Source organism: Euleptes europaea, chromosome 11, assembly GCF_029931775.1.
Source record: "Euleptes europaea isolate rEulEur1 chromosome 11, rEulEur1.hap1, whole genome shotgun sequence".
NCBI lineage: Eukaryota > Metazoa > Chordata > Lepidosauria > Squamata > Sphaerodactylidae > Euleptes > Euleptes europaea.
This window is the reverse complement of record NC_079322.1, coordinates 38,826,427-38,970,605: the sequence shown is the minus strand read 5'-3', so window position 1 is coordinate 38,970,605 and position 144,179 is coordinate 38,826,427. Positions and strand designations below refer to the sequence as shown.

At 42.7% G+C, this 144,179-nt stretch overlaps 1 protein-coding gene across 1 annotated transcript; it reads left to right on the top strand.

Moving 5' to 3' along the window:
• The first annotated feature begins 41,526 nt into the window (after positions 1-41,526).
• On the top strand, positions 41,527-143,373 carry PLCL2 (phospholipase C like 2). The gene is made up of 6 exons (XM_056858019.1): positions 41,527-41,621; positions 107,103-109,589; positions 112,487-112,690; positions 125,674-125,749; positions 137,518-137,627; positions 142,926-143,373. Exons 1-6 carry the CDS (start codon positions 41,529-41,531, stop codon positions 143,103-143,105), a joined length of 3,150 nt encoding a protein of 1,049 aa, XP_056713997.1. The 5' UTR covers positions 41,527-41,528; the 3' UTR covers positions 143,106-143,373.
• Positions 143,374-144,179: the final 806 nt, after the last annotated feature.

Below are 144,179 nucleotides of genomic sequence, written 5' to 3'. Positions count from 1 at the left end.
TAGAAGGACAGGATTTTTTTTCCTCTCCAGGCAGTTGGTAACCCTAAATTGTTACCATTCTAGGACTGGTCTTTTAAAGGAATCCCAGTCTAGCAATAATAAAAAAAATTGTGCACATTTTGTAGAAAATATTTTTTGTTGTGTTGTGGACTGCTGTACAACTTTTTTTTTTTTTTACATTTAAGAAACTGGATAAAAATTATTATGCAATGTTAGTTATTGCTGAAAAGGCACACAATGCCTTATCATTCTGTTGCTTAGCAACTGGGGGTGGGGGAAGAGGGCTTGGCAATGGAGAGAAAGAGAAAGAGAAAGCTTGGCGGAAAACACTGAAACGCAGGAATGGCAGTTTGACATTTCATTAAAGGTAAGTTTGAGCTGACTTGTCACAGGATGGTTTGGTTTAGGTTAATGATGTGGCTTGAAGCATCCTGTTTTACAAAATGGCTAAGATGTTGTAGCTCAGCGTGCTCTGACAAACCATTTCAGAGCTCTCTTATTTGGAAATGGGAGGGTGGGGGGGAGAGTCAAACCTTCTTTCCCTTTATTTAAAATCTTGAAACAAATGTGTTTATTCTGTGCCAAAAGCAGTACGGCCCACAGCGATGTACAGTCCAGAGTCTGCAAATGTAGATGTTTTGAAGACAGGTAAGGGGTGTTATTTTCATAGCTGCTGTTCCCGAGTTGCAGAAGTACTTTGTTCTTTGATAAGAGCCTTCAGAAACATGAGAACTGCTGGGGAGGGTAACAGAAAGCTCTGGCTAAGAAGGAGAAACAGCAACCCTACTGGTCTCAGTGCCATGAAAATTAATTTTTTCTGTGAACATTTCTGTCTCACTTAATGTGCAGATAAGAAGCCAACATTACCGCCAGAGGAATAATTTTATGTAAGAGAAGAACGATCTCAATCAGACCTTAGCCTTTACTCCCCCGCACTTCAGAACAACCCGGGAGATGCAAAATATCACACGCGCACACCCCGCAAGATACGTCTGTCTGCCACTGTGAGAAGCAGGAAGGCGGTGGTGAAAGTGCTGGAGAGCTGTTGTTGCTTGACAGGCAACAGCTTGGGGAAGTGCCTTGCGGGGCGGCCAGGCCCCTAGCAGGGGGTGGTGGATTCTGCACGTCGGCAGGAGAACAGTAAAAACAAAAAGGCTGTTGGGCTGACGGCATGATGTCACTTACAGGGGAAACCCAGAATTTACTTCAGTGCTGTCTAGGAATTGACCATAGAGTTTCTGGAAATTCCTGCAGAGGCGTGACATCACTTCCAGTTATGTGACACTATCGCCAATGTCCCCCCTCCCCCATGATCCCACCCACCAGTCTCCCACTGGTTGCCAGGCTAAAAAGTAACAATACCTAGCAACCCTACTTTGCGCCTCGAACAGAGTTGAGGTGGGAGTCGTAGTGAGTGCCTTGACTCAAGCCCTCTGATATTATTAATACATAAAACATGGCAGCATTCCTAAAATTTCATTCTGTGACGTGACACATTTCACTGTGCTAAAGTGCCCAATGAGCCTTTTATTGCAGTCTACATTTAAGTCTACATTTCAAGACATAGGAGGCAAGATGTATCCGTCTAATTATCAACTTCTAGACACAACTAGTTGTATTTTTTCCTTCTTTGAAGTAGCTGTAGGCCCAGCCTAAATATTATATTGGTGCATCACTTTGTAATTTTTTTTTTGTTACTATAAGGAGTGGCATGAACAGTTACTACATGTAAACAGTAGATTATGAGAACAATCCTAAACAGGTCTACACAGAATCATACATAGATCTGTTTAATGGGGTTTACTCCCAGGACAACGTATTTAGGATTTCACACTGTATATGTATTGCATAGGGTTGTCAGGTCCCTCTTCGCCACCGGCAGGAGGTTTTTGAGGTGGAGCCTGAGGAGGGCAGGGTTTGGGGAGGGGAGGGACTTCATTGCCATAGAGTCCAATTGCCAAAGCAGCCATTTTCTCCAGGTGAACTGATCTCTGTCGGCTGGAGATCAGTTGTAGTAGCAGGAGATCGCCAGCTAGTACCTGGAGGTTGGCAACCCTAGTATTGCACAGAGAATTAACAACCACAGACTGTTGTCTCGTGATGTTGTATGGTTTGGTCCCTCATTGAGGTTATAAACTAATGCACAGTTTCCTGGGAGTAAGCACAGTATAGTGTTAGTAGGGTTTTGAATCTCCAGGTGGGGGTTGGAGGTCTTCCAAATTATAACTGATCTTCAGACTACAGAGATCAGTTCCCTTGAAGGAAATGGCAACTTCCGAGAGTATATTCTATGGTATATCATACGGAGTGCATCCTTCCTGCTGAGCTCCTTCCTCTCCCAAAACTCCATCTTTCATAATCTCCATCCCCATATCTCCTGGAAGTTCCCAAACCAAAGTCGACAGCCCTAACTGTTAGTGATTTTGTTGAGTCATATTCCACTGGTCTTCAGCAACATTTTAACATAAGTTTTTGAGGCTCTTATTTAACTTGGTATTTGTGCCACTAAAATGGAACATTCCCATAAATTGAATTTGTAAAGTCTGACATAGAAAGTGTGTTCTCTCTGTTACGTGCAAAGACCTCCTCACAGAATGTGCAAAAATCTTCATGCTGGTACTTTGAAGTTCAGCCATAAAAACAGGGGGGTTTGTTCAGCTGTTCAGACACTCTGGCACCTGAGCAAACTATTCTGGTGGATGCATGCCATCAGTCAAGGATACATCTCATGTGAACAAAATACAAATGTTCACAACACCACAGGACAAGATTAACACGCCACATTATTGCAGAATCTGTGAGGTGGATTCTTGGGGGAGAAAGCAAAACACATGAACTATGTGTGTGTGCGTGCGTGTGCATGCATTACAAAGAAACACAACAGAGAACTGTGAGAGGTAGATTGGACCAGACATTCCAGAGAACAGAAGCTTATGTTCCTGCTGATATCCAGATTGTTACTTGGAGTAAGTTTAATTACTGTTGTTTATATTTAATTTGGTGATTGTTCCACTAAACTGGGGAGACAGGTGGGGTATAAAAGAAGGCAGGGTATAACATGAAGTAAGTAAATACTGATCCTACTAGTCATCAGCACAGTCACATGTTATTTGCAGGTGTCCAGTATGATGATCCTGGGTGATTGAAACTCCCAAACCCCTCTAACTGTAAGCACTGCTGTTCAAAGTAGGATTGCCAACTCCAGGTTGGGAAATTCCAGGAGATTTGGGGGTGGAGCCTGTGGAAGGCAGGATTTGTGGAGGGGAGGCACCTCATCAGGGTATAATATAATAAGGTCCACCATCCAATGCAGCTGTTTTCTCCAGGGGAACCAATCTCTGTAGTCTGGAGATCAGTTGTAATTCCAGGAGCTCTCCAGGTCCTAACTGCGCTTTGGCAACCCTAGTTCACAGAACCATCCTACATAGGGATCTCACTAAAGGTTATCATGAAAATTATTTTGCTATATGAATAAGTAGTCACGTGAAGCCCTCCCTTTTCAAACACAATCAATGGTTGTCCTCAATTTGAGCTGAAGGGTGTTGCACATTCATGAGATAAGAAAGCTCATTCTTCAGCAGCTACTTTATGCAAACAAACTTTCTGATAGTTTTAATTCAATGTTCAATTTGGCTGTGTGAGCTTGTCTGTCAAATTCTGTTTGTCCTTTGCTTGAATGTTTTGATTCGCAATCCTGAGCTGGATTACTTTCAGTGGTGGCTCCAGGTTTTGGAGGGTCCTTGGACTAGTGATATCTTGTGGGGGCTGACTTCTTAAAGCATACTTCTGGACACATAATACATTCAATTTTAAGGTTCAGTGGTAGGGTTGCCAGGCCGCTGCTAGCAATCCCAGGGAGGAATTGGGGGATAGTTCCTGGTGTACCAGTGCAGTGATGTCACTTCTGGTAAAAACCAAAAGTGACCTCTTTAGACACTCTAGCATTTACAAAAATTCTATGTAAAACGTGAGAGCGTCTACCATGTCAGTTCCAGTTTTTACAAGAAGCGACATAAGCACAGTGGCATGACACACTTGGGGATATATGACTACACTAAAATTCAGCTACGGTCTGATCTAGATTTAGACTGCAACTCTGGGGAGGGGCAGTTAAGTCTGATTCCCCTGCCAAAGGAGGGAGGGAAGGGCATTTTCAATCTGGAAATAGTGTGCCCTTGGAACGAAAAAAATTAATTCCCCCTTCCCCAGTACATAGGTGTACAGCCTTAAAGATTGAAGGACTGTCTAAATAAATAGTTCATCCTGTGCAGAGTCAGACATTCTTCACCCACTGATTTCAATAACTCTACATAGGATTGGGCTGTTAGGCTGCAATCTTGTGCATGACCACAAGAACATAAGAAGATCATGCTGAATCAGACCAGTGGTCCATATAGTCCAGCATCCTATCTCACACAGCAGCCAACCAGTTGCCCTGGAGAACCGAAAACAGGGCACAGGGGCCGTGCCCTTCCCCAATGCTGCTTCCAAGCACTAGGCCTTCCAATTACCTACCCAGGGTACTGAATTACCTGCCCTGAGCCCAGTGGTGGATCTACTATGAAACTAATGAAGCTTAAGCTTCAGGGCCCCTAATCCCGGAGCAGCCCCGAAGCAACTTTTTTTTTAATGAGTGAATTTTTTAACAAAATTGATGGAGTTTTTTTAGTTATTAAAATAAGGCTGTTTTAGTGATAGAATCATAAGCCAATGGGTTAATATTGGCCTTAGAATATGCTCTAATACCCATTTCATATGTCCTCAAAATGTCCCTGTAATTGGTCAAATTTCAAAATTTTCTCAGGGGCTTGCTGTATGGGCTCGCTGAGCTTGCCAGAATCTATTCATAGCCTACATTTTAGCAGCTGGATGCTCGAATCCTTCATTGGTGCACGGCTTAATAGTTCTATAGCTCCGCCCTTAGGCTAGTGCCAATTGGAACCATAAAAAGACATCTGAATTCTCAATTTAGGCTGCACTCGTCTCACTTGTGCATTTTAACACCAAAAATCAGATTTTCACCTCTTTATCCTAACGACCCCCTCTGATGACCTTCTACCTCTCTATCAGAGAATGAACTAATATACCTGCCATAGACAACCTCACTGAAGAAGATAACAGCGGTTACCCAGACCTGGTTGCTGGTGGGAAGGGGCTCACTGTATGGCCCATTTTCAAGGACTCTACCCCACCACCCTGTTCTTCTCCATTTGGGCCTTGAGGTACTTGCAAGGGCAGCAAGGCCCTTTGGACCTTGTTGGATGTTGCCCTATTGTTGCTGGTTTCAAAGGGGCCCCCATAACAGTTCAAGCTTTAGGGTCCCAAAAATGTAGGTTGGCCACTGCCTGAGCCATAGTCTGTCTAATCCCCTTGTAGAATTTCTATATTCATGGTCATTATTATGCCCACTGGCAGTGAATTTTACAATTTAATCACTCAGTAACAGGGTTGCCAGGTCCCCCCTTTCCTCTGGCAGGAGGCTTTTGGGGCAGAGCTGAAGGAATTGCGTGCGTGGCCGCGTCACTTCTGGTTTACACCCGGAAGTGCCTCATCGGTGGTGGCGGGGGTTTGCCCACCACCACCGGGCACCTGGCAACCCTACTCAGTAAGTAAAATGTCTTGCTTTTGTCTGTCCTGAATGTGTTGCCCATCAACATCATTGGATACCCCTGAGTTATAGTATTATGGGGGCGGGAAAGCTCTGCATATCCACTTTCTCCACCCCAAGAATAATTGTAGAAACCTCTATCATGTCCCCCCCTTAATCATCTTTTTTCTAAACTTAAAAGTCCCAGACTCTTTGGCCTAACCTCATAGGAAAGTTGCTCCAACCCCTTAAACATCCTAGTTGCCCTCTTCTGTACTTTTTCCAGTTCTTCAGTATCTTTTTTGAGTTTTGGCTACCAGAACTGTCTATAGTACTACAGATAATGCCGCACCACAGTTCTTTACAGGGGCATTACAATATTGGCCATTTTATTCGTAGTCCCTTTCCTAATACTCCTAATCAGGGTGTTTGCCTCTTCCACTGTTGCCACACACTGGGTTGATATTTTCACAGAGCTATCCACTACAACTTCAAGATCTCTTTCCTTCTCAGTCTGAGCTAATTAAGACCCCATCAGAATATATTTAAAGTGAGGATTTTTTTGTACCAATGTGTATCACCTTACCTGCCTTCATTTTACTTGAGAGTAAATCCCATTGAATTCACCTGGCCATGCTTCCAAATAAACATGCATCAAATTAGATTAAGTTATAATCTTGGGGGGGGGGGTTGGTTGGTAATCCTATGCAAATTTACTTCAGTATGCTCCACTGAATCTATTTGCGTTCACTTCTGAGTAAACATGGACAGGATTCAGCTGCTGAACTGGCCATATACCATGGTCATAACATAATTCCTGCTTTGTTATTTGAGGCAAATCAATAATATACTCTAAAGAAGGCGTAACACGGCTCAACATAGTGCTTCTTTTGGTACTGGGGGAAATCAAGTCAAAAAGTAGGCTTAGGTCCAATATGCATTCCATGGGACAACGTTAGAGAGACCAGATCTCCTGATTTGGTGGGAAACCTCCTGCCCTCCAGCTCCTTTGCCTACCACCAGTCACCTGGGCTGTGGGAGGAAATGTTGGGGAAATGATGGGTGAGGTGACATGGAAGTGACATCATTGCACCAGGCAACAATCTAGCATTCACCCAAAATGCTATGGTTAAATAAAATGCTGTAGAGTTTTGGGCAAATGCTAGAGTGATGATGTCACTTCTGGGTCAGACTGGAAGTGACATCATAGTGACATCACAACACTGAAAAAGTAATTCCTCACACACCCATACACCCACGGTCTCCTACCAGTTACCAGCCACAGACAACCACAACCACAGGCTAGCAACCATAGAAAGGATTTCAGTGTTTTGTGAACTTCTAGGCTCAAAGCAAAGTGAATGGGCTCAAGATAAATGAATCATGTTACAAAAACATTTCAGTGCACACTTTAAGTTTCTCTTATTTATAAAAGCAACTTTAAAACAATGTTACACTTGTATGTGCTTCCCTAGCTTTCATAAGCATCATCAACAGGTACAGCTTGCAATTAGAAGTAAAAATGGAAATTACCTGAAAAAAGGAAAGTGGACATACCTCAGTGTGTACAGAAGTCATTAAAAAGCATCTGGAGATGTAAGTTTTCATTCCATTGCAAAAGTCAGGCATGATCTAATGATCTCATAGGAAAGGTATGTAGACAAGCTGGAATGTGTCCAGAGGAGGGCAATGAATATGGTGAGGGGTCTGGAGACCAAGTCCTAAGAGATAAGGTTGAAGGAGCAAAATATGTTTAGCCTGGAGAGGATATGACTGAGAGGTGATATGAAAACCATCTTCAAGTACATGAAGGGCTGTCATATATAGGATGGTGCGGAGTTCTTTTTGATGCCCCAGAAGGTCTGACCAGAACCAACGGTTGAAATTAAATCAAAACAGTTTCAGGCTAAACGTTAGGAAGAACTTTCTGACAGTTAGAGGGGTTCTTCGGTGGAAAAGGCTTCCTTGGGAGGTGGTGGGCTCTCCTTCTTTGGAGGTTTTCAAGCAAAGGCTAGATGTCCATCTGTCAGCAATGTTGATTCTGAGAACTTAGGCCAGGGATGGGGAACCTCAGGCCCGGGGGCCGTATGCGGCCCCCAAGGACATTTTTTGTGGCCCTCGGGATCTCCGGGGCCCTGCCGTGGAGGTGTAGCACAGGGCGGCCCTCCCTGAGGGTATTCCTGGGCCCACGGCTTGCAGGGGCGCTGCGGCGCCCTTTGGACCTCCTCTCGCCGACTGACGGCTGTAGGTTGGCAAGAGGAGGGACGCTTCCCCCAAGGCTGCCCCCTATCACAACAGCGTGCAGGAACGCCGGGGCACACTGTAAGCCCCTCTTGCTGCCTGTCGGCTGTTGAGCAACGAGAGGGAGGGGGGAAAGAGGCCCACAGCTCCTGGCGGTAGAGCATGTGCGCAGGAGCCGATCGGGCTTCGGGGGGCCTTTCGTGGACTCTGGGGGTGGGAAGGCATGGAGCCTGGGGCCAGGTTGCGTGGGGCCGGCAGGTGTGTGTGTGTGTGTGGGGAGGGAAGGCTTTTCTCTCTCCCTCTCTGTCTCTTTCTTTGTCTGTCTCCCTCCGTCCTTTTCTTTCTCCCCCTCTTTCCATTTCTTTCTCCCTCTCTCCCTTTTCCTCTTTCTCTGTTTTCCTTCCTTCCTCCCTTGCTGATTGACTGCGGGCTGCACCCCCCTGGCGCCTTGTTTGCTCGGGCCCCCCACTGGCTGCCCTCCCGCCTGGGGGGGAGTGGGGGCGCCCTCCAGGCCTTCTCTGCATGGCCTCCCCTGGGGTTGCCAACCTCCAGGTGGTGGCCGGAGACCTGGCAACCCTAGCCTCTCCCCCACCCATAGGGAGATCTACACCTGGTATGGCCCCCGAATGATGTTATAAATGTGCAAATGGCCCTTGGCAGGAAAAAGGTTCCCCACCCCTGACTTAGGCAGATCATGAGTGGTAGGGCAGGAAGGGTTGTGTCAGTGTTTGGCTCTCGTGGCCCTTACATGCTCAGGGTAAAGCCGATTGCCACTTTGGAGTCAGGAAGCAATTTTCCTCCAGGTCAGATTGGCCAGGGATCCTGGAGAGTTTTTGTTGCCATCTTCAGGGCATGGAGTAGGGGTCACTGGGGGTGTGGGATGGGGAGGTAATTGTGAATTTCCTGCATTGTGCAGGGGGTTGGACTAGTTGACCCTGGTGATCCTTTCCAACTCTATGATTTTATGAAATATATTCCTGCTCTTTATTAAACGTATATCCTGCATAATGATCAACATTTCTAATTTCAAATTAGTGAATGCAAAAATAATACAATAAATCACTTTTAAATTACATAGCTAAACAAACCTTCCTCTGTGATACCAGTCCAAAAGCTGTTCAAAAATGAAAGTTTTTATGTTGACCTCTAGCTAAGGTGATTTGGATGGTGGCAACTCTTTTAGTACAGCAAAAATTTCCCTATATTTCACACACTGAAATCTAGAAGGTCCCACGTTCAGCCCCTACCTATAAAGGATCTCAAGGAAAGACTGTATTACTCCTGTGTAATGTAACCCATGGGTAAAGATTGGCAGAGTGTTCAACGATGGCCCAGTTTCTCCAGGCAGTCCCTGTCCCCTCTATCCTCTGCTATCTGCTTTGTGGTACAATTACATTCATAATGCAAAATCTTAACTTGAAATATGCCCATTCATCAAACCTGGAAATGAAACACACTCTCAGACGACACTAGAGCTACCTGCAGGCATAAGAGAGCCAAATAAAAATTATAGCTGAAACTGTAGTGCAGTAGTTTCACCCAACAATGACATCACATAAGGCATTTGCATCTTGATGGGTGCTGAAAGCTTGCTGCCAAAAGTGATCAATACAGATAATTTTTGGCCTAAAATGTGTTGTATAAAGTTACATTCTGGGTGGAGCTACTAGGGTTGCCATCTCTGGGATGGGAAGCCTGGGGATTGCAGGGGTGAGGGAGGGGAGGCACCTCAGTGGGATATAATGCCATACAGTCCTCCTTCCAAATCAGCCATTTTCTCCAGCAAAACTGAGCTGTGTCCTCTACAGATCAGTTATAATTCTGGGAGATCTCCACCCCACACCACCCCTGGATGTTGGCAATCCTAGCTACAACAAATATTGCCATAATGTGACCTCAGATTTACCTGTTGTTAAGATTCTTCCTTCCCATAATAAGCAAGCTTTATGGTGATCTCACAGGGAAATATATTCTTACTCTTTATTTTTCTAAACACCATAGGATAGCTCATCATTTTATCATGAATTGATACAGTCTGTGGTCTTCAGCTTTCTATCTTCTAGATATCTCCTCACTAAAGGTAGTCCACCTGGCATCATACTTTTCTGTGGTTGCTCCCACTTTATAGAATGGGTTCTCTGAGGAGGTGAGGTGGGTGCCATCCTTGGAAACTTTGAGAAGGTGCTGTAAGGTACTAAAACTTTCAATGTGGTGTTAGGTTGCAGGCATTTTATTAGGTTGGGGTAGCTGTTGCCTGTGGCCTCAGACCTGGTACCTGGCAACATATCTGTAGCCAGGGCCCTTGGGGATCCTCCTTGGCCTCTGGGTATGTGAATCAAAGGTGCTGTTTCGGTTTTCCCTACACTGCTTCCCTCAAAGAGCTCCCTTCACACTTCCGGCACTCCACTTCCCAATAGTCCTTAGCCCTGGCCAAATTACTGCCAGGAGAGGGGCTGCCCTCAGGCATAAGTCCCAGTGGCCTGCCTCCCTGTTCTTGGGCTTGGAGTCCCTCCGTCAGTCTTCTGCTCACCTTCCAAGGCCAACACCACACCCACCTTTCCCCCGTGGTCTCCTGGCCTTATGGCTGGGGTGTCACTGCCCAGTCATGCTCTTGGGGCTCTCCTGGCCTCTTCTGCCTTGTCTTGGTTGCCTTACTGGCTGCCCCAGCCCAGCCCAGCTTTCTCTTCCTTTGGACTAGCCTCACCTCCAGCTCCCCTCTGCGGCCTCCTCATGACCTTCCTCCACCTGACAGCCCCTTTCCTCAGGTCCCTGGCTCTCTTTGATGGCTGGAGTGGACCCTTGCTCTCCCACTAGCATCTTGGTGTCCCTTCCGGACCCGTTTTTTCAGGCTGGTCCATCAAGAGAGTCCCAATGCTTTTTATTGCTTCATGGATTTTAAAATTATGTATTGCAAACTGGCTTGAGCCATGGGGACAGGTAAGGCATAAATGTTTAAATAAATGTAAATAACACACATCAATTGCAGCTCACTGCACAAGAAATTCATAAATAAATCGTAGAACAGGCAGTATCTTCTTTGATTTTACACTAAAATTCTCACCTTCCCCTTACTTTAAATCACAGGACAAGTTCATAACCCCTTCCCATATTTGTTGTGGTCAAGAATAAAATACATGCTGTGCAAATTACAGCAACTCTGTGTGGCATTCCATATGTGGAACACCTAGAACACTGGATAGGCAGTTGCTACGCAACGAGAAACACTTCTCTAGCTCTAAGGAGGAAGGTCCCAACCTCACTGCCTTTCACATCATCATGGACATGGGGAAAGTATGAACTCAGGTAACATTTTTGATGGAAGAAGGCATGAGAGGGAAATTATAGGACTCTGGTGTTAGAGCTGAAACAAATAATGTAGCCATTGCTACCTCTTCAGGAACTGACTGTTTGAATGCTGCTCCATATTGAAATGCTTTCTGCCCAAACAGATCAACACATTAGGGAGAAATGTTCTAGATTAACTTAGTCCCTTACACTATAAGTTCTGTATGTGCTAGGGAACACTCTTAGGTTCCTCTTCCTAATTCATACAGCAACATTATGTGAGTCTACTGATGATGCAGCTGGGGTTACCAACTCTGAGTTGGGGAATTTCTGGATATTTGGACGCTGGGGAGGGTGGGGCTTGGGGAGGGGAGGGACCTTAGCAGGGGTAGAATATTGTACAGCCAACCCTCCAAAGCAGCCTTTTCGTCCAGGGGAACTGATCTTTGTAGTCAGTGGTAGTTCTGGGAGCTCTCCAGACCTTGTCTGGCTGTTGGCAACCCTAGGTGAGGCTCACCTCAAAGAAGTCTGAAGTAGGGCTCCTTAAAGGCCTACTAAAATTTCTGCAGAATATTTATACAGATCTGAGATAGGTTGTTGTCAGGTTTTAATACACCTGGGTCACTTCCATCTAGCCCAAATTTGGTCAGATTGTGTGTGTGTGTGTCATGTGCTGTCAAGTCACTTCCGACTTATGGCAACCCTATGAATTAATCTCCAAACTGTCCTGTTGTTAACAGCCTTGCTCAGGTCTTGCAAACTGTCAGGCTTCAGCAAAACACAGCTTTTCAGGCAATAAACCTTCAATCCAGGCAGAGCAGTGATTCAAAGATTTATTTCAGTAAGGCAGTGATTTCAGTAAGAGACGCGCAAGGCTGGAATACATGACTGGGGGGGAGTGGATACATTTATAGGGCTGATACAATAGGGTTACAGGAACAAAGAGACAATGTAGTCGTTTCCTGCGGGTAACGACTTAAGTAAACCTGAACCAGAAACAATCCAGAGCAATCAGTGGAGGAGATGGCCGAGCTCTCGGCTTTGTGGCGGGACCTGATATCAGATCGGAGATTTACACAGGCGGGTCCCAATACAATTGTAAATCCCTGGCCGGAGCTCGTGTGCAAAACGGGGGCGGGGGGAGGAGTGCACGGAGAGCTCCATTTTGTTTGCGGGGAAACCATCTTGTTTGAGCACGGAGCTGTCAGAAGCCCCATCTGACACAAACTGAGGGCCATGGCTTCCTTGACTGAGTCAATCTATCTCATGTTGGGCCTTCCTCTTTTCCTGCTGCCTTCAACTTTTCCCAGCTTTATTGTCTTTTCCAGCGACTCTTTTGTTCTCATAATGTAACCAAAGTATGATAGCCTCAGTTTAGTCATTTTAGCTTTTAGGGACAGTTCAGGGTTGATTTGATCTAGATTCTAGAACCTACTTATTTGTGTTTTTGGTGATCCACGGTATCCATAAAACTCTCTTGCAACACCACATTTCAAATGAATCAACTTTCTTCCTATCAGCTTTCTTCATTGCCCAGCTTTCAAATCTGTACATAATAATGGGGAATACTATGGCATGAACTGTCTTGAACTTGGTCGCTAGTGACACATCCTTATGCCTGCCTTTGCGTAGCAACCCTGGACTTCCTTGGTGGACTCCCATCTAAATAGCAACCAGAGTGCTTAGCTTCTAAGATCTGACAAGATCAGGCCAACCTGGACCATGCAGGTCAGGGAACAGCAGGAAATACTACCTGGTAATTTGATCATATCACCTATAGTGTAATGTGTCATTATAGAGCATTTGATGCATTATATTACATTCAGACCCAGAGTAAAATATTCTTCCTTGAATAAGCAAAAACAAAAGAGCAGACTGTTTGCTCCAAAGCTGGAATGGTGCTTTAGATCATGCTTATATGGTCAGTTATCCAGAGATAACAGTGGCTGGAATTTATGTTCACACTCTCTATATGTAAACAAATGGGACTATTCAGACAATGACAGGGTTAGTGTTCCAGGAAGATCTGTCTGGAGACTGTTGGGAGGTAGAATGGTGGCTTACACAGACCTTCAGTTTCATCCAACAAGGCAGTCATTATGTTTGAAAGATTGTCAAGGAATCCAGTTCATGCCTGGATGTTGTTGACTTGCCTTTTATATCCCAGGATTAGTGGTAATGTAAATAATAATAAGATGATATCTCTGGTAAGTGAAGTTCACAGCTCCATACAGAAACAGAGTAGTCTGTGACTAACCTAAGAGAATTAGCAAAGGGGCATTGCTGAAACACCTTGGAAATCAAATCTGTTAAGCAAGAATATGTGTCTTGGGATAATAACTCCTAGATCTCCCCATTTTTGTTGTCGTTGGTAATCAAGTTAGTGTGAATTGCTTACTGTAAGATGCCACAATCACAAATATGCTGAGGGTCTTCTTAAGTAAATAAAGTACAATTTTATTCAGAACACAAAGCCTACCTTCATAGCAGTGTGCCTAGCCAGGTTACCCAGATCCAGAAGTAAAATATGGTCTGGAATTACTCCAGATTCTGGCACCCTGGAACTATAATAAAATATGAAATGGACTTCTGAATATTACACTTACAAAACTGTAACATGGAATAGCTATCATCGGACACTTTCTCAAAGAGCTACCACTTCATAGATTTTCTAGTGTGTGAACATCAGATCCAAGGGCTATTTTGCTGGCAATGAAAGTACATACCATGCATTCTTGCTACTTCTTCTGTCAGTAATATCAATTTACATTTCTTACTGTCTCTAAACATTGGCATCCTAGGAGCATTCACAGACTAGCCGAAGGTACCTTTAGCCCCTTGAAATAAAATTTGGAAAATGGAAGTTGCTGCAGTGCGGTTCTTTATTGTACTGCTTGGGGCACAGCAGAACCCTCAGGCCATGTGGAAGCTTCTTCCCATACTAGCAATGACATGGAGAGGCACTGCCGTATAAGCTTTTGCTACTCTATGACGAGTGCAGGAAGAAATTGTGTTGCAGTAGCATCTGCAATGTGCTGGTAATCTGAGAAAAGGCTCTCAAATTTTGACTCTTGTAATAGATATGCATTGGACTGGTTGTAAGGCAGGTTGTGCTATACTGAAAGACAGTGACCTGGCTGTAACAGGAGGCAAGAGTCATTGCAGCTCTGGAGACCTGGATCATGCTCTGGGTACCTTCTGCCTGCTTCTCAATTTTGGTAGCCCTGTTGCGATTTGTCTTGCTACTGGTGTTTCTTCATCTTTTCCTACTATGTATAAGGAATGAAAGAACCTGAAGGAGTAGGGTTGCCAGGTCCCTCTTCGCCATCGGTGGGAGGTTTTTGGGGCGGAGCCTGAGGAGGGTGGGTTTTGGGGAGGGACTTCAATGCCATAGAGTCCAATTGCCAGAGTGGCCATTTTCTCCAGGTGAACTGATCTCTGTCGGCTGGAGATCAGTTGTAATAGCAGATCTCCAGCTACTACCTGGAGGTTGGCAACCTTGTGAAGGAGGCATCATGAAAATAAATGGAGTATCCATTTTAGTTTTCTTCCGTGATGTTGGATCTTCTCAAAGTTTATTGAGTGTAATATGAAATTTCCAGCAGAGGAGGAATGGCTATTTCCGCATGATTGCATAACGTTTCATGACTTAAAATACAGAACACGTTTTCAAATAATAGCTTAATAAGCCATTGGTGAAGTAAACCCTTGGGAATTTTTACCAAAGTGAGAAATACTATTACTGGCTACAGTACATCAGAGAGTATTTTCAAAACCAATAGCAACCAGGGGTGCTATTCTGATGTAACTGTAGAATCATTTCTCCTAGTGTTTATTTAATTTCTGTAGCAAAAAGAACCGAATCTGAATTTGTTCAGCTGCACAACATGTGCACAAGGGTGGGGGGGAATACAGCAACTGCTGCAGCCCTTACCTTTCAGAGCTAGGGGAGGTCAACAAAATGTGTGTGTGTAAAGTGCCATCAAGTTGCAGCCGACTTAGGGGGACCCCTTTTTTGGGGTTTTCATGGCAAGAGACTAACAGAGGTGATTTGCCAGTGCCTTCCTCTGCACAGCAACCCTGGTATTCTTTGGTGGTCTCCCATCCAAATACAGGGCTGACCCTGCTTAGCTTCTGAGATCTGACGAGATCAGGCTAGCCTGGGCCATCTAGGTCAGGGCAGTCAACAAAATAATACTCTTGAAAACTCAAAGAATTTCCTTCCAAAAATGTCTTTTGGCAGCATTGTAAACTGGAGTGGGATCATTTTTCTACATGCACCCCCATACTCATTTAGCACATTCACTATAGGGTTGCCAGGTCCCCCCTGGCCACCAGCGGACAGGGACCTCAGTGGGATACAATGCCATAGAGTACAGCCTCCAAAGCATCCAGTTTCTCCAGGGGAACTGATCTCTGTAGTCTGGAGATTCCAGGGGATCCCCAGGTCCCACCTGGAGGCTGGCATCCCTAAGCCACTATAATATACTGCTGCTATACAGATTTCCATATTATCCAGTGCATTTGTCTTATGTGCATTATGTGTGTGTAAAGTGCTGTCAAGTCTTATGGCAACCCAGTAGGGTTTTCAAGGCAAGAGACTAACAGAGGTGGTTTGCCATTGCCTTCCAAGTACTAACCAGGGTTGACCCTGCTGAGATCTAACTAGGGATACCAGCCTCCAGGTAAGACCTGGGGATCCCCCGGAATTATAGCTCATTTCCAGACTACAGAGATCAGTTCCCTTGGAGAAAACGGATGCTTTGGAGGGTGGGCTCTGGCATTGTACCCTAATGAGGTCCCTGTCCTCCCCAGGCTCCATCCCCAAATCTCCAGGAGTTTCCCAACCTGGATCTGGCAACCCTACCTCCCTGTTCCCCACTGGTGGCCATAGAGGACTTGGCAACCCTAGATCAGATGAGATCAGCCTAGCCTGGGCCATCCAAATCAGGTCAATGTGCATTATAGATACCGCAAATTAGCACTGGGCTGAGATAAACAACTGGCCCAGGCATGTATATAAGCTGATATATGTTTTGTTTTACTTTCAAGGGATCAAATAAATATTTTGTTTTCTCAACTGGAAACTTGCGCCTCCTTTAACCTTGGCAATATAGAACGAATACCAGCTTCTTAACCCCAAATATGGGGAAGGCACTGGCAAACCACCCTGTAAAACATAGTCTGCCTAGTAAATGTCGGGATGTGATGTCACCCCATGGGTCAGGAATGACCTGGTGCTTGCACAGGGGACCTTTACCTTTTAACCCCAAATAACTGATTTGAGGGGGTTTCTCCAGAGAAAATATTAGCTGCGTTAGAGGCTGATAGTGGTTAGTCAAACACATTTGTTTTCTGAGTGGTGGAAGAAAATGAAATGAAAATCAGAAAACCAGAATGAACAGAAGAAGTGGCCAGTGTATCTGAGCACATTAAATGTGGCACTTTCCCCTCTCTTATCCACTTATCAGAATTAGCCAGGAAAGGAAGGAGACAGGGGTAGCGAAGTGTAGTCTAAGATTCCAAGGTACCACGTATTTTGGCGTTGTGAGTAAAGTTGATGGAGACAGAAGAGAATGGAGACGCAGTCTTTGGAGGAAGGCGAAAAGGGCTTTGCAGGAGATGTGGGGAATATAACAGTCACTGGAGAGGGGCAGACCTGGATTTACTGTTAAACTAAATAAACCACAGTTTAGGGTCTCAGATTAATAAATATTTTTAATCACCAAATTACATTTTTTGTAATGATATGGCACTTGACATAGTTTAGGGCCTTAGCATGCCTTAATCTGGCCCTGGAGTGGGGACAGTTATCAGGGTTATGTTGGGTCAAGAGAATTAGTTGGGTGAATTATTTTGACTACTGGACTTTAGGATTAAGAATTTGAGATGCTGTCGACGTATAAAGTCTTTTATCCCTTCTTTTAACCAAAAATAGAAGTGCTTGTGCTGCAGAGGATGTAAGCCCTGCCAAATAATATTTTTTACTAGAACTGTGGCTTGCAGGGTGAATGCTATGTTAGGTTTGGCTGCTACCTAGCACTTCTTGCTCTCATGGGGAATAGCCGTTCCCTTTTTTTGTAATAGGTGCAGCTTCTGCCAGGCTAATGATTAAGGAGAGACATCACCTTGGACTGCCATCATTGTGCTTCTTGGCTAGAGTAAGACGAGGCGAAACATACATGAGCTGTGTGTGTGTGTGTGTGTGTGTGGGAAGCTAACTGGCTACTTTACACAATGCTAGCATATTCTAAAAATATTAAGACTGTTGGAGTCCAACTGCTCACCAAGGGGGACATTGTGCTACCTTAGCAGATGCTGTATCTAGAGAGACTTCATAGTAGCCGTGACACCCCCCCCATCACATTCTGTTACAAAGCCAAGAGGGATGGGAGCTTGCCCACCCATCTGCCAGTTTCCTTCTGTCCCTCTGTTTGGGCGAAAACGCACGGTCGCTTTAGCCTCCTTTATTCCCTGTTTCAGCCAGGATTCAGCCAGGGTTGAACGCATGCGTTTTGCCAAACGTGTATTCGATTCTGGCTGAATCTTGGCTGAAACAGGGAATAAAGGAGGCTAAAGCGACTATGCATTTTCGCCCTATGTTTTGTGCATGACATAGTTTCTGATAGCATGCTGTGGCACGGCATACAGGCTGCCTGAGGAAACTTTATGGGCAATGTATATGTCTAGCAAATCTTGGAGGTGCCATCCCCAGGCCCTGCTATTGCAAGTGACTAAAATGAGTGAGGTTATGATCCACAGCACAAAAACTGAACTAACTGTGCCCTGCATCTACCATCCTTAAACTGTGCATCACATTTGCCACCTGAGATTTGGCCTTCAGCTCACATGATGGTGCCAGGCTTGCCAAAGATACACCTAGTTCTTCAAGCTGTAAGCAGCAAACACTACCCTGGCTAGAAGCCAGTAGCCCCGGCACCCAAGGAAGGAGGATGGAGAGCACTGATTCTCATAATGCTGAGCATCCCAATATTGTGGTTCCATTTAATCTGCTATGGTGAAAACACAAGAGTACACTGCTATAGTGGGGAGAGAAAGGCAATTTCTTTTTGGTACTGATTCTCTGAGGGGGCTTGAAGGAAAAGATAGGAGGGACCACTTCATCCTTATTCTAACCAGTACTCCATACCGTTGGTAACACCTTACTTTCACCCTCAGGTTCTGTGCTAACCTGCATGACAAAGCTGCAGTCCTGATTGCTATTTCATCTCATCCACATCTTCTTTTTGCTCTGGGTTATTTGCTAGAACGGCTGAAGATCTGGTGTTGCTTAGGTCTACCTTGGCTGTTACACAAGCCCTTCCTCCTATTGTCTGTCTCCTTCTCTTCACTATCTGGCCAACCCTTAAGTCCAGCAGAGCCACACATTGGCACAGTGGGAGGGGGAAGGTTGGCTGCCCCTTGCTAGATCGTGGGGGTGTTGATGCCATGTAACGCCATGAGGGACCATCCATGATTAGATCCTATGTGCCGTTGCCACAGTAATAATAACTAAAAGGTGATATGCAGGTTGTAATTTAGCAGGGTCACAGGAACTTGAAAACCCCATTGTGGTAATGCAGTTGCCTGTGCATGTGTGTGCGTATGCGAGCATGCACCAGGCTGAGTGAATGTGTGATCATTAGCATTAGCATGAAAAAGTGAAGCAAAGCATTACTCATAACTCAAACCACAGACAACACAGCTAACGGAAGCCGCTTTCTCGGCTGCAGTGTCTGCAATTGTCGTGCGAAGTAAGTTGTGTTTTGCTCTCTGCAGAAAGAAAAACAGCACATCTCTTAGTTTTACAAAGAAACAAATGGCTTTATATCCACATAGCTGCATAACTGAGCGGCTTGAACTTTAAGCAGCTGAAAACACAGTATTAGTCCTTGACCTTCTTTGCTTTCACTGCATTGCTTTGAAGCAGCAACAGCAGTACTATTCTCATTCAATTCATGCTCCACATGGTTAGCATCATTTTGTCCAAATAATTGTGGTTATTACCCTTGGCTACAAACTAAATATTTAAATCACCTCAGACTTTAGTCTTGATTTTATTTGAAGAAAAAAACCCATCAGATCACCAAGCAGTCAACCAATTAAAAAGGGTGTTGGGTTCCAGGGTTTTTAAAAACTGATAAATTATAATGATTTATTATTGCATTCATTCTGAAGGAATTACTTTGTAGGTTGATGATAGTTATCTGCCCTGTTAGCTGCCCGGTGAACTAAGTATCAACATTTTTAAAATCATTCATTCATATTCTTTTGTGAGTTTAACTTGGGATGGCACAAGCATGGCTTCTTAATTTTAGGGCAACTCAGGGCGCATTCACATTCTGGCTGGGAGCTTTTCATTTGCTGTTTGGGTTATTTACATCACAATCCCAGTGAAGTTGCCATGACACAAACTATAATTTTGCATCCTGTTGTAGAATCCTCTTATGGATTGAGAGCTGGCTGAAAAATAGGAAACAGAGAGTAGGAATCAATGGTCAGTTCTCCCAATGGCGTGATGTGACCAGTGGGGTGCCTCAGGGGTCTGTGTTGGGACAGGTGCTTTTCAACCTGTTCATCAGTGACCTGGAGCAGGGGTTAAACAGTGAAGTAGCCAAGTTTGCAGATGACACCAAATTATTTAGGGTGGTTAAAGGATCTCTGCATACTGGAAGAATGGCAAATGAGATTCAATGTGAGTAAGTGTAAAGTGATGCATATTGGGAAGAAAAATCCCAATTTCACATATACACTGATGGGATCTGTGCCGGCAGCAACAGACCAAGAAAGGGATCTTGGGGTGGTAGTGGATAGCTCAATGAAGATGTCAACCCAGTGTGCGGCTGCTGTAAAAAAAGGCAAATTCCATGCTGGCCATAATTAGACGAGGAATAGAGAATAAAACTGCTGATATCATACTGCCCTTGTACAAATCTATGGTGAGACCACACTTGGAATACTGTGTACAGTTCTGGTCACCACACCTAAAAACGGATATTACAGAGCTTGAGAAGGTGCAGAAAAGAGCAACCAAAATGATTAGGGGACTAGAGCAACTGTCCTATGGAGAGCGGCTAAGGCGCTTGGGGCTGTTTAGCTTGGAAAGAAGGCGGCTGAGGGGAGACATGATAGAGGTCTATAAAATGATGCATGGTTTGGAGAGAGTGGACAGGGAGAAATTTTTCTCCCTCTCCCATAATACTAGAACACAGGGTCATCTGCTAAAGCTGGAGGGTGAGAGATTCAAAACAGATAAAAGGAAGTATTTTTTCACACAACGCATAGTTAAATTGTGGAACTCCCTGCCCCAGGATGTGTTGATGGCTGCCCCTCTTAAAGCCCTCCAAGCTTTAAGGGAGTGGACATATTCATGGAGGAGAGGGGTATTCGTGGCTGTTAGTTAGAATGGATACTAGTCATGCTGCATACCTATTCTCTCTAGTATCAGAGGGGCATGCCTATTATTTTGGGTGCGGTGGAACACAGGCAGGATGGTGCTGCTGCACTTGTCTTGTTAGTGGCTTCCTAGAGGCACCTGGTTGGCCACTGTGTGAACAGATGGCTGGACTTGGTGGGCCTTGGTCTGATCCAGCAGGGCCGTTCTTATGTTCTTATGTGGGCATCCTAGAGCCACCTGGTTGGCCACTGTGTGAACAGACTGCTGGACTTGGTGGGCCTTGGTCTGATCCAGCAGGGCCTTTCTTATGTTCTTATGTTCTAACCTTCTTGGCCTGAATACTGAAGGGCAAAATTGTGAGTTTGTGCTCTGGGCAAAAAAAACCCCTGGATTTGTCATTTGCTATGAGCATAGGGTTGCCAGGTTTCTCTTCGCCACCGGTGGGAGGTTTTGGGGCGGAGCCTGAGGAGGGCGGAGTTTGGGGAGGGGCTTCAATGCCATAGAGTCCAATTCCCAAAGCAGCCATTTTCTCCAGGGGAACTGATCTCTATCGGCTGGAGATCAGTTGTAAGAGCAGGAGATCGCCAGCTAGTACCTGGCAGGTGGCAACCCTAAAGCCAGAGTGGTGCGGGAGCCAGTGGGGTGTAGTGGTTAAGAGAGGGTTTTTGGAGTGATGGACTCTGATCTGGAGAACCGGGTTTGACCCCACTCCTCCACATCAGCGGTGGAGGCTAATTTGGTGAACTGGATTTGTTTCCCCACTCCTACACATGAAGCCAGCTGGGTGATTTTAGGCTAGTCATAGTTCTCTCAGCCCCATCTACCTCACAGGGTGTCTGTTGTGAGGAGGGGAAGGGAAGGTGATTGTAAGCCGGTTTGATTCTTCCTTAAATGGTAGAGAGAGTCTGCATATAAAAACCAACTCTTCTTCTTCTTCTTGAAGTTGCGTCTAAATTTATCCTATGAATATATCGTTGTTGATCTTTCTCCTTTTGTGGTCTGTTGTCAGGGGTGCATACTGATTCATGTAATGTTTCCTGAACACCGCTTAGGGTCATACTCTCCTCCCTTTTCATCTCCCTCTTTCCCCTCAGGCTTATGTGCTGGTTTTATGGCCTGCTCATCCCGCTCCTCCATTTTCAGTGCTAACTATGCATATCTACACTGTTGACCATAAATAGCTTTGAATCAAAGTCTTCAAATCAAAGTCTGGAATGTTCTTCTAATCATAATCTGGTCTGACTGGAAGCAGATCTCCAGGGTCTCAGACAGGGATCACCTCTAGCATTGGTTCCCTGAGATGTTTTTAAATGGGAAATTCCAAGGATTGAACCTGAGAAGTTCTGTATTAAAAGCATCTGTTCTTCCACTATAGCCTCTCTGTATAGTCCCATCCAACCATCACCAGCAAGCTGGAAAAGAAATTATATGGATTATTTATGATGGCTAATTGTCAAGTGGTGAGAAGTTCCAGGGGAGGGAGGGGAGGGGAAAAGAGAGAGAGAGATCTTGAATCCCAAGGTGCTGAATTATACAATACATTATCCTTGCATTTTTCCCCATCTGCCATGAGGACTTTCAATCAGACGTGCCTTGCAGGTTCTATGCTGGGAACTCAATTCCCTGGTGTGTGGAGTCCCAATTTGGATTAGGACTGCAGTGTGTGTGTGAGGTAGGGCTGCCAAACTCCAGGGTGTGGGCTGGAGATTTCCCAGAATTATAACTGAACGCAGTTCCCCTGGAGAAAATGGCTGCGTTGTAGGGTGGACTGTGTGGCATTATACCCTGCTGAGGTCCCTCTCCTCCCCAAACCCCACCCTCCCCAGGCTTCACCCCCAAATCTCCAGGAATTTCCCAACCCAGAGTGGCAATCCTACATCTTGTATGCCACTGTGCACCATAAATTTCCCTTATTAAGGATTAATGTTTATTTTTACACCAAGAGGCTGTATGAGAGAGGTTTTTCAAATTATTTTGTCCTACAAACTAAGCAAAACTTTAATAGCTTAGAAGAAACCAGAAATTTTAAGTTGTTGCAGTATATGTCAAATACTTCCTGCTACAAACATCACATGTATTTACTAGTACCAACATAGAGATAAGTAGGCCTACATAATTGTTAGTCCTTCTGCTACTAATACAGAGCAAGAAATAACTGAGTTGGAGTCTTGTTTTCTTACCACTGCTCTTAGGCTATGACCTGATAATAACTACAGGGTTTCCTTTTATTATGAGTTTGGTAGGTAGGCTTGCCAACTACCCGGTTATGGTGGGCAGTTCCCCGTGGGGCTGCCCACTGTCCTTCAGCTGGCCAGCAGTCAGAAGCAGGCCAGCTGAGGAGGGGAGGAATGACATCGCTCTGTGTGCGCTGTGCACTCATGGGACAACCCGCACACCGCACCCATGAAGCTCCTGCTGGCAGCAAGCGAGGACTTAGCAATCCTATTGGTAGGAAATGTCTTTGAATTCTTAGAAGAAGAAACTGTCCATACAGGGCATCAGTGGTTTCTATGGTGGGGCATTAGTTGTGGCTAGGGTTGTGGGGGCTGGAGATCTCCTATTACAACTGATCTCCAGGTGACATAGATCAATTCACCTGGGGTAAATGGCCACTTTGGAAGGGGGACTCTATGGAACTCCCTCCCCTCCCCAACCCCCCCTCCTCAGGCTTTATCCCCCAACCAGAGCTGGGAACCCTACTTGTGGCCCTTAATTTGGCAGAAGGCCCACTGTGGCCAACCAGAGACACTTGGTACCTCCCACCTTCTGCTTTAAGCCTCCTGAGAGAGACAGCACAAATAAAAAAATCAAGTAACTTTCACCCCTGGGCTGGCTGGAAAAAAAAGGTTGCTTTATACTACTCTGTTTTCCATGCTGTGGTTCTGGTAACGATCCACGGGCTAGAAGTATATTTTCTGCACCACCATAGGTAGTGGTCAGGCTCTATTAAAAATGTTGGTAGATGATGTATAATGACCTTATACTGCTATTCTGTTAATTCAGTGCTACACTTTTGTTAATTATTGTATATTAATGTTAAAAACTTAGAAAAATATACTTGGAAGAAGCACTGAAGCTTTATATAAAAAGGTAAAGGTCCCCTGTGTAAGCACCAGGTCATTCCTGACCCATGGGGTGATGTCACATCCTGACATTTACTAGGCAGACTTTTGTTTACGGCAGTGGTTCCCAAAGTGGGCAGTACCACCCCCTGGGGGGTGGTGGGATTACCTAGGGGGATACTAAGAGGCAAGGGGGCAGCAGGGAGGTGCTAGTTGTGGGCCCCTTCAACTGTGTTGTTGGATAGCGTAGGGGGCGCTGGGGTTGAGTTTGTGGAACCAAGGGGGAGGTGGCCCGAAAGGTTTGGGAACCACTGGTTTATGGGGTGGTTTGCCAGTGCCTTTCCCCAGTCATCTTCCCTTTACCCCCAGCAAGCTGGGTACTCATTTTACCGACCTTGGAAGGATGGAAGGCTGAGTCAACCTTGAGCCGGCTACCTGAAACTGACTTCCCTCAAGATCGAACTCTGGTCGTGAGCAGAGCTTGGACTGCAGTACTGCAGCTCACCACTCTGCGCCACGGGGCTCTTGAAGCTTTATATAGCAACTCCAAATGGAGATGTACCATTGAAGTGTGGAACTGTAATCTTTCTCACATATACATGTCCACTCTGTACAAAACTATCCCTACCTCCTGATTAAAATTTGTTAAGGCTACTGGGGACCAGATAAAATTATTTCACAGATGGGATCTGGCCCTCTAGGACAAGCTTAAAATATAGAGAGGTTTTCATTCTTTGTTTCTTGGTGGCTCCAAAAAGAGAGTTTGTGTTCGAACATGACTAGGAACAAAATGATCATGTTACAGCAATATTTCTCCAAAGGATACACTCATATTTTTGCAGAGCATATAAATACAGCATGCTCATCTTCACAATTTTGTCACAAATAAATGAACACCATTACATGAAACTGCAAAAAGGCATATAATAATTTGAGATTTCCAGATGTATGTGTGACCTAGGGTTGCCAGCTCTGTCTTGGGAAATTCCTGGATATTTGGGGGTGGAGGTTCAGGAAGGAGGAATTTGAGGAGGGGAGGGAGCTCAGTAGGAATATGTTCCATACAGTCCACCCTCCAAAGCTGCCATTTCCTCCAGGGGATCTGAATTCTGTTGGCTAGAAATCAGTTGTAATTCGAGGAGATCTCCAGCCACCACCAGGAGGTTGGCAACCTTAGTGTGACCAGACCATATTTGCTATAGTGTGTAATGGTTGAACAACAAAGGTGGACTTGCAAAATGTTTTGTTATGCCTAGTTTAATAGGTCTTGGTTTACTTTCACTTCCAGTGGGTAGGTAACACGACTTGAGTAGTAGTAAGAAATCATTAGACCAAAGTGGAAAATATGTAATTTGTCTACTGCTTATCAAAGAGATTCTAATTCTTTTTTGATCCCTATCATTCACTCCCTGTGGAGTATAGTGTGTGTCAGCTTTCAAATTGGCAGGATAATTGCTAACATCAGAAACGGAGAAGCAGGACAACTGAAATGTATACGTGTTAAATTTCTCTCTTAGAAGACAAGGCAAAAATAAACACTGCAACCTTTGCTATGTGTGGAAGGATACTCAGGCCCAATTTTAGAATTTTTGTTGATCATAATGGGTTCACACATATTTAATTGAATATGTGCATGGCTCAACTTAGCTTGTGACTCACTAGTCCCTTAGAAACCTTATGAAATGTATTTGTTTATATTTATTGAAGTATTTTTATCCTAATTTTCTCCTCACTACTCTGAAACAGTTTACAAAGAAATACAAAAATGTAATTAAGACTGACAAAGAAAAAATATATAATACAACTCCAAAAGATATGAAGTCTCAGGATCTGAACTTTGGGCAAAGATTGATTCAGTGGTTGAAAAACTGCTTGGAAAGTCAATGTAGAATGACATAACATGTAAATAACAGTGGGGAGATATTTCTTCATATGGTTACATCTGCAGAGAACAGATTTGGGATTCTTTAGCTGAATGGTTATATTCATGAGATCATGGGCTTTAGAATTACCATGATTTCACTGACTGATTCTCCCTTTTTAACAGACTCTGGGAGCAATTCTAGGCGGGTCTGCTCAGAAGTAAGTCCCAAGTTATTAAATGGGGCTTATTCCCAGGGAAGAGTCTTTAGTATTACAGCCTCTGACACTCAGATGTTTACCAGATGATTATGAAATTTGTTTCCACCACTTACTTTCTATTCACCTGTCTGTGTCAGGCACAGGAGCAGGGCAACTAAAAGCTATAGATGGTGGGAAATATGGGCATACATATTATAGTATGTAGTATTATAGTAAGAGCCCCGTGGCGCAGAGTGGTAAGCTGCAGCACTGCAGTCCAAGCTCTGCACACGACCTGAGTTCGATCCCAACGGAAGTCGGTTTGAGGTCGCTGGCTCAAGGTTGACTCAGCCTTCCATCCTTCCGAGGTCAGTAAAATGAGTACCCAGCTTGCTGGGGGTAAAGGGAAGATGACTGGGGAAGGCACTGGCAAACCACCCCACAAACAAAGTCTGCCTTGGAAACGTTGGGATGTGACATCACCCCATGGGTCAGGAATGACCCGGTGCTTGCCCTCATTCAAATCAAAGTTGTTGTTTTTCCATTGGAGGAGTGGTAGGCATCTAGTCTTTCCTTAGCCAGTGTGTGGTTCCAGTCTCCCTTCAGGATCTCCTTCTTCTCAGGTGTGAGGAGAGAGATATTCCATTTGACACTGACTCCTGAGGCAGCCGTTTTGGGTTTGGCTCCATCTCCTGTGGCAGTCATTTTGAAGTAGCGCTCACCACCCCTTCTCAAAATTCCAAAGGTACCCTCTGGCTCAAAATGTTGGGAACCACTGTGTTAGTGGTACAGTCTCATACTTTGGACTTGGTATAGCACATTTGCCAGAAAGGGTTGGACACTGCTTGTTCTAGCGGTTTAGTTGATTTGCTGCAACAGGACCTAGTTATAACAACTCAAAATAACTCAAGCCATATATTATGTGCAAGCTCACTGAAAAAAACAAAAACATTTACAGTTGCAATTCTTAGCTTCTGTAATTGTTTCTTTTGCAAGCATTATCAGACTTGTATATTAAAAAAGAAAAACAAAGTTTACTTTAGGATTACGGAGAAAATATTAATTTCATTTTTTAATCTCACAATTTAGAAAGCAAATAATGGACAGGAACACTACACCCAGTGCTGATTTTTTACACTGTGTGCATCTGTAATGGATTATTATTACTCCCATTCTCAGCCAAGGCTTCCTTTTTGTGGAATGCTATAGAAATAAGTGTTTAGAGATGAAGAAAGGCCCAGGTGCAAATTGTGGTCAAATGATACATAACAGTTTGATTCCTCCATAAATGCACGTTAAGAGGGGGTACAGACCATGACTTTCACACATACCTTCACATAGGGCTGCCAGGTCCCGCTTCACCACCGGCAGGAGATTTTGGGGGTGGAGCCTGAGGAGGGCAGAGTTTGGGGAGGGGAGGGACTTCAATGCCATAGATTCCAATTGCCAAAGCAGCCATTTTCTCCAGGTGAACTGATCTCTATTGGCTGGAGATCTCTATTGATCTCTATTGGCCTGCCGCCACCTGGAGGTTGCACGTGGCTCAAAATAATAAACATTAATATCAAAAAACAACAATTGTGTTTCTTACTGTCAAATGTATTGAAAATAGACCATCAAAACAAATGAAAAGTGTGTCAAAAACACACACACAATAGCCTCGCAGGGCTAGCCTCGCAGGGCTTAAGGCAGTGCCAATAGGCTGAAAATATAGGAAAGCCGAACTGCTAAACAAAAATAAAGCCTCCTGGGCTGAATATAAACCAAAAAATAAGCAATACACAACAATAGTGGTGGTTGTAAGCAATACACAACAATGGTGGCATTACAATCACAATAGTAACAAAACAAAACAAAACAACAATGCGGTCCAAGGTGGGTCCGTCGCAAAGATGCGTTTCAAATCTTCTTCAGTTTGCTGACCCAACCACTTTTAGAGAAGGAATTAGAACTTAGTAGAATAGTTCATCACGTGTATAACCCCATCTGATACTACAAGATGTTAAGGTTTTTTCATGAAAATTTTCAATCCAGCCTCAGCCTTTGCTGCTTGTCAGTTACCACTATTTTCAGCTTAGGTTCCTTCTTTCTCCAGCCACCTGGAGGTTGGCAGCCCTACCTTCACAATTACCCAGTTTTCATCCTTTTTACTGAACAGGTGAGTCTTGTTACATAGGCAGCTTCTTGTAGGGTTGCCATCCTCCAGGTGGTACGATAAATAGGCACCACAATGGATACTGGGATCAGTATCCCAGTATCACAGGGATTAGAAAATCAGTACAGGAGCGAAAATTATTAACAAAGTGCAAAAAGGATTTTATCATAAATGCTACAAACTTGACACAACAACAATAATATGTACAACATGTAAAGTTCACTATCCTATTGAATATAACAAGGTGCAACAAGCATGTCAGCCTAGGTTAAATGGATTTCTCTATCAGAATGTACATTCTATCAGAGTACATTCGCCGTTTTGTAGATAATGTAGTTCAAAACATGATCAGAATGATGCCAAAATTCACAATGATGCCAAAATTCCTCCTTGTGAATTTTGGCATCATTCTGATCATGTTTTGATTTGAACTACATTATCTATAGAACTGCGAATGTAGTCTGATAGAGACTTTTGGAGAAATCAATTTAACCTAGGTTGACATGCTTGTTGCACCTTGTTACAGTCAATAGGATAGTGAACTTTACATGTTGTAAACAGAAAACAGAAAACAGAACCTTTATTGGCATTAACAATAACAAAACAAACATGTAAAGCAGCTAGATATGGATCTAAAAAAGAATAAATACACAGTTCATCGGTAAATATTATAATAAACAATTAAATGAGGGTTCCCCTCCTCCTTTCTCCCTCCTTTAGGACCTTGGCCAGGAACTCGGCTACTTGAGTGGTAACTTCAAAACTTTTGTCATCCAATAAATAGGCTATGTTTCCAGTAGTCATTGCAATAGTAAATTGAGGAAAGGAGCTAATTAAGCTGCATCGAAGCTGTGTGAAAAGTGGACAGTACAAGAGAATATGTTGTATTGTGTCAGGTTCTTTACATTGACACCTACAATATCTTGCTTCGCATGGTATTCCCTTGTATCTACCACTAACAACAGCTGAAGGGAATATATTAAATCTGGCCAACAAAAATGCTCTACGGTGAGAGGGTATAGTTAAGTTAAAAAAATACTGGGCCATAGAGTTTGTTTGATAAGAAAGGCCTAAAAAACGAGGGGAGCAGATACCTTCAGCACCGGCTTTTATTATTTGGGAATCACTGTCCCATATCCTTTTTTGGATTGACCTAAAAATATATAATTCACTGGAGTTGGACAAGGAATCAAGATCAATCCCGGTGATCTGATCCTATTTAAGATAAGCCGAGACCATCTAGAAACAGTTGAGTCAGTATGTAAAGCTGCCAATAAACTACTTGGGGGGGGGGTCGAAAATGAGAGCGTAACCAGTATTTGATAGTAGTGATCCAAGCACCAGATTCTATCGTGTGCAGTCCCAGCTCAGTGCACAGAGAGAAATAACAAACAGAGTTTGTGACACCAAGGATGCGTCTCAAAAAAACTGCCCTGAGACGCTCCACTTCTTTATTAAAACCCTGGATCCAAACTGGGATTCCATACAAAAGTTGCGGAATCACAGTGGCTTGGAAAATCTGTAAGGCGGCCGGAACAAAATGGTTACCCTTCTTATAGTAAAAACGAGTTATTGCAGCCATCTTATTTTTGGCCAAGGTTAGGGATTGATTATGGTGTGCAATCCATTTTAAATTATAATGAAAAGAGACCCCCAAATATTTGAACGTTTTCACTTGTTCGATTTCTCTTCCCTCAATTTTCCAAACGGATTGCTTCCAAGTCTTAGAAAAGACCAGGATCTTGGTCTTATCAAAATTAATAGATAGAGAATTCCGTTTACAGAATAGGATAAAAGAAGCTAATAAACGTTTAAGACCCATCTTTGAAAGGGATAGGACTGCTGCGTCATCCGCATATAACAGAATAGGGACTTTCTCAGAGCTTAGCTTAGGTGCATGACCATCAGTATTAGCTAAAAAAGCAGGGAGATCTGAAATAAATAAATTAAATAAGGATGGTGCCAGTACACAGCCTTGCTTTACGCCCTTTGTCACCGGGATTTTTTGGGTTAAAAGGCTCCCCTCATCGAATCTAACTTGACAGGTATTGGATGTATGGAGGTTACGTAATAAAAACAAAAGGCGTTGGTCAAGGCCCATATGGCATAGTTTCTCCCATAAAATCTGTCTATCGACTGTGTCAAACGCTCTTTGAAGGTCGATAAAAGCAACATATAACTTTCCTCTAGGGAACTTAAGATATTTTTCTGCCAAAAATGCAAGAACTGTGCAATGATCTGTTGTAGAATGGTTAGGTAAAAATCCAGTTTGCTCTTTCCCTGGGAGATTATGAAGGGCCATCCATTCAGATAATTTCTTGAGGAGATGCTTGGCATAGAGCTTTCCTATAATAGACAAAAGACTAATTGGTCTGTAATTTTCTGGTTTACTGGGATCACCTTTCTTAAACAATGGTATTATGATAGAATTCAGCCACGAATCTGGGAGGATACCAAATTTGTCTATAAGCGTGAAGAGGTGTGCGAGTGGCGGGGCCCACCAATTGGAATTACTCCTTAGGAGCTCTGCAAGAATACCATCGGGTCCCGGGGCTTTGCCCAATTTTAAGCTAATAATATGTTCTCTCATCTCGTCACAGGTGACAGGAGGCCATTCTGGTACATCAGGGGCTATAAAAGATTCTCTGATAGAAACCCCTGGGGACTTCACATTAAAAACATTAGAATAGTGCAAAAACCAAAAAAAATACATGTTGTACATATTATTGTTGTATCAAGTTTGTAGCATTTATGATAAAATCCTTTTGGCACTTTGTTAATAATTTTTGCTCCTGTAGTGATTTTCTAATCCTCCAGATGGTGGCAGATCTCCTGCTATTACAACTGATCAGTTCACCTGGAGAAAATGGCTGCTTGGCAATTGGACTCTATGGCATTAAAGTCCCTCCCCTTCCAAACCCCGCCTTCCTCAGGCTCCACCCCAAAAACCTCCCGCTGGTGGCGAAGAGGGACCTGGCAACCCTAGCTTCTTGTGGTTTACTAGGCTTGAGCTGTTATTTTTTTCCTGATGGGTACTATTGCGCCCTTTAAGAACTGTATGTTGGACAGAAACTCGACAGGTAACACCTTCCTTATCACTGCATCTGTAGGCATAGAAAAAGGGGGTAACTCTATGCTATATCTTTCAGCTGCAGCCTGCTTCCTGGAAGGTGCAACCACACATACCTCCACCATGGGCCAAATGCCCCCATTTGCAGCTGCATTTCCTGTAATTATTTCCCATTACTCAGATCTCAGAAGCTAAGCAGGGTCGGCCCTGGTTAGTATTTGGATGAAAGACCGCCAAGCAATATCATGGTCATTATGCAGAGGAAAGCAATGGCAAACCACCTCTGAACGTCTCTTGCCTTGAAAACTCTACTAGGTTGCCAGAAGTCAGCTGCAAGTTGACGGCACTTTACATATACACACACTGGCCTTCAAAGCTGGTAGTTCCTGCACTTTGCTGCTTTGTTAGTGCCAACCCTTTTTCTCTATGCAAAAATCCTTCTTCAAGAGCAAGGGTAAAGAAGGTCTATATTTGGGGACCCAAACTGAACTACAAGGCATTGAAGAAGACATCTTGCCCTTGGACTGGTTGTGCCTGTATTTATACAGCAAATTTTAAAGCAAATTTAGTTATTGCTGAAACCCACCTCATGATTTTATGGCAGTAAATTTTATGGAGCACCGGAGTGTTTAGAAAAGACCATTCCTTAAATTTAATCCTCTTCTGAGAGTCTAGGATCACTAGACATACTTTATAATTTATTAATGAATACGTGAGGAGAATTAAAAATTTCATCTGAACTTCCAGCTCTTTGTTGGCTTGTGACTTTTCTGATGTTCTTAGAGAGAAGATTTCAAACTGTGAAGGATGCAGAAATCAGTTCCCCTCTCTGAAGCATTTATAAGTCCATGCAGAACAGCTGTCCTATCCCCAGCATTCTGGCAAAACATACGTGTTTCAGTTAAAATGCGGTGACTCAGAGTAGGTTTTCCTCAGGGAAAAAAGTATAACTTCCACTCAGTAAAGTAAATACAGAGTTAAGATTTTTCCATATCACCCCAAGTCCAGAATCTTCGGGTTGGATCCAGACTAAATTTTCTGCTAACGGAAGGGCCGGGGTTATTTCCACTATTTCCCGCTTCCTGCTGCAGACCCTGTTCTGTAGTGTGTCCCCGTCCCCAGGAGCAGCATTTCAGGAGGGGGGCTGGAAGGAACATTCTGTTCCACTAACAAAAGTTCCTTGCGTGAACAGAAAATTTATTTTGAGTTCACCCTGTAGTATTTTATGTCAATAAACCTATTTTGCTCCATCTTTCTCCAGAGTTGTAGGGAAACAGCTCTTCCTGTCCTTATGCCTATTCCTCTCCAAAATGATTGCTGTGGTTCACCTTCTGAAATGTTCCAAGCAATCAAAACCAAAGGCATCAAATAGGTAAATTTAACGTATTCATATCCTTTCCTTCCTGCAAGGAGCTGAAGATGGTACGCATCCCCCTCCGCCACCCTCAAGGCTGGGGTGCAGATTAATCTGAGAAACTGAATGGACTGAGGTCATCTACTTTTGAACCTTAACATGCGTTTTGAGTAAGAACACCAAGAAATAAAGGGGTATTACCTTTTCAGTTTTTGCCAGAGTTTTAAAACTGTGGCGTAGCAACCACTGATGAGACACAAAAGTGTCATATCCAGTGCTTCTAAATTTTGCAATACCCTTTATGAGTAGAGCGGTTTGGAGCGGTGGAGAACCGGGTTTGATTCCCCACTCCTCCACATGAGTGGGGGAGGCTGATCTGGTGAACTGGATTTGTTTCCCCACTCCTACACGTGAAGCCAGCTGGGTGACCTTGGGCTAGTCACACTCTCTCAGCCCCACCTACCTCACAGGGTGTCTGTTGTGGGGAGGGGAAGGTGATTGTAATCCGGTTTGATTCTCCCTTAAGTGGCAGAGAAAGTCGGCATATAAAAACCAACTCTTCTTCTAGAGGCAGAAGAACAACTGCAATATTTAACATGTCTTGTTTATACTTATGCATTGTTCTAGTTTCTGCTTTGTTTTAGATTCCTGAAATCCTAGTCCTATTACCTTGTTTATTAGATGTCTCATCCTGTTAATTGCATTGACTTACACTGTGCAATCTGCCTTGTGTCTCAGTAAGCAAGGCATAAATTACATAAATAAAATAATAAATAAATAGGTTAAATTTTGAGTAGTTCTTCCCCAATGGTACAGTGAAAGCTAAACCGTACTGAGGAATCCTTAAATGTAGTTTAGCCGAATAAATGCTTTTATTTTTTTACTAGAATCAATACATTAAACTTTTTGACAATCTATATATAACTGTTTTGCCCCACCAAATCCTAATCTTTGCCCAAGAAACAATTCTGTTAATTTGGCTGTGTTCTCACTTACTCAAACATTCTTTCTCCAATTCACATTTTTCTTCTTCATGGGACATACTTTGAAAAACTCTCTCTCTCTCTCTCTCTCTCTCTCTCTCACACACACACACCATTTTAATTGTTCTTTATTGGTTACTATTGATTTTTGATGCTTCATTAGATTCAGCTGGAAGATTAACTTTTGACTTCAATGGGAACCATCTTTTTCATGTTTAAATATAATTGATGAGCTTTGGACCATGAATCAGATTATTTATGGCTTAGACCATAACAGAGGTTTATACGCTAGAGTCACCAATTTTACATGTGCATTCATTCAGAAGCTTATCTAGGACAGCATGATGAATTATTTACAGACATATAACCTTTGTTCACAAAACTGTGGTAGAAAACTGGTTCAGGTGAGATTTATATCCAGGTCCAAGTACAGAGAGTGATCCTTGGACCATACTGTTTGTGTTATGAGGGTAAAGCTCAATAGACAGTTCAGAAAAAAGCAAACAACATTGTCTTTTTGGGATTAGATTAATTAAAAATTCAGGAGAGATATGTCATATGTAAAGTCTCTCTCGCAGTTAGAAAATCTCTGCATGTGGAAAGCTAGCATTGCAGGGAGATTTCTTAACTGAGAAAACAAAAATATGATGCACACTTTGGAGACTACTGTCCACATTTCCTTAGTAGAATTGTCTCTGGGTACAGAGCAGTTGGCTACAGAGGATTCTGCTTTCATACCTGCTGAATAATGCACTTTCAATCCACATTCAATGCACTTCAGCAATCCTTTGCAAGTGGATTTTGCTGTCTCACACGTTTGCAAGTGGATTTTGCTGTCTCAAACAGCATGGCTGTTTCACTCTCCGTCACCCCTCCAAAGACTTCAGGTCTTTGTTTGGATTATGCATGCTGGTTCCAGCCTTGCTCTCCCCCTGCGTTTTCCCCTCCCCCCCCAGTGTTTTGAAGTTTGAGATAAAACAGGTCTCTCAAAACAAAGACCTAAAGTCGTTGGAGGGGTGACAGCGAGTTAAACAGCCATGCATGAAAGACCACAGTAAAATCCAGTTGAAAAGTGTACTGAAAGTGGATTGAAAGTGCATTATTCAGGCTCAGATCTGTAACTCATTTCTGTGGCCTTCTCCAGTTCTTCATGCACACATATGAATATATCTTTCTCAGGCCCAGCACCTCACAAGTTCAAAAGTAACATTGTTCATTCTGGGAACTATTTATCTATCTGTCTGTCTATCTACATCCATCCATCCAGAGCCAGTGTGGTATAATGGTTAGAGTGTTGGACTAGGATCCAGGAGATCCAGTTTTGAACTCCCATTGTGCCATGGAAGCTTTCTGGGTGACCTTGGGACAGTCAAATCTTCTCAGCATAACCTACTTCACAGGACTGTTGTAAGGATAAAGTGGAGGAGAGAACATTGTAAGCTGCTTTGGATCCCCATTGGGGGAAAATGCTGGGCACAAACAGTAAATAAATAAATACAAATCTATCTGTTGTTCTGGCAAGTATAAAACACAATACCCTCCCTTTTATTCTGTCATTTTGCTCTGAGTCTACCTCCGTGGCATCAGACTTCCATTTCAGTGATGCCTTTTGGTCAGTACAATGCAAACCCTTTCAGCATATACTAATATTTAAAGAGTTAAGGTGTGGTTAAGGTGGCCTGAGTTCTTAAGGAGACTGACATATGTTACAAAATATGTCAGGAGATGCTGTTTATAACATTGCTCATGTCACTTCTTGCCATGGTTTTAATTGCGGCTGTTCTTCAAATAGAGATCCTCCGTTTATTCAGAGTGACCAGCGATGTGACGGTGGCAAGAGAGGCTTTGTTTCTTCTGCGGAGATGCTCAAACCAAATCTCCTTACCAGCTTGATCAGTGGGTTCTGCACTGTGCATTTTAAGTGGCAAAATGGCTGCAAATCATTACTCATTTTCACCGAGCGTGTCTGACTAATGATTCCAATAACATGGTGTACCTTTAGCTCGTAAATCCTGTACTTTGCCTTGATGCTAGCAAGGGAGAAGTTTATCCTGGAAGAGTCTGTATACTTAAAGATGTATTAATGTAAACTCAGATTAAATATCAGACTGCTGTTCCATTTACCTGGGCAAGCAGTATGGGATATCCATCACAAATATAAGATACCCTGTAGGTTTATACTGCCAGTTTAGGCACAAGTTCATCTGTTTTCTTGATTTATAGGTTCAATAATTTAACTGCTCAGTACTTCTAGTACTGAGGTACATTGCCCCCCTTTTTATAGGTGTTAAGCTTTCACCCCCCACAAAGACTACAGTGTAGGATCCTACCTAAAAAATTTATGTACCCTGAGAAAGCACATCTTATGTACCCTGAGAAAGCACATCTTAGAATGTTTTAATAAAGCAAAAGAGAACAGTGGTTTGCGGAGAAGCCTTCCCTTAAAAGGAAGAGAGTGTTTGTTCTGGTTTCCATGCATTTGGACGAAGAAAGCAGACAGCAAAGGCCTTCCTGAAGTGCATTATGAGTGGTGTTGTTCCCCTCTTACAGGGCTCTGTTGTGCTTTTCCCTTTCTTCGTGAAAGAAAGATTTCTGGAGTATGACTGGGGGTGGGGAGCTCTGCTCTGACAGAAGTTTTGACCTTGGTACCTTCCTCTCCAGGTTTTTGTTATGCATCTCTATGTTCAGGCCAACCTCCTGTTTGCCTCCAGCCTCTGCTGCCTTTTCCTCTTTACAAGCCCCCCCCTTCTTATCCCTGTATAACTTTCATGCCCTTTCTCATTTTTATCCTTCAAGAGACTTTTCATAGAGCCAGTCTCCATTTGTCTGAGTCTCCGTGTAGACACCTTAAGTGTTCTCCCTTCTTTCTCCTCCACCCGGTCTCTAAGGCTATGATCACAGGGCTGATTTCAATGTGACATTGGTGAGGTAAAAGAGCATACTCGGCGACTTCGCACAGGCTCAGCGTTTTTGCCCATGCAAACAGGGACAAAAGTAACATACATGTCTTACTAGTGCTGTCTTCGGTCAGGGTCTTGAAGCAGCAGATGGGAAATACGACTTTGGCCCTTTTCTTACCACCGTTGGTTACTAACTTTCACTTCTGCATGCAAAGCAGCACATGAGCTCAGCACACACACACACACCAGAGATCCTTAACTCACACAGATAAAGTGCCAGCAAGATAACAGTGTGCAGAGCTACTTCACGGTTTAAACAAGACAATAATTCTCTGGAGATTTGCAGTGGGGAAGTTATTTGCCTTGTCAGCATCACATTTAAACCAGGCCTTAGACACACTCACTTGAGAATAATAAACCCCATGGGACTGAGGCATGGCGTACGCTAGAGTAAGGTGGTCATGGGAAGGGGAAGAGTGCAGAATGGAGTGGATTACCTTGGGTGAAGGACTATGCTTTTCAAAGTTCCGCTACATTAATAATTCCCTTGTAAGTGGGAAACTAACACAGTATGTGAATGTGAATAACATTTTTTTCCTTGATGTATAAAAGGTGTCACAAAGTTACTTGGCTACATTGGGGGTTGTGGTCTGTACCTCTGGGCATAGTTTCGTGTGGGTTGTATCCCATGTAATGTATCACGTTAACCCTTCTGCCTTGTTTCAGTGTTGTTTTTAGACTTCTGGTTGGTTCTACAACCCAAATCCTATTTCACTGTTTATTGAACGTCCCATCTTGTAGACTGTATGACTCACTCTGTGTAATCCACCTTGAGTCCAAGTGAGAAAGGCAGACTATAACTAACAAAAATAAACAAATACTGATCCCGTGGATTTCTATAGATCTACATCTACTATGACTCAGGTATCCTTTGTCACCTCCCTCTGACCCCTTCTTGCTTTTATCTTGTTGTTCACAACCCTTTCCCTACTTATTCCTCCTCCTACACTTTTTGTCTGTCATCGCTGTCCTTATCTCTATTGGTAAGCTAATCGTTTCTCTCGTTTTGAACATCTTCTAAACAACCCCCCCCCCCCATAAAAAACACTGCCTTTTTTGTAACTCCATGAGTCTGTCAAGTCCTGCCATGCACTGACTCTTTATCAGCTCTTACCTTTTCATCAAGTCCTCAATTTTTTTTATTCACTTCATTTATACACAACTTTTATCCTCAATAGGGACACAGTGGCCATTTTTGCATGGTCAGTTTTGATGATCACTCACAGCTCTTTTTTAAAATGCAACTTTAAAAATGCCTATTCATAGTCCCCACGCAAAAGGAGAAATTCTACCCCCCACTTGTCTGCTCCTTTGTTCCTGTTTGCATAGCCATTAGCATGTGCATAGCTAACCAGCCGCTGTTATTTTGCATGGTTCCTTCAGGGAAATTGTTCGTGACAAACACCAAAGGTTGCATTAAATGGGCTCTTTAGTAATGCGAAGCACGGCTTTGCAGTCACTTCTGGAATGACGGTTCAGTGTGAAAAATTCAAAAAAATATGCGGGGCAATTCAGCCTGGAACGAGCTGCTAATTACCATGCAAAAATGGCCAGTGGCTTATAATATTCTCCTGTGTTTTATCCTTGGAGCAACCCTATGAGGTGGGTTAACCTGGGAGTGTGTGGCTGGCCCAAGGTTACTCAGCAAGCATCCATGGCACAGTGGGGATTCAAACCTGGGTCTCTCAGATCCATGTCAGACCCTCTAATCAATATACCATGCTGGCTCTCTAATCTCACTCCAGCTTCAACTTGCTCCTCTGCATTTACTCAAGTTAATTTACCATAGGTTAGAAAAAAGCAAGCGTCCAGGTAGCACCTTAAAGACTAACAAAATTTCTGGCAGGGTATGAGCTTTTGTGAGTCACAGCTAGATTAAGTGAATTGAGACACCCAATGGCAATAGCATGTAAATGTCAATAGCAGGTAAATGACAATAGCAGGCATGATTGGATTAGGTGTGATATGCAGAGGGGAATTCACTCTTCTCTACTTAAGGACAGATGGACTCACATTCTAGCTGTATCTGAAGAAGTGATCTGTGACTCAGGAAAGCTCATACCCTGCCAGAAATGTTGTTAGTCTTTAAGATGCTGCTGGGCTTCCTCCTTTCTACTGCTACAGACTAACATGGCGACCCATCGGGATCTATTAACATAGGTTAGTTACTCCATAACAGACTTGAGAACACAGAGGATCAGGTTTGTGAATGGAATTTTTCTTTTGTCCCCAGCTCTTGTGATGCTTGTGTGTGCTGATATTGTGACTGCTGACCTAAGGGGTAATAGTTATTCCACATCCACAGGGAAAGGCTAAAATCTTGTGTGAGTTTTCAACAGCACATTTGGTGAGGATGACTTCTGAATTTTGCACTGAATACTGCAAAAAACAAGAAAGCGTAATAATGCACCTGAAATACAAGATGGCCCACTGATGGCATGTTAAAAAGATGTTGCTTATTGTGATGTAGTTGGCTTATTGAGAAATGTGTGTAAAAATGTCAGATTTCTGTTTCTATTATTGAGGGTTGTGTCTCTCCCCCACCCCTCCAGCTCTTCCTTTCTGTTTGGAAGCGTCATCCACATGCCCTTCAGCATACAGCACAAACATTCAATTTAATTTACACTTTGGAAGCCATTAATGGACAGGAAGAGGATTGATTGTCCAGGCATGTGACTCTAACTGAATCCAGATGGTCCCTTGGGCTAACCAATGAGAGTCCTGAGGGCATTTTCACAAACTGAAGTTGAGAATGCTCTTCAATCTGGAATGTATTACTTGTGAACATTGAGGGGGGGCAGTTTCAAAAGTACACTCTATTCAATGTGGGTTTTACGTTCCCATTACGGAGGTGAAAAATTTTAAAACAACAGTCATTTATGAAAGTGCCTCTTGGGGATAACCAATGCAGTTCATACTTAAGAGAACCCTGGCAAAAAATGCATTATAAAAATGGATTTAGCAAGCGCTAATGCAAAGACCTGGATGGCCCAGGCTAGCCTGATCTGGTCAGATGTCAGAAGCTAAGCAGGGTCAGCTCTGGTTAGTATTTGGATGGGAGACCACCAAGGAAGTCCAGGGTTGCTGTGCAGGGGAAGGCACTGGCCAACCACCTCTGTTAGTCTCTTGCCTTGAAAACCCATGGAAGGTTTTGCATTGGATTTGTCACTCTCTAGATGCCCATTTCCCCCATCTGAATTCTCAAAACTCTGCATGGCGGCTTATTGTTGAGTTTTGAGAAAACTCAACAATAAGCCGCCATGCAGAGTTTTGAGAATACGGATGGGGAAAAAGGGCATCTAAAGAGTGGCAAATCCAGTGCAAAACCTTCCATGAATAAATGGCCCGCTGCGACTTGATGGCACTTTACACACACGCACACAATGCAAAGAAACGAAGGAAATAATGCTAGAGAAAGATCGGAGGGAAATGCATTGGGGAAAAACGAGTAAGGGGTTTTTCATTTCCTCCCCCCCCCCTCACAAAAATAAGTAGTTGTCAAGTTGCACTAGATGCGTGCAAGGGGCAAAGAAAGGCCATCTATGCACGGGAGGTTTCGCCTTGGATTTGCCCCTCTCTAGGGGCACATTTGTTACGAGCCCCGTGGCGCACAGTGTTAAGCTGCAGTACTGCAGTCAAAAGCTCTGCTCAAGACCTGAGTTCGATCCCAAGGGAAGTTGGTTTCAGGAAGCCGGCTCAAGGTTGACTCAGCCTTCCATCCTTCCGAGGTCGGTCAAATGAGTACCCAGCTTGCTGGGAGTAAAGGGAAGATGACTGGGGAAGGCACTGGAAAACCACCCCGCAAACAAAGTCTGCCTAGAAAACGTCGGGATGTGACGTCACCCCATGGGTCAGGAATGACCCGGTGCTTGCACAGGGGACCTTTACCTTTTTACCTTTAGGGGCACATTTGCCCCAATCCGGATTCTCAAAACTCAAAAACAAGCCTCCCGTGCAGAGTTTTGGGGATGCGGAGCAGAGAAGGAAAAAAAAAACGCGCGCCCAGAGGGGGCGCGCGCGGAGGCCGAAGAGGTGAGGTCCGCCCGGCGGCCGGGCTGCCCCTCCCTCCAGCCCCCAATGCAGTGCGCGCGGCCTGCCGGAGGGGGTGTTGGGCGGCTGCACCAAGCGGCCTCTTCCCCTCCCTCCCCCCCTCCCCGCTGGGCGCGCATCCGGCGCGAGGCAGAGGCGGCGACTATAGCGGGCAGACGGAGGGAGGGAGAGAGGGAGAGAGGGGGAAGCCTCGCCTGCAGCCGCGGGGAAGGGCGGGGGGGGTCACGACCCTTCTTCTCCCCCCCGTCACCTTGCTGCGGAGGTGTGTAGCCTGAGGGGGGGGGGCTGCCCAGCCAAGGCAGCGGGCGGGCGGGGAGGCGCGGCGCGCCGAGCACATGGTTGCCCATGCCCCGGAGCGGAGGGCGGGCTCCGTCCCCTGGCGGAAGGAGGGCTGCCCGTCCCTGCTCTGCAAATCCACCCCCCCCTCCACAAATGCAGAGCCGGAGAGAGGGGGCGGGAATAGGTGAGCCGCGCTCCTGCAGCGGAAAGGAGGGGAGCACGAACTGGGGAGGAGGGGGGGGGAGCTTTTGGGAAGGCTCTTCGGGACCCCCCCCAGGTCAGAAAGCGGCCGTCGGGTTTTCCGTGCCGAGCCTTCCCTTCCCCACCCCCAGTGCAGAGTCTGCAAAAACAAACCGCCTCTTCGAAGCAGATAACGGAGCGGCGGCGGCGGGGCTCCTGTGAGTCGCGGGGGGCCTGGGGGGTGGGCGCGCGCGCGCTCAGCCCCCCCTCCCGGCCCCTCCCCTCCCCTCCGCGCCTGGGCTTTGTTGTGGCGCTCCTGCCTCTCGCCGCCCCTTTGCAAACAGCCCCTCTCCGCCCTGGGCGCGTGCTGCGCCTCGCCTGCTTGCCCCCCTCCGCCAGAGACGGCCACGCTTCATTTTCTCCCCCTTCCCTCTCTCTCTCCCCCCCTCCCCTCCGCCAGGTGCCGAGGAGTCACGACCGAGCCGTCGCCCCGGCGCTGTGCAGCCTCTGCAGCCCGACCGGCGGGGCGAAGCGAGGCGCCTTTTGCAGCCCGTCTGCGCCGCGGCTCCTGAGCGCGCGCCCAGCCAGGAGGGGGGGCTGCGACCCTCGCCGAGCTGCTGCTGCTGCTGCTGCTGAAGAGGAGGAGGGGGCGGCATCCTCGCGCCCCTCCCGCCGGCCGGCCCCATGGCCGAGTTCGGCAGCCGCGGGGGTAGCGCCTCCTCCCCGAGCCCCGCGCGCGGCAAGGGGGCCTTCAAAGCGGGAGACGGCGAAGGCGGCGGCGGCGGCGGCGGGAGGATCCATTTGGACGGCGCGGGCAACCGGGTCTCCAACGGGGACTGCGCCCTGGTGGGCCCCCGGGAGGAGATGGGGCCGGGCAGCCCTGGCCTGGAGAGAGGCTGTGCCGCCTCGCAGCCAGAAGGCAAGGCGGGCATCCCCAGGAAAACCAGCATCATCAAGGTGAGGAGCCGCGGGGGGGGGGGGGAGATTGCTCCGGCTGCTGGTGCAAAACAAAAGGGGTGGTTGGGGTGAGATCTCCGGACAAGCCGTCTGTCGGTGTGCCTGGAGGGTGTTTTGACAGCTTGAGGAAGCTTTGCTTCAGAGTCCCCTCTCCACTGGGTTGCACAAGCCATGCTGGGATTGTGCAAGTGGTGAGATTTGGTGTTCTCTGTGTGTTTGGGGGAGGGTTTAGTGCTTCTCAGATGCAGAATGTGCAACCTGCTTTCCCTGCAGAGCATCCATGGTTTTTTTTTTTTAATTTTTGTGGCTGATTCTGTGGGGATGCAGAGTGCACCTGTGCAGAGCAGCTTTGTACCTTGCTGACAGGCGCGCAGCAAGCAAGCTGAAAACCAGGGATAAATGACGTGAGTCAGGGAGAAATAGGAACACCCTCATAAAAGTGACAGCTCATCCGTCAGGGGACTGTTTATGATGGCTTTACCTGCAGCCTCTACCTTTCTTAATTATTATCTATATATTGATGCTGGTATATACACAGGATAGGCAGGAGAAAGTTCGACTGTGCTGGTAAATGTCTCCTAGGTAAACAACGATGCACGTCTTAGAACCCTGGTTAAAAATGTAGAGGACAGTTGGATTTGTAACAAGAAACGAAATTATCTCCTACAGCTATAGGACACAGCTTTAATAAAAACTCAATTGTGCGTCATCCGCACGGGCAATTTTAAGTAGAGACGAGCTTCACAGAAATCTATATAAAATAGTAGCATTGCTGCCGGTGTGGAGTCACATACACCGGTCACATAGCCAATATTATCCTCTTGCCAAGATCAGGGTTGCTATTTTCAGTTGCTTCTTGTGAATTAAATGTTTCTAGAAAGACTTGTTAAATCATCTCAGCAGAGCTTGGACTGCAACAAACTGCGGGGTGTTGCTTAGAGAATCAAGGGGAGGACAAGGACAGGCGGTGGTGGAATGTACTTGACAATCGCGTACCCACCCTTCCTGTTAGGGAGAGGTGATGTTGATGGGTAGCCACTCACAGCAGGGTGCATGTATGATGGTGGTGAGAGTCTGTAGTACAGAGGCAAAGTTCTGTTGTCTCTCATGCAGGTATTGTTTGACATTCCTGGATTCTGTCAAATACCTTTGCACTCTAGACTGAAGATAATTTCTAACTCCTGAGATGGTATCCTCCAGCAATCCAGTAAAGGACGTTGTAATTTCTGGTGTATTGGATTCTGTTAAACAAGGCTTCAGAATAGTGTTTTGTTGATATAGCAGTTTATAGTTCAAAAGAATCAAGGTAAATCTGCTTTGTCCCAAACTTCTTGCCTGTTTCAAAGCTAGGGGAGGGTTCCACAATGTGGCAATATAAAGGTGCACTTCCTCTGGTAATGTAGTGACGCATAATGACTTCTGGCACAATTCATTTTTTTTAAAGTGCATGTGGACTTATTTCCTGGCAATTTTAAGATATCGCTGCTTAGTGACAACTGTACGTTATGTAGATTTGTTTTCTCACGATCTGTTCTGCATTGTTACAGTCACTGACTAGAATAGGATTGCACCTGCAGGCACTTAAAAATGGACTGAGGTATGGAGTTTATTGAGCATCCTTAACCACTCAAGGGCACCTCATTACCCACGGAAAATATGTAAATGATGTTAGGTGCCCATTTTAAAAACATGACATTGATTCTGTGTAGGTACAAAAGTTATGCAGATGTATCCTCTGTGCATGCAGTATAACCAACTGTGCAAATTTAGAACTTCCACTTAGTGAAATGCCAGTGTTAGTAAAATGCCACTGTGATATATATGTCTTTAAGGCCATGCATGATTCTTTTTAAAGGACATAGCAAAGAACATGGCAAAACACTTACAAGTGAGTGATATTAATACAACTGTATCCGTTAATACAGTCCTAACAAGAAATATACGTATCGACTGAAACTAGTCTTTATTTCAGGGTACTGTGGTGTGCCTGCCAAGTGCAACTGGAGTTCCTTAGTTATATACTGAAAATTTATGTTGGGATGCTGTAATCATGAATGCATGTTTGTGCAGTTTATATTAGCACTGATTTCATTATGTTAGCAGTGCTCACCACAATGACAGTGAAATTGGCATTCTCTTTTCCAGTATACTCTATTCTATCTTTAATTAACAGTGCCTGCCTTATCTTTCTAGAAGCTGGGGTTGGTTTGTATGCTGTTATACTCTTGTCTCCTTTCTCCTCCTTTCCCTTCATTGTATTTCCATTGTCCAGGCTTATGGCCTGCTCCTACAAGCCATTCTGGTTTGGTAACAGGATATGATAGTTGGGTCCTGGTTTTATAGTATGGGGATCTAAGACTTCTCAGGAAGTACTGTTCTGTGCTCAGTGCCATCCTAAGCAGAGTTTACAGTGCCATCCTAAGCAGAGTTACACTCTTCTAAATACAATTGAGCCGGTGGACTTAAAAGGGTGTAACTCTACCTAGAATCGCATAGTTAGATTTGCTTCTGGGCAGAATTCAAAAGTGTTTGTCGTCATCTTTAAAGCCCTAAGTGGTCTGGGACCTAGATCTTCTGGATGGGCTCTTATCTGTGTGTCCCTTCTAGTTCAGGGGACTATTAAAGATAGGGCCATCTCTATTCTGGCTGTCTACCCTTTAGAGTCAATTGCTTGGTGTAGGCTTGAGGTGTAAATGTTTTGCTCCAGCTAAACTTTTTTGTTGATGTGTTGGCTTGGTTTGTTGATCAGTTTAGTTCCCACCCACGCCCCCTTGCTGCCTTTGGAGCCTGTTTTTGGCCAAGAATTTGCAGCCTAAACACTTACTCTGTGATGATAATATCAAGAGGTTTTCCTGTCTTCCAAGGGCTGGTCCGCAGATTACTTTTTCCACGTGGGGTACCACTTCCACACAGCAACTCTCTGTGCCCTCTTATCTGTATCTCCCACGTGACTTCTGGCCTTCATGGAGAGTTTCCATTGCCAGCACTGGATGATGAAATGGAAGGTGGGAGAGAGCTTGGTGTTTCTGCCCCCACCTTGGTTGTGCTTAAGATGATGTTTTGTCTGCATTGCTTCAAGCTGTGCCCTTGCCTTTGAAGAGAACACAGTTGCTTAAGGGTGGGATGTTGCACTTTCAGCCCTTTGGAATAAGTGCTACCTGTTCCTTTTCTCTAGGAAGCATTATGTATGTAGAAATCAGAGTAATCAATTTTATTCCATTTCATGTTTTAACTGGTTGAGTTCCCCAGATGCGTACGGTATTACCTTATAACTGGACAGCTGTGTTAATCAGAGGGTATTTTTCTTAATCAGTTACTGGCTCAGTCTTTCTTTTTCTTTTTTGTCGCTTGTGGTAGAATCTTAAGCAGAGTTACTCCCTTCTAAGCTCCTTGAAGCCAAGGGGCTTAGAAGGCCGGAACTCTGCTTAGGATTGCACTGTTTAGGATTGTACTGTAAGTCCCCTCTTGTTTGTTTTTCTCCTTTTCTGCTTCCAAATGGATTTGGCAGATGGAGTATATCCGTTGAATATGCTGCTGGGCAAGTCAAGTAACATTTCCAGGGTGAAGTCCTGTGGGCTCTGAACACTATCTGTAAATCTCCTGTGTGTTTTAAAAGCAGCAGCCGTGCATTCTTTACTTATGTTTCTTCCTTTAGCTTATCTGAAAAGCACCCCTTACTAATTTCTCCTGGAGAAAATTCCACAAAAGGCAACAGCAATTTATTTGGTTATTCTATGATAAATGAAAACAGTACATTTTCACTTTGTGTCACGCTTGGTGCCTTTACACTTCTGTACTGAATATAGTTTTTTAAAAAATCAGCAGCTACTGACAATACGTTGCTTAATGTATGTATTAATCTTGTATGCGCTTTGACTTTATGGATCTTTTCTTCTTTAACCCAATCTCAGGGGTGGAAATCATAATCAAATGGGCTTTTTAACTGTACTCACCATCTGCAAGTGAGTCATTTTAAAGAAACTGAAAGATATTCTGATAATCCCGGAAGAACGTTACTAAAGATAGTTGAAGTAGCAGCTACTAATATAGAATAATTTCAGCTACTGCACAGCAGAGTGTGCATTTTGCTATTTGTATATGTAGAGTGCTAGGAGAGGTACAGGCTCTTTCAAAAGAGAAGGCAGTATTCTGTCTTCTGTTTTTATCTTGAAAAACAACAATGTTGTGAGTTTCTATGTGGTTAAAATTGATGAATGGAACACTCTCAACATAGATCTGGAGCTGTCCTTATGTAAGAAGAGGCTGGAGAGAAGGGAGATACTGGGGGTGGGAGCAAGACACAGCATCAACTAAGAGTTATTACCTCTGCTGGCAAACAACCCCATAAACAGTCTGCCTAGTAAACGTTGGGATGTGACGTCACCCCATGGGTCAGGAATGACCCGGTGCTTGCACAGGGGACTACCTTTACCTTGGTCCCAAAAGCTAGACTTTCTGGAACAGTCTCAGCAACTGTTTAATGTATAAGAAAAGTGCAAGTTCTTCCTTGCACTGTTTCAAGCTGAATTTATTTGTAACCTTGTGCAGCAACAACATTAGGAGATAGATGACTCAAAATTGTCTCCATTCATTTTAAGGTGAATTGTTTAGTCTTTGCAAAAACAAAAATACATCTCCATAACAAAGGACAGGAGTGCCCTGAATTGGTTACCAGTCTCTCTGTTTAGACTGGATTTGGTCCTCTACTAGGTTTGCTGTTGTTATTGGAGCCCTTTGTTTACACAGCAGCTACCTAAACTCAGGAAGCAGAATAACTGTTCTTCTAAGTGCACACTTTTGAGCAAAGGAGCATTTTATGTCAGCCGTAGCCGTAGGTTTCTGGAACAAGACAAAGAGGATAGAATGCTGAAGTTGACATAGGCTGTAGCCCTAAGGACACTTTCCTGGGAGTAAGCTGCGTTGAACAACATGAGACTTACCTCAAAGTGTACCTGCTTAGGATTGCTCCCATACAACATTTCTTCCTTCATTTCTCATCTTAATATATCAGCTTGCTAAATGAGACCATTCATATACTGTATATATGTTCTATGTAATGCACTGAATATTTGCTTAACAAGAACGTAAAGTAACCTGAGGGGTGGGGGAAATCAACTTAAAATTTTAGCCTGCTTTTAGGGATACTGTTCTACAAAACTTTCCTTATTGATCAGTGCTGGAATCTTTGAGACTTGTTTAGGTCTAAATGTAGGCCTAATTTAAAATAAGAACACATATTAAATGTCCAATGATTTTGGAAAGAAGCGCCATCTGATTCCAGGAACCTTCAAAGTGTTTTATGGACTACTGCACAAATAAAAAGGCTGAGTAGGTTTATTTGTGTGGTGCTGCTGGAATGGATGTCACAGAAGCAAACAATTTACAATAGGCTTTTCTCAAAGGAGGCAGGGGAGATTCTGTTATCTTATGAAATGGGATATTTTTCGCTTGACACGCCTCATTAATGTTTTTCTGGAAGTGGCTGGCCTACTGTGATGGCTTTGCTAAGGGTAAAGGGAACATGGATGGCTGTTCTAGGCATACAGTAAAAAATAAGCCTTACTGAATTCTTTTGAGACTTGTTTCTGAACAAACGTATTGTGCTGATGGAGTATTGCACACTTTTTGCTGTATTGGGTTTTTTAAATGATAAATATAACTCCCCCCCCTTCCTAACACCCTTTCATAACTTTGTGTTTTATGCTCTTTTCCTTTGGTTCACATGAACAAATGAAGCTGCCTTATACTGAATCAGACCCTTGGTCCATCAAATTCAGTATTGTCTACTCAGATCGGCAGCGGCTCTCCAGGGTCTCAGGCAGAGAGGTCTTACACATCACCTATTTGCCTAGTCCCTTTAACAGGAGATGGCTGGGGATTGAACCTGGGACCTTCTGCATGCCAAGCAGATGCTCTACCACTGAGCCACAGCCCCTTCCTTCTTCTTTTCTCTCTCTAATGTGGGATTTTTTTGCACCTGGCACTGAAGGCAGAATGATTCCTGTGTGGCTGTGTCTTCTGACATACAGTTAATGATGCATATTCTATGCTCATTTGCTTTAGGCAGGGATAGAGCTGGAATTTACTCTTGTTCCCATGTGTGATGATTACTAGGTGACATTACCATTACTAGGTGACAGGCCAGGCTATGGAATAGGTAGATAGGCTGCCATGCTGAGAAATGACAGGCATTATTGACTTTTGTAAGAGTCTGAAAGCTTGATTTTAAATTGCGTAGTAACATGTTATAAAGCCTTTTCATAGCGCTGCTGACACAAAAATCGTGCTGATTAGTACACTGAGCTTTTAGCTATGGTTGGGTAAATTCATTTGCATATAAACAAAATGGAGTAGAAAAATATTTCTGAAGGCTGCGTTTTGTAGTATTAATAGCAGAATAACGTTTTTGCCTACACTTCAGGCAATTTGTATTTTGCAGCTTGTATAATAAAAATAGTGGTTGCACTCATAGTAAACTATGACCGTTAAGTCTGTTCTGAAATTGGGCTTTGGTATTCTGCATTGGCCATAATATTAGAATGGCTAATCACAGTTTGTGCAAATATCTGTTGTCTGACGTTTCTAAACAGCTAACATTTTTGCCTGAATGACTGCTACAATTGTAATTTGTGACCTTTAATTGCCAGTGAAAAAAATCAACCCGCTTATAAGGTCATTTATTCCCCTTTAATGACATAGTGACTTCTTCAAAATATGGATAGAATTTGAACATAAGGTTCCCTAATACAATTCTGGTCACATCCATTAAACTACACCGCCTCTTACCTATGATGTTTCATTTAATATCAGCTTTAAAAACCAGTTTCGGTTCCTTATTGCTGTAGGAAACATGTCCAAAATGTGAAAATATTAGGAGTCCTGCAATATGCTCCTTAGCAGGACTACTCAGAATCCTACTCAGGTGTGCTCAGTAGGCCTTACTCTTAGGAAAGTGTTATTGGGATAGCACTGGTAAACGTTCTTTCTCAGAAGCAACCATTCTGATCAGTCCTGAGACATGGGAATTCTTCTGTGCCCTGTCAAGCCTTTGAAGTCAGATTTAAAATCCAGCTTGAGAAAGCTGTACAGTAGTAGTTATCGAAGACCAGTTTGTGGCAACCTTGTGGGTGTCAGGAGATGTATCCTCCATGTATATAAGACGTGTCCTGCCTTTTTCCTGGACTCAGCACCTCTTCCCCTTCTGTTTACGTAAGAGCCAAGGGACACTGCTTTTCCACTTGTGTTGCTCAGGAAGGCAGGAAAATAGCCCTCCACGGCATACAGATTGCTCCTTTTTCAGGGCTTCACATTTATGTCCACCAAGTATATAATTCTGAGATTGTTTCTAACAGCTGAGTCAGCATTAAATGGACACAACGGCATCCAAAGTGAATGGCTTCATACTTGTGTTCCCTGAAAAGCACATGGTATTGCTGTCTCATATCTGTTGGCCACCATCATGCATACCAAAATCAGGATTAAGCTAAATTCTGGAAAGAGAACCTTGTTTCCAGGTTGTGTGTGTACATATTTACAATTATTTTAACTGTAATTGCTCAGAAAAATCTTTATGGCACATCTCCAGGGAACTGCCCAAAAGTGGGAACCTGCCCAAAATAAAAAATAATAAAAATATGAAACGTAAAGAGTTAATTAAAACTTAACATTAAACAACAACAACCAGAGCATTAAAAAGGTCTGTAGTTGCCACCTGCCTCGCCTCTGAAGGCAGAGGCACAGAGAGCAGGGCTTGTGTGGTAGATCTTAGTTGGTGGGTTGGACAATGTGGGAGGTAGTAGTCCTTCAAGCACCCTGGCCCCAAGCCATTTTGGGTTTCAGAGGTAAGAACCAGCACTTAGAATTGTGCCCAAACACAAGTGGGCAGCCAATGCAGACCTTTCAGCACAGAGGTGATTCAATCCATGTATCCCACCTCTGACAGTTGCCTGGCTGCCACATATTGGACCAATGGAAGTTTCTGGACCATTTTCAAAGGCGGCCGCGCATAGAGTGCATTACAGTAATCTAACCTGCATGTAATCAGAGCGTGGATCACTGTGGCCAGATTATGCTTTTGGAAGAACAGCCGTTGCTGGCGTGTTAGCAAAAGCAGATAAAAGGTACTACGTGACACTGGGGAAACCCGGGCCTCCAAATGTATGCGAGGATCCAGCAGCTCGCCCCCCAGCTACAAACATGCTCCCTCAGGGGGAGTACAGTCCCCTCAAGGACAGGCTGACTCCTCAGTCCTTGAGAGGCTGCATTCTGGATTGTTTGTATGTAACTTATTACTGGCACTGGAAGAGATTAGTTTGTAAAAAGAAAGCCAGAAGTCAGCCTTTATCTGCCTGAAAATCATGGCCCAAAGTTACATATTAGCATTCTCACACAGACAGGCAATATTTCCTAGACATGCCAGTACTATTGCTAAAAGCATTTTTACAAACATCTCCCTAAAAAATCTCAGAGAGCAATCCTAAACAGGTCTTCTCAGAATGCAACTGAATTTTGTTCTGTCAGTTTTAGTGCCAAGAAATTGTTCTTACGATGGCACTCATTTTTTTTTAAGTTTACTGCTTTTAAAGCTTTGAATTAATCATTGTTACATATAAAAACCTGAAAAAGGTAGCTGAAAGTAGAACAACTGTGAGTGGAAAAAGACAGGCCATTATAGGAAAGCAGTTTTCTTTACCTGTCTGTTTCCAGTTCCCTTTATGGAAAGAAGAAAAAAAAAGATAAGGAAAGAAACTGTCTATAGATTGAAGAAGATACTTACAGCCAGTCATCTTCCTGGTATTGTGTACTTGATGGTCAGCAAATCTCCAGGGATTTAGGGAGAGAAAGATCTTTCCCAATGCTTGTTACTGCAGACCTTTTATAATTGGAGAAGCTAGGGATCGGACCTGGAGCCTTCTGTCTGCAAAGTGTGTACTCATCCACTGAGGCATGGTCCTACCATGAAGCTGGACTGAGAAGTGGTTTTTTTTTTTTCCATTGTGCTTAATTCTCTGATGTATTATTAGGCTTGGCTTGCTTCATCTGAAGTTGTCTGCTTCTGTTCATCGTGCCTCTGAGGTGAGCGATGCTATTAATTCCTGCTCTTTGTGACACAATGTGGTCTGTGCTGTCTGTGCTTATTGCGACATAAGCTAATACGTAATAAGAATTTTGACAAGGGTTTAAACCTGGAATCGGTTTTCAGTGCTAGTATAATTAGTGAAGTAATGACACATAATTGTAAGCTCTTCTGAGAGTGTGCAAGGCATCTTACTGAACTGGTTCGTTGATCAGTTATCTTTCTGAACTGACTCAATCCATTGATTGACCAGAGGTGGCTTTTTATCTTTCCGGTGTTATAGTATAAGTCTATTAGCTGAAGTAAGGGCACGGAGGGTCCATTTTCATTGACTGTCAGTTAGCCTCCAAGAGACAGGCATATAGTTTAAAATACATAGACATCCTCAAAAATCAGTGAACATTCTAATGCAAAATTGATGTGAGTAATAACTTCTTCCCAGAGAAACCGAATGATTGGACATGCCCAAGGCATATGTTTAACAATTAGACACTTTTACTCATTCCTTTTTCTAAAGAGTCGCTGTGGTGTCCAGTATATCTTGAACATAATTTTTTTTGCTGAATAAGTCTCAAGATCCATGTAAAGAGCAGGTATAAGCTTTAAGGCCACATCCAATCACTTTGGCAAAATAGGGCGATCTAGCTCCTATTTCCCTTCATTCCTGAGACTTTGCATATCATATTCATTAATCAGCATCAAGTATTTATAAACAAATATTGTAGGTTTCGTTTTCAGTTAGATTTTGCCTTGATGCAATTAGAACTTCCAGGAGCAAAGGGGACCCTGAGATACTTAATGCTGCAGATACCAACACATGTTGGCGACTGTAAGTACTGCCATTCTTCATAAGGTGGCAAGTCATATCTAGACATCAGCTCAGAAAATGGCAGAAACTCATCATCCTAACCAATGTAAAAATCCCCTTATTGGTTCCATAAAAAAGATTTCTTCTGAATTTTTGTATCTGGACTGGCTCATAATGTTAATTTAGCATGTGAAAACAAGCTGGAAATCATGGGGAACTGTGGCAGCGGCTGTCCAAATCTCCCCCTTCTGGATTTCAACACGCACAAAAATCTACCCCGGATCAAGCAATCACCCTCCCCCTTTAATTTGGAATAAATTACATAGTCACTTAGGTACCGGTCCTCCATCCTTACTTACAGGCATGAATAAATGTGACCATGTGTCCGTAAGCTTTTCAGGATTAGGGATTTCTTATATTAAAAATCTTCTCTGCATTTAATATTGTGAAAGATTATCACTACGTTGTGTCCAGATTCAATTTAACCAAATAGCTTCTAGGAAGTAATCAAAGCTATTCCCTCCTGTTTCTAATATAAAAAGTACTTGATCTTCGTATTCAGCCTTGCAAATATGTTTACTTGGAAGTGAGTCCATGATTAAAATTGAACTTGCTTTTCAAGTAAATATGCTTAAATCTCAGTTTTAACGTAATAATTATTTTTGCCTGCAAGATGTTTACTTTTGCGCATATTGCTTCATAACAAACAAAAATGTTACATGTTCAGTAATGGCTTTTTGTATAATCTCCTAATTAAGTATGAAAGTACATAATGCCACCCAATGAGGGATTTTCCCCATTGCTGACTGTGGCATTATTGTTTGTAGAGTACCATACATATGGTGCTTTACGGAGTAACAAGCACATGGTAGATCCCTGCCTTAAGAGATTTACAAGCTGAATCAGGTTTATACACTCAGGGCTCCATCTTTGCAGCTGGCTGTGGAAGCCACATGCCTTCATGGAAATTGAATGTTACAGTGTGGCATTAAACATGAATTTGTGGAATCACAATGCTGACATTTGTCAGAATCTGCCTGTCAGATTCCACTGTCCTGGAGCTCCATTATAGGGTGTGTAGAGAGCTGTTCAGTGCGACAGAGACTGAAGGGGACTTTGGGAGGTTAGGTTTGTCAGTAGCAAGGCATATTGTGGGATAGATAAGTCTAAAAAGATAAGAGTTTTTTGGGGATGTTGTTTTTCTGCTGGTATTACAGTGCAGTATCTGAAAACAAGGACAAAACCTGTATGATACTTTTTAATACGACCAACCAATTGACACAAAACGTGCAAGCTTTTGAGCTCACCATAACTTCATCAGGCTGTATGTTAACAAAACTTTTAAAAGTAGAGGGGTGAGAAGCGGATTTTTCAGGCATTGATGTTACGTCCTGATCTTACAAACGTCTTTTGTGAAACGTGTATAAGCCTGAAACTAACTTGATTGCTGGTTAAGGTTATAGCACACACTTTCTGGGAAGAGGCAGTATTTGATGGCTTTTTGTCTTTGTCTTCCCAGAATGTGTTGTAATCTAACACCTACAGCAATTAAACTGTGAGCCTGTCACCATCTAATATCAAAGGCTGACAAGATGGGTCTTGAAATATTGACCTGGATTTTCCTCTTTCAATTTTTAACTTGTTAACATCTAGTCTGATGAAGCTTGAAAGCTTGCACAACATTTTCTGTCATTTTGATTGTCCCTAATAAAAGGTATTACATGGATTTTGTTTCTTCTAGATTTTGCATGGGCCAGTATGGCTGTTTACACCTAGTTTGTCCAGGAGCCATTTTTCGGTGGCTTCCTTTGTTAGGAGGAGCCCTGTGGCGCAGAGTGGTAAGCAGCAGTACTGCAGGCCAAGCTCTGCTCACGACCTGAGTTCGATCCTGATGGAAGTTGGTTTCAGGTAGCCGGCTCAAGGTTGACTCAGCCTTCCATCCTTTTGAGGTCAGTAAAATGAGTACCCAGCTTGCTGGGGGTAAAGGGAAGATGACTGGGGAAGACACTGGCAAACCACCCCGTAAACAAAGTCTGCCTAGTAAACGTCGAGATGTGACATCACCCCATGGGTCAGGAATGACCCGATGCTTGCACAGGGGACCTTTACCTTTTTTTAACCTTTTCCTTTGTTAGACAAGGATGTGGGGTAGAGGTAAAATAATATCTGAAGTAGTGTTTCATTTTATTTACAGCCCTTCCTCCAAGGAGCTCCTTGCAAGTTTATTTTATTTATTTTACTTCGTTTATAGCCAGCCTTTCTCACTGAGATTAAAGGCAGCTTTTGTGAGGATGTTTGACTGAAACACAGTGGCTTGCTCATTCCCAACACGCTCCACATCATTGATGTTCGGGGATTTAGCCCCTGTATCCTGACAGCACAACACTTTGTCATCTACATGACACTGAGTTTAAATGTAACATTAACTTTACAAACATTATATAAAATAATTATATAAAACATTATATAAAATACATAAATTGTATTTGATCGCATTATGTTTCGCAGCAGTAACAGCACAGAATCACGATCTGCAGGACTGTTCAAATGGTTGTTATGTGATCTTACAGAGGTTATTCCCAGAGTTATTTTTAAATACTCATGCGCCCACTTAACTTCCTTAGTCAGGAGCAGCCGGGGTTGTCTTCAGCAATGGCCATTTTAACTATTTGCTTTATGTAAGCTGTCTGTTAATCTACTCTTCCTTTATCATAATAGACACCGTCTCATTCTATGTTGCTTTTAAATAAGAAAATAAAAAAATATAGTTAATTGTGTGGACAAACAGGTAGATTTTTTAAGCTATAAAATAACTATCAAAATAACATGAGAAGCTTGCCTAAGACCAAAGTGCCCGGCAATTCAGCCAGTCCTTCCTGAAATGCTTCCTGAAACTCTTTGCACCCATTCTTTTTAAAATTTCTGATCTGCTTTTTCTTATCATGGATCTGCATGAATATCCAGAATGTTACGATGTTCCTCCGCTGCATTGCTTGGATTTCAAAGTCCGCTCAGGAACCAGAGCTTAGGTATAGCATGTTGTGAAATGTGTCTATTTGTTTATGCTGACTGATGTTGGATACAACTCTTTCTTTATGTGGAATAGTTAAGACACCATGCACCAAATAACTTCTTTTTCTAGATAAGGAAGTAGATTTCTCAAACAATCACTTCTCAGTTTTGCTTGCTCGACCAACCAGCTTGACCATAAATTGTGCCTTGGCAGTTGAGGCGAGCAGAAAAGACACATTTTTTTTTTAAAAAAATGCTATCATATGAGCTCCTTGCAATTTGCACCCTGCTGTGGCATTTAACAGATAATGCTGTATAAGTACATCAGTACTGTCTGTGTGCTATTAAAATATTCTCAACTTCTGGAAGCCTTATACCTGCTTCAAACATTTTATTGTTAATACTGGGAAGAGGGAAGTAGTTGTTTGGAGGTAAATAAATATACACAGTACTGTGTCAGCTTTAGTATTCCACTGCTTTGGATTTCTAGAAATGCCTACTTTTCTGCACATGAAACAAAGGGACTGGAAAGAGGATCTCAGTTGAGTCGCGTGTAAAAACAACATAGCTGCTTTTTGTTTTATGTGTATATTCAAAGTCACTTCAGAGCAGTCAGCTTGCTGGGTAACCCACAGGCCATCTCTGGACACATGACTTCTGTAGAACTTCACAGTGAAAAGATGAACATTTAATTAATACGAATAAACAGTGCACAAGAATGCTTAAAGTGTCAGTGTCTTTCAATGGACTAGAGTTATAGATGTACTTAAAATGCTTAGCGTGGGTTGGTATGTTCACTTTAGTATGCACCAAAGTTTGCATTTCTTTCTGTGGACAGACAATATATACATGTGCAAAATGCAAAGGAATTAGGTTCAGGTATTTGCTGCTATTGTGTCTAGGACTGCCATATCAACAAAAAGTAGTTTGTAAATCCCCTAGCTCTTTGACTGTAGAGAAGTGTGAGTGTAACTGTTATGTGAGTTCTGATCTAACCGTGTGTAGTCGCCTTTTCCCTTTCAGGAAGTGATAGCATAGAAAGAGGTTATGTTGCCACTTTTCTAGAGAAAATGTAATCTAACAGGACATGTGAGAGCTGTTCAGTAGTCAACAAGTTTATTTCTTCAGTTTAATATTGTGGCACGTTGAGAAAATCCACTGGGTTTCTAGCCCTTTATATTTACATGAAAAATGAAGTCCATAATTCTAAGAATTGTTTATTGCTTGTTTCTAGGGGTGGGGAACTTCATAACTTGCCCAGTATCAATTCATCTTTACACGTGGAATGTTACTGGAATGTCTAGGCATTTAGGGGTTGTTATTATTATAGAACAGTGGCTCCCAAATTGGGCAGTACCACCCCCTGGGGGGCGGTGGGATTACCTAGGGCAGTGGTCGGCAAACTCATTAGTCAACAGAGCCAAATATAACAGTACAATGATTGAGATTTCTTTTGAGCGCCACCTAAACAAATAAAGGGAGAAGAAAGAGGGGGCAGGAAATCAGCTTGCTTTCCCCATCATTTCCCCCACCCTGCAGTTATTTATGGAGCTGTCAGCTCGCTTTTATTAAGTCCCATCAACATAAATAACACTGGCGGCGGGGAGGAGATCAGGAGGCGCCTCGCCGTCCCTGCGCGGCCACCCGCCGCCGACACGGCTCCCCTCCTCCGGGCATCGTCCGGGGGTCGCGGGGGGGCCTTCCCTGGGCCGCCCGCCCGCCTGGGGACCCTCCACGCAGTCCGCGCTGATGCGCCTCCGCAATGCGCCTCCTCCTCCACCTGGCCTCCGGCTGAGTCCCATTGGGAGGCCATGTCTACCCACTGGCTTTCTTGGCGGTAGACTTGGACTCAGAGGAGGGGAAAAAGTCCCCCTTCAGAGGCCAGGTCTACCAATTGGCTTCTATGGGCCTCCGGAGGCCAGGTCTACTACCAAGAAAGCCAATGGGTAGACCTGGCCTCCCAATGGGACTCAGCCGGAGGCCAGGTCTACCAATAGGCTTTATGGTGGTAGACCAGGCCTCCAGACGAGGACTCCGGATGGGGAGGGGGAAATGGCAGGGACTTACAATTTAATTTTTATCAATAAATAAGATCACTATTAAGTATGATATCAAGTTTTATTCAGTGTACCTATAGTTTAATTAAGACTTAAAACTTTAATTAAAGTTTATTAAGTTAATAAACAGTGTACCTACCTATATAGTTTAAGTTTAAGAAATTTGGCTCTCAAAAGAAATCTCAATCGTTGTACTGTTGATATTTGGCTCTTTTGACTAATGAGTTTGCCGACCCCTGGTATAGAGTATAAAAAGATAGACTAGTTTAGATTTGTTTACAGTTCAGCACAGTGAGATAAAAGACATAAGAAGTATCTTGGTTTGTGCTGATAATTTGCGGAGCAGGTTCTATTGCTTCAGCAGCCATACACACACAACTGGATTGGAACAATGATGGTTTGTGGCCGCTAAGTGATTTGTGGCCGCTACCACGTCATTGTCAAAAGCTCTGCCTTCCCCATCCAAACAAAGCCACTGCTTTGTGAAACTTAGCCGATCAGTCTCACTTTTAGATTTGGGAGCAGGAAATAATTGCATGATTAACCCTCCCTGCTTTTGTATTTGAAATGGTTTGGATTTAATTAATTTTATTTAAAATATTTTTTTTTATTTAAATAGAAATAGTTGGAATGTTTTAAGCTGGATATTGTTGGTGATGGTTACTAATCCATGTAACCGAAAGCTCAGAGTTGGTGAAATGCAAACCCTTTCCCTGGAATAATACTTCTCGTAAATGGTCTTGTAGGAATTGTTCAGACTCATGCCGTGATAATGGGCATTGGAGGCAAATTTGATTGTATTTATTATACAAAAAGTAATTAACTTGATTGATTTCTCATACAGAGAAATATTTTCCTTTACTGAATGGTTCCCTAACTGTGGGTTGTCCTCTTAGGAGCACAAAATACCTACTAGGGGAATCAAAGATCAAGGGAGGGGTATGAATAGTTAAAGCTTTTGTTTTAATCCATAAAACTTGGATGTTTAAGATGTCCCTGGCAGAAGATTCTTATTGATGAATATGGAATTTGTGATGACTGACACTGTCCCATCTTTCCCACTTAATCTGGGAAGAAGAGCTGCTACCTTATATTGATGCTTCTCTTTGCATAGGTTTAGGAAGAGGCCAGTGATGTCTGTTGTTTTTTAATGCCAATGTTGAATTTGTACCACAAGCTTATAAAGCTTCCTGCTGTGTTCACATGACTGCATGTGGAAATCTTTGCACTTTCACTAGTAAAACACATAGTTGGCGCTGAGTTAGATAAACAGAATTAAGTGTAGTTTAGATGGAACAAGGGAAGAAATGTGATCATTTGTCTATAGTAGAAATATTATTTGGCTCTTGTGGCCCTTTCTTACATGCCCAGGGTAATGCCGATCACCACAGGGTCAGGAAGCAATTTTCCTCCAGGCCAGATTGGCCAGAGATCCTGGAGCGTTCCCCCCCCATCTTCTGGGCATGGAATAGGGGTCACTGGGGGTGTGGGGTGGAGGTAGCTGTGAATATCCTGCATTGTGCAGGGGGTTGGACTAGATGACCCTGGTGGTCCCTTCCAACTCTATGATTCTATATCAAAATGCCGGTAGTTGCAAAATTGGAAGTTTAGTGTGTATCCGTAATAAATAGCTGGGATCTAAAGAATTGCTCACTCTCACAGAAAGGGGTTGTGCCAGTTCAGCGAAATTTTAGAAATTTATTTGCTTTCAAATTGCTGACCCCCCCATCCTCAATATGTTATTACAAACTACTTTTGAAAGCAGTTTGCTATGAGAACAGAGGCGACTGTTACAGAAAAAGGAAGCCTGAAGACAAGCAAAGCCGACCAGGGCTCACTATTCCATGACTCTTTGAATCCCGATTGCTTTCTGCTGCAGTTCCCTGCTGATCTGAGGTATCTGTGATATTTTCACGGTTTTTTTCCTCCAGGTCATCAAAACATTTTATAAGCTATTAAAATGGGTATGTGAAACCTTCTCCAGGGATTCAATGCTTCTGTGATAGTATCTATGTAGTTTTATTGCAAGGCTACTGTGTGCCATTCTTGGAGTAATTGGTATATGACCTGCACTTAAAAGTGAGATACCATTAAAGTTGACATAATTTTGCCTAGGCTGCACAATTTGAACCTCAACCAAGCGCCAGTCCTACACTGGCTGAACAAAAGAATTTATTTTTATTTGTTTATTAATTTATATTCCACTTTCCTGCCCAGTTGGACCCCAAAGCTGCTTACAACATTGTTCTTCCTCCCATTTTATCCTCATGACAACAACCCATGCCTAAAGCTTCATTTAAAATGGGCAGCTGTGCATGTGCAGAGTGGCTACACATGCAACTTTAGCCCATCTTCCTGGTCTGTAGGTCTCTGGTATGCTAAGATTGCATGTTTAGCAGCATGGATCCAGTTTAAACAAGACCCTGGCCATGCACAAATTAATATTGGGAACTATTTCTGCTTCACCAGCATTACTTTTAACTTAGACATGAGATGCCGAGGTGCTAAAAGGGGTGGGAGCGAACGGGATAAATTCCTCTGGAGCTGACGTCTTTCCGATTCAAGAAGGTCCTTCAGCCACGTTTTCCCTGGAACGATCTGTTTTGAGAACCGGAAGACAGCAAGGAAACACTCTCGTTGCTTCACCAAGCAAAACCATCGAGACTGAAGGGGAAAGACTATCACAGGAACTCGTAGGATCAGAAGTGCGTCTCCCTTGTGCAACGGCCAAAATATTCCTACCACCTGGAATCTAACGAGAGGGGACAACGGACGGTCCGCAAATTAACAACACCCTTCTCACTCCCTCTTTTACATCCGAGCTAGAGTGTCAGTAAAACTTGATGGCTCTTTAAAACCACACTAATTGTTTTACAACGGAGAGAAGAATCTGCAGTCATTTAACCCCGGGAACCATAAAATTGATGAATAGGAAACTGTCACAAGGTCTCGGCTCCTGGCAACATACTTAAAACAACACTCCTTCAATACTGGTGAATTTTTGGAATTATTTTCAGAAATAAACATGGAAAAGGTTGATGAGAAGATACAGGAAATGCTAGCAAAACACACTGATGCCTTTACCAAACAATATGAGCAAGTATCTCAACAACTGGTTCAGCTAACCAGCATATTGACTAGTCTAACCCAAACCACTAACCAGTCTAGTCAGAAATTGGACATTTTGACAAGTGATATTAAAAATATGAAATCTCAAGTCTCTACAATGAAAACCGATATGGGAAAAATGGACATCTCAATTAAAAAGGCAGCTGAAGAACAGAAAGATATCAAAAACAAACCGATAATTCAAGATAAATCCAAGCTATGCATTCCCAACAAGAAAATGCCAAGGACCAACTAGCTATGATGGAGATGAAACTAAGACAATCAAACGTACGTCTTCATAATTTTCCAGAAGAACTGGGAGGTACCAGAACAACCATCATAAAATCATTGGCTGACATGACTCATATAAATAACAAGATCTGGACTATGCAATAAACAAAATATATAGAATTCCTTTACCCACTAGATTGGAGAAGACAAAGGCCAGGGACATTATGATCTCCTTCTATGACATCAGGATGAAAGATTATATTATGCAAACTTTTTATGACAACCCTTTGTCAGTGAAAGGAAACCCACTCATAATTCTTAAGGATATCCCGCAACATTTGATGATGAAGAGAAACATCTACAAAGAATTTACTGGGACATTGAAGAAGAATGGAATAAGATTTTGCTGGATCTTTCCACAGGGACCTATTTTTACCTACAAAGAGGTCAGATTTACTATCACTTCACAGGAGGATGTGGAAAATTTTCTGAAAAACCATGAAAAAGATCTAGCTGGTCTTAACCATGAGCAACAACAAGAAGAGGAGAAAAAGGAGTTGACCTTGACACTTGAACAAAAAAGACTGGACCCTAAAAAAGAAGTGTTGGAAAAACAAAAACTCACAGCAAGAATAAAATCAAAAGGAAGCATGCAGTTCATGGGTGATAGAGAGATACGGAGGGCTAAATAGGGAATTAAATGATGACTAGTGAATTTTGCTACGATTGATCTAATCCTTTTACTTTAAGAATATTTCTGAAATAAAAATGTGTTACTATATATTAAATTAACAATAAACACGTATTAATTGTAATGAACTAGATAATTTAGAATTAATTTAATAACCAAGTTTGATATATTTTCTTGGATTAGAACTTCTACACAAAAGAGTAGATAAATTTATAATAAGATGGAGGAAGATGAGGGGGAAGTCTTTTATTTTAACATCTTTTTATTATTAGATGAAAATGCTTTTCGACGATGCTGTTAAATTTTTCTTTTGTATTTATGAAATGAATGTGCTGCTGAAAAGTTACCCAACAGTGTGTGTGTGTGTGTGTGTGTGTATAAAGATCCTGGAACTGGAGATGCCAGGAGGGCTGTGTGCACACAGTGCACATGTTCTGCCTCTGAGGGAAGCCCCTGCCTCTTTTTGACTCTCTACTTATTCTGGGCCATATCGTGATTCATTGTCTTATAGCCTGTAGGCCTGCTATTCACTTGTGGATAGAATCCCTAGGTTTAGTATTTGCTTCTCCTTATCATTGCTTTTCCTCCACCCTGATATGCTCACACACCCCAAGCCTGTGAATTTTATAGTGTTTCGCCTGTATTTTAGCCGAGCTCATAACTATAAACCCATTAATTTGGAGGTCTGCTTGTAGTGTTTTATCTAGTCCTGCAGATGTTACAACCTGGCATGAGCCCTGAAAAGGCTGACCCTGCCTCTGTTGTAATGCATGCTGTGCTGTATTTGAAAGAAGCAGGGTAGTGACAACAAGTCAGTCTTCTTGTCAGCATATGGGATAGAGTGGATTGATTTAAATAAGTGATTTGGGTCATGGGGGGACAAAAGCTAATTGGTTTAAATAAATTTCCATTTATGGTTTAGAGCAGGGGTGGGGAACCTCTGGCCCATGGGCCGTTTAGGGCCTGTGGCATCATTTGGTGCAGCCCACAGACTCTCCCACGGAAGCCGCTGCCATTGCCACCGAAGGGCAGCGTGTGTGTGTGTGTGTGTGTGTGTGTGTGTGTGTGTGTGTGTGGGAAACAAAGAAGGCTTCCTCCGATCGCGCCGGGCCACTTGTGCAGCCTGGTGAGTGCGCATGTGTGTGTGTGGAGGAGTGGGTGGGGGAGAAAGCCAGGAAGGTATGTGTGTGTGTGTGGGAAGCCTCCCTCTCCTTCCTTCCTTCCTTCCTTCCTTCCTTCCTTCCTTCCTTCCTTCCTTCCTTCCTTCCTTCCTTCCTTCCTTCCTTCCTTCCTTCCTTCCCTCCTCTGCATAGCCTCTCCTAGGGTTGCCAACCTCCAGGTAATGGCTGGAGACCTGGCAACCCTAGCCTCTCCCCCCACCCCGGCCAAGAGTTCTATACATGGTATGGCCCCCAAATGATGTTATAAATGTGCAAATGGCCCTTGGCAGGAAAAAAGGTTCCCCACCTCTGATTTAGAGAGTTACTGTATAAAAGTGAATGATTTCCCTACTAAATGTATTTATTTAAAACTGAACAGACCCATTATGCAACCTTATACATGTGAAGCTGCCTTATACTGAGTCAGTTCACTGGTCTGTCAGGCATTGTCTGCTCTGAATGGCAGTGACTCTGTAGGATCTCAGGCAGAGGTCTTTCATATTGCCTACTGCCTGATACTTTTAACCAGAGATGCTGGGGATTCAGCCTAGGACCTTCTCTATGCAAAGCAGGTGCTCTATCACTGAGCCTTCCCATAGAGGTTGCACTTTAACTTTCTTATTTTTGGAAAATGATATATGATGCATTGCTTAGCTTTAGATAACAATGTCCATGACCTCAAATATGGTCTCTCTTACTGCCTGTAGTTGTTACAGGTTTTTGTAGGAATCAGCTCTCGAAGGTGCTTATTTTTTCCAGTGTTCTTGTTTTGTTCTGCCCTTTCTCTTTTATAACTGTTTTACAACTGCCATGTCCCACGCTACAGAGAAAGTAAATAATCTCACTGAGAAGCAGGGGCTGCTGGTAGCTATTGGCCAGATCAATGTTCCCTTATGAGAAGAGAAGGTTAAATGTCCTTGTTCGTTTGGTAGGTTGCATCATAAATGTTTATAATCGGAGTGCTGAGCCAATAGAGATCAAGTAATTTATAGGAGTAACAAGTCACCAAGATGGCTCAGTGGATGGCACAAGGGTGATTTGTCAGTCCACGCTGTCCACTAGTATCAAGCTGTAATACAAGTTAAAAAAGTGCTGTGATGGCTGTTGTCTTTCACACTTTTTTTTCCCCTTTGGAAGCTTCCTTCGTGAGTTCATAAGATGGTCATAAGCTGAGTTTTAAGATGTTATATGTTTGCATTCCGTTCAGATTTTATTTTTAACCCCATTGTTTTACAATAGAGATTTTATTGTAGCAGAAACTTAGTGTTTTGAGGGGGGGTCCCATTTGTTTGGATTATTATCATTTTTAATGATGTTAAACAACAACATTCCCATTCATCTGTACCTCTGAGAAAAATAAAGAGAGCACCTTAACTGTTCCTTTCTGGAACAGCTATGGAAGATGCAGGCCCTCTCGTCTCCTGACAGAAGCAACAGTGTTTGCTGGTGAACAAATCATACCCCATCAACCATGTAAGTGAGTAGGTGGATTCCAGGTAATTGGCAGGGGAATAGGATTGAAGCTATAGTGTGTGGGATTGAGTGGTAGGATTTTTTTTTTAAGGGACTGTGGAGGTGCATTGCCAAATATAGATGTTAAATAAAATGGTATTCCTATGGATGCAAAGCATAAATTTTATGCAAATGTATGATACTTCAGCATGTCGGTTTTCAGTTTGCTAAAAATTGAACCTGGCAGCCCCTACTGTCAACAACCCTCCAGGCATTTCAATTGCATGCTGTTTGGCAGCACAGGGGAAGAGAAGGGTCTCTATATGCAGATTGAATTTCATCCAGCAAAAAGCTGTGACACTGTGTGTGTGTGTGTGTATTAAAGAACAGGAATATAACATTCCTGGTGGTTTATGCTGCCTTGCAGTTGTGCGATTTTTTTTACCAGTTAGAAACCAATATTTTATCACATTATGGATATTTTCTGTATTTTTGGTTGTGAAGGAAAGAGTAGGGGAGAAATTAAATAAGAAATACCATAATATTGTGCTGAGCTATTTGAGAGAGCCCCTTGTCAACATTTTGGCAGCCTGTTACTGTATGGAAGGCTGTGAAGAGACAGAGCTGAAAAGTAGGTGCTCTTGTACTGCTTGCTGTTACAGGAATTTAAGTTTCTTTCTCATTGCAAATACATCTGGGTTGTTCTGATGTCTTCAAACTGATGTTCTGCCAGTGTATTTTGTCTGTTGAACAACACTCTTTTAAGATCAGTCTAGTAGTCCATACCAGCCCCACTTTGGGGGGGGGAGGTGCCAGATTTTGCTAGAGACTTCCAGATGGTAACGTCATCAAGGCAGTGTATCTTAGATTTTATTCTAGTGAGCCTCCCAAGTTAAGAAGGAAATTTGGACAGATGCTTTCCATCGTTCCTATACTTGTGTTCTTAAATGCATAGAGATAAGCAGGGTGATTATGGACAAAGAAATGCATCTTTGTATTTTACAAATGTTAGGCCTGTTTCTTTCCTACATTGGGTAGAAATGGTGGGAAATGCTGTGATGTTTGCCAATGAGGGTGTTTCAAAAAATGTTTGTATTTGGTATCGTTTCCTAAATAAGTAAAACTTTTAACATTTGGGGAGTTTGGAATTTAATGTGAGTTGCTGCTGTGCTTTCTTAAGCAGAGATTTGGCTTGACCCATTTTAGAGCAGAGGTTTGTTTTCGTCACTCATCTTCATTATTTGTTTTTTGGTTCAAGTGCTGTGATGCAGTTATATTTTTTGTTTTTTATACATTGCTCCACGAACATCCCATCCACATCTGCAAATAAAGCTTCTCACCCCTTCCCCCTTTCTTGAAGCCTTTTCTTTATTTACTCAGCAGTAAGTCTCACTCAGTTCACTGGGGTTTACTACTCACTCCTGAGTAAGCGTACGTAGGATTACAGCCCAACACCCATTTTGGTGAGATCTGTTGATTGTATTTAGTACTGGAAAATGGCTACTCATACATTTAAGCGTGTCTACATCATCTTTGCCCTTCCAGCTTCCGACAAACATCACATTTGCCAGAAACAAATTCCCAGAAGTGTGGCAAGTTGCTCTGTTTTTTCTCCCAAATCCCTGAGGAAAAACCAAAAGGGGAGCTGCTTTGCACCTGCTCCACCATATAAAGGGAAAACGAACTGTGCTGCAAACATTATAACCTTTTTTTCTGTTTATCTCTTTTGAATTCTAAAATAACAATAACCCTAGCAAAAGTAATCCATTCTGTTGCCATGTATAGCACTTTATACACCTAGAGATAACAACATAAGTTGGAGGAAGATATTAAGGCTGCAAGCTAATACAACCGCAGGGAAAGAGAGGAAAAAACACAGAAAGGAAAGACTTAGTGTGGTGGGAGGAGAGATTGCAAAGCAGGCATTTGTTGTTTAAAAAACAATAGGGATTTTATTTTGTATTGAAGAAATGCAGAAGTGACATTTACTGTTTTTTCTCTGAGTTACTCATATGAGCAGAGGCTCAAGCCAAGTACTCTTTAAAACCAACACAGAGATTTGAAGAGCCACAGGGGCATTAGAGGAGTTTTGATCTTGTGAACGTTACACACTTCAGCTGCTTCTGACAGCCACTGCTGTTGTTCACGTGGTGGCTGGAGAAGTATAGAAAATGTGACACTGTTGGCTGGCTCACATGGGGTAAAGTGTGTTAAATGTATGTTATGTGATGTCCTTGGAATCAGGTGTCCTGGCAGGAAGTCCATGTAGCCAAATTAAGCCTCTGGGCTGCTAGTTGGTTGTCTCTAATTTAGGTGTCCCAGCTACAAGAAGCCAAGAAGAATGGACTCAAGGCATATAAATCGATTATTTTGCTAAAGCTGGTGTAGCTCTGGTCACACAGCCTGTGAGAAAAACCATCTGGAAACAATGTGTAAGCTGTTCTGAGATCTTTGCAGGAAGAATGGAGCAGTAATTAACAATTAAACATGATGGGTTTTTTTTTTGAGGGGGACCAAAGAGGGTGCAGTTTGATAAGATAGTAGAAGATAGTATGATGTTATGTCATGAAAGGGAAGAAAGGTTGTATAGCTTATTGCCGAGGCTGATCCATCTTGGTTTCAGATATTTGTTCCCCTGTCTTGAAGCTGAGACCCTGAAGCAAGCTTCTCTGTGATAACATAACCAAGCTTAACCTGAGTTCGGACCAGTGTACTCACAGCAACACACCACAAAGCAAAATAAAACTTTATTAGAAAGAAAAAAAAGAAAAAAAGATTTTAACAACAATATAGTTCCAGTGTATAGTTCAAGCACACAGAAAATAATAAAGCTGACTTCCTAAATACACTTACTGAAGAGTGTTTCCTTAGCTGAGGTCTTAACTTACAGCCCTAGCCAATTCAATCCAAAACAAGCAGCAATGTCCATAATAGATGTAGCATATGGCAAAATGCAGGTGCAAGGATGGGGAAGGGAGATAGGATTGGGAGAGGAGGAAGGCCTAGCAAGGTAGACTACATTTTATAGAAAAATGCAGGCCATGTATCTCCTGACCTCCTTCAACCAATCACCATGCAGCCTCCAAAGAATCTGCTGGATGATGAGCAAGTGTCCCCCCATCTGTATCCAGCTGGATCTAGTGAGCTAATTAGTAGAAAACAACCTTGGTAGAGTTACAGTCTGTGTGTGGAGGGGTGGCTGGCACCTGTTATTCACTGACAGGAACATAGAAAAGCCTTGCAATGGTTCCTATCTTGTCACTTATAGAAGAGAAACTGGGGGAAGGGCTGAGAAATTTTTTGATGAAGTTAATTAAGTAACTCATTAAGCAACAGTAGTGTCACACTGTGTAGGTTTTGGGTCCTCAACCTTGCTGAGCCTGTGGGCACTATTGGAATTTTGGGAACAGTTATGGGCACTACCACAAAATGCCTGTCATGGTGGCAAATGCCAGTCAAAATGTTGGGAGGTTCCAATAGATCCTCCTATGATGACGGTAGCTGTTCCTGAGTGGAGGCTCTCTGTGGACACAAAGACTCTTCTGAAGCCCTCCTGCTCCATTAAGGTGGAGGAAAGCCAGGCTTGGCTCTTTGCTGCGTGAGGTAGATGCTTTAGGGAAGGATGTGAGCAACAGGAAACACATTGGCAAGCATGCAAGGTTCCACAAAGCCAATGAAGCGTTTTTAAAAAAGGATTCCTCACCTTAACACCAGCTCCTATGAGTGCTATACTTCCATACCAGTGGTCTGTGTGCCAAGAGGGAAACTTCTTGAGCATGGAAATGCTGCATGAACCAGCACTGGAGTTAAGAACTCTGAATGTAATACTGTGTCAGATGGAACCTTGTGTAGGTTTGAGCTTACCACATGTCCAGTATCTTGTTTTAATTTGATCCCAGTATCTGCACTACAGAAAAGTCCTCAGGTGCTGGGACACTTGTATTGTAGGACACTGAAACGGTTGACCATAGGGCTGACATTTTGTCTGATGATTTCCTGATCAGCTTTCAGCATAGTATCACTTGCATTAAATGTGCTATAGGTTATCCTAACTGGTGTTGGTTTGGTAGCTAATATTTATTAATTTTTGCAATTTGTAGCCTTCCCTCCCCAGCCAAAGCCAGGCACTTCTTATCTGAAGTGTTGGGTTAGAGCAGCTGGTGGTCCTATGGTTAACCTTCTGCTTGAGTTGCCCTCTTCACCTAGTCCTGTCACACAACTGTTCTTTCAAAATAAAGAGATTAGTTTGAAAATGATGCTGTGCTTTTCCTCTCTTTTTCTCATCAAGTCATTGTGTTCCTTGCTTAGGAAAGACTGCTTCTTTCTGCTGTTGGTGCATACATGTTTGACCCTGCAGTACTTCTTGCCGCAGTGGCAGACTTTGGACAATGCATTTGTTTGGTATTGCTTTGCATGGTTTATTAGCTACTTTACACACCTCTTTTTGTGGAAGAATGTTGACTGTAAATTCACCTGCCCATCCACAATTTGTGGACAGCACAGATTAACAAAGAATTATAAAAGGGATCTTGTGTGTCACACACATACTACTGCTAAGGATGAGTAAAGCTATGTGTTGGCAGACATTACCTCCTTCTCTTCCAATAATACTCTAAGAAGATGAGTTCATGATGGCAGCTTGTGGATGGACTATGAAAGTAATGGCGAGAGTTTGGTTTATTTGCACAGAGAGCAGAGCAATCATTGTACAGTGAAGAGCCTTCAAGTCACAGTGTAATCATATCCAAGGTAGCCTACATTGCCTCCTCGTAGAACCTTGTCAGGGATATGCCACTTTTGATTGGGACTTGAAAAATTTAAAACGTAACAAAAAAGAAGTTACAAATATTTTTAATTAATCAGTAAAATTCGATCTCACTACTCATTGTTTCAGAAGCCATCCCCCGCCCTGGTTCTATAGCCAGCACAGTTGAGGCCTATTTATGGTAATTTTACTTAAATTACTTCATCCTTGCTTTAAACATGATACAACACATAATTTTAGATGGGGCTCAGTATCATTGGATATCCCTTTGCTCCGAGCTGGGCTCCACCATATATTAACCCACATAATTCAAACCATAAGTACGATGCATGTGGGTAGTAAGGTACACTGGCCATGATGGTTTCAAAGCAGATCACTCCGCGTGTCTTAGGTAGCTAAGTTTAACACCAAGGGTCACTAGCCAGTCTGACCGAATGGAGGAAGGAGTAATCTCCAGTCTCAAATGTGATTTAGTTTAGAATTTATTTGACTTGCTGTTCTGTACAATTACTGCATGCAAGAAAGCAGCCAGAAGCTTAGAAACGTCAGTCTGGGAAAGCAGCCACAGACAACACATTCTTAAACTGGACATTTGATCTCACAGCTGCCAAAGAGACCCTTGAACAGCCATTACTGAAACACACTGAATGATAAAGACTGGAAAGAAGTGTGATTGAAGCTACCAACAGGAAAAGGCATTGCCAAGCCTGTATTGAATTTATGTGCGAAATACTGGCCAATTTTCTTTCACGCTACAATATTGTACAAGACAAAATATGAGTAACAAATGATGTTCTATTCAATCAAGAAGCCACATGCAGATGATGAAACATTATGCGAACATTCATTGTTGAAAGGTTTTGTGGTCAATAAATTAGGTACTAAAAAGAAAAATAAATAAAATAAAAGGCCTTCTACCAACTTACCTCTTGTGGCATTATATCTGTAATAGGTTTGCTTATACTTTATTCTGTATTTATGTTTTCCAGTGTGCTTTGGATAGAACTAACAAAATTGGGAATCCTGGTATGGTTGAAAACAAATGAAGTTGATGAAGGAACCCATAGATGAGTGATCATTGTTGTCTCTTCTTGTCTTCTTCTGAGCCCCAATTACACTGGGGGTTCTGCCATTTGTCCCCCAGTTTTCCTTCAGTACCTCTTACACGTGAGCAGCTCAGCAGTTATACATGATGTACTTTGGATGAGGCTGTTGATCTGGTATGTGTTACTGAGATCTGGTTGTTTGATCTGCTAGTTTGGTTCAGATGTTGCCAGAAGCTCAGTATAGCACTAGCTTTTGCAAGGGGTAGGAAGGTTAAATTGCGGTGAGGTTTAAAAATAATGTCTCTTAGGCCAGGAATGCCATATCAAGTATGACTGCGTTCATCTGTGTGCTGAGAACCAAAAAGGTCCAAAGAGCAAGTCCGTTTGTCAAAGCCAGAAATCAGAGTCCAGTACTTTCCAAATCAGAGTTACAGTTCATAGTCCAGGTAGCCTGTCCAAGGTTGAGGGTCACAGAGAGTCAGAGATCCAAATAGCCAGTCCAAGGTCTAAAGGCACAGAGAGTTGTTCAGGCGTGGGAGGCAGCAGGTTGCTCAGGTATGCACTGCATTGCTTCCTCGACCCTGGGCTGTTCAGCTGAGGCTTTTCTGGCATCTGGCTTCTCTGTCAGTCCTCCTCCTGCGAGGACTCACTGTTCTGCTGCTGTTCCAGCACACGCTGGTAGGCTTCCAGCCGGGCACTATGTTTTTTAGCCACCAGTGCCTTTCTCTGCTGCTGCCTCAACCTGTCAGCCTTTGCTGCCTTAGTAGCCTGAGGGTTCACAGCTGGGCCACTGGGTCCAGGCTCTGAGCATGACGGGGTTGGTTCTGCCATGACTTCTGACTGCAAGTCCTGTGCCTGCTCTGGAGAGTCACCAGCTTCAGGGCTGTCAGCCTCCTCGCAAGGCTGTGCAGAGTCAGGCCCCACTTCAGGCTGCGAGGTCAGAGGCAGCTGCATTGGGGCTGAATTCTCCTGGTAGAGTTCCTCCTCTGAGGAGGACCCATTCTCCAGGGACTGCCCCATGGCAGGATCACTGTAATAAATTATGGTTTCATTCTTAGGCACAGAGGAAAGCCCTAGTAAGCAGCCTACTGCTAAGTGGAGCCCACCAAATTGGGGCTTAATACAGTCAGCTTAGCCTTGTTGTGATGGACAGGTTTTCTGCCTGTCTCTAATGGAAGCTGATGGAGTTTTGGTGAGATGCTGACAGTTAGAGCTGTTGGTTCAGTTAGAGCAGGGGTGGGGAACGTCAGGCCCGGGGGCCGTATAAGGCCCGCGAAATCATTTGGTCTGGCCCTTCATGGGTCCTGGCAGATCTCTAGCTCAGAAGGATGCTGCTCTGCCTGAATCTCTTGGGCCCAGCTGGGGACGGCAGAGCTCAAAAGTGAGTCACTCTATGTGGCAGACACTCGGAGCCATCTCCGGTTGCACCTCTTGGCTAAATGTTTGACCAAATATAGCAGGCTAATTTTTAAGTTGATAATTTTGTATGGCCCGCGAATGATGTTATAAATATCCAAATGGCCCTTGGCAGAAAAAAGGTTCCCCATCCCTGAGTTAGAGGGAGAGTTAGGAGCTGGAAGGTTAAGCCAGTGTGTGGTAGAACAGCCTGACATTGGCTGGAAGAAAGACAACTTGCAACACAGCGTCCTGAATGCCTGAATAGAGCTTTGGTTCAAAAGTCCAAGTAAGGAGAAAGCTTGTAATTGTCTGCTTGAATCACCCCAGTGTTGTGTTTAAGCCATAAAAAAGTCAACTCCTTGTTTGTTTAACCCTGTGGACTTGGAGTTATTTGGTCTCAGGGAAAGAAACACGTACATAAGATCTCGGCTTATATATATGTATGAAACAAATGTAATTCAGTAGACCCTGAACAGTATTAGGAGGGTTATTTACAGAACAGGGTTTTGTTTGTGTGTGGTTAAAAAATGGGATTCCTTTGCTGTGATAAAAGAATGGTTTCAGTTATGTATCTGTGCAAAACACATTTCAGTTGTGTATCCTTTTTCTCAAGGTCAACATTTTTATTGTCTTTGACTTTTCTCCTGCAGTCTGTCTTAGCACTGGTACAGATCCTGTCTACACAAAGATTTTAATACATAAATGTGCTGTGAGTTAACTTAAGATACAGTGTAAGGAAAGTATGTTTCTCTTCTTTCTCATTCTTCAGACTTTGTAAGAACCATTCCTTTGGTTTTCTTCCTCATGTGGAAGATGGTCCAATTCCTAAGGTTGCTGGACTGTGTTTCAGAATTCTTGGTCCTGCACTTGTATGACAAAAGAGAAATTATCTGAGGAATTGTTGGGCAAATATTGGAGTCAATGCACCTTTTCTAACTCTTGACTCAAAATACATGTACCATATATACTCGTGTATAAGCCGAGTTTTTCAGCCCAAAAAAAGGGCTGAAAAAGCCGGCCTCGGCTTATACACGGGTCAATACGGTAGAAGGGGGAAGGAGGGAGGAGGGAGGGGGGAACTTAGCGCCGCCGCCGAGCCACCGCCATTTTCTCCCGCCGGGAGGGGTCTTGGGCAGCCTCTCTGCAGCCGCAGAGAGACTGCCCTGGCCCCCCGGCCCCCGCCGCCATTTCCCCCCGCCGGGAGGGGCCCTGGGCAGCCTCTCTGCAGCCGCAGAGAGACTGCCCTGGCCCCCCCGGCCCCCGCCGCCATTTTCTCCCGCCGGGAGGGGCCCTGGGCAGCCTCTCTGCAGTCGCAGGGAAGCTGCCCTGCCCCCCCGGCTCCCGCCGCCATTTCCCCCTGCCGGGAGGGGCCCTGGGCAGCCTCTCTGCAGCCGCAGGAAGGCTGCCCCGGCCCCCACCGCATTTTCCCCGCCGGGAGGGGCCATGGGAGGCCCCTGCCCATCGCGCCACTACCGCCCACGCGCCTGGGCGCCTTCCTCCGGCCGGCAGCGGCCTGGAGGGGCCTCCTGCTGGCCCAGGAAGGACGCTTCGCCGCCTCTCCAGGTAAGTAGTGGGTTCAGGGGCTTTTCCCCCTCCCCCCCCTGGATGGCACTGGGGTCGGGGTGGGTCGGGAGGGCCTGGGAGGCGGCGGGAGGGCGACCTGGGGCAGGGGCCCTGCGCTCTAAAATGGCGGCCGCCATTTTAGAGCGCAGCATTGCGGGTAAAGGAAATTTCTTATTGCCCCTCGGCTTATACGCGGGTCAATAAGAAATTCCCTTTTCTGGCCTCTAATTTGGGGGGTCGGCTTATACTCGGGTCGGCTTATACCCGAGTATATACGGTAATTGAAAGAAATTAAGAGGAAGTTATTGAGGATTGAGGTGTTAAAATATGGTGGAGAAGGGAGCTTTTCCTTATGACTCACTGGTCTTTTGCACTCTGTTGCTTCAAATATGTCAGGGTACAAGGGTGAGACAATACCCTCCTTTTATTGCTCTGGAAGAGATTACTACATTTTACAAATAATTGTAAAACCCTACCTCTCTACAACTGGCCACCATAAATTTTTATTGGTTATTGTTTGCATACTTGCTCAATTTCACTTTGCCCTTTGGGGAAAAAGTGACAATATAATCAGTTTTCTAGATCTATAATAAGGTGGTAGTCTGTTCATATAGAAAGAAAACCAGACACCTCTAAGGGATCATAACTAATTTGTCAAGAGGAGCACAAATTGGAGACCTAAGGTTATTATTACCATTAGCAAAGCTGGCGCTGGATTTAAGGTTGTATCAAGAATGATTGTGAAGATGAGAGTAAAAGTGATGTAGCAGAAGAACAAAAGAGCCATTACAGGTCGTAGGCAGCCCATGAAGGTCTCAGACCCTCCTTATCTGTGATAGTTCAGCCACCATGCATCAGAATGGAAGGAGATTTTTAAATCCCTTCCTTGGGGCAGGAATCTGTTGTCTTGTTACGCTGTAAAATGTCAAGCATATCGAGGGTGCTATTTAAATACTAAATAAAACGAATATCAATATCTATCTATCACAATATATATATCAATATATATAAAAAATCACATTGCATGCATAAAAATTAAAAACATAAACCACCTAAAATTACCTTCAGAGTTACATGTATTAATGTAATGAAAGCCTTTGGATGTGCTGGCCAATGGCCATAACAATAAAAACAAGAAAGCCTTTGGACTGTGGCCACACTGCCAGTTGTCCGAGTATGCCATCATGTAGCCCAGTTTATTCTTGTCTGTAATGAGAAGTGTGCCCTGACCTGGATGGCCCAGGCTAGCCCAATCTTGTTAGATCTTGGACGCTATAGCAGGTTTGGTCCTGGTTAGTACTTGGATGGGACACCACCAAGGAAGTTTAGGGTTGCTACATAGAGGCAAACCACTTCTGTCTGTCTCACTGGGGCGTGGGGGGGAGGCAGTTGTGAATTTCTTGCATTGTGCAGGGGGTTGCACTAGATGACCCAGATGATCCCTTTCAGCTCTGTAATACTATGATTCTATGATTCTGAGATCTCTGGGGAAAGGGAATCTGTGCTGCTGGACATTCTGCCCAGTAGAGTGGCTGGAGAGCGGATTTGTGGATACTTGATCAAGATTGCTGATGTCATGAGAATATATAGCAAAGGGAAAGAGAAATCAGCTTTGATAATACTGTACAGCAATATCTATCAGAGGACACTTACATGGAAAGTACAGTTGACTCTACTTTTCTCTTGCTGCATCCAGTCTTGATTTAGTAATACAAAATTATATCTCATAGGTAAGAATGCCACTCTTTATTAAATCATATGTTTGTGTGTGTTAATTATTGGTGTTGCCTACTGTTGCTGTGCATCTGCTGCTCTTGCCATCATTTTAATTTCCATCTGTACATTCAAACTCATGGCAGCAACTACAGCAGACAGATGTTATAGGGGCAGTGGGGAAAGTGGAGTGTGTGTGTGGGGAGAAAACAAGTAAAAAAAACCCCTCTGAATGTATCTTGTGGGCTGGTTTGGGATTTTAGCTAGGAATTGATCCATGTCAGGTTGATTTATGGGGCTTACTTGAAGCTATGTGCCCAGCACTAGTAATAGTAATCGGTTCTATAGTCTCCTGCCAATGTTTCGAATTTGTACAGGAGTGAGATTCAACTAGAGTTGTTGGGGTTTTTTTTAACAGTCAAACATATGTCCCACAGTGCTTTGACAAGACAAGGAGTAAAGGCCAGGAAACAGCTGAGAGTGTAGTCAACAAGAGCCAGAGTTTTAAAAAAATAAAATCCAGTAACAATAGCCAGCATAGAGGAAACCACAGCCAAGATTAAGCAGAGCTCAGGTCATTTATGTTGGGTATCCAAGGAAGCTAGAAACAGGAACTGTGGAGTGACAAGGTTAGAGACAGAAGAAGACAGACGCATGGCTAAAGAAGTATTACAAGAGTGTTGGATCACCTGGCTGGTTGCAGCTTTGATCTGGAAAAGTCCCACATATTACCTGGAAAGAAAGCAGTAGCTTTTAGTCACGGGATTCATGAAAGTGTTTGACCAAACAGATCAGAGCCATGGATGATTGTTCAAGGCACACAGATCTTGGTTTTAACCAGAGTCTGGTTTTATGATAGTAATCTTCCTCCCATATTGAAAATGCTCTTTCCACTACTTTTGTGAGCATCATCTTCTTTTTGGTTTCTTGAGCATAGTCAGTTAAGGCAGGTTTGCCAGCGTGGTGAGCTGAGTTTGCTACATCAAAGCAAAAAGAAACACATTCATGAGACTGGGTCCTGATTTGCGAACCAAAGTTAGATGTAATCCAGTATTACATCTGCACCAAAGTACATCAGGCCAGAGAAACAGTTGCACATATGTAATGTATAAAAACTGCATATTGACCTATTACTTATATGGTCCAAGCAATAATTTAATCACCACAATGTTAACTTTATATTGAATTCTCCATACCCCATGACTTAATGCAGTTGACTGTGGACACGAGTTCACCTAGTGATGGGGAAAATTCCAAAGAGCTGAGCAGGTGGCATACAAGGCTTTCCTTTTGGTCATTGATATGGATAATGATATACATAGACTGATTGGTGAAGCTAATTCCAGCAGTACCATAAAAACTTCAGAAACCTGTGGAGTCTGTCATTGATGAAAGAAGGGACACTATTTCCGTCTTATTTCTTCAGAAAAGTCAAATATATATCAGAAAAGTGGAATTGCAGTATCATTTTCTTATATGTACATTTTATGTTTTAAATATGGAGGGAACTTGATGGATGATAAATGATTAACACACATAACTATTTGAGCATACTAATTTTTCCTGTTTGTGAAGATTCACACATTTTGTTTGGCAGGGTTTGCACATAGGATTAAGGCAAAGTATAGTTACACGCTGGTCTTTAACTCATGCCAACAGATCTACAAATTTCAAGACAGTGCAGAGTTACTCCAGTTATTACCATTAGTAATAATAAACTCAGTGTTTATTCAACACCAGGCATCTTAACACTTTTGAAACTCTAGGTGCTATATAGTCTGAATGTTTTGGGTAAAAAATAGTTTGTTATAGAAGGATCAGTGTACTCCTTCCTTTTACAAACAGGTTATAGGTCCGGAATGTATTGTTTCACTTGGAATACTGTGTCCAGTTTTGGGCTCCACAATTTAAGAAGGATGCTGACAAGTTGGAGCTTGTCCAGAGGAGAGCTACCAGAATGGTCAAAGGTCTGGAATCTATGCCCTATGAGGAGAGACTTAAGGAGCTGGGTTTGTTTAGTCTGGAGAAGAGAAGGTTTAAGGGGTGACATGATAGCCATGTTTAAATATTTGAAGGGATGCCATGTTAATGAGGGAACAAGCTTGTTCTCGGTTGCTTCAGAGACTAGGACATGGAGTAATGGATTTAAACTAAGAGAAAAGCGATTCCACCTAAACATTAGGAAGAACTTTCTGACGGTGAGGGCAGTTCGATGGTGGAATGCCCTGCCTTGGGGTGGGGGGTGGTGGAGTACCCGTCTTTGGAGGTCTTTAAGCAGAGGTTGGATGGCCATCTGTCAGGAGCGCTTTGATTGTGGGATTGGACTGGATGGCCCTTGTGGTCTCTTCCAACCTTGTGTGATTTTGTGATTTTTTTATGAAGACACAATGAGCATCTTCCTTTATGAAATGTCAGCTGAGCACAGCATTCTGTCTTTTCAGACCACACAGGTTCAGAATGTTGTGTATTTCGACTTGAGTAAAACTGTTTAAATTCCAGTGTGTTCAGACAACACATGCATCACAGAGGAACATAAATATGGCTCTTCTGAGATGCATGACTTTTATCTGATTTGAAGCCAGGCCTTCATGACTGAGTGCATCTTTGTCTAGAATTGAAAATTTACTCACTGTGTTACAGGGCTCTTCTTGATGACAAAGCATACATGGGTCTGTTTGAGCAGGTGCTGCCCTGTTATCTTCAGTATTAGGGAAAAGGTCTATTTGTACAGTTCTTACACAGAGGATTCCTGTACAGTGAAATGAAGAAATAGTAGCGCAGTGGTAGAACACATGTTTTACATTCAGGGTCCCAGGGTTCTCCAGTTTACCCCCCCCCCAAATCCCTGAGGTAGCAGGGTGGGAATTCCCCCCCTCCCTGGGACTATGAGGAGGAAAGAACTCAGAAGGGTCTGTATGTATGGGAATTTACTCACAACATGAAGTAAAATTGTCCAGTTTGGCTGCAATTGACTTTACACGTCAAGCATCACCTTAAATTCCCTGAGGCAGCAGGGTGGGAATTCCCCCCCTCCCTGGGACTATGAGGAGGGAAGAACTCAGAAGAGTCTGTATGTATGGGAATTTACCCACAACATGAAGTAAAACTGTCCAATTTGGCTGCAATTGACTTTACACTTCAAGCATCACCTTAAATTTATCTCCAGAATTGTTAATACTGTGACTTCCAAGTAATTCTTTTGTCCTCAGCCAACAAGAAATCTATACATCTCAGCTGGCGTCAGAGAAATATAAGGAAAAACTGTTGGCCTTTGTAATTTTAATGAAGAGACACCATTTGCTGCTCATAGACACCAGGGTCCAGCTGGACACCAACATACTGCCTTGCAGCAAACACAGGAATGCTTTTGAAAGAACAGGCCCAAAAATCATGGCGCAGAATACACCGCCCTTATGTTGCAACCTTTAGCCTGAATAAGACTTCTGGTGAACTTAAAAGCTTGCGTGCTGCTTTGTGTTATTTTGATTGGTGCTAATAAAAGGCATTATGAGGATTGCTTTCATTTTTGGATTTTGTGTTTGGATCAGCACAGCTGCAAATAACTTTTGTGAAGAACTACTATGGGAGTACGCAGTATTGGGCTAGATAGACGTGACTCAGAAGAGAAGGTACTTCACATGAAGAAAGTGAAGCACTTATTTTATGAAGAGTTCTATGTATGTCTTCAAGAAATATGCATGTTTTTAGAGCTTCTTGAGTGGAGTAGTTCTTGCAATCCTTCAAAAACACCCTGCTTCTCTATTGTAACTCTTCTTGCTTCGTTATTTCATCAAGGGATAGCCTTAATATATTCATTTACATTTCTTATCCCTGTCTCCCTTTAATAAATGGTAGTACATAAGTACTAACTATAACTACAAGTAACATTAAGCAGGGTTCACTCTCAACCAAAATGGGAAAGTAGCTTCAGACACTGGTCAAGTGGGACCTTTAATGAGCAATACAAAGTTAACGAGTTGATGGTAGGGGTAACAGTTAAAGGTAGTTCACACTAGGAGGGAGTAGATGGAAGGAGAGAGCATATGATCCAGTGGCCTGCTTCCAGTTGCTGAAGCTTGACTGTGTTGGTCACTAGTGACACAGCAGAACTTCCTGGGTCACAGGGCACCGGCGGGAGCTCCATGGAGGCAGGGCTGGGGCTGGCTTTTCATGTACGTGGTGTCATGATGTCACTTCTGGGTTTATCCTGCAAGTGCCAGCATCGTGTGGGTTGCTCTAGCACTGTCCTCCAAAAACTCTATGGAAACCATAGAGTTTTAGTGGGAGAATGCTAGAGCGTCCCCATCACGATGCTGGCCCTTCAGGGGTAAACCCGCAAATGCCATTATTGTGCCAAGCGTGCAGATGACTTCCTCCCCGCTTCAGCTGGCTTGCTTCTGCCCGCTGACCAGCTAAGGGTCGGCAGGCAGCCCGGTTAATTGGGCACATGGGTATCCTACTCCCACGTCAATCAGACGCTGTTGAATAAAATGAAGCTGTTTGACATCTGCCTCCTTACCTCCTTCAGGGGTGAAAAATCTTCTCATCTGTAATTTCATGAGATTTAAAATAAAAATCTTCAAACTTTTGCAGGAAGTTACAAATTTACTGCAACCATTGTTCTTTACAATATTACCCTGCTTACTTTTTGTGTTTGTTTATGGAGATAATTATTGAAATAAATGAATACAGATAATTATTGAAATAAATTAATACACATTTTAATTTTGTTTCGATTTACAGATTGTTAAAACTAATTGGTTTTGAATGTGAACCTTAATTTAGTTTTAACATTCCAAATAAAGGCCTTCTTGCTTTATTCCAATTTTATGTCCACTGTGAGAAAACAACACTGAGTAATACAACTGTTAATTCATTGCTCATACTTTCCTGCCTGACTGCAATTAAATCATTCTTCATTTGCATAACATTGCATAGGCAAATACTGTGAATGTAAATATGTGAAGGTTCTATGAGGCTTCTCACTTTTTGAAACCTAAAAATAGAAAAAGCTTCAACAGTTGTTGTAAAATAAAATTAACTTCTTTAAACAAGCATGTTGTGGTTTAGGCTAATTTAAGAGTTGTGGTATGGTTACTGAACTCACACAGAGAATGTTCTGCTGGTACATATTTGCAACTTTCACTTATTTTTAGCATGGCATAATGTGTGTTTGACAATCCATCATAGCTACTTCTGCCCTTTTAAAAATTGCATCTTGGGTTGCCAACTCCCTGGAGGAAAAATATCCTGTTCCTTTAATAGAGATTTAATGGGTTGCTTACTTCCATGCCATGAGAAGCTTCAGAATGTTGACTTTCCTGGATGAGACATGCCAGATGTTTGCTGGTGGGGAAGGGTGATTCAGGTCAGAATACAGTATTTAAATTTGTAAAAAGCCCCCTCAAAATTGTCCCTCTTTTACAAATAAGAGAAGAAGTTAGGGTTAATTACTAAGTTCTTATTTTTTTTAAGCAGCAGCAGCAGCCGATCAGTTATTATTTATTTACTTTATTTGTAGTCTGTCTTTTTGACTGAGGCTCAAGGTGGATTATATAGTTTAAATCAATACTGTCAACAGGATGTGACATCCAGTTAGCAATATAATAGGATTAGGATTGCGGAAATCTGAAACCAAACAAATCTGAGACAAAGCATAAGTCTTAATATGGCATGTTAAATGATTCACAAAATACCAAGTAGGATAATACATATTGTAATAGATATGTGTATTATGCACAATAGTCAAGTCCACAGTCTCTTTCCCTTTATTAAAGGGAAATGTTCCTGGAACATTCCATTATGGTATAGTCCTGTTATCTTTGTAAGACTGCTTTCCTGAACAGTTCAGTTTTGCATACTATGTGGAATGACAGGAGAGCAGAATCCTTTCTGTCTCTTTTAAGCAGGGCTGCAAAAATCCTAAGAATCTGATCACCAAGGTGCCTTGTAAAGTGATTAGGATTCTTTTTTTTTTTTAATTATCTCTATGTCTAGAGCAGGCTCCTAGGAGTGCACAGGAAACAAAATACCTACCTAAAATGAAGAAGCAGAGGCAAAGACTATGAAAGCTACCGTTGGTGTTTTTTTGGGAGGGGGGAGACAATTGGTAAGCGTTGTGAATCCTGTCAGGTAGTATTGCATTTATACACTGAATTGTAAATAATAGGTTTTTAATTTTATGTAACAACACTTAAATTGGAAAAATTGGCACCCTAAAAATACCCATTTTTTCAGTAGGGGATAAATGGCAGCAGCTCTTCCCAGGTTACATTGTCAGGATAAGCATCACAGGATAACTTCCACATGCATGACTGTTCTCCCCCTCCCATGCATCCTCTGGCTGCCCGGAAAGAGCAAAGCAACAGTGGACAATCTGGCAGTGGAAAAGGAGCAGATGGAGTGGGAGTGATTGTGGCATCCCTCCCACCTTTCAAAGACCAGCTACTCCTGTATTTTTCAGATCCTGTGTGAGCTATATTATAGGTTTTTTAGAATTTCCTGTTCTTAACGTTGTTAGCCCACATTTAACTCTCCAGTTTTATATTACTAAACACCTTTATCATATCAAACTATAAATCGTAACAATTGTCTGTGGTGGAACAAAAGGATTAGAGGACAGATTCATCTGTATTCATACTATCTGATACTTTGTGCTTTATCTGATTCAGAGTATACCAGATGGTTGGCAAAGGACTATCCCAAAAGCACAAAGTAAATTTCCTGGGGATAATTTAACATCTGCAGTACTGTTCTCATCAATTATATACAGTAAATGGCTTGTATATTATTTCCTAGCATCAAATACATCTGTGTATTGCAGTGCTATCCTAAGCAGAGTTTACACCTTTCCAAGCCTTTTGACTTCAAAGGATTTAGAATGGTGTAACTCTGTTTAGGATTGCACTGTACCACTGTTTATAGATCCATGGATCATTAAGTGATCATTATAATTCATTCTGTAGCGCTGGGTTTTGATTTTTACCCTTAATTTCAGCATACAAAAGCATACTATAAATCAGTTAAAAAAAGCTCTCTGTGTACAAAAAGCTGGTGTTGCAGATATAATTATTATCCTGAATTAATACGTGAAGAGGGCATACTCATACTTCATACCATCTAGTTAGTTGCCCTTTATTTGGTTCATTGCATGAACATGCTGTTCCAGCAAGTTAGGTGCTATGGGGGTAGAAACAATTAGTAGGATGGTAGCAACTGAGGAACTTATTCCTGAATAGCAGGGTGCTAAAACTGGGACATTTTTTTTTTAATTTCCGGGTGTTTTTTTGCTGAAGAGCAATATTGGCAAGGGACTAGAAGAATGCTACTGATATTGATGCCAGCCGGGTCTCCTGAAATGGAACTCTACCATTATTGCTAAGAATGTAATCTGAACTTCTCTTCCTGCCCCCCCCCCCCATGCATGATGATTACCAATCCTGGCATTTGGCATCAGGGATCCCCAACGACATGGGATAACTTCTTAATCTTCTCTTCGATAAACTAAACAGATGGATCTTCTTAACTCTCCCTCTGATAAAGCAGATGTTCCAGACCTCTAATTGTTCTGGCAGCATTTTAATTATGTTTTTGCAGAACTTTTAAAAATGCTTTGGATGTTTCCTTAGTTATTCTATCATTTAAAAGTATGTCCTGAAATTACCTGTTTTGAATAAAAATCCATAATGTTGAATGCATGAGCTAGTAAAGAGAGATCCACATTAGCCATTCTTGCTAGAATTGCCATCATTTCTTCTTATTAACCAAGAATCTAGATTATGTTATTTATAATCATGCTATTACGATAATATAAAACAAATGAAAAGAGACTTTATGAACAAAGTGAAAAGCAGGGCTTCTAGCTAATGTCCATACATTTTATTCTATCTTTCCTCTTAGAAGCTCAGGATGGTGTACAAGGTAATTCCCTTCTACATTTTATTAATTCCTTTAACCTCCTTTGTAGAACACAAGGACTGACAATAATTTATTCATGAATGCAAGAGATCAGGAAGTAATTTATTAGGCTGTAAAACAAAGGAATAAAGGGGAAATGGCAGGGAGGAGTAGAATCTTTGCTAAAAGGGTTTTACTTCTGAATAAATACATAGTACTGTTGTGTGTGAAGATGGGTGTAGCTAGATTTTATGTGTGAGTGTGTGTGTGTAAAGTGCTGTCAAGTCACAGCCAACGTATGGTGACCCTATAGGGTTTTCAAGGCAAAAGACGTCCAGAAGGGAACATAACATAAGAACATAAGAAAGGCCCTGCTGGATCAGACCAAGGCCCATCAAGTCCAGCAGTCTGTTCACACAGTGGCCAACCAGGTGCCTCTAGGAAACCCACAAATAAGACGACTGCAGCAGCAGCATCCTGCCTGTGTTCCACCGCACCCAGTACAATAGGCATGCTCCTCTGATACTAGAGAGAATAGGTATGCAGCATGACTAGTATCCATTCTAACTAATTGCCATGAATACCCCTTTCCTCCATGAATATGTCCACTCCCCTCTTAAAGCCCTCCAAGCTGGCAGCCATCAACACATCCTAGGGCAGGGAGTTCCACAATTTAACTATGCATTGTGTGAAAAAATACTTCCTTTAATCTGTTTTGAATCTCTCACCCTCCAGCTTCAGCAGATGACCCTGCGTTCTAGTATTATGGGAAAGGGAGAAAAACGTCTCCCTGTCCACTCTCTCCAAACTATGCATAATTTTATAGACCTCTATCATGTCTCCCCTTAGCCGCCTTCTTTCCAAGCTAAACAGCCCTAAGCGTCTTAACCGCTCCCCATAGGACAGTTGTTCTAGTCCCCTAATCATTTTGGTTGCTCTTTTCTGCAAATGGCAAAGTGGTTTGCCATTGCCTGCCTCCATGTGTCTGGGAGCCTGGACCTGAGAGTCTGTAGGTCTGCTGTCATTGGCCAGCCCCTTTTTTGGCAGCTGCAAGACCAGCCCCTTTTTTGGCAGGTAGGGCATTCTCTCCGAGCTGGATGATGATGGTGTTTGGGGGTCCTGGCTGGAAATGGTGTGTCGGATTGAGTCCCAGTGTATCCCTTTGTGGCCCAACCATTTGGTCCAGATGCAGACACCAAGGCCTAGGCAGCTCCCCCATCCAGACGACACTGCATATTTCCCTGCCCACAAAATGATGCTGTGCCCCATGATCAAGACTGCCTTGTGTGGTACTAGAGAAGCTAAGCAAAAGGGACATTAGTAAGATCTCAGGCTGGGGGGGAATATAAGCCCTGAACACATTGGATCGCCAACATCCAATGGCCTGGATCTCGGAAGGAGGGAGCCAGATTTCTGCTGCTGCCATGGCAGCCCCAATATGAAAAGAGTGAATGCTGCAGCACCCTTGCTGGAAGCCAGGCGCTAGCAAGCCGGCTCGCATGATTCTGGAAAACTGGAATCTCAAAAGGCAGGCCTCATTAGCGTGAACTAGGACAATACTACCTCTATTCAAAATATTATTCCAAACTAATTTATTTGGAATTCTCCCCACTGGCTTCAGTGAAAAGTATTTCAAACTTGACCGCCCCCCCCCCCAACGTATCACAATGTTTTTTGGGGGGAACTCTTCTGTCCCCTTTCAGTTGAAACCATTATATCCCTGGATATTCCATTTTGAAGAAAAATTTCTATAGAGTCCCCATGCGTTTATGAAATTAATTCCACCAGCTGGAATATTGTTTTTCTTTGAAGTTCAGGTGTTTGTACTATGTCACAAATACCTTTGGGAAATCTTACATTCTGAAGTGGGTTTCCCTTTGAATGTCTGGCCATCATCAATTTTACATGGTGTTTTGGTAATGCAATAGGACTAATCTTTGTAGCAATCTTTGAATAAAATGTACAAAGTCTCAGAGTTTCCAGCATGTTTGCACAGCTAAAATGTCAAGTGACAATATCTGATCAAGGCTTAGCTTCATGCCCCATGTTATCTTGTAGAACTTTCAGCCAAGAGCTGCAATTATTATTTTAGTCTTCATTTTCAGAGACACTCATCATTGATTTAACCAGTGGAACAGAAGTCATCCGGTAACTGCATAACAAAGACCCAAATGTAAAATTAAAAACAGAATTCTAAAGTAATATAACACATTAGCAAAAAAATGCAACACAGGGAGGAAAAGTATACACATTTACATTTAACCTGTTTTGGTAAGGAGAGAAAGGTTGCCAACAACCTAAGAAAAAATGTCCAGGCCCTTTAAAAAGAGACTTAATGCATAGATATGGGCATTTTCATGGCATGAAGGAAAATAATAGCAACTGGTAAATAACATCCCGTTAAATCTCTATTTAGGGGAAAGACATTTTTTCTCCAGGTTGTTGGCAACTATAAAGGATAGAGATATCAAATCAGTCTTTTAAACATTTGTTGTGTTGCAGCCAATGATAGTGAAATGCAAAAGGAGATTCAGTATTTCATTTACCAAGATGATTGGATCAGTTATGCTAATTTGTATTAAGGAAAAATTAATGCTAATAGAACTCTATACTGAGATTTTCAACATGACTGCAGAATGAAGCACACTGCATGAAACCATTCAGTTAGATAATAGATACAACTTTCTATCGTTATGCCTTCCAGTGTTAATATTGATTGGTAATCTTCCATCACTTTAATTTCATATTTGTTGATACCCCTTAGATCATAATGAAATAAAAGGAAGACTTTTTAAAACAGCAGGTGTTGTTGTAATGTGATTTTAAAACTGGTTCCTTTACTGAAAAGCCTAGCTCATGACCGTTCACCTTTCTGTAAAGTTTTACATTGCATATTGCTTTAACCCATTCAAACACCAGTATGAACTTGGCGAGACTTATTTTATGTTTCCTTCCTTTTGTTTCTAAATTTGTTTTAATTTAAAACAGAACAATATATATATATATATATATATACACACACACACACACACACACACACACACACACACACACACACACACACACACACACACACACACACAAGAGATGACCTGGATAGCCCAGAAACTGTACGTAACTATAAATGAGATGGTTTTGATTAAATTGATGAATATAACTAGATTTGTATAAGCAATTATGCTAGTCTCTAGATATTGTTCCCCCCCCCCCCATATAAACAGTTGTATGTTATATTTTGTATTGGTACAATGGCATATGGATGGCAGAAAAGAGAGGATGGTCAGTGTTTCTTGTATTTCGGTGGGAGGACAAGGAGAAAAAAGGATCCTGAAAGTTTCCTGAAATAAGGCACAAATGTGTTCCAGATCCAATGGGCTGGTATATCAAAATTTATCTTTAAAAAATATTATTTACAAACCAGCTTTAGATTCTTCTTTCTCAGCCCACTCATCTTTTGTGTAGTCACCACAGGTCTATTTTTAAATAAAGTAATTTGGTGTGCAGTATTCTGTTGTTACCTCCTGACTCTAAATTTTCTATCATTGCCCCCTGTGTTGTACTGTCCAGTGTAATGTAGCTTTATTTTTAAAATAAACCCCCTAGGATATAAAAGCACATTAGTTAAGACTATATTGTATTAAAGCAGTGAAGTGATTGACTCTGTTTGGGTTAACTAGTTAAGATGTCAAGGAGTTAATTTGCTCTGGGAACTAAAGAACTGTGTCCAAATTGTGTGAGGCAGGAGAAAGTTTTTGGTTTGATTGACTCATACTAACAGCAGGTTAAGACTGTGGTTCTGGATTATAGGTAAACTAACGGATGGGAGAAGAAGAAGAGTTGGGTTTTTTATGCCGACTTTCTCTACCACTTAAGGGGGACTCAGGCTGAGAGAGCTCTAACAGAGCTGTAACTTGCCCAAGGTCACCCAGCTGGCTTTGTGTGGAGGAGTGGGGAAACTAATCCAATTCTCCAGAGTAGCCTCCGCCACTCATGTGGAGGAGTGGGGAATCAAATCTGGTTCTCCAGTACAGAAGAGACTGAAGATGGGTACAAAGAGGACTGAGAATGCAGAGCCTAAACAGAAGGGTATATGGCTTGGGGGAAAGCACTGAGATGAAATTGAGACAATAACAAAGATAAGGAATGACAGAACTAAACACTTTCTAAGATCAGGAAGGCCGTATCTAGGATGGTGAGGGAGACTCGCTTGCCAAGAGACAAATAGTTAAAACCTGGTTGCTGTTTGTAAAATCTAATTATTGACTGATTACTTTTGCCATTTTGTGGCTTCCACTGACACTGCAGCAGTATGACCCGGCAAATCTTAAGGGAGCAACAAGGACCAAAAAGCAGAAGGTTAGTGGGGGTGGAGTGTCACTTATTGATGAGAACTTCCTAGCCAGTTGTTTGGCTGCTTGCTTGCGTTGAACCTAGAATAATGTTTAACCACCTATGGAAAATATTACTGTGGCTATTAGCAAAACTGGATGTCAAGTGATTTCCATGATTTGTTGCTCTTTGGGATGTTATCGTGATCTGAACTGACACTTTGAAGATGATAGCAGAGGTTTTATGTGACAAGCAGTGTCATTTCTTTGAAGCATTCAAGCTATTAAAACACAGTAAAATATATTTTAATGTCAGAATGTGAATATGCCCAGTGCTTCCTACTTAAAAAAGAAACATGGACAACTTGATCATTCTCTGTTTTTTTCCCCTCACTTTCCCAGAGTTTCTGCCAATATGATATTATTGTGGAATTTTCCCATGGCTTTAGCTGCAGCAATGACTTGCATGATGCCAAAATAAAAGGAAATATGTTTCCCTTTTATATAGTTGCAAGTTGCTTCTCGGCCTTTCTACAGTTGCTTCTCTGTCTTTTGGTTAGGATCAAGCGTAGTGTAGTTGCAAGTGAGGCAGGGCATAAAGGAGAAACGTTTTCTCAGTATCATTGGCATCTCTCCCCCCCACCAATCTCTTATATTCTGCCAGTATATGGCTTTCCTGTTCTTAACATCCTCTTGAACTAAAATTATTACTAAGGCCTTATACAAAAGACGACACTGGGGGCACCACGGAAAAGCACCACTCTTGCTGGAGCCTAGACTACAAATTGATTATCTGTTTGAAAACAAAAGGCTACTCAACCCTGTTTTGAAAAGTATTGTTAGAGTCAGCAATTTTTTGTGTAATTTGTAATTCAGGCATTCAGAATTTAAGAAATAAGTAGTAAACAGCAGTACTGCCCACTTTATGAGAGTTTTAGAAATTTTCTATGCCTTTATGAAAGGCTGTTTTAAAGACTCAAAATCTGATGAATTTCAGAAGTCATTACTTATCACATAAATAGCTTATTTTTACGGCTAACGAAAATCGGTCTGAACAACGGGTGTATGTATTGGCTCCCCTGACCTGGATGGCTCAGGCTAGCCCAATCTTGTCCAATCTCAGAAGCTAAGCAGGGTTAGTCAGTGCTGGCTAGTACTTGGATGGAGACCACCAAAGGAGTCCAGGTTTGCTACAAAGAGGCAGGCAATGGCAAACCACCTGTTTGTCTCCTGCCTTGGAAACTCTACTGGGTCACCATAAGCCAGTTGTGGTCAATTGTATGGATGTAAATGTATATAAGTCCATGATATATGTACAGCAGTTTGGTGGAGAGAAAATAGATGTTTGGCGGAGCAGTTTGTTGGAGAGAACTGTATCCTGACTGTGTAAATATTGTGAATAAATTGTATAAAGCTGTCTTGGTGTGGACTGAATTGCTGCCAGGTATACTCCTGCATTCCAGCTCAGCTGCGCACGTCAATGCTATGCTTCCTGAGTGTAACAATGAAATACGTTGCTGTTGTCCTGTATGAAGTAATTAGACCCACATGTAAACTGTTTTATTATTTAAAAGTAAATGCTATAGTTTTAAATCATGTATACCATATTCTTTGGAAACTGTAATCTGGTTACATTTATGCTTTTACGTTCAAAATTCAGGCCAGTCGAATTCTGAGCATAACTTCCATTTATATTGTCTTTGAATCTAGCATAGTATTAGCAGCATACAAAGTCACCATGCATTATTGTCGTTAAAAATCCATTTATTCTAAATGAAGAAGGTTTCTTGCCAGATTACATTGTCTTGATGGAATGACATCAGCATTATACTAGCAATATAAATATTGCAGAAACATTTGGAATGTTGCCACCCCTATTGGAGGATGTCTGCCAGTAGTGTGAAAGTGGAATATCTTTCCAACAGGCTGGCTGTAGTCTCCTTATGTGCCCTTGTGATGGGCAGGTTAGATTCTGCTTCTCCCTAAGAGTGACCAGTGGGGCCTGATGGAATGTTCCTTAGAGGCAGATGTTAAACAGCAGGTAAGAGACAAGGGAGTTTGAGCAATTGGAGAAGAAATAGTGTGTCTGGCTGAGTGAAGCTGTGGCGAAGAGCAGCTTAAAACTAACTAGAAAAAAACAGACAATTTGTAACCAAAGATACCAAATGCTAGGACAGGGAAACAGTTCAAAGGTTCAATTGAAAAGAAATGTTATGTAGTCCCTACCTGTCTTTCTTCAGTATGAAGCTCAATCCATAAATAAAAGCTAATTTCTTGTTTGTTTAACCCTGAGGGCTGGTTGTCTCAGGGAGAGGCTATGGCCGTTAACGCATGACCAATTTGGTCTGCTTCACCCCCCCTAATGCAGCGGTTTTCTAGTGGTCACACGCACGCTGGGACCGCTCCGCAGATCAAATCAACCACGAGCGCGATTTACTTGCGTGTTTTCCAAGACCCGTCTTATCGCGAAATACAGATCAAAATCGATATACATCCGGTATTTTCGTCATGCGTGAGCTTCCGGGTCGATATTCCATCTGTCCTTGCCGCCCAAAACTCGTAGACACTCCCACCGCCCCTCCCATCGGTGTTCGTCACATAACATGACGAGCCGGTCAGCAAAAGGGAAATTTCTTTTTATTTTTTAATCAGATAATAGCATGTCTGCGACAATTTTATGCCAGCCACCCGCTTCACATTACCACATCACATGAGGAAAAATAACTTCCCGAAGTGAGATACGTTGTTATACCGGCATATCATTCTAGGGGGAAAAAACGAGACGCCAAGGGCGCACAGTCGCATGCCTATGACGTCATGACGTCGGCAGCGACGAACTCCCCCCGGATTATCCCACATTATCCCATACCCCAAACGCATGGACCATCGGGTGCAGCACATAGTGTGGGATAGGAGGCGGCCGTGCGTTTACTTTTACGATCCCACGTTAAAATAGTGTGAGATGAGAGAGAGATTAACTGGTGACATTTTGCCCATGCGTTAACAGCCTATATGTAAAGGATATGAACAAATGGTGGCAGTGTGTGAATGGAACAGTGAGTCCCCAACCCCAATAATTATGTGCAATGTTTGAGTGAGGGTAAATTATTGCAGGCTGGGCTACTCTTATCTGCTGATGTCTCTGTGAGTGAGAGAGAGGACCTGAGAGGTGGAATGGTCAAGGCTCTCTGTATTTTAGAAGAGGCAAGAAGGGTAGCAACGTGTGATGGTCTGATCTACTTGTAACCCTGAAGCTATGAGAGAGAGGTTGTGGAGGATGGAAGACACTCTGAGTGAGAAAGGCACAGTACAGTCTTCTATTGCAGAATGTCCATTTGTTTGGAGAGTGGCATTAATGTATTAGAAATCAAATTTTCTTGGATTTTTTTTTATCTTGGGAATGGTTTCTGGTTTAAGTGTCGTATAATGCCATAATGTCACAGTAGGGTTGCCAACTCTAAGTTGGAAAATTCATGGAGGTTTGGGGGTGAAGTCTTGGGAGGGTGGGATTTGGGCAGGATAGGGACCTCAGTGGGGTATAATACTACAGAGTCCACCCTCCAAAGTAGTCGTTTTTTCCGGGGAAACTGATATCTGCAGACTGGAGATCTATAATCCAGGGAGATCTTCAGGCTCCACATGAACATTGATAAACCTAAGTCACAGTGGGCTTCTTTTATATATGGTGAGTAGAGTGTAGGGCCACTAAAAGTGCTTTTGGAGGAAAGCAGAACCTCTGATAATGCTAGTATCATAAACTTGGATTATATTGCATCTTGGATTATATTGCATATGTCCAGTACAAATGTGCATTTCACATTGATACTGGATTGAATCTTTTGGAAGGCATTACTGAAAATGTTGGTGGATCTGATCTTTCCCCACCTTCCCCAAGTAGCCTGCCATTCATCCTTATTCAGCCTTCCTCTTTCCCAAGCAGCCTGCCACTTTGCTGAAACTCCTCTGTTAGGATCAAGATATAAAATGTGCTGTCAGGATGGGGTTCTGGGACAAATGGCAGGCTATTTGGGGAAGCAGAAGGCAAGGAAAAAATCTTATCCATTAACACTTCTGGTGGATTCAGCCCCACTCCTTGCGTGTAACGTGGTTTTTCCAGATGTTAAGGCACACTTCATTCCTGTAACTGATGCAATTTGGGTCTGTTCTCTGCCATGTAAACCATAGTTTTTGATAAAAGCATTATTACAAGGATACCTGTGCTGACTAATGGCTTTGCCAACACTTTGCAAAACTGTCAGAAGATAAAATGAGAATTGTAGGGGGGAAGGGGGGAGGTTTATGAACTGGTTGAGACTACGGGATAAAAATTTCTCAGTGACTGCAGTCAGTCTATGAATACAAATGATTGTAGAAAGTTTCTTTATTCGGTAGGTTTAGTAAACTAATAAATGAAAACTGCTTTAGGGGAAAGGTTCATTTCACTAGAAGTCATAATCTCATAATGAAAAACAGATCTATGCATTAAGCAGCCCCCTGTAGTCACATATTTATAACCTGGGCATTGGGGGAGTGAAACAAAGAAACAATTACTATTTAAGCGAAAAAAATAAACACATGATCACATGAAGCTGCCTTATACTGAATCAGACCCTTGGTCCATCAAAGTCAGTATTGTCTACTCAGACTTGCAGTGGCTCTCCAGGGTCTCAGGCAGAGGTATTTCACATCACCTACTTGCCTAGTCCCTTTAACTGGAGATGCCAGAGATTGAACCTGGGACCTTCTGCATGCCAAGCAGATGCTCTATCATTGAGCCACAGCCCAGTTTTGTTCTTTGCAGTACAATCCTGATGTTGAACCATTTGATGGAGCCAAACTCCCAAAGCCAAACTTTGGGACAGTAATGTTTATTTTTCCACCTCTCTAATACTGCTGGAAATGAGACTCCATTGATGAGACAAGCATCTTTTGTATGCAAAATAACTTCAGACCACACTGTCATCACAGTATCTTAATATGTTAGTTTTGGATTAATCTTGTTTGCCTCGAGTCACCAAAGCAAAACTTAGGTTTTGACTGGTAAGAGGCTGTGTTTGAGAGGCCTTATCTGCTTGTGATCCTTTTGGAAAGAAATGCTAGGCATGAGCTTTAGCGTGAAAATCAAATGTAGAATTGGGCTGTGTATGCACACATCAACTTCTGTGATAAGATATCGATCTTCAAGTCAGGTATTACATTGCCATTATCTCTGTTTTTTCCTTCCCTCTCCTGAAAACAAGTACAGAGACTGATCAGGTATTTGGACATGAAACATGGAATTGTTTTGCAAAAATATATACAATTTAAGGAAAATACCATATTACATGTTTCCTAGTGCTCTTTAAACATGGGTGCAAGGGTTGAACTGGGATTCATCCTTGAACTTCAGCATGTTGTTCTAAATCTGTGCATCAATTTCCACTCCAGTATTTTAATCTGTAATGGAGATTCTGCATTCCACATAGTTTCTGTTTTCTTCTGTCTGTCCCCTCTCACTTTGAAAATGGGTGTGGAGTTCGAGCTGTTGATGCAGAATTGTGCCTTAAGCCGATAGTAAAAGAGATTGGGGGGTGGGGGTGGGGGGAGAGATGAGAAGTTGGCCCATTGCGAAGACAAATGGGTGAGTGGGTAGTATCCCACTTCAGGGGGGAGGGTTGGGGTCACTGGGGGTGTGTGGGGGAGGTAGTTGTGAATTTCCTGCATTGTGCAGGGGGGGTTGGACTAGATGACCCTGTCCCGGGACGAGCCCCTCTTTGGGCTGTCCGGGCCGAAGTCAGCCCTCAACACACCCCGCGGAGCACCGGCCACTCACCTCGTGGGGGGGGGACCCGGGCGAAGGGGAAGCCAGGCCCTTGCAGGACAGACCCGGGGCCGGCCGCTCAACCCTGTCTTCCTCCCCAGGGGACGGCCAAGGCAACGCAGGAGCGCAGCCCCCGGGAGACGGCAGCTGCGGGCGCTCGGCCCCAACACAGGCCGCGGAGAGAGAGTTGCGCGCCGCCCCGCCCCACCCCGCTCAACAGCTGGGCTTCGGGCGAGCCCGGGCAGGGCGGGGAAGGGCGCGCCGATCAGCAGCCGCTGCGGCCGCCACGTGACCCACCGCCGCCCATATAAGGAACTTCTGGGGGGGCGGGGCTAGAGGAGGAAGGGGCGGGACCTCTCTGGCCTGGAGGAAATATAAGGCCAGAGAGGAGCCTCTTCGAGAGACAGCAGGAGGAAGGTGGGGGAGAGGGAGCTGTCTCCCGTCATCCTGGCTGTTTCCGAGGGGGAGACCAGCTCAGATTCCCCCTCGGATTGGTCCGAAGCCGAGGAGGCTCCTCCGGCCGGGCCTTTCCCCAGGGCAGAGACCCCGGAGGCGACGGCTACGCCAGGGGGGCGTGACAAGGTGGTGGAGGATGCGGGCACGGGGGTAGACGTAACAAGGCCCCCACCCCGCTTGCCGACACCCCCTGGCTGGAAACCGCATCGGCCCCTGTTACGGCCGCCGGTATTGACTCTGCAGCCGCCAGGAAACTCCACCGAGGCCACGATGGAACCGGCCGAGGCTGCCCCAGGGAACCCAGGGGATTTTGCCCAGTTCGGCCGCTGGCTGACAGAACATCACGGGCGCATGATGCAGGAGTTCCTGCAGCACCAACAAGAGGCCCAGCAACGACTGATTAGGGATATGACGCAGCAGCATCAGGAGGCACAAGCAGTAATGTTCCGCGAGATGCGTCAAGCCTTGGAAACCAGTCGCGGCTCTGCATCAGGTATCGGCCTCGAGGGAACAGGCATGACTGCTAAAGTGCCCTTGGTACAGCTAACAAAGCTGGGCCCTGAAGATGATATTGATGGATACCTTGAGGCTTTTGAAAGGACAGCAGAAGCCTCAGGTTGGCCAAAGGAAAAATGGTCTATAATCATCGGGCCCTACCTTACGGGCCCTGCCCAAGCCGCCCTCAAGGCGTTACCAAAAGACGATAGCAAGCGGTATGATCGCTTGAAGGCCTCCATCTTGGAACGTTATGCAATTTCCCCTGAAACCTACCGCTGCAAATTCAGGGCTATGCAATGGAAACGGGGAGAACCCCCCAGGGCCTTCGTAACCTCGTTAAAAGATGCGGCCTATAGGTGGCTACGCCCAATGACAACTGAGAGTGAGGCGGTGGCCGATCAGGTGGTGCTGGAGCAGTTAATAGCCGTGGTGCCCCCCAAGGCCCGGGACTGGCTCCTCTGCAATAAACCATCTACCCTACAGTCAGCGATGACTCTACTCGAGAACGTGTTGGCCACGGAGCCACGGGAACCGAATCGAGAGGGCAGTAAGTCAGACTGGAGAGCAAAGGGGACAGAGAGCCATCCTAGGGGTGGGAGAGCACGGCTGGTCCCACGAATCCCCACATTCACTGGGCCCCGACCCAGATGGGGCCCTCCCGGGGCTATACAACCCCCAAACCCGCTACCTAGTGACGGGGGGCGAGCACAACCCAAAGAGGACAGTAAGAGTATGGATGGTAAGACCATGGGACCCTGTTTTACGTGCGGACAGTGGGGGCATTACAGAAGGGACTGCCCCATGATGGAGTGTGACCTAGGGTGGGAGGAAGCCATGCATGCGGAGACACTCCGCTTCCGTCCTGCGGCGCTGTTGGTGCCACTCCGATTAGGTGGCCGGAAAGTCCGAGCCCTAGTTGATAGCGGGTCTTCTATCTCCATGGTCAAAACCACCCTAGTACCAGCCCGGTTACCGGTAGTCCGGACGGCTACCGTAGCCTGTTTTCACCAGCATAGGGAGCAATATGCAGTGGTACGGCTTACGGTTATGTGGAACGGCCAGCCATATGAGATGGACGTCGCAAAAGTGGCACACCTGCCGTACCCTATGCTTATTGGGCGCGACGCCCCGTTCTTCGGACCCCTGCTGGGAGAAGTCCGACAGAAGATGGCACAGGAGGAGGGGTTGGCGATTGAAGCAGACGACGAGGAACGCCCAGGTACGTCCGCAGATACCGACCCGGCAGTCGGGTCAAGGGAACCAAACCCCGAACATCCGTCGAGGGAAGATTGGGAAAGCGACCCGGAGTTCCAACGAGCCCAGGAGACCGACCCATCCTTGGCCAGACTACAAGAGATGCTGGCCGTGCGGGATGGGCAGACCGTGGATGACAGACGAGCCGCCAGATGGCCCCAGATACAGAAGGTACGGGGCTTGTGGTATCGGGTCACGAGGGATCAAGGGGCGGAGGTTTACCAGTTGTTGATTCCCCAAAGGTATAGGCAGCAGTTTTTGAAATTAAGTCATGACCATTCCTGGGCGGGGCACCAAGGGGTGAAAAATACCCTAGCACGGTTACAACAGAGGTATTTTTGGCCGGCTATATCAAGGGAGGTCAAGCAATTCTGCCGCACCTGCCCCCGGTGCCAGAGGTGGGACGGACGTCCCCCACCTCGAGCCCCGCTACAACCCTTGGCAATCATTCAGGCTCCCTTTGACCGAATTGCCATGGACTTTGTGGGACCTCTGCCGCGGACCCCAAGGGGATTTCGGTTTTTACTGGTCCTTGTAGACTACGCCACCAGGTACCCAGAAGCCATCCCGTTCCGCACCCTACAAGCCCCAGGGGTATGTAGAGCCCTGATACGCTTCTTCGCCCATGTAGGGTTACCACGAGAAATAGTGTCAGATAGGGGCTCGTCCTTTACGGCCTCTATCACTAAGGCCTTGTGCAAAACGTTAGGCATCCGACAACTCTTTGCGGCCATCGCACACCCTCAGACCGATGGGTTGGTGGAGCGCCTCAACCAAACAATAAAAACCATGCTCCGCAAGTTGGCAGGAGATCGACCACATCAGTGGGATTTATACGTCGACCCCGTACTGTTTGCTATTAGGGAGACTCCTCAGGCCTCGACTGGGTACGCCCCTTTTGAGCTGCTGTACGGGCGCAAGCCCAGGGGCATCCTGCGGGTGGTGGAAGGGCAGGTTGTCGGACAGGATCAGGAAGACACCCAGGGGCAAGAAGCCTCGGAGTACGTACGGCAGTTGACGGAGCGGCTGGCAACCGCCCAAGCTATAGCCGGGCAGAACCTAGCCGACGCCCAAGCTCGGCAGAAGGAGCGATATGATCGCGGTACTCAAAACCGACAGTTGGGGGTCGGGACCCAGGTATTAGTGCGGGGAAGGGTATTTGGCCCCGGGGAGAAAGAGTTATGGAAAGGACCCTACAAAGTGAGGCAGGTGTTGGGACCCTGCTCGTACGAGGTCCAGTGTGGCGACCAACCCCGACAGCGGAAACGGCTCCACATCAATGATCTAAAAGAATGGGTGACCCAGTCAACTCACGAGGGGGAATGTCAGCTGGGGGAGGAACCGCTGGAGCTGTCGGAGGGCGATATGCCATGGGGCAACCCTAGTCCAAACCCAGACGGACCCCAGGTGAATACAACCCTCGACCTGAAACAAAGACAGCAATTGCGGGAGGTCTTACGGTTGATACCCCCGGTGTTTTCCTCAACGCCGGGGCGGATCGACGGGGTTACCCATGCGATTCGAACTCCTCCCGACGCCGTAGCACGCTCTAGTTGGCGCCCAGTACCTCGTCGAAGATGGGAAGAGGTAGAACGGGAGGTGACCAAGATGCTGAGCCTGGGAGTAATCGAACCCTCTAAAAGCGCCTGGCGAAGCCCCATCGTCCTCGTACCAAAACCGGACGGAAGTATCCGCTTCTGTATAGATTATAGGGCTGTAAACCAGATAGCCGCTTTCGATGCCTATCCCATGCCACGGGCGGACGTCCTCATTGACCAACTCGGGTCGGCCCAGTATCTATCAGCCTTAGACCTGACGAAGGGCTACTGGCAAATCCCGATGAGGACCGAGGACAAAGAGAAAACAGCCTTCGCTACCTCCTCGGGCCTCTACCAGTTCACGGTGATGCCGTTTGGGTTACATGGAGCTGCAGCCACATTCCAGCGCATGGTAGATCAAGTCCTGGCCCAGTGCCAGAGTTTTGCTATGGCGTATATCGACGACATAATCGTTTTCAGCCCGGATTGGGAAACACACCTCCAACATCTAGAGGCGGTATGTCGAGCCCTCTACGCTGCCGGACTACGGGCCAATCCCACAAAGAGTCACCTAGGGTTCCGGGAACTCAAGTATTTAGGCTATATAGTAGGACACGGGGTGTTAAGACCAATTCCCGAGAAAGTTGTAACCCTAGAGAAGGCTCCCATTCCGAGGACGAAGAGACAGCTCCGGCGCTTCTTAGGACTTGTGGGGTACTACAGCAAGTTCATACCCCACTTTGCCACCCGGGCCTGCCCGTTGACCGATTGCCTAAAGAAGATGTGTCCGAACCAGCTCCGGTGGACCCCTGAGGGTTTGGAAGCCTTCCACGATTTACGAACCGCGTTATCCCAAAACCCCGTGTTGAAGAATCCGGACTTCGACAGGCCCTTCACGGTGCACACCGACGCATCCGCTACGGGACTAGGAGCAGTACTGATGCAAGAAAAAGAGGGTCAGGACTACCCCGTTCTATTCATCAGTCGCAAATTGCACCCAGCCGAACGTCATTACGCTACAGTGGAAAAGGAAGCACTGGCCGTTAAATGGGCCGTAGGATCCTTGCAATATTATCTGGAGAACAACCCCTTCGTCCTAGTCACCGACCATGCGCCTTTAGTGTGGATGAAACGTATGAAAGACCACAATGCCCGGATCCTCCGGTGGTACGTGTCACTGCTACCCTTCTCCTTTACGGTACAACACAAGCCTGGAGTTCAACATATACCAGCTGACTACATGTCCCGGGTGTTTGAGGAAGAGGACCTTGACCAGTCAGCGCTTAGGGGGGGGGTGTGTCCCGGGACGAGCCCCTCTTTGGGCTGTCCGGGCCGAAGTCAGCCCTCAACACACCCCGCGGAGCACCGGCCACTCACCTCGTGGGGGGGGGACCCGGGCGAAGGGGAAGCCAGGCCCTTGCAGGACAGACCCGGGGCCGGCCGCTCAACCCTGTCTTCCTCCCCAGGGGACGGCCAAGGCAACGCAGGAGCGCAGCCCCCGGGAGGCGGCAGCTGCGGGCGCTCGGCCCCAACACAGGCCGCGGAGAGAGAGTTGCGCGCCGCCCCGCCCCACCCCGCTCAACAGCTGGGCTTCGGGCGAGCCCGGGCGGGGCGGGGAAGGGCGCGCCGATCAGCAGCCGCTGCGGCCGCCACGTGACCCACCGCCGCCCATATAAGGAACTTCTGGGGGGGCGGGGCTAGAGGAGGAAGGGGCGGGACCTCTCTGGCCTGGAGGAAATATAAGGCCAGAGAGGAGCCTCTTCGAGAGACAGCAGGAGGAAGGTGGGGGAGAGGGAGCTGTCTCCCGTCATCCTGGCTGTTTCCGAGGGGGAGACCAGCTCAGATTCCCCCTCGGATTGGTCCGAAGCCGAGGAGGCTCCTCCGGCCGGGCCTTTCCCCAGGGCAGAGACCCCGGAGGCGACGGCTACGCCAGGGGGGCGTGACAGACCCTGATGGTACCTTCCAGCTCTGTGATTCTATGATTGTATAAATATGGATTCCCCACTATCCCCTTCCTTTCTCTGCCTGCCTTAGACTATAAGCTTCTCTGTCGAAGATGTGTCTACTCATCCATATACATTGATGGTGCTTTCTTAAGGAATGTATGAATTTTCTGAATTTTATCACAATATCCTTGTTCAGTGGTGTTATTGGGTTAAAACTAACTACCAAATAAACAAATGGAATGTTGAACGGGCAAGGTAAACCAAAGGCTTGGCAAATAAACACATGCACACATATTTTACAATTTATAAGTCAGATTATGTATGTTAATAAAGGTTCATGCATTATAAACAGCTACCCTGAAGTAAAAAGTATGAGTAACATCTGTTCCCAAACATACAACTTAGCCTATCATTTTATACTGTTATCCTCTTTTTACGGGATTCACAATGCAATCCCAAGTAGAGTTGTACCCTTCTAAGTACTTCGAAGAGAATGGGCTTTTTAAAAGATGCAGTTCTGTTTAGGATTGTCCTGTCAAGAACTTCATGCCAGGATGTCTTGGAATTCAGTCATAACCATCTGTTTATCTACAGATGACAAATTTAAGCTGGGATTTATTTGTCTTCACAAAAACTTTTTGCAGTAGTTAATTTTTCAGCCATGACTATGGCGTGACCCACCAAGAAGTGTTGCTAGAATGTCGGCATTTATTTCCATCTACTCATGTGTGGCATAAAGAACCTATGCAAAGTATGTGACTGCTACTGAAAATGAACAGAGTTTCCACACCAGCAGAGTTGGTTGTTTGGTTGGATTATGCCCTTGGTTGTCACTGAAGTTGATGGCGTAACATGCAGCCCTTGCTTTGAAATGAGCAAATTGTATTATTTTCTTAATTGGGTCTGAGCATTTCTGTCAAAAATATAAAATTCAAGTTAGATTATTTAGCATCTGTAAAAATATTTTCAATGTATTTTCTTTGGGACTTTATCCTAAGACACAAATTAATATTTGGATACAGTTTTTCAAGTAGGTGGGCCAATAATACCATTTATCACAATAAATCTCATCTTACTCAAATTCAAGACTTAGTTTTTCCCCTAGGTATGCCACAAAAAAGGGGGTCATCTTACATTTGCCTACAAGTTACAATTATGTCCAATCATTTTTTAATGTGTATAATATTTTTAGGAGATTGTCTTACATCCAGGGTAGTCTTCCTTTCAAGTAAATACAGTAGCTTACCAAGCATCACTATGGTAACAGTCTCTCTCATACAACCAAGTTAACAGAGTTTACTCTCAGAGGCTCAAATGTAATGCTCAGTCAATTGCAGGTTAGGGTGATGGCCATAACAGGCCAAGCTTCACATGGGAGAAAAAACTTGAAGGTTTGGAAAAGATACCTTCCCCATCTTAAAGAAACCGGGAATGCCAGATATTTGTGTTCCTTTAAAATGAACTTGTGTGTGTGTGTACAGTATAAAGAAGTTATTTTGTTTGCAAAAATGAAAATGCATAAATGAATTCTTGTAAGCCCAAAGATTTTCCAGATTTATATACTAAGTGGGACATTCATTCAAATCCCCTTTAAAGGGTTCCAACTTATCAGCAACTTGTCCATAAAGAGAAACATTTTTAGCATAGTCTGTCCATCCCTTTAGGCAAGGAAAATTATTGTGTATGTCAATAAAGGACTGTCAGTATAATTTAATGATTTATAGACATCTGGACCAGAAGAGCTAAATTGCTATTAACAAATTGTGGGCACACATTGTACTTCCCATGAGACCGTGGGGGGGGGGCACCAGATCGTGATTTTTTTTTCATCTGCCATAAGTAATGGATGCATGCGTTTCTGTTCTTGGTTCATGCTGTTATTAAACCCAGCATTGTGATTTTGAAGAGGAGTCTAAAATGCACATACTGATTGGCGTTGATGTTTAGGCAGTGAGGCATAGTTGTAGTGGAGTTAAGTGCAGTAACACCAAACAATCTAGAAGCTCACATTACCTAATCAATCTCATTGTAGTTTTGTTCCTTTCCCAAACCTTTATTACATGTGAAGGAAATGGCTCAGGAATTTGTCTCTTTGGTAAAATTGTAATGGTCATTTGAAGCCAGTGAGGTTTGATGGTTATGACAAGCTAGGACAGGGAAAGGTTGAGTTCAAATTGCCACTCAGCAATGAAGTTCACTGGGTGACCTTGGGTGAGTAACTTCCTTTGAGCCTAACCTACCTCATATATTTGTTGTGCAGATCAAATCCTTACAGAAAGGAGAATCATGTAAGCCAGCCTGAGCTCCTTTGAGGTGAAGGGAGGTTGGAAACTGATAGATAGAGGAATTAGGACCACCATATATATACAAAGTTACAGCTAACATTATTCTTTTAATACATCTTGCCTGAATATGATAGGTTGCATACATTTACAGTGTATTGCAAGTGATTATGTTTTGTCTTTTGATGTGAGTTTCCTGTTTATGTTGATTGTGGCCTGCTGGACTCCTTGTAGTTTTCATACTATATTGCTACTGTTCAAGCACTTTCATAGGTATGTATCTTTTGTATGTTGCAGTGATTTGTTAGTTACTTGCTGTGACAGACAGGTTAGGTTACTCCTTTCCCTGAGAGTAACCACTGGGAGCTGATGGTCTGTTGGTGAGAGGCTGCCAGTTAAACAGCCGTTAGTTCAGTTGGAGTAAGAGTCGGCTGACGGCAGGAGTAGCTTGAGCCAGTGCGAAGCATAACAAAAACTTGCCCCTGCCTGAATGTCAGCTTGTAACGAAGAATCCCAAATGGTCTATAGTTCAAAAGTTCAAGTGCAAAGAAACTTTGTAATGTCCAAGGGAGTCACTCCAGTGTTGTGTCCAAACCATTAATGAAACTTAACTCCTTGTTTGTTTGACCCTGTGGGCTGGATATGTATGGTCTCAGAAAGAAGCGTTGTCTCTCTCACACACACATTAAGATCTTGGCCAATGAATAAATATATTAAGAATATGAATAAATGGTGGCAATGTGTGAATGAAGTAACCCCAGTAGCTCTGTGAAGTGTCTGAGTGAGGGGTGATTGTTAAAGGGGACTGGGCTATCCTGTCTGGTGGTGTTTCTGTGAGTGAGAGAGGGGACCTTGTATGTGAAAGGATCAGGGCTTTCTAGACCTTTTAAAAGATGCAAGACCAGTGGTGAATTGGGCCTGCTTGACCTACGTAACCCTGAATCTATGTGACAGAGGTTGTGGAGGGTGGTAGGGTCTCTGAGTAAATATGACAGTATTGTACAGATAGCCAGTGCTTGTTCTGGTTAGAGTGTGTGTCTAGGAGTCGAGAGAGTTGAATCTTTACTCTGCAGAGAAGCTTATTGAACGACCTTGAATTTTTCAGTAGAATTACTAAGGCAGCTGTATTGAGAGTGTGCCTACTGAAGAAATACTTATGATTTTGCTATGACAGAATCCTAGGAACTGATTTAATGACTGAACATCCCTAAATGTGGATTTTTTGTCTGCTAGATGCAGTTATGAGAGATACTTTAAATTCTTATAGATAGAGGTTAAAAAGTACCATTTTCTTCATTCCCTGACCCCTAAATAACAAATCTTTAATTTCCTCTCCAATTCCTAAAGTAAAAAGAAAAGGGGCTATAATAATTCTCTTACTCTGCTATTTGTAAAGATTTCCCTTTCCCAATTACTCTACTTGTTCCTGCTTTCCAAAGAAAAGGGATATGTAGGGCCTCTGCTGACAATGGCAAGACTTTGAGAGCTGTAGAGCCCATTCCTGAAAAGGGGGGGGGAAACTTCTCAAGAGCCGGCATGAATAAGGTGGCACCTATTCTGACGCGGGGGTAAACACACCAACATCCGGTTCCCACCGGTCCCCACCGCCAGTGCAGCATTCAGGCACCACTGGCCTACTGGTGGTGCCCGGATGTTGGTGCAGGGGAGTGTTCCTGGGGGAGGAGCTGCAACTAGGCAGCTTCCTCACCCCTTTTGCTCCAGGAACGCTTCCTCACGGTGCAGCCTTTTTTGGTGGCACAGCCCCGGTGGAGGCAATGGGGAATTTCCCCCATTTTTATTTTTTTTAAAAGCTTTTTTGCCTTCGCGGTGACCAGGAAGCCTCGAAGGAGGCATCGCAGTTGTGCCACTCCCAGCTGCCGTGGATCAACCCTCTCCTTCAGGAATGGGCTGCCCTTCTTACTACCACTTGTCTGGAACTTGAAGCAAAGTTTTGTCCTCATGTTAAGTTTCAGAGGATAGGGAAATATTGCCGTTTGCTATGGTACTTTTATTTCCTGATTTTAAAGCAAACTTCACAGGGGACAGGTATTCCATCACCAGAGAGGGAAAGTAGTTTTGCAAAATATTTTTTTTTTTCAAAAACAGCAAAAGGTCTTTATCTGTCCTTGCATTAATATCTTGCCATTTCAGAGTAAGTACTCTTGCTAGTATATGATGCATTTTTAAAAAGAGAGCTTCATAAACTTACCTGTACCTGAGAGCTGCAATCTTCTAAAGAAACAAAACAAAAATATTCTAACAGAACCAAACATTAAAATGCTGGTAATATGAAGGCTAGGAGATTGGCTGCTCATCATTAGTGAGTGTTGCAGTCAAATAGCTGCCCTTTAATAACACCGTGCTCAGAATTGTAATTGTCACACTACCTGGATGAAAAAAAGTCTTTCCTCCAGTGACAAAATATTGTGGTTCAAATGCTTGAGAAATATGATATCCCTGTACTGTTTTGATATCCCAGTACCACAGTCTTGAAATGGGATATCCCAATATTATTATCTCGAAAAGAGATTACTCTGTTGCTGCCAGGAAGTTGTCTACACACTGAACGTTTACTGCATGAACAAAAATAATCTAGAAAGGCTCTTGAAATGTTCAAATTGATATATCATGCAAGCATTTACTCCTTGACTGGGAAGTTCAAAAACAAAATATCTTTACATGCATTAATAATGAGATTTATTTATTTTTAACCAGGACTCATTTATAAGGTAAAATTAATCTTCCTGTGAGAGAGTGAGAGGGAGAGAAAGTTATGTTTGAGGTATGGAATTACTTGTAAAGCAGTGATAATTCATTGATTGTGGGAAGACTTCCACTTGGCTCGGTTATAGTCCAAACTGAAGCGGTATACATTAATCATTTAATTGGATGCTTTTCTACCAGTGATGCATTCCAGCAGTCTGCTGTGTTATTCTGTAGCACCAAAGCAAAATAAAATACAGTAAAAGCTTTGTTAACTGGATCATGGTTAACTGGGTGGCTTGGTTAATCAGCATGCTGGCCAAGTGACTCAGGATGATGCTGGATAAACACATTGTTAACTAACATATTTGGTTAACCAGCGACCCTGGTTCCCTGTGAATTCCACTTAACAAAGCTTTTACTGTTCTTTGGATCCTCAGAAAATAACTATTGCAGGGGGAATGAGTTTTGTAGAGCACAGCCTACTTCATCAGATGCTTTAGATTTGTTCTGGAATAATTACAGCTTGATTCTTATGAAGTCATTCATAACACATATAGTGAAGTTGAGCTTTATGGATTGTTTGTTTAATTATATAGGTATTTATTCTCTGTTTTTCTCCACATTGAAGACCCAAAACAGCTTACAACATTATTCTCCCCATGTCCATTTAATCTTCACAACAGCAACCCTGTGAGGCAGGTTAGGCTGACAGTGACTGACCCAAGATTACTCAGCGAGCTTCCATGGCAAAGTGGGATCTTGAACACAGACTCCAGATCAGCTGGATACATTTACTTGAAAATAATTAGCATTTATGCCAAGCATGTTTCTAAATATGTTCAGTATTATAGACCTAGAGAGGCTTTAGAAGCACAAGTAATTTGGAGGCCAGTGTAATTCACAGTATTAATTTCTTAATGAATACTAAAGAATAAATAAATAGTTAAAATGCTCTATGAAAATATTGCCCCTTTACAGAAACTCTGTTTGGGACTTTTTAAAACATCGGCTACAAAACTGGAAATCTTGACTGTAATTCAATGCAGAATTTCAAGGGCTTGAAACCTCCTCCATCCTAAGGAGGTTTCCTGCAACTTAAGTGGTTCTCCTGCTAGGCTGGAGGAAGTCTTTGCATTTTGCCCAGTAGAGTAGTAGGATACAGGCCGTTATGAGTAATGTTCAGGGGTCCCCAACATTTTTGAGCCTTTGGCTGCTTCAGCTTACCATCAGTCACACTGAATTTTTTTGTGCTGTGGTGGCAGCTGCTGCCCACGCAGCATTTTTAAAAATATTCACAGCCAGTCAAATCTCTAATAGCCAATAACCCCCGCTTGGCCCCACCTACTTTATGAAAACACTTGGCGGGGACCATGGCACCCATGGGCACCATATTGGAAACCGCTGTGCTAGATTATGGCTCTTCACTCCAAACTGGAGCTCTCTTGTGGACACAAGGTCACCCAGAACTCTGCTTGCCTTCATTTAATTAATCAATTCATATAGATCAGATACAGATGAGTACGGGTATTTGTACTTGAAAGTAGGGAAGCCCGTGCACATATGAATTCCAAGTGCATATTGGGACACACATGAGGGCTCTGGACAGAGACACTTTCTTTTAAATTCTTTGTAGTCTGAGCATATTTGATGAACCTTGCTGGTTGTCTGAACCAGGAAACTACATATTTAATGTTGTTTACAAGTCAGGATCTGTTCTAGTCTCGCCTCCTCAGAAGAGGCAGTCAGGCCAGGACCGACCCTGTATCTACCCCCCTATAATCTTTTAGCGAGTTTAGTCATCTGCTTCCCCACCTGTATTATGATACATGTCCTGCAGCACCTTTTAATGACTAACACATTTATTCCATCCTAATCTTTTGTGAGTCTACCCCTCTGGAACTATGACCTCTGCTATGGTTACTCACAGCCTGATGTGGGAAGAGTTACCATGTGGAAAGATGTTAATGTGCTACAGCTGTAATCTATAAGCACTCCATCTACGTGACAAACCTTTCTTCAGGCTGAGCATTTTAGCACATCTTTTTTTTATATCTTTATAGCTTCAAAGGTTTAACCTGGTGAGTCACATCCATTGCTTTGTATAGGGTCCTTCACTGTCATGTCAAATATCATTATTTCAAACTTCTTCTCAGTCCAGCTGTACTCCCTGTCTGTGCCCTCAGTTTTATATTGGGAAGATGGATGTTACCGATGCTGCTGCCTTAGTTTTTCTGTAGTTGTTGTTCTAGTGAAAGGCACCTAGCTTGGAAGCAGGGGAAAGGCAGCGTTCCTGTCCTTTTCCCAACTCTACTTACACCCTCACTTACACTCTTCTGTTTCTCCAATCTTCTCTCCATCCTTCCATCTGAGGCTATTACAAAGGCAGAGTTTAGAATGGAACTTCCAAATCCAACACTGCCTTTTCTGGGTCATCCAAATAAGGCGCAGCCTTGAGATCCCAAGAAAAAATGCTTCTCTCCCTCCACAGCCAAGAAGGTATATTCAAATAGTTCCCATTTCCCTGTTTGAAATTCCTGGTTCATTATTCTCCAATCCAACTACACATATTAATGATACTTAAACAGTTCTGCATCCTGAAATAAACTTTGGTATCTGCCCCTAATTTGGTGTGATTTGAAGCCGGATATATCAATCTCCAGTTATTCTTTGGTTTTCCTGAGAGTACCCTGGTTTGAAGCCCTTGGTGCTGGAATCTGGTTTTGGATTGAGGAACAAGGGTCATGCAAAACTTATTTCAGGATGCATAGGTATTTCATCAGTATTTGTGGATGGAATGGAAAATAAGGAAATGGAAGCTTCAAATAGGAAAATGGGAACCAGCTTCAGTTTTGTTATTCAGATAGGACTTGGAGAGGAGACAATACTTTACATTGCTTCCTTCCTCTGCTGAAAACGTGGTTGGTGGTGGGTGGGTAGACTTCTCCTTCAGCTTTGGTCCTGACTTTACTATATTAGCAGCCCTCCACTGTGGGTCAAATGTATGTGTGTCCCTGTACCTTTTCTTCTGCAGAGGGGAAAGTGCTGGAGAGCAGTTTTAATAAGTGGCTGATCAGGAAAGTGTTAAGCACCCCATTCCCCTGCCAGTCACAGCTCACTTCCAAACTCACTTGTGGTTTTTGCATTAAAGGAAGCACCATCAGGAAAAAGATTCACAAAACTACAGATTTGACACCACCACTCCACTAAACCTTGTGTGAACATGCTGGTATATGGGTTATGGAGTAAACATGGAGCCCCTAAGTGAATTTGTTGTATAATTGCTTTGTTGTGGGTTCACATCATGGTGCTGATATGAAGCATTCTGAAATTGTTTTAGGACCATGGCACTTCGATATCTTTGGTATTGGTCAGATACTGTTACTATTTTCACCACTGGCCCTTTCCAAGCAATATTGTTCATTCACACATGTTCCTTGTGAAGACTTCCACTGCAGTTAAGATTAAGGAAACTTTTTGCAAAACCTGAGCTGTTATATTGATCATCTTACAAGTGTGCCGTGCCTATGTTCACTAGATTTAAATAACACAAACTCTGCAAACAGGCCTGTATGTTTAAATGCATTCTTTAACCTTAAAATATTATGATAATGATTCCCTCTCTGTTTTTGCTTGGGAAAAGATTTAGGAATACAGTTTGAATGTAAAATTAAGTTCACTTTGCTTTTATTTTATGGCTTTTGTTTAGCATGGGCGAAGGGGGCCAGAACATCAAGGTCAACTGAAGAAGTTTAATTCAGCCCTCACATCACCTTTACTCTCTTCCCCGGCATGGATGCCAGTTCCACATTCCTACTGCAGAAGGAATGCTCTTGTTCCTTCACACTCTCTATACCTCCCCCTTCTTGCCAGTAGGTCAATATACACATGATATAGTTGAGATATTTTTTTGCCGTCAAGTATGGCCACCCTGTAGGGTTTTCAAGACAATCTTTGCCTGCCTCCATGTCACATCCCTAGTATTCCTTGGAGGTCTCCCATCCAAATATTTGCCAGGGTCGAGGCTGAGAGTGTATGACTAGCCTAAGGTTACCCAACAAGTTTCCATGGCAGAGTGGGAATTCGAACCTAGGATTTCCAGACCCTAGTCTGAGACTTTAACCACTGTACAACGCTGGCTCATAGTTGAAATACTTTAGATAAAATATTGTAAATTTTGTATTGAGGGCCAAAGCAAGGGTTTCAAACAGCAACAGAGGTTTAAACATATATAGTATATAGTATATTAGGAGCACTTATACTGTGAGTTCAGCAATCAACAACCTAGTACAATAAAGAAACAGATCCAAATGTCTGTTTGGCTTGATGGCTTTGAATACATTCCTGGCACTCAGTATGTAAAATGGGAATAATATGTATTATCTCAGAGGGTTGCTATAAATATTGATCATAAAATGTTATGAGTACTAAATTATGATTCTGTGCAGGTTTTGACTTACTTCTCAGTAAATATATATAGGACAGGGATGAACATTTGCTATCTTTAATGTTCCATTAGATATGAATGGTTGTGGACAGATCACTTAGTCCCTAGGACAAAGATTCCTTTGAGAATACCTAATAGGCCTTCAAATCCTCACATTCCTTCAGAATGAACTACATTAAAGTAGCAGACAGATAGAGGTATCTGCATGTCATATGGCTGATATTTCATTATTCTTTTCTCTTTCTACTTCCAGGATGGTACAAAGCAAAAAAGAGAACGGAAAAAGACGGTGTCATTCAGCAGCATGCCGGCTGAGAAGAAGATAAGCAGTGCAAGTGACTGTATTAATGCCATGGTTGAAGGCTCAGAACTCAAAAAGGTTCGATCCAACTCCAGAGTATACCACCGATACTTCCTTTTAGATGCAGATATGCAGTCCCTACGTTGGGAACCTTCAAAGAAGGATTCTGAAAAAGCAAAGATTGATATTAAATCAGTCAAAGAAGTGAGAACGGGGAAAAATACAGACATTTTTCGTAGCAATGGAATTTATGACCAGATTTCAGAAGACTGTGCATTTTCTGTTATCTATGGGGATAATTATGAGTCTTTAGATCTTGTTGCAAATTCTGCAGATGTTGCAAATATTTGGGTTACTGGACTAAGATACCTGATATCTTATGGAAAACATACACTTGATATGCTAGAAAGTAGCCAAGATAAAATGCGGACTTCATGGGTTTCACAAATGTTTAGTGAAACAGATGTGGATAATATGGGCCATATATCCTTGTGCAGAGCTGTGCAGTTTATAAAAAGCCTAAACTCTGGCTTAAAAACAAGTAAAATTGAATTGAAATTCAAAGAGTTACACAGATCAAAAGACAAACCGGGTACTGAAGTCACAAAAGAAGAGTTTATTGAAGTTTTTCATGAGCTTTGCACTCGCCCTGAGATCTACTTCTTGTTAGTTCAGTTTTCCAGCAATAAAGAATTCCTTGACACCAAGGACCTGATGATGTTTTTAGAAGCAGAACAGGGTATGGCACATGTCACAGAAGAAATAAGCCTTGAAATTATTCGCAAATATGAGCCTTCTAGAGAGGGCCAGGAGAAAGGATGGCTTTCCATAGATGGTTTTACAAATTACCTTACTTCAGCAGAATGTCATATATTTGATCCGGAGCATAAAAAGGTGTGCCAGGACATGAAACAACCATTATCTCATTATTTCATAAACTCATCTCATAACACATACTTGATAGAGGATCAGTTCCGAGGCCCATCTGATATCACGGGGTATATTCGTGCTCTTAAAATGGGGTGTCGAAGTGTTGAGTTGGATGTTTGGGATGGTCCTGATAATGAACCTGTAATTTACACAGGTCATACAATGACCTCACAGATAGTCTTCCGCAGTGTAATTGACATTATTAACAAATATGCATTTTTTGCTTCGGACTACCCTCTTATGTTGTGTTTAGAAAATCATTGTTCTCTCAAGCAACAGAAAGTGATGGTTCAGCATATGAAGAAAATATTGGGGGACAAGCTGTATACACAGTCTCCAAATACAGAGGAATCTTACCTTCCTTCTCCCGAATCTCTCAAAGGGAAAATACTATTAAAAGCAAAGAAGCTTTCTCCTAATTGCTCTGGGCTAGAAGGAGATGTTACTGATGAAGATGAAGGAGCAGAAATGTCCCAGAGAGTGGGTAAGGAAAGTGTGGAGCAGCAGAATGTTGTGCTAGCAAAAACGTTCCAGCTCTGTAAAGAGCTTTCGGAAATGGTAAGCATATGCAAGTCAGTTCAGTTCAAAGATTTCCAGCTTTCATTTCAGCTTCAAAAATACTGGGAAATTTGCTCTTTTAATGAAGTACTTGCTAACAGATACGCCAACGAAAACGCTGGAGACTTCGTGAATTACAACAAACGTTTTCTTGCCAGGGTTTTCCCTAGTCCCATGAGGATTGATTCGAGTAATATGAATCCACAGGATTTTTGGAAATGTGGTTGCCAGATAGTGGCAATGAACTTTCAGACACCTGGATTAATGATGGATCTCAACATTGGTTGGTTTCGACAAAATGGCAATTGTGGTTACGTACTGCGACCTGCAATCATGCGGGAAGAAGTTTCTTTCTTTAGTGCAAATACAAAAGACTCTGTGCCTGGAGTTTCACCACAGCTTCTTCATGTTAAGATTATTAGTGGACAGAACTTTCCAAAACCAAAAGGGTCAGGTGCCAAAGGTGATGTTGTAGATCCTTATGTCTATGTGGAAATCCATGGGATCCCTGCAGATTGTGCAGAGCAAAGGACAAAAACTGTGCATCAAAATGGGGACAATCCAATATTTGATGAAAGTTTTGAATTTCAAATTAATCTACCTGAACTTGCTATGGTACGATTTGTAGTACTAGATGATGATTATATTGGGGATGAATTTATTGGGCAGTACACAATTCCCTTTGAGTGTTTACAGACAGGTTATCGGCATGTTCCACTTCAGTCTTTAACAGGAGAAGCTCTAGCACATGCTTTCTTGTTTGTACATGTGGCCATTACTAATAGAAGGGGTGGTGGGAAGCCTCATAAACGGGGTCTTTCTGTCAGGAAAAGCAAGAAATCCAGAGAGTATGCTTGTATGAGGACTTTGTGGATTAAAACCATTGATGACGTATTCAAGAATGCTCTCCAGCCCATACGGGATGCTACGGATTTGAGGGAAAACATGCAGGTATCGTATTTGATTTACTTTCACAGAAGATTTGTATTTACATTAGAAATATGTTTTTCAATTTATGTTTCTATAATCAGTGGACATAGTTACGTATAGATATTCAATCATTTTGAAAGCTGTCCATTTGATCAACTGTAAAGGTAGTCAGTGACCAAAGAAAAAGTCCATGGATTTAAAAAGTTGTAACTCTGGTTACAGCTTAACTGATACTAACCTAATTCCCTTTTTGTGCTACTAGTTATTTTATGTCATCAGACTATTCTTCAGAACTTCAACTGATAGTAGATACAGAAAAGTTGTACAGCCATATTGGTCCACACAAAATCAAAAAGCAAGAACAAAACCTGTGTAAGAACCAACCAAATTGACACAGAATATTGTGCAAGGCTTTGAGCTCTTCAGCAGTCTGGATTTTAACAATTTTTTTTAAAAAGAGACTGGTAGAAGGCAGATTTCTCAACCCATTATCTTCAAGTCTGACCTTAAGGCATCTTGTGTGAGATGCAAGCAGGCAATTATAGATATAGAAACAGACAAGTCAGAGGGTTGGTTTATATATATAACTGGATTGCTGAATATGTGGTGTCTCCCTCACATATGAACGAAGTAGGGTTGAAAAGCATTGGGGTTTTGAGATGAAATGAAAGTTCTGTGTGGTATATGATCTAAGATGGGTCATTCACATAGGCAGATGGCCACTTAATGCTGACTCTCATCAAGGATGAGATGCTAAATAAGATTTGTCAGATTCAGTGGGGAAAGCAGCAGTAATTAAATGCAAAAGATTAACATGTACAAACTCTTTATATCTGAACAGTTTCACAGCCTTTGTAAATGGAGTTTTGGCTTTTTTTGTCAGCACAATTTCCCCACATACACATTAGTTGTAAGTTTTCCCACAAGATTGTTTCATTTGCCATTGTCTTTAAAAACAGCACTATTTTAAAATACATTTGGAATGGGGTATTTATTCAAAAATGTTTCTTCTAATTTTGGAGAAGTACATTGCAATATAGAAAGAGTATTGTACTAGGATTACAGCAAATTATAGGTTAGATTTTATGAGGTATGTTTTCAGTTTGGGTGTTTATGTAGAAGATGAAGAAATTTTTATCCTTCTAGATTTGGCATATTGAAAATGCATAGTCAGGGCAGATCTATGGAACTTGAGTGCATAACCGTTTACTTGGAATGCTTAATTATGAGAGTAGGTTTCCAACTGCATGATAGTCAGTAAATAATAAATAAGAAAATAATTGTATGCCAGTTTTCCAGAACAAGAATTATCTCAGGCTGCCAGACAGTTCACTGGGCCAGATTTTCAAAATAAAAAATGGCATATGCCATTTAAAGCACTATAAGCAGCACTGCATAAATGTATGTAAAACAAGCAAATCAGACTATTTTTTCTGTATCTATTTTGTCTGCCTTCCAGTGATTTTAAGGCTAGATTACAATTTTTAAAGTCATATTTTAGTGTAGTCATATTTTAGTGTCACATGTCCATTAAAAAAACTTGTAATAAAAGTGATATTATTATAAAATGTTTTATGTTCTTGGTGAAATAAGCCAAGTATAGCAAGCTAGGTACTAAAATAGAGGACTGTACTCCCGAACTTTGCAGTTCATGGGACTCTCATTGGCTATGGCAAATGGAGCTTAACAATACCATGTGACTCATTCTGCTTTCTAGCAATAGGGAAGCCCTTCTTGCATCTGTGGTCTGACTGCACCTCCCTCAATAAAAGGCAGTGACAGGTCTCCCACTATTCCACTTGGCTAAATTTGAAACCTTCCTCCAGCATGAGGATCCTTCCTTCAGTTAAAATGGCTCTCTTCATACTTTGCTGAGTAAAGTGATGGGTTACATGCCAATGCCTGTATTGAGACATAATATTCTAACTTCAGTTTGTTTTGATCTTTGAGAATGACTTTAGCTTATTGTTTGGCTTGTTATGCTCCTTTTCTTTTCATAGGAGCCCAGCTTGTGGATAAGGAGCAAACTTCAATTTGTTGAAGTGCCTGAATTCAGAGATCAAAACAAACAAAAGTTAGAAGATTTAGACTTCCTAAACCATGAAATCTTCAATTTTGGCTTTGCATGGGAAAGGAATGGTAGACAACATGTGAGCCTGATAATAACAAACATTTCTGGTTTGTTCATATCTGAATACATCCAGTATGTTCCTCTGACTTCTGTTATTTCAAAGTACCGGAGAAAATTTGGGTGGGGGAGCAAAATAATGTAGAAAATGAGATTCTGGCCATCCAAATTGTGTAATGTTAGGTTGACCCTTTTATTTATAATTGACTGAAATATGGGGCCTTTAAAGGTAACAACTGCTATATTCACTTCAGCCTTGGAGAATCAGGCAGAAATGGGTCTTGAAATATTTTCAGTAACCTTGGACAAGATCAGGACTCTGGACTCATAGGTCTTTCATCCTATAATGAATGATCACAATACAGAGTTTTATCTATGGAAGATGAAAGTGAATGACCCAATGTGGTAATCCAGAGTTACCGGTCATCCTTGAAGACTGAAAGGATTTGCAAGTAGAAAGCATGATGTCATAGTCACAGTGGAATGAGAAGCTTTTACAAACTTCACCAGGGCCAGAAAATAATTTTTGTCCTAACTGCTGAAAACTGGAATTAATTTTCCGTAGCAGCATTAAGTCTATGTATGTATTTAATGTACTTGATAAATATTGCAAATTTCTAAATCTTGGGACACCTTTTTTCCGAGTCATGGAGGTTAGGGTTATTTATAATAAAAATTTGTATTATTATATTATATTTGTTAACCTAAATTTGCTTACAAATTCTGAAAAATAACTGAATTACATATTGAATGAGATATTAATTTTTTCCTTTCAATTTTTTAAAAACAGAATGCAGTAGTTTTATTCAAAGAGTTGTGCGGCCTCTCTCCTGTAGCAAATCTCATGCAATGCATATTAGCAGTATCAACACGCTTGGTGAGATGTGATAATACACCCTTAGTAGTAATGAATCTCAGCGATCAGTATCCCACAATGGAATTGCAAGGGATTGTTCCAGAGGTTTTGAAAAAAATTGTAACAGCATATGAAACGGTGAGTAGATTTGCATCTTTCATATCTTAAAAACTATCCTTTAAATCATGTCCTTTCAATATGGTATCTGATACACAGTGTTTTCCATCATTTCTTATTTTTGAAAGATCAGTCTCACAAACAGACAGGAATGGTGTTTTTATATGAGCTGAAACTTTAGAAATTTGTTTAATGTATTCACTTAAGCTATTTACAGGCATGCTTTTCTCCCAGTAACTGGGACTCAAAGGGAAACATAGCAAGGGCCTATGCAAGTAAGTTAGTAGGGTAAAAAGCACATTAGTATAAGGTATATTAACTTCTTGTAAATTGAGCATCTGCACATTTTTGGCATTTCTCAATGACTAGCTTCATACCTAAGCTTTACGTTCTTCCTTTCATCAGTTAAAGAGAAAATCTAGAAAGTGATATTGTTAGGGTTCAATTTTATGATCACTTTTGCAATATCAGTTCTGAGGACTGAATGGTTGGCAGAAAGTGGAAACACATCACAGAAAAAGGATCAGTAGTGCCAGAACATATACAAAGGATTACAAGCCTTCTCTCATTATTTCTGAATATACTTAATTTTCCTGTTCTCCTCTGAGGCAAGGGCATCTTGAGCTGTGGGTTGTTTTCCTTTGCTCTATCCGGAGAGGCAGGATTAAAAACTTTCAACTTTCTGTCTCTCTTGGCGGGAAAACAGCCTGCAGGAACTCAGTCTTTCATCCTGCCTAGAGGAGAGAGCAGTATTCCGGCACAGCTTTGCTTTTGAGAGATTAGTCTGCGAGAAAATCCTTGTTAGTTTACCCTGTCTGTTTGACTTTAGTCCTGTTCGTTTTTTCTGTGGTTCTCCTTCCTTCCCTTCCTCTTGTGGCTTCCCCGGTCTCCCCGTAGACTGAGAGAGTTTAAAATGGCAGACGCCATTTCTGTGAGGAAAGACGACTTGCTCTCAGAGCAAGACTATCATGCCGGGCTGGTCCAACCCGCCCACCAGGACAACAACTCCTCCAACTGCTGCCAAGGCAAGCCCTTAGGAAGAGACAACCAGCCGGACCAGTTGGAGAGCTGTGAGGGACCAGCCCTGCCACAGCAGAAAGCGAAAAAGGCGCGAAAAACTGTGCCACTGCTAGCGGGGCACCGAAAATGAAAGCACGGCACTAGATCAAGCGTGCCTTTGAAGTCTGGAGGAAAGTTCTTTGTCCAGTTCCCTCAGAACACGCTCTCGGCCCCAGGTGGTCAGGCGACCCCGTGGTGGTTTCGGACCCATCGATACCGGCTGGATATGGTAACGTTTTTCCTCCCCCCTCAGCAGAAACGGCGGGCGGGCGTTACCTTTCTAAAGAAGAGACTGACGAACTAGTGAAATCTGCCCTGCAAAGGCAGTGGCAAGCGTTTCATGCCTTTCAGATGGGGTTTCCCCCTTTCCCATGGGGGGAACAATACCAATGCCCCACTACTTCCTCCTCCCAATCCCATACCACCAGAGAGGAGGAAGCAAACGCAGCCAGCACCGGCCCTTCCACTTTTAATCAATGGCCCACAAAAGTGGCTATGAAGGCCACACCAGCAGTTCCTGCTCCTGTTGGCCAAACTTGTTCCACTTCATCCACCCTTGACTCCGAAGAGAAAGAGAGGGAGGAGGGTGAATTTGATTCTAAGGAAGACATTCCCCAACCAGAGGAACAGCAGTCCAGACTGTTTTCGGGGGATAATTTTCTGGTGAGGATTTTCAAGGCCTGCTGGCTAAGGCCATCCTTGCCTTAGATCTAAATGAGGACCAGGAGTTCCCTGAGGAGCAAAAACCAAAATTTAAACAGGGTATTAAAGAATATTTCCCCAGAAAGAAAATGCAAAATAACCTGGTTCCCTTCCCAGAGTTCTTTGTACGGGCGGTCAAAGATGTGTGGGATAACCCCTCCTCTAATAAACAGCTACCCCCAAATATTAAAAAGCATTATGCCCTGGCTCCTCACGCCATGAATATGCTAAAGGTTCCACTGGTGGATGCTCCAGTCGTAGACCTAAAGGCCCCAGGACTGGTTCCAGAGGATGGAGTGGGCTCACTCCGCGATCAATTAGATAGGAAGGCTGACTCCCTAGCCAAGAAGGCACATGAGGACACAGCCATGACTATTCAGTCCAGTGCCACCATATCTATTTTTGCCCAGGCCTCCTACTTGTGCGTTAAGAAGCTTATTCAGCTTGTCCCCCCAGACAACCATAGAGTGGTGGGGGGCCTAGAAAGAGTTCTCCAGGTGGTCACACTAATGGCAGACGTGTCCTTAGACACCATGTCATTTGCAGCAAGGTCAGTAGCTTCTGTCTCCTCCATCAGAAGGGCCCTCTGGTTGAGAGCATGGCCAGCGGATTTCAAGGACAAGGCTATCCTTATGGCATATCCCATTCAAGAGGATAGATTGTTTGGGGAAAAACTAGATAATATACTCATTGAGACCAAGGATAAGAATCATGTGCTTCCTAGGCAAATTAGGAAAGATAGCAGACCATTCTCCTATCCTTCCTTTCGCTCCTCTAAGGTGGCGCCCAGATACAGGGCGGAGTACAGGAAAGGTCCCTGGAACCCAAATAGGTCCTTTCGCAGAGGAGGAAAGTACCAGAGACAAGGACAACAAACCAGACCTGACAAAGGGGACAAATTCCCCAAAAATAATTCCCAGTGACGCCACGTCATTAGGGGTGGAGGGAAGACTAGTGGAATTCAGGGACGGATGGGACCATCTGAGCCTGGACAAATGGGTTTCACACATAGTCTCCCATGGGTACCTACTGGAGTTTACTTCCAATCCACGGGATCGCTTCCTAGTCTCCCCAGTCTCTCACAAACCTGAGAAGTAGAAAAGGGCAAGAGTCCAGTAGCACCTTAAAGACTAACAAAAATATTTTCTGGTAGGGTATGAGCTTTCTTGAGCCACAGCTCACTTCTTCAGATACAGCTAGAATGTGAATCCATCTGTCTTTAAGTAGAAAAGAGTGAATTCAGACAAGCATTAGTATGTAAATGTTAACAGTATGTAAATGTGAATAGCAGGCGTGATGGGATTAGGTGTGGTATGCAGAAGAGTCTGTGATGTCCAGGGGAGAGATGGGTGTGGAGAAATCAGCATTGGTAATGAGCCATGAATTCAAGGTCTTTATTCAGCCCAGGTAAATGCATTGACTTTAGTTCAAATATCAACTGTAATTCAGCAGTTTCTCTTTCCAATCTCCCTTTGAAATTCCTTTGTAAGAGAACTGCTACTCTTAAATCTGCAACAGAATGTCCTGGAAGGTTGAAATGTTCTCCCACTGGTTTTTGAATATTGTGGTTTCTGATGTCAGACTTATGTCCATTTAATCTTTGTCTAAGTGACTGACCTGTTTGTCCAATGTAGATTGTGGAAGGGCATTGCTGGCATGTGATGGCATAAATCACATTAGAAGATGAGCAGGAGTATGAACCTGAGATAGTATGGCTGACATTGGTGGGTCCAGAGATGATGATCCTAGAATCTATATGAGGGCAAAGTTGGCACCTTTGTAATTCTCTCTGGGCTTATCTTGTAGTAAGTTGTGCCTGGGTATCATTCTGGCCTTCTCAATCATCTTTCTCACATATCAGCAGGATATTGTAGTTGCAAAAATGTTTGCTGTAGGTCTCTCAAGTGTGTATCTCTGTCTGAAGTACGTAGACAAAGGGGAATGGTCCTTGGATCAGGGTACCTTTCAACTTATTGTACAAAGGTTTGGGGTGCCCTAGGCAGATCTGTTCGCATCAGAAAACAATTGCAAAGTGCCCAGGTTTTTCACCAGATATTACCATCCGAAAGCGCAGGGAATAGACGCCCTGCTAAGCCCGTGGCCGAAAGGCCTCCTATACGTCTTCCCGCCTCTGCCCATAATCCCCAAGGTTCTCTGCAAGATCCATCAGGAGAAGGCCGAAGTGATTCTGGTGGCACCCTTCTGGCCACGCAGACCTTGGCTCGCCATACTCCATCAGATGTCAACTCAGGAACCCTGGCAGATTCCAGCAATGTGGGGAGTCCTCAAACAAGGTCCTCTAGTCCACCCAGACCCCCAATGGTTCTGTTTGACCGCTTGGAACTTGAGAGGAGGTCTCTTCTAGAGAGAGGGTACTCCAAGGATGTGGCTGATACCATTTTGGAGGCTCGTAGGCCTGCTACACGTCGCATCTATAACATGTCATGGAAGGCTTTTGTCAGATGGGCACGCAGGAAGAAGGTGGATCCTCTACTCCCAGGAGTCAGCAAGATCTTAGAGTTCCTCCAAAAGGGAGTAAGACTAGGCCTCTCAGCTTCTACCTTACGGTGACAAATTGCAGCTATCACCACAGTAATTCCTGAATTAGAGGCTGTTCCAGCCTCTAAGCACCAACATGTCATCGCCTTCCTAAGGGGGGGGGTTGCCCAGACCAGACCCCCCACTATTCATAGGTTCCCTACCTGGAGCCTCAATTTGGTTCTTAGAGCCCTTACTAAGGACCCTTTCGAGCCTTTGAAGTCAGTTTCTTTGAAGTACCTTCGTATGAAGGTATTGTTCCTTGTAGCCATAACCTCAGCCAGACGCGTTTTGGAAATTCGAGCCTTATCCATCAGACAAAGCCTATGCACTTTCCACAAGGATAAGGTGGTTCTGCGGCTAGATCCATCTTTTTTTCTTCCTAAGGTGAATTCTTCTTTTCATCGGTCTCAAGAGATAATTCTCCCCTCCTTTTGCCCAAAACCATCCTTGCCAAAATAAATTTCTTGGCATACACTGGACTTGCGCAGGGCAATTCGAATCCTTATCCACAGGACTGAAGGGTTCAGAAAGTCTGACTTCATGTTCATCAATATTTCAACCCTCAACAAGGGACAGAGAATGTCAGCGGCAGCTATCAGCTATACCTTTAAGCAGACCATAGTCGAAGCTTACAAAGCATCGAAAGTACCAGTTCCAGAGGGCATCACTGCCCAGTCCCTGCGCAGCGCCTCTACTTCTGCGGCCTTCGACAGGCAAGCACCAGTGGATGAAATCTGTCGAGCAGCTACATGGTCGACAATTTCGACTTTCATCAAACACTATAAGATTAACACATGGTCCTCGGCACAAGCAGCCTTTGGACGTAGGGTCCTACAACATGTAGTCTAAGAAGGTTCTTTTACCCACCCTGTTGGGAGCTCTTATAGGTCCCACAGCTCAAGATCCCCTTGCCTCAGAGGAGAACGGAGCCTTGACTACTTACCGTGAGGGCTCCTTCTCTTCTGAGGCGAAGGGCATCTTGCCCACCCAGGTGAAGACAGAAATCAATTACTGAGTAACCTTCTCTACGACTACATCTAGTACCCAGCACTCCGTAGGTGTAAAAGGGGTTCCTTGACCACAAATGGTCACATTAGGGCACCCGATTTTTACCGGGTCCCTCTGTTGATATTGTTAACCGTTGTCAGTTCTTGTTTATTCGTTCCTGTCAGTTAAGCTAGGCAAGCCTGTGACTGAGTTCCTGCAGGCTGTTTTCCCGCCAAGAGAGACAGGAAGTTGAAAGTTTTTAGTTCTGTCTCTCCGGATAAAGCAAAGGAAAACAACCCACAGCTCAAGATGCCCTTCGCCTCAGAAGAGAAGGAGCCCTCACGGCAAGTAGTCAAGGCTCCGTTCTGCTTTGTCATGATAATTCAGTTGATCAACATGATCTGTTTGAATCAGATTTTTGATTAATTTCTACCTTAAGATTGTGATAATCAGCATTGTTTTAAGTTTCTGGTTATGATACAGTAGATGCTAATTTCTCCAACATCTAGGGGTGAGTTGAAGCATAGATCTGTAAAGAATTGTGACAGTCCAAATGCGTTTGAAGAATGGTATAGGAAATTATAGTACAATATTGTTTCAGAAAGTAATGGCAAAATGGCTATTGCTTTCCAAACTACTCTGTAAGCTTTGCTATATATAGGGAGTTTTGCCATTTCCTCATTAGGAATCTGTCAAAAGAAGGTGATTGTGGTAGGAACCAGCTGTGTATGATAGGAAAGGAAAACCTTTATGGGTAAGAAATTATGTTTTTACAAATACATTAGTAAAAGTGGGAAGACCTACAAGAACTTGCAAGGGACATTTCATTTAACCCCCATTTCTTCTTTCATTAAAAGCCCCCATAGTCTCTCCCCTGTTCCTGTTTACTTCTCTCCTTCCCAGCCACCTCTTAACATACTTTTATCTGCCCCTTTTTTCTGCTTTCCCTCCTTCTCTCCCCCGGCAGCCTCTCCCTGGGAAAACTCTGGGTGAGTTACGTAGTGTTGGCTGGGCTAGATCCGGTTGTGCAATGGGAAAGCTGGAAGGACTTTTGTAGTTCCTCCTTTCCCCCTGTATCCTCTCTGCACACTATTTGTTCTTCCCCTGCTCCTGGCAGCCCCCTCGTATCCTTGCTTCCTTCTCTCCTTTTCAGCCACCAACCAGCCTACTTTTTATCTGCCCTCATCTTCAGCTATATTTATTTACTTCATTTATACCCTGCCTTTCTCCACAATGAGGACCTAAAGCAGCTCACATGATTCTTCTGTCCTCCATTTCATCCTCACAAGAACCCTGTGAGGTAGTTTAGGCTGAGAAAGTGTGTCTGGTCTAATGTCACCTAGTGAGCTTCCATGACAGAAAGGTTGTTCAAACCTGGGTCTCCCAGATCCTAGTCTGAGACTCTAATCACTATACCATACTGGCTTTAGCAGGGTGGCTGCTGTTGAACAATAGCAAGTAGCTGGACCTGGGTGAGATGTGCAAGTCATGTGGTAGTGAGCCACCTGATGGTTGCTGCCAGGCCTGGCCCTTCAAAGTCCAAAGCTGCCCTGGAAAGGGGCTTGCCCTTTTCCCTGCGTCTTACTGACAGAAACCAAGTAGGCAATACTGCTGTGGCTGCCTAGCAAGGGCCACTGAGGACATTTGTTTCCTAAAGCTACAGACATTCCTTCTATTGGGAGGAAGATATTTTTGAAGATTACAGAGTTTACTTTAAACCTGTATGTTTTTTTTTTCCAGGTTTGTAGAAAGATCTGTCTTCTCTGCACATGTCCCCAGTCTCTAGATTTAGGTATCCTCAGATTTGGCTGTGTTGAGAATTAGAAACTATGATAAATGTAAAAACCATATAAGAAAGTGGACATAATTTATAATAACATTATAGTGGTGTTATTGTGGCAAGTCATTTTCACAGAATAAGAATTTTACGTTATGTTGTGTAGCCAATTGTTACTTTTGTTTTAAGATGTAGTTTCTGCTGTGTTTTAAGATGAAAACTGGGCATTTCCTTATAGAATGTTTTGTAAACAGACCTTGGTTACCATGGTATTTCCTGAACTATCTTTGATTTTCTTTTTCTTTTTTTCATTCTGAGTATGCTTCTTGGTTAGCGCTGATCCAATAGCATTAGCAGTTTTAGGATCAGTTCATCTTGAATAAATATACTAATTTAGTATTTAACATTTATTTGTCAGAAATACCTCAGCTATAAAAATGAAAGTAAACATTTACAGTGACTGCAATGACAACGATCATTCTCCTCTTTCTTTTTAGTTTGGTAGAGTTTTTGCTCAGTGAGTAACTAGATAGCTCAGAAAACGCACTCATTAAACTGTAAATGCCAATGTAGGCTTTTTCCAATAAGGAACTAGTGCATATCAGAGTAATTAAAAAGGACAAAATACTATAGGGGATAGAAACATGGTAGAGTAAAAATGTGTGCTGTATTATGGCAGAAAAATATAATTATTAAAGCACGAGTGTCAAGCGAACAAGCGTTTTCAGTTAATTAGAACATCCCTAGATAGTTGTTACATTATAATTTTTGTTATAATGAATCATAAGATTTATTCTACAACCTTAGTCTATATTAATGCACACAAACCACTGCCTTTTCATTCGTGTAGTTTGTCTCTGGCTTTTGGGCTGTGACAGTGGAGAAGTGGCAAATGATCTCAGATGAGGACACTGAAAAAGTGGCTGCTTTGTTGCTCTGCTAAGCCATGTACTGTGGATTCTTTAAATCAATTAAAATGGGAAACCGATCTATTGTAGTACTCCTAGAGATATTGATCGTATCCTGTAGGGTCTGCCTACCTGCTTCTGGTGTATCCTTTTGTCTTGGGTGAACAGCATTCTGAAGCCCACAACACATATTGTACTTCCAACCAGTTCTGAAGATTTGGCTTATTAATATGGTTTCTGTATTTGTTGTGTAACAACATGAAGTACAAAATTTCCAAACAAATTGGGAATCTCAAACAGGTTTGATCTATTAAACTTTACCAAAACAGTGGTATATGGGTAACAGGTAGTTCATTCTAAACACAAGTAACACCCAAATGCTTTCTTTTCTTAGATGGGCAATTTTGGACAGCCCTCAAAGCATTAGAAGGATCAATTACACTTCATTATACATCGACTTTGACTGTCTAGGCTGAACCACAGTCTGTAATGAGGTTACTATTGATTGCTGACTTGTTTGCCGGTTCTTTTCTCAATGTGCTGCCACAACTTGACATGAAAAGCTTCTCTTAAAGCCTGTGCTTTACCAACCCTGGAAGAAAATACAAAAGCAGTGATCAACACACTGCAGAGATTCAAGGGCCTATAATTTCCTGTAACCCATACAGAGACCCAAGCATCATGTTCCTAGGCCCAGTATCAGCTTCTAAAAACAGGGTTTCCACACCCATCCTATGGGGCCATCCTAGAATACAATCTAATGAATCTTGTGGAAGTGCTAATGGACTTGAAATGGGCCCTAGTAACATGTTTTACTCTCCTTCTTCCCATACTTGGGCTGAATTTGGAAAAGGCCTTTCATTCTATTTGGGTTTCTCTCTTTTGTCACATTCTAGAAAAAATATAAATAGTAAATCTAGCGATTCTGATGGCAAAAGAATTTTAAAGCGCTAATGTGTTGGGTGATAAAGATAGGCCTGATAATGGCAGAAAGAAAAGATGAAGAAAAGATAAAACAACTGCTTCTGATATCACTACTGGGCTGTTAATGTGGCTCTTTTTAAAACTTCCTTACCCTTATCAAATTCAATCACTTAACCTGACCTACTTTGCTAATATAGCATATATCAAAAAAGACTGTTGCATAAGAAAATCTATATACTTTAAGACTTGCTTTCCCTCCCCCGACTCACTGAAGTAAATCCAAGTCTAAACCAAATAGCTAGGACTGCAATCTTACATCCAAACAGTCAGAGACTTAAAGAGCAAAATTTTTTGCTCCCACACATGCTTTGTGATCCTTAAAGTAAGCCAGATTTCCTTGAGTGAATCCCATGTGTGGTTCATCTCATGTGACAAATACACATGTCTGTTTTATTGTGGGTACTGGTGATGTCTAAAGTGGCATGTGAGTATTTAAATTTGGCTGGTTGGGATGCACTTTCTTCCTGACTGTATGATTCAGACAGTCATGTCATGTCTGTTATTTCTGTTTTGTATGCCACTGATTCATGGAATTTATTTTATTTTGTAAGAGCTAAGTATGCCTGGTTGAGTTCTTCATAAGGTGATTGATACTGGGGTTGCATCGGGCATCCATGTGCATTTCATAGTATTCTGTAGAGAGACAGTGAGATCTGGTGGTCACAACTAGGACCTGGGAAACCCAGGTACAAATTCCTCCTCAGCTATGAAAGTCACCGACAGTGCCATCCTAAGCAGAATTTGCACTATTCGTAATCCATTGAGGCCAGTGGGCTTAGAACCCTGCTCAGGGATGGCACTGTGGGTGACCTTAGGCCAGTCATGCATTCTCAGCCTGAGCTATTTCACATGGCTCTTGTGAGGACAGAGGGGGAGGAGAAACTATGTACACCACATTGAACTCCTTGGAGAAAAGGTAAGATAGAAATCTGCATATAGCCAGAGAGGTCTTCCAGATCCTAGCCCAACACTCTTAACCACTGTACCACACCACACTATACCATGCCAAGGAGTGCTACACTGTGACTACACAAATCCTCTCTGTGCCCATAGTTTGGAACTACTACTGCTGTATGTCATTTTGAAGAGCCATTCAGTGTCTTGCTGGCAAGTGAAGCTTCCAATCTTCCGTCTTTCCTTACTGGCTACAACAATCAGCAGCTGATAGGGAAGACATGCGTAGTCACAGAGGACTGAAACTCCTTTCACCTGTGCCCGTGTCCATCTCTCTCTAATATAGCTGCAAGAAAAGGGCTTTGTGCCTGACCAAGAAATGGAGCACAAAGAAGGAATACAGGAAAGAGGCCAGCATGTATTTCTCCCCCATGCTCTATTCTTCCATTTTCCCTTCTCAATGAGACTTAAACCGTGGGGGGGGAGAAAGGTTACCAGCTTAGGTCCAATTACAGATTGCTAAAAAGCAAAATAAACAGAAGATTCTAGGAACCTGTTTCCAGTTAAGACTTTTATTCAGTATGATTTGCTGGACCAAACAGCAATTTTGTTATTTTCTGATCCTGTTCCAAAATACAATATCAGAGCTAAAACACAAAACCAGACCTGAACTAGAGAGTCAGGAGACAGCAGAAACAATTTGGTTTTGAACATCATGGGGCTAACAGTAGAATGGCACTGATATTGATATCAAGTACATTTACAGATATTGCTTACATATGGCAGGTAGGCTAATACTTTTAAATGCCTGTGGTTTTCGGCTGAGAAGTGCTTATAATCAATATTCTCAATTTGTGCACTGATTATAACAATATTATTTGTTACGTTGCACAACCCTGCCCATGGATACCCAGGGCAAAAATATGACAGTGTGTCCAAACACCAAGAAGAGTCTAGTCCTTAGTTATCAAATGCCATTACATGTACAAAAAGAAGATGTCTATAAGGTAAATAGCAATGCTAAGCGAGGACTACTCAGAAGTAAGTGTCAGTTTATTCAATGGGGCTTACTCCCAGGAACTGCTTTTTAGACTCGCAGCTATATTGAATTATAAATGTACAATAATTATGTGGACCAGGAAGAGTATGTTTTGTTTGTTGCATCTGCGAATGCATTAGGCAGAAAACCTTCAGTCCATTCTGAGTCTGATGATTAAGGGGAGACTCTGTAATGGCAATCAGTTAATTAGGATGGTCAGTGGTCACTTCTCTTACCAAAGATTCAGAAACATCAGCATGCAACTGTTTTGATGCTCACATGGCTAAATAACAGGCTTTTAAATTCAGTTATGTGATTGTGAGAACAGAATTTGTTCATCTCAATTTTTCGGAATACCACCACCATGCTGTTTGCCCGTTTATACTTATTATTTGACAACTCCTCATCTTTCTAGAGCTTTCTGTTTAGCTAGACTGAATGCTAACCCCTCTATGGTTATGCAGGGCAGAATTTTGAATATACCGTACCCAGACAGGACCTGGGTTAGGACCTGTCCTTGCTCTTCTGACTCTATTGATTCATTAGCTCATGTCCTCTTGGAATGCCGCTTTTATGAGGAACTTCGATCACGTTATATCTCTCCCCTGTTAACATATAAATCTAATGCCTCTGTGTCTGACATAATGCCTTTTTTATTAAGCGACAGGGATCCAAAGGCTACGTTGTCAGTGGCAAGATTTATTTCAGTCCTTATATCCCTCAAACATCAGATTTACGCTGCTCAAGATCAATGCATCAAGGAGCTTCTAAGGGATAAAGGAAAGGAAAGGAAAGGAAAGAACAGAGCACCAGAATGTAGATGCTTGTTTATTTGTTTAGAAGACTTCTTTATGCCACTATAAATAAAAATTGCTCTGTGCAGTAGCTTACAAAAATTAAAACATAAAATACAAAAGCAGGTGAAATCACTCTTATTTTGTAAAACATTTACTTTTCAAATCATGATTTAGAAAGAAAAAATGTCTTAGTGGGTAAAGAAAAGTGTGACTTTAGGGCTGGTACACAGTACAAGGAAGCTGAAAGTAAATCAGAAGCAAACTGTGTCATGCAGAAGAGGGGAATGCAGCAAAATGGAGTACAGCAAAAGGCAAAGAACATCAAGGGATTGTGGGTAAAGAAATTGAGCTTTCCATGAGCTCCAAAAATCTTGAAAGCAGGACAGTAATGGAATGAGAACATAGTACATAGCAAGGGAAAGAAATGCATCTTTTAACCTTCAGTAGTATTGATTTCAGCATTTTTTTTGCATGCTTATTTCCTTAATTAAAATGGGTTTTTTTTAATATCACTGTGCATTATTAATCCATAATCCATTTGAATTGCTTTTTTAGTCAACTCTTTATTGTGCTACTGCTACAAGAGGTTTGACTGTTGTTCTATCATTGTCTTCTACTATGGAGTGAAGACTTTTTCAAACTCCAAGATAATATGATAGGAACATTTGTTGATTTTTCAGATTTAAAAAAAGCCAGAACATCCGAGAGTCATATGCCACCTTTAAGACAGTCATACAATTGATTGTAATGTAAACCTTTGTGACCCAGAGCCCACATTTTCAGATGCATGAAATGTTTCATTTAGTGGGCACAAGTATATATAACCATGCATATGTATACTTTTGTCTACTGAGCATATTGATTCATGTATCTTGCAAAGTGGGCTTTTACAAACTTACGTAGCAATTAGACTATTAATTATTAAGGCACCATATGTTTCTTGGTTGTTTTGGTTGCAGGGAACTTACGGTTACTGTTCTGGAACCTGTATCCATAAAAAAGGTGTTTTTAAAGTATCCATCAAATGTGATATTGTCATCAAATTTGCAGTATTCTTCAGGTAATATAAATTGTTGAAAGAGATACTTTGAGAAAGGCAAAAGCCCAGTAGCAGAGCACACATTTTGCTTGCAACCCTACCTTCTGGTATCTCCGGTTAAAGGATCTCAAGTAAGAAAGCTAGGATTAACTAGATCTCTGCCTTAAATCCTGAAGAGCCACTTTATGTTGACATAGATGACACTGGATAGATACACCAATAAAAAGCTTCATATGTTCAGCAAAATATTTAAACAACTTCATTCTGTTTTGCACAGATGATTCATACTATCAAGACTCTGATAGAAAATGCAGATAGTGTATATGAAAAAATAGTCCAGTGCCAAAAAGCAGGTAAGGAACTCCTGTTTTCAAATTGTGAATATGTGTTAACCATTTAGCAGCTTTCTACGTACAGTGTATTTTGTTACACTAAACTAGTGATTCTCAGCCTTTTTGGTTTTGTGACATCCTATCATTGCTTGATGTTGCTATATTTCTCCTTCCGAAATAGAGTAAATAAATTTGACATCAGTATAAGTAGTATAAATTCATATAAGTCAAAATTAGTCAATATTATTGTATGCAATTAATCAGTATAATTACTATAAAACAAAACAGAACATTTTAACAGCTTTTAATTCAGTTAGAACGAACAACATTTTGCGCTTTAAATTACAGTTTAGTAAATTTCAGAGCATGGAAGACAACTTTCTAGCTTTGCTACTCCTGCAGCCTGCTAGGTACCCCAAAATCAAGTTCCTGGGGACTGATGGCCATGTGTGCACTCAAAAGATCCTTGGGATCCAAGTCCATACACTTACATTTTTGAAAATTGCCCTACATGGCATCAGTTTTATTTTTAGTTAAAATTAATTTTGTTTTGAGAATTTTTTGAAAACTTTGTGACACATCTTGAGACAACAGGTGACCCACTTGGGTGTCCCAAAACTTGGATTGGGTATCACTGCCCAAAACCAAGTAAATGTTCAGTTTCAAGATTTTGTATGGTCTTTGGCTTTGGGTTGTCTTGCTGTTCATTTAATATAGGGAATATTACAGAGAACATATGGGAGTCTTAAAGGGATTCACCTATTAATTTTATATTCTCACTCACAGTAGTTTTAAACTTTATTTTTAGCTTTATGAATCATTTAGAAGTTAAGTAACTTGCCAAAGGTCACAAAATAGTTTAACTGGGATAAGAACCAAAGCTGCCTCAGCCTGCCAGTGCCTAAGAGTGTTAACTGGTGCAAGAATTAAATGAATAGCTTCTACTTGACAATGAAAGTTTAATAGCATTTTAAATTATATATAACATTTATAATGCAGAGTATATAGCCAATCTCTCTCAATTACCTCTATCTTATATTTGACTATGAAACAGAAAAAACATGCCAGCACACTTTATTTTCCACTCAGTATGGATTTATGTCATGGTCAGATCTCACCATTTGGAAACAAGGCATTTGATGTTATTGGTTGTGAGCCAAGGGTTCTTAATGCTGATTTCTCTTCCAGCTTCCTTGTTATAAAGCAGAAAGTAATACTTGTCTTGAAGGAGTAGTGACGTTTCAGAGGACCAGGCAGATTCGGCAGATAGACTTTAAAGGAATGCATTTAGTCATGGTACTGAACTGATGAATATTTAGTTACTGGATTATTAGAAGAATTAGTGTGAATTCGTTGTTTTGATCCCAAAGTAGTAAGATGCAAAAAGGTTCATATGGTTATCTTTGATTTCACTGTTTCTGATATTAGATAGCAAGCTTTTGAGGTAGAACTGTCTTCTGCTTGAAGAAGAGCCCAGTGGGACCCTGAGTTCTGCTGTACCTCACCCCTAAGACGCTTGGTCTGTTAAAAGCAGGATGGATTTGATTGAAATCAAATTGATTTAATCAGTAAGACTTGATTTAAATCATGGTTTTCTACATAAACGGCACTTCTCATGATGTTTCATTTGGGCCACCAGGCCTTGCATTTCTTTAAAATATTCCCAAACTGGGTCTCTTTTACAGCCTACTGTCACTATAGGTTTTCTCCTCCAGGGAGAAAATAATATTATAAACCTCAGGCTATACACACAAACATCCCAAGACTTATGGAATATTCTGCATAGAAAGTTTCACTTCCGTTTTTACTGCTTGCTTCTCCCTCTTCACACTTAGCTTCTTGTGTAGATCTATTCCACTCCAAACAATCTTCTATTCATTGAACTTCTTGAAACTTAGCACATAAGAGGTAAGGGGTTGATTCTATGTACATAGATTTGCAAAGGAACAATGGGATTAAGGTCTTTTTCTCAACTCTGTATGTTTATTTTATAACATTTTTTGCTGTGAAGAAGAGGCATGTTATCTCTGCAGACACAAATTCAGAGTTTTGAGACCTGCAAAACCAAACATCTGTGATAATATCTTCTATACAGAAAACTGCCCAAAATAATCTTACAGAAACTTCTGGAAGAGCATAAAATTGTGAATGGATTAATGGAATTCATTTACCAAAAATTTTAAACATTGCATGAATATACAGCCTTATACTTCATAATTTAAAAGTATTCCTTATTTCATGATGAACAACATTTGGACTATCTTAAATAGAAAACTATCTTTAGATAGATTTTCCCTCAAAAAGCATTTTATTAAAAAGATCAATTTAAATGTTAAAAATCTGATTTAAATAAAAAATATAAGATATTTTTATTAAAAAATAATAATTGATTTTTATCCACCCTGGTTAAAAGTATCAGACGAGCTATTTGTTACTCCGAATAAATAAAGTCTGATTTGGATAAACGTTGAGGGTTTGCTTTCCATTTGTGGAGTTTTAGGGAAAGTATATGAATGTTATAGCCTCTATGGGTAAGTTTGTGGAGGCGTTCCAGATGGCAGCTGTAACATGTAGAGTGCCCACCACTCTCCCAGTAGTCCATGTGGCAAGCTGTTAACTCAGTTGGACTCCACATTGTATTTGGGAGAGCCCCATGGCACAGAGTAGTAAACTAGTCAAAGCTCTACTCACTACCTAAATCCAATCCTTATGGAAGTCTGTTTCAGCTGGCTAAAGGTTGACTCAGCCTTCCATCCTTCCAAGGTTGGTAAAATGAGTACCCAGCTTGCTGGGGGTAAAGTGTAGAAGACTGGGGGAGGCAATGGCAAACCACCCTGTAAACAGAGTCTGCCTAGTAGTGAAAGTCTGCCTAGTAAATGTCGTGATGTGACGCTACCCCATGGGTCAGTAATGACCTAGTTCTTGCACAGGGGACTACCTTTACCCTTAAAGCTGAGTTGAGGAAATGGCAAAATTGGTGCTCTAAATTGGTGTGGTTAGGGTTTCCAGCTCTGGTTTGAGAAATACTGGGAGATTTGGGGGGTGGAGCCTGAGGAGGGCGGGGTTTAGGGAGGGGAGGGACTTCAATTCCATAGATTCCCAATTGCCAAAGTGGCCATTTTCTCCAGGGGAACTGATCTCTGTCGGCTGGAGATTAGTTGTAATAGCAGGAGATCTCCAGCCACAACCTGGAGGATGGCAACCCTAGGTGTGGTGGGTGTGAGAGAAAGGTCTGACCTGCTGTGTGGGTTCTGGGTAGCGTGCCATAGAATAATAGAATAGCAACACATTGGCAAATATTTGTATTAATAAGTAATGTTGCTTTGTCTTAATAAACCTCTGGTGTTTGTTCTGTGGTAATAATGTTACCAAATAGTTTCTGTTTTGTATTTGGTGAAGGCCAAGACTGTCTTGCTATGAAGGATTTAAAGTCAACTGAGGTATAAATTGTTCTCTTCACTTCTGTTTTGTCCTCATAACAACTCTGTGAGGCAGGTTAAGATGAAAACATGTGATTAACACAAGGTCATCCAGCAAACTTTCATGGCAAAATTGGGATTGAAATTGGGATCTCTCAGATCCTAGTGTGACACTCCAATCACTACACCACACTTGTTTGTATTCATTCTCCATTGTGTCTGCTAGCTTTGGCCATCACAATTATTTATGGTAATTTGGCTATTAACTTCCCCTTCTTGGGAAGACAAAAAGGTTAGGAATTTGGCTTTCATCTGTGAGGCCTTTGTGAGGTATTTTGCAGGCAAAATCTTGTCACTCCACCAGGACCTTCCGGCCAATTGTGATCCGATAAGTGAACTGGGGGCTCCTTAGCCATCATTTGGTCCTATACTGGACCATATCAGTTGGCCTTCGGGGGTTGACATTGAAAAAATACTGGCTGCAGTGAAGCCATCTACTTGCCTCCTGAACCTGTGCCCCTCTTGGCTAGTGAGCACCAGCGGCAAAAAGGTGTGAGCCCCCCTGGAGGCTGTTATTAATCTGTCCCTCAGCTCAGGGGTTTTCCTGGGGTCATTGAAGGAGGCAGTAGTAACACCCCTGCTCAATAAGCCATACCTGGAGTTGACTGATCTAGGAGACTACTGCCCAGTTTCTAATCTACCTTTTCTGGGCAAGATAGTTGAAGAGCAGCTGTTGAACAGCTTCAGGTATTCCTGGATGAAACATTGGCCCTTGACCTATTCTAGTCTGGCCTCCAGCCTGGCTATGAGATGCGAGACTGTGCTGGCTGCCCGTACAGATGACCTCTTAACAATAGCTGGATTGAGGTGTGTTGGTGCTGCTGCTTTTGCTCGATCTCAACAGCATTCGATATGGTCCGTCATGATCCTGTAATCCACCACCTTGCCAGCATTGGTCTTTGTGGGACAGCCCTTCAGTGGCTGATCTCTTCTGCATGGTTGGGGACAGAGGGTGGCACTAGGGGAGAGCCCCCAGCATCCTATAGTGTGTGGGGTATCCCATGGAGCGATCCTCTCCCAAATTCTCTTTAATATTTATATGCGCCCCCTTGCTCATCTGGTTTGGAGTTTTGGTCTGGGGTACTATCAGTATGCTGATGATACCCAGCTCTTCCTGTTGATGGGTGGTCAGCCAGACATCATCCCAGAGGCTTTGGCAAATGCCTGGGGGCTGCGGTGGGATGGCTTAAGCAGAGTCACCTGAAATTGAATCCATCAAAGACAGAGGTCCTGTGGCTGGGTCAGAGCAGACGGAATCGGGCATATTTTCTACCAACTCTTGACGGAATTCAGTTTACACCGTCTGCCTCCTCCAGGTGTCTGGGGGTGATCCTGGGTGCCTTTCTTTCTTTGGAGGCCCAGGTCACTAGTGTTGCTATTCCCTACCTGTCCCACTCTGAACTAGCCACAGTGATCCATGCAACAGTCACCTCCAGAATAGACTACTGTAACTCGCTCTATACAGGGCTACCCTTGAAACTGCTCCGGAAACTACAATTGGTCCAGATTGAAGCTGCACAGACCCTCACAGGAACTCTGTGGAGGGCACACATTCAACCTGTGATCTGCCAACTACATTGGCTTTGGATTGAGTTCTAGATCAAGGGCAGGGTATTGATGCTTTCTTTTAAAGCCCTAAACAAACTGGTACCTTCGTATTTGCGGGACCATGTCTTTTGTTATACCCCCCAAAGAGCTTTGCACTCCTCTTCAGACAATCTCCTGGTTATCCCTGGCCCAAAGATCAATTGGTTGTCCTCATTGGTCAGCCATGACCTCTGCCTGGTGGAACTTTCTGTCCAATGAGACCCAGGCCCTAACAGATGTTTTCCAGTTCTGGTGGGCCTGTAAGACAGATGTTCTACCATGCCTTTGGTTGAGTACAACAGTGGGTTTATATCTATGGCATTCTATTCATTGGCCTGGACCTTTATGCTTCCCACCCACTTGCTTCTTTTTCCAGTCTCTTCCCCCAGCCTCCTCCTTTCTTTGTTTTATTCGGGCTGGGCTTGCCATTATTCTCCCATGCTGTCTGAGATACAAGCTGGATGTTTCAGTATTCGGGGGGGGGGGGTTGGCAGATGTTGAAGAGCCATTATTTTAGAGTGTATTTTATAGATGTAACTTCCTTGTTTTATATTTTGTTAATCTGTTGTTACTGAAGATTTGTTTTATTTTTGTTGAAAGGCAGGGCGGAATATAAATAAAGTATGATGATGATTAGTGGTGGTGGTGGAAAGTGCCATCAGGTCACAGCTGACTCATGGCGACCCCATAGGGTTTTCAAGGCAAGAGATGTTCAGAGTTGGTTTGCCATTGCCTGCCTCTGCCTGGGCTGAGAGAGTTTGGAGAGAACTGTGACTGGGCCAAGGTCATCCAGCAGGCTTCATGTGGAGGAGTGGGGAATCAAACCTGCGTCTGCAGATTAAGTCTGCTGCTCTTAATTACTACACCACGCTCCCATTATTGTTACTATGGTTGTTGTTAAAATTATTTTGTTCAGACCCCTGTTTAAGGTATGTTAATATCCTGGATTTTGAACTGGCTTCATGTAGTCATATAAGGACTGCAAATTATTCCACATAGCTCCAGTATGGGGCTACATTTCTAATTACACAAATTTATGACCATGAATTTTATTACTGTGGGATTTTTTTTCACAAGCTGACTGTGTTTAGGATCAAAGTCCTTTTGTATTTGGAAACACTTACATCGATCTTCTCTTGTGCTGCTTTTTGGCTAACATAAAAGACGTGAGCTATGATTAGAATAAACCCTTATCCTAGCAAAGTGTCAACAAATGTATAGAGTCATTAACGTGTTCCGAAGGAAGACTTTTTAACTGGACTTTCTGAGTTAATTAAACCAATTCTTGGTTTCAAGTGAGTAATGTATTGTTCATCTTTATTGGCATTCTCTACTAATTTTAAAGGATAAAATAGTTTATTTTAGGCCTAGTTCTCAGTGAAGCAGTAAACTTGTCTGAGCTGCACCATTTAAAGTTTTGTGTGGGGGACTCTCTTAACCAAATACTCCTCCGTGCAACCCCTGCCCTCCTTAAACTTAAATAACAAACTAGGGAGAAGATTAACAGTGCAATCCAAAGTAGAGTTAAATCCTTCTCAGCTCTGCTTAAAATAACAGTGCAAGTCATGACCATCTCCAACATGAGTCCCCATCAGTGGTCTGCATCGAATTTACCACCTCAGTGATAATGGCCTTGGGCTAATAAATAAACTGGAAATGGGGGTAGGGGTCTGAGGAAGTAGGGGGAAAGGCAGGGATTGAGATTCTAGTGAACACTTTATGTCCCTGTTGATGCCTAAATCTCTTTACTTTAGTGTGTACACCAGGTGGTGCGTGATTGTTTTTAAAGTGGCAATGATGTTATATGTAATTACTTAAGTGGTGGTATAGGAATTCTGAGAAATGAGCTCTGAAGTACTACACGGTTATTTGGATCAAAAAATGTAAACAAAGAAGCAATCAACAGCAATTGAACAGATTGTTTTTGTGAGCCACTGCAATGACAGCAGTTTAGGATATATTTCAGCAACTTCTTTGTGTCTGCAGACTTTATGTTTCGGGTTTTTTCAAGAGCCTTGGGGGCCACCAGTAACAGAATGGTGGCTTGTAGAACTATTACAGCATTTGAGAGCAGGTCTGCAGGGCTTGGGTGGAGAAACCTTTCCTGTATTGGTTTCCCAAAGCAACTACTGCCACCGCTACAAATTGTAACTTATCCTGCAGGGGGTGGGGGATATACAGTTGCTTTTACGTTTTCCTGGAAGAGGCAAATAACAGCTTTGATGCAGGGGGGAAGAGCCAATGGCATGCTCCTTTGCCACATAAAGCAAGGGTTTGTGGCATGCACATGTGGAGGAGGAGGAGGGGAAGTGGATGGCAAAGGGTGTTGGTGCTGTCATTTTCCCATTTAGAGCAAAGGGCCATGGATGAGTACTTCCTTTGCACACAAAAGAAAGTGGAGAAAAGGTGCTGCAGTAGATTTAAAGGGAAGGATAAGAAAGTGATTACAACAGCACTGGAAAATTGTGGAGAGCTACTTTATTATTATTATTATTATTATTATTATTATTATTATTATTATAGATATGGGGTTCAGGAAATGAAAAAGGGAAGGGTAATAGACGAGTCTGCAATAGACGAGCATTCTTGTTGGTCCTTGTCATTATTATATTCAAAAACATTTTATATTTTCATATAACTAGTTATGTTATCTATTTTCTTTTCTAAAAGAAAAGGAAAAGGAAAAAGAAAAAGGGAAGGGGCGGATAGGAAAAAGTTGTACAATTCGTTTTGTGACCATGCCCGTCAAAACCCGTCTGCCTTTCTGCTTTTATTGTCTTCGTTATTAATAGTATTGGTCTTTTTGGAGACTCAGGAGGGTGAGGGGGAGGTGTTGAACAAAGGGAGTAGGGGAATGGTAGTTGTGTTGTGGTCCTTCTACCCCTGTCTAAGTCTGCACTTGATAGTACTTCATGTGAACCTGCGCGACTCATTTCTGAGTTTTTTGTTCCGAGGTGTTGCCTCTCAATAATCAATGTTTCGTTCGTCTCATAGTAAGGGTCGCGGATTCTTTCTGCTGTGCCCTGGGCGAAATCCTGGGTACACTGTCTTTGCGGTCTGATTGTGACCTAGATCGGTTCTCAGCCATATTTTTCGTAGAATGATCGCAGTTAGTTGCGGACAGCTAGCGCAGGCTGGACTGTCCGGCGGCCATCTTCCTCGATTCTCCTGGAGAGCTACTTTTAACTGCTTGGAGAGTAACTGATCATTCCCAACTGACCTTCTGCCCACCCTGGGTTCTCTCACCTAAGTATTCAGAACAGTCAGTCTAGATATGAAGAGGAATTGTGGCTAATGACATTGGAAGATGACTTCAGGGACTTGTGACTTGTGTTAGGCTACTGTCTCCCAGCTCTTCCATCATGTGCCCTCTAAGAAATATAATTGTCAAGGCAAGAGTTGCTGGGAAATATAATTGTCAAGGCAAGAGTTGCAAGAGAGTAAAGAATATATTTCCCTGGTAGCTTGTATTTATACATGAAAACATGAATCTGCCATAGACTGAGCAAGACCGTAAGTCTATCAAGGTCAGTCTTGTCTACTCAGATAGGCAGCAGCTCTCTATGGTCTCAGACACAGGGTTGTCACATCCCCGACTGCCTGGTCCTTTTAACTGAGCATGCTGGGGATTGAACCTTCTGAATGCAAAGCAGGTGTCATACTACTGAGCCACAGCTCCTTCACAAATTACAGAAGGAAATTTTTTTTTCTGATCAAACTAGCAGAAATGGACTACGACACTGTTCAAATATCCAGCAGAGTAAGAAGGGCTGTGTTGCTAAACAAGCTGTTGGACTGTTACAATTCAGATATGAGAAAGGCTCACATGTTTAGAACCCTAGTTTAACACCCAGTAGCAAAGTATAGTTTGTTGGGCAGTTTTTCTTGGATGCCACAATTTGTTCTTGATGCTTCTCCAGGTGTTCAGAATCTTTGTCCTTTTCAAATCCTGTCTACTTTTGCTAGCTATTTTTTTGCACCCAGAAAATTGGTACGATAGCACAAATTATCTGAATGGTAACTGCCCTGAAATTCTACTAATGAAGAAAAAAGGGATCTCCTTGGAGGGCACTGCTTTCACCTCTTCAGGGAGCCCATTTCACAGAGCCGGAGCCATGATAGAAAAGGCTGGGGCTCTGGTCATTGCCAGGCAGGACACCTTAAGTGGTGGGATAGCCAACAGATAACGGCCTGATGACCATAGTTGGCTCGCAGGGATACTTAGAAGGAGACACAATGCATTATCTGAAGGTCTGTAATGAGTCACTGGAAAAGACAGTCATGCTAGGAAAAGTTGAGGGCAGCAGGAAAAGAGGAAGACCCAACAAGAGATGGATTGACTCAATAAAGAAAGTCACGGCCTTCAATTTGCAAGATCTGAGCAAGGCTGTCAAAGAGCGGACATTTTGGAGGACTTTCATTCATAGGGTCGTCATGAGTCGGAAGCGACTTGACGGCACTTAACACACAATATGTTACTTGTATGCTATATATTACGTGGCGATGTACTTGGATTGGCTCATCATAAGACATCTCTGGGTACAACTTTTGGCATGTGAATTTTATTCATTAGCCTAATAACAGATGGATGGCTGAACATGAAGATTGCTGTATGAAACTGGTATAATTGCTTATACCTATTCACCATCGCATCTCCATTAGTGCTAAAAATAGTCCCTCTTGCATCTAATTGGAGCAATTTATGCAGTGTGAAGGTTTCCAGTTATATATTTCCTTTGTTATTTCATTTCAATCTGCACTGTGGGCTTTTAAAATATTAATTTTTAAATTTCCTGTCCATCTAACAAGTTGACCTGCTTTATATGCCATATTCATTGTGGACACAGATCACAGCTTAAAGAAAACTTTGTGTCATAACTCTGAGGAGCCATTTCACACCTGAGCCAGAATAAAATTGCAGATGTATCTGAGCTGTCACTGGATATAAAAAAATAAATGCACTATTGTAACTAATTGCTGTGATTCTACAATTTGAGGAAAGTCATGTGAGAGTCATTATCTCAGTTCCCATGAACTATTACATCCTGGTTTTTTTATGAGGCATGACAGAAATTTAAAAATGTTAAGGGAAAATGGGGCTTGTAATGGGCTAAAGTTACTTTAGTAGATTGTTTACAGATTTACAGTACAATCCTGAAGGGGAGGCAGAGCTTCTCAGGAGCTGGTGTGACCCCTATTCTGGTGTAAGTGCCACTTGTGCCATCCAAAATGGCATGGATGTTGGTGTACGGGCATTTACATGGCACCTCCCCGGCAGCTTCTAAAGCCCTTTCACCCCAGGAACACACCATTTTGCAGACATTGAGTTACACCTGCAAAATAGCTGGGATAGCTATTTTGAGTGAATGAAACTCAGTGGGAGAGTTTCACGGGGTGAAACCTCTCAGGAGGCACCATCCCCGGCCATCACCTAGGTATCCCCCCTTCAGGATTGGGCTGCCCGTCCCAATTATCAAAGTTTTTCAAAGGTGCTAGGCTTTGAGATGAATTAATTTCATTTGAGATAGAGACAAAGAAATAATGATTTTTGTCATGCTGTTTAAAATTAGCCTGGGATGTGTCTTGGCATTCACAAAAGTCAAATGGGCAGCTTGAATTCATTTCTTTCAGGAGCTATCATGTACATTCACAAATTATTTGAAAGCAAATTAATCGTGTGTAGCGATTCTTACGTGATTCACTTAAAATGCCCTTAGTATTTTGCTAATGGAGGTTACGGCTGCTGCTTCTATAAAGCATCCCTTCATTTCCCCTTAAGTCAATTGGCCTCCATTCCCCCAGTATAAAAACCCTGAAAACAGTGATGTCCTGTAGCAATGTTTAAAATTTGTATTTTCTGCAGTTTTATTAGCTGTATACTATAATTATCAACAGAGGTCTAATAGATACTAGATTTCTCTTCTGATTTTATTTTATAGTTACATCAGCTATACTATAGTAGTAGTTAATACATTAACACCAATCCAGCATGGAAGCCATCCTTACCTCAAATGGAACACGAGATTCCTGCATACTTCCCAGCACTACCTAATACAGTATACACAATGCTGTGTCCCCATTGTGAATAATGGTACCAGTCCTCTGCTTGTAGGGCATGATTGTGGATAAAGGCTTGAGTCCATTTCCTTCCATATCCTCGGAATGCATGATTAGTGCTACTGCTGGTATAGAGGCTGCACTCACTCAGCTATTGGATGGGGAATTTTAAGCGGTCGGGATTACATTAACTGCAGCCTACTACTGAAAAGCATAAATCTGGGTTTGGGCTTGTGGTTTTTAAAAAGAAAATGTTTCTGAAAACTGTGATGTGAATAAAAATTATGGGTTAGATACAGACACCCTTCGACTAAGTAAGGATCATGACCAATATGTGCATAGTCTACATGGTACTCGCAATTCCTGCAATTGGGGGAATGTTTGAAAAAGTAGGATTCCTGATCACAGGGATGGTGTGTATGCGTATATACTTGATATGAGCATAGATGCCATGCCCATAAGTCCACAGGCATGCATAGACAGGGAGCAGGCCAGCATGTATGCTGCCTGTATGCCTTTGCTTTGTGCTTTTTTCTGCCTCTGGTTGTTCAATTTAGTTGTTGATGGAAAGCTAATAATGTAAGACTGTGTTTTTCAAGGACATCTCCTAGTGGGTAAAAGAATGATATTACAAATATCTGAATAAGGTTTTCCTTTCTCCCCCAGCAATGGAGTTCCATGAAAACTTGCAAAATATAGGTGCAAAGGAAGGTTTAAAGGAGAGAAAACTACAAAAAGCAGTGGAGAGTTTTACCTGGAATATTACAATTTTAAAGGTAATGCCTGCTTACTTCTGCTTCAGTAAAAGTGGGGACAAATTGACCAAGAGAAGTGGAAAACACCGATAACCCTCCTTTTTAATATTGTGACTTTCTTCGGGATCTCTCTAACCTCCATACTGAATTTGTAATGTGTGCTTTTTGCTTGGGTGAGTTAATCACAGGTTGCCATTTTTAATTCATTACCAAAAGGATAACTGTCAACAGACTGATATCAAGTCCAGTTCTGCTGAGCAATAAAAGTTTTTTTTTTTTTTAAAGAGATGCAGCTTTTGTTTTGAACCTTAAAACCTGGAAAGTTATAGCACCATTCTTTTCTGAAGCGTCAGTCGAACCTAGCCAGAATGTTGGATCCGTTGTTTGCTTATGTTATCTTGAATAAGACAGGAGGGTCATGAAAAAGAAAAATCAAGATACATTATTAAGGACTCAAACAGAGGAAAAAGGTGGAAAATGAGTGCAATCTCAAGTAAACAGTAAAATCTCTGTGAAATGGGGCAAAGGAAGAACACAGTGTATTAAAGTAGTAAGTAAATGCACCTGTAAATCAGTACTGATCTGCAGGGGTGCTGAACTGGTCTAAGACTGGACAGTGCAGTGGATTTCTAAGCAACAGCAACTTCCTTCTGGGTTTCAGATTTCTTCTGTCCATTTCATCCTTTGCACAATGTCATCTACCATAGCCCATTCCACTCACTGGCATTCACTAGAAAATATAAGACGAAAATTAATACAGAAAGTAAACTCAGACTAAATTATTCAGCTTACCTATAAGAGTGCTAATTCTCTACCTTGTGGAGCTCATTAAACTGAGAGACTAATATCCTAGGCCATCCAGTAAGCTTCATGAACTTGGGGCCTGCCACACTGAAATTCCAGTGCACCTGAAGCTATTTTCACTGTACTGGTGAACAGTCTTTTCCACAGTCTCTACATGTAGGAATTTTCATAGGGGAAATTATAGAGGTAAAGGAAGCATCGGAGATTACTGCACTTCAATTTTTGTTTCTTTAAAATTATATTTAGAAGATTGTGCCATTTTTGTTGTGCCCACCCCAATCTGCTGATTATCTTTGACACTCTTAAAATGTTCTATTGCTAGCAGAATCTTCAATTGTCTGAATATAAAGCTAGAGTGATGATCACCAATTTTTCTATGAAGCAACAAGGGCTCTAAAGAGGCTCTGTGTAGCTATTAGGAATCTGTTTATTTTTCTGAAAAGAAGCAGCTGTATTAATATTAATGCAGTTAGAGAGAGAAAATTAAATACTTTGCCGTTCTTTTCTAAATCAATCAATAGCACTTAATGATGTACACGGGGAAAGAATTAACACATTTTCATTTTTAGTAACTGAAAATGCTTGTTACACATTTCCCCCCTCTGTGCTTTAACTCCAGAATGGTTTTTGGGTTTACATTTTGTATGAATATAAAATCATGCATTAAACAAAGCTTTATTTCCCACATAAGGGTGTACAATTGAAATGCAGAAATGTTTCAGTTTTTCATCTGTGGTGTTTTCTGTTCAGCAGAATGAAAAAGTGTGGCAAAGTTAGTGCAGCTGCCTGCCTACAGTTCACCACCTCATTCCCTTTACCCACTGAGTAACTCATCTCTGTTCTAAACTGTGGAGCCTATTTTAATGTTATAACATTTCATGCCACTTTCTCTCCCACACATTTTAAAGCCTTCTTTCAATTTTTCAAACATACAGTTTCATCTCACCTCCTCAGCTTCATTCTTTCCACTCAGATTTGTTAGAGGATCTATTGTAGGGAAATGTTAAAACACACAAACTGTAGCTCTCATCTTAATTCTCCCACACATTGTATCAGTTTATAGCAAGTGGGTGGGATTTAAACCATGGGGCTTGATCCAAAAGTACCTTTCCACTCATGGAAAGAGTCCTTCTGTAGGATGGGAGATTTCTTTCACTCTTACAAGGGCTCATTTGGATCCAGTTCCATAATTTGGATCTTGCACACTGCTTCCATGGTATTTAAGGATCTGCCAGTCAAGTGCATGGGATCATGCCTGTTTCATTTGTATTCTTCCATTCCGTCCCCTGAACAGCATTAAAACATTTGTATAAAATAATGCTGCCACAAACAACAAGATAAAAGCACAAGCAACTGCACACTGGGAAGCCAAGGCCTCCCTGGCAGAAGCACTGGCATAGAAAATACTTAAATGACCATGGGTCCTGTTGTTTCATATGTTACCTGCACAACAAGGGCAGCAGTCATTGGAAGTGGCAATTAAACTTTTTTTAGTGACACATGAACCTTGGCACAAGAATCGAAATCTCACCTTCTGCTTCCCAGGAGGATGCCAGGGTAGCCACAAAATAAATAGCACGAGAAAGAAGCCAAGTCATCACACATCAACCAGTTTTTGCACTTGTTTGGCTAAAAAAGTGCATAAAACAATTAGGCATGAAGGAAAAACTCAAGTGCAGAGAAAACTCAACAAAAATACATGTAGAAACGGGAAACAGGAAATATTCTATACAAAATTTTTGTGTCTGCTATCGGTGTCATCCTAAGGAGAGCTAAATCCTTCTAAGCTAATTGATTTACAAGGGCATAACTCTCCTTTGGATTGTACTGTAATTGCCTTGGGGACTTTCACACATACTAAACAATGCACTTTCAATCCACTTTGCAACTGGATTTTACTGCGTGAAACAGCAAAATCTGCTCGCAAACAATTTCTACAGTGGATTAAAAGTGCATTAGTCAGTGTGTGTGAAAGTGTCCTTAGGCAGTAAAGAAAAATTAATGGGAGAACATGCAGAGGTTGAGAATATTGGTTGTGTTTTTTAAAAAAAGGCCTTGGACAGGAAAACATCTTTGTAGGTGGCCCTACAAATCCACATTGTTAGCCTTGCCAGCCTCCAGGTGGTAACTGGAGATCTCTGGCTATTACAGCTGATCTCCAGGTGACAGAGATAAGTTCCCCTGGAAAAATGGCTGCTTTGGAAGGTGGACACTATGGCATTATACCCTATTGAAGTCACCACCCTCCTCAGTCCCCACCCCCCAAATCTCCAGGTGTTTCCCAACCCAGACCTGGCAACCCTACACATAGTGCTCTGTGTACAGTAGCATTGTCGTTCTTGTTGAGGTAAAGCCATGTAACAGCTGAGTACAACAAGCGCATGTCTACTGCATAAGACCTGTAGAATACAAATTCAGCAATTTTATAAAAACTCTCCAACAGAGCTCATATAGGAAAAAGTTACCTGCAGGTAAATGATGGCCATCTATTTGAACAAAAAAATCTGCTTAATTTAAAAATTATGATTAAACAGATACATCCTCATCCAGAGAATGCAGTTCTGTGCAGAAATAGATACTTACTCATGGATCAGCTCTACTAGGTATGCAAAGTGCAGTCAGATGTAAAATGTGTAGCATATACAGAATCACAGATACATCCATACTGATTTCTAAGTAAGAGGCTTCTGTGCTTGAGGCAATTTATGTTGCTCCGAGTGATTTCTGGATCAAGTGTATAGTGTACTTTGGCTGAAAAAAATGTTTGTGTGATGTATAGTAGTAACTATGAATTAACTATTTTAAATAGGGTCGTCAGTGGTGCTTTTTTGTTCTTTGCAGGGGAGGGGGAAGCTAGTGTGTTGATTGCTAATAATCATTCCCTGTCATTTATCACTTGATATACCAATACAAAAGTCAAGAGAACAGCTTGGCTTTTGTCCCACTTTATTAAGACTTCGTTTTAATTTCAGTGGGGCTTGAATGTGAGTCCAGGAGCTTTACAAATTGTGCCTAACATGCAGTTCACTCCGTTTATTTTAGCAAAAGTCAACTAGATCAAGTTTAAACAAACTGAAATCAAACAAAGCGGGCTAAACGTCAAAGCAAACCCTGCAGTGTTTGAAATTCATGGAAACGTTTGCAATAACATATAATTAATCTAACCTACTGTAATGTGTAATACTAACTTTCTTTATTGCAGGTTTATGAGAGTTTTTTTAAGCACATGTTTTCTTGGACAGATTAAATAACGCTGTTGGAACCAAAATTCCATGGAGGAATGTTCTCAGTTACAGAACAAAAAAATTAAATGGCCAAATGCAAGGTTCTTAATACATCCTGCTACCTTTCTAAATCTCCCTTTATGTGACTTGCAAAAAGCAATTTAGGCCTCTTGAATATCATATAATCTTGAATATCTCATGGCATAGAAATGTGAATGTTAACATATTGCCTATTTCTGTCAAGACGTGCTTTGTGTTCATCGATCAGGATTTTATTTTCCAAGCTTCTTGTTTAAGAACAGCAAAGTCCTCAGGGTGAATACACAGCTTCTGGTTTACAAAGCTGTACCATGGCTGTTGCTTTCCTCATTGCAAAGCATTCCACCTTCAGAGGAGGTAAAGCCATGTGTCTAGAAACTCTTTGCCGTCCTTTGGATGCAAATGTCTCTCAGAGGAGTTGCTAGTGAATAGCATTTTTTGCTGCCTCTTGGGGAATGATGAGCAGCACTGAAATAAATCACCTGAGCCCCTCTGCCTTAAGCTGATTTTCTTAAACATCACGATAATAGAACTCTTGACTTAACACTCATTCATTCCCATCTAGCAAATGCTTTCAGGTGCTGGAGCACCAGTAGAGAAACACCTGGGGCTCTAGACAAGACAACTGAGCATAATCCAAAGCCTTAAAAGTATTTCTCCATGGCTTCCAACTTTCTTTTTGGAATGCTTGCAGGGCCTTTGCAAGTTCCTTATTATGAATATACATTGTCCACTTCCTCATAAAGAGATCAAATGAACCCAGCACATGGACATTGACATTGCAAGTATGGCAAACTCCTTATGGCTTTAATTCCATCAAAATCTAGCAAAAATCCCTTGCCACAGAGCCTTGTGTGCTAGGAAAGATGTTTGTATCCAACCAGTTGCACACAGAGGTTTGGATCCTACCCTGTCTGTCTGCTTGCAGCTGGCAATTCCACTCTCAGAAGGGAGGGTGGGTGTTTTTTGTCAGTTCTCCCACTGCAGCCCCCGCCTTTGACCTTCATCATGTTCCTGGGGGTCTCCTGGCCCATGGGGGAACAATTTCAGGGAGCATACATGAGACTGCCATTTATGCAGTGCCGCTCTGCCAGTGATGTATAGGGTCCACACAGGAGCCATACCTGTGTGTGTCTCATCACAGCATGATTTGGTTTTCATCCTGGTAGACAAGATAGTTGAACAAGAAATCAAGACTAAAAATTATCTTCTTATTGATAATTGTGACTACTTTTTTTATTTAACTTAACAGGGCCAGTCTGATCTTCTCAAATATGCTAAAAATGAAGCACAGGAGAATCTAAAGCAAATTCATTATGCCACTGTCTCATGTGGACTGAATAAGACAGGATCTGAAAACGCTGAGGTTTCCAAGCCCCGTCGAAGCCTGGAAGCTATACCTGAAAAGGCAGGTGAAGAAAACGGAGAATGAATGAATATTCTCATCATTATAGAGTTTATAACTCTACAACCATTGTAGCTGCACAGGACATTTTGCTTTGCACTTAATATGGGGGGCGGGGAAGCGGCAGGGGGAAATCCTGGAATTTTAAAAAGCACAACTGGAGAAGCTAATTACAATCCATGAAAACTGTGAATGTACGTAGGAATTCTGTGTGCAAAGGCAATGGAATTGTTTTAACATGGAAATAGTACTGCTGGCTGAAACACTCTGTGTGAAAGATATCACATTACTTTGTGCAAAAACTATCGTCGTCGCTCTACAGAAAAAAAAATAGTTTTCCTAAATGGAAATTCAATATAACGGCAAGGAAAAGAGATTTTTGTTCATGCTCAGAAAAGTGCCTTGATTTTGGGGGGAAAATTAGGTGTGCAGAGCAATTGCCTTGATTTTTAGAAGAAAGAAGACCGTGCAGTTCTCTGTGGTAATTAGATATGTCATTGCACACCTAACTTTTTTTAAAAAATCGGGGCTAAGCATTTGGGCAAATGCACATTTTTTTACAAAACTGCAATTTCAAGATACTTGGCAGTGTTAGGATCTGAAAGTGCTACTGTTGTTTCTGGGTTTATTTTCTTTTCCTTTTTTTGTTTTTCTTGTTGTTGAGCCATAAATAAAAAGGGAAATGTAAATAGAAAGTGCTTATTTGCAGCACACGGCACTGTTGAAGAGCCACTGCATAGAAGGAAGATATATAACCAGCCTGTGTCATCTAATGCCCAAGTTAGGCACATACCTATTCCCACCTAAGAACATCTGCAGATGTCTGTAGCTAATGTAAAAGTGACCAAACTGCAAGCAAAATGTTGTAAATAGTTTTATCATTTTGTGAAAGTGAAGAAGTGTTCACATTAAAATGTTTTATGATACTATCCCCATGTTATTGGCCTAAACTGAAGTTTAATTTTGTTTGTTAAATAGCTTTTCTAAACTTACAGATTCATCAATATCCCTATTACATGGGTTTTAACACCAGATTATTTCTTTTTTATTATTTTTTTATTCATACAGCGGTAAATAACCTCACTATTTGCTGAAATATAC

Coding starts and splice junctions, on each gene's coding strand:
- PLCL2 (XM_056858019.1), top strand. CDS start 41,529: ATGGGGCCGGGCAGCCCTGGCCTGGAGAGAGGCTGTGCCGCCTCGCAG. Junction 109,590..112,486: donor ATTTGAGGGAAAACATGCAG/GTATCGTATTTG, acceptor TTTTAAAAACAG/AATGCAGTAGTTTTATTCAA. Junction 137,628..142,925: donor GGAATATTACAATTTTAAAG/GTAATGCCTGCT, acceptor TTAACTTAACAG/GGCCAGTCTGATCTTCTCAA.